Below are 144,179 nucleotides of genomic sequence, written 5' to 3' on the forward strand. Positions count from 1 at the left end.
TTTGTTTCCCTTGTCTTTTGGAGATGTTTCTTTTTTTTTTTTTTTGAAGATTTTATTTATTTATTTGTCAGAGAGAGAGAGGGAGAGAGAGAGAGAGTGAGCACAGGCAGAGACAGAGGGAGAAGCAGGCTCCCTGCCAAGCAAGGAGCCCGATGTGGGACTCGATCCCAGGACGCTGGGATCATGACCTGAGCCGAAGGCAGCTGCTTAACCAACTGAGCCACCCAGGCGTCCCTTGGAGATGTTTCTTGAAAGAAGTTGCTGTAGCCAATGTCGAAGAGGTTGCTGCCTGTGTTCTCCTCAAGGATTTTGATGGATTCCTGTCTCACACTTAGGTCTTTCATCCATTTTGAGTTTATCTCTGTGTATGGTGTAAGAAAATGGTCCAGTTTTATTCTCATGTGGCTGTTGAATTTTCCCAGCACCATTTGTGGAAAAGACTGTCTTTCCCCCCTGCCCCCACTGGATATTCTTTCCTGCTTTGTTGAAGACTAGTTGACCATAGAGTTGAGGGTCCATTTCTGAGTTCCCTATTCTGTTCCATTGATCTATGTGTCTGTGTTTGCGCTAGAGGAATGTTGAAAAAGAAAACCAGAGCTGGTGGCATCACAATTCTGGACTTCAAACTATGTTACAAAGCTGTGATCATCAAGACAGTAAGGAAGGTCTCTTTCATCAGCATTCCTTTAAACACGGTAAGCCCAACCTCCTTATCCTACAATTTAAGCATTGCTGCAATGAAACCAATATCATAAAAAATCAGATACCAGAGACAAGGAAGTTTTCCATGTCACCTCCATAACAATACTGGAAAAAAATAAGCAAGCAGTATAGAGGGATAGTGAATTCCTAAAGGTAAAAATGCTGAACAAATCTACTTGATCTGGCAGACCTAAGTAGTCTCAAGAGAGACTGATGCTTGGGTTCAGCTAAATGGGATGATGAGTCATGTCCAGGAGGTTCTGAAAACCAATATCTGGCCCAAAACTAATGGGCATTGCTTAGGATGTGTTGAATAGCAAGTCTTCCTAAATCAGGACCTACGCTCGATAGGCACAGGTAAGTATAATTTTAAGACTGGCAGAACTAGTCTACCATGAAGGTCTAATGAATCTCACCTAAGGGGGAGAGTCAAAGGCTAGACCCCTGGGAATAAAGCCCTCAAACAGGAAGATCAAGTGAACCCAAGAGTGTTCTAGTTAGAGCTGCCATAGATGAGAGTCCAAGGTCACCCAGAGTCTGACCTGGAGTACAAGAGAGTGTTTTCCTGGATTTTGGCACTATGAATGCTCCAACAGGTTGGGGTACAGGCCCTCACACAGTTGGGTATCATCAAAAAGTGACAACAATCCTTTTTACTCAGGATGGTTGATACCAAGGAACTCAAAGGAACAGGAGTGATGTCCCCTCAGGGACAGTGAGAGACACTGGGGGATAGGTGACCACTGAGAGTGCTGTAGAGGACAGGCTTGCCTCCAATCAGACAGGAAGCTAAGGAGCGTTAAGTGGTTGTCCAGGTAGGGGTGGTTCATCCCATTATTGTGATCTCAAGCTTCTATGGCCTGAGATCCAGGGACTACATTATGTGATAGGTATTTATTATTTGCTGATCTGTATAAATAAACATGTAGCTGATAGACATAGTTCGGTATCATTTCTTTCTGCATGCAGGCAAGGCCCTGGGCAGCCATATGCTAGCAACACTCAGCTCTAGCTGCAGGGAGAGAGACGGTGACACAGTGTCTTGAGCTTATCGTCCCGCACACCCCAATAGAAGACTGCAGGGTTTTGCTCTTGAAGGCCTGGCCTGGAAGAAGTCAGCATCAGCCTGAGAAATCCAAGGTTTCCAAGTGTCTCTCCCTCATCTTCAACTTTTAAGAACTAGATTATAAAAATTAAAGACTCGTTTGTGTTGAACAAGCCTCTTCCCTTAAATATTCTAATTTGGTTTATTTCATTTGAGGGTTCCTGACTTTCTATTTAAACCATCCATTTTGCTTTTTTTTTTTTTTGAAGATTTTATTTATTTATTTAAGAGAGCGAGAGAGAGTGAGTGAGGCGGGGGAGGAACAGAGGGAGAGGGACAAGCAGACTGCGTGCTGAACATGGAGTCCCACTTGGGGCTTGGTCTCATGGCCCTGAGATCATGACCTGAGCCAAAATCAACTGACTGAGCCACCCCTAAACCATTCATATTTGCTTTTTAAATATGAAAGAGACTTCTGATGGCTAAGAAACTTCTAAGATCCTATTCCCATAGAATGCTCCAAACAAGGCATTAGTGAGGAGAAAGAAACACCAGTGGGTAGGTTTTCATTTAGCTTGGGTCCTGTGGGAAAAGTTAACTGTCTCCGGAAAGCAAGCTTGGGCTCTGGGCTAGGCAGCAGGTACTGGATGAGAAGAGGACCCGTCCGCTGGAGTCAGCCAGTACCTGGCTCTGGACTCTCAAAGATGATTCTTATGAGGTTCTATTCTGAAGACTGAAAAATAAAGGTCACCTTGGCAGTAGTGAGAGTTTGGGGAGAGGATACAGGGCTCAGGAATAAACAAAGGAGGGGCACCTGGGTGACTCTTGGTTTCCACTCAGTTCATGATCTCAGTGGAGCCCCAAGTCCAGCTCAGCTCAGTGGAGAGTCTGCTTGTGATCCTCTCCCTGTGTCCCTCTCCTCACTTGCACTCATGCTCTCCCTCTTCAATCAATCAATCAATCAATCAATCTTTTTTTTAAAGATTTTATTTATTTATTTGACAGAGAGAGATCACAAGTAGGCAGAGAGGCAGACAGAGAGAGAGAGAGAGAGGAGGAAGCAGGCTGCCCGCTGAGCAGAGAGCCCGATGTGGGACTCGATCCCAGGACCCTGAGATCATGACCTGAGCCAAAGGCAGAGGTTTAACTCACTGAGTCACCCAGGTGCCCCTCAAACAATCTTAAAAGAAATGGAATAGACGGGCGCCTGCGTGGCTCAGTCAGCATCTGACCTTGGCTCAGGTCATGATCTAACGGTCCTAGGACTGAGACCCATGTTGGGCTTGCCACTCAGTGAGGAGTCTGCTTGTCCCTCTACCCTTCCCCCTACTTGTGTTCATTCTCACTCTGTCTCTCAAATAAATAAATAAAATCTTTAAAAAAAAACCGGAAAAAACTGGGGTGCCTGGGTGGCTCAGTGGGTTAAAGCCTCTGCCTTCGACTCAGGTCATGATCCCAGGGTTCTCGGATCGAGCCCTGCATCGGGCTCTCTGCTCAGTGGGGAGCCTTCTTCCACCTCTCTCTCTGCCTGCCTCTCTGCCTACTTGTGATCTCTGTCTGTCAAATAAACAAATAAAATCTAAAAAAAAAAAAAAAGGAATACACAAGAGAATTATAGGTAGGTTTCTCCATGGTCAAGTGTAGGGATGTTCTTTTTGTTAAAAAACATTTTCATAAATTCCCACAAAAAGATGATACCCAGTTATATATGTAGTGTTTTTTTTTAAAATAGGATTCCAATAATATTTATAAAATAATGAGGTACTTAATATGTTCCGGTCATTCTTCTCAGTACATCACATAGGTTAATTCTCCACCACTTGGCAAGCTGTGTGACCCTCTTCATGCCTCTGTTTCCGCATCTGTAAAATGGGTGTAGTAATCCTATCTCCCTTGTAGGGTGAATGTGAGGATTAAAAAATAATGGCTACCATTTGTTGAATTCATTGAATTCTTACCACAGGCCAGTTATTATACTAAGTCCTTTACATGATGATCTCATTTAAAAAATCTGTATACATGTAAATATTTATTATATGAAAGTAAGATTATACAGTACATATTACTTTGTAAGCTGTTTCTTCATTTAGTAAAACAACTGCCACATTTTTAAAAAAATTTATTTATTTGACAGAGATCACAAGTAGGCAGAGAGACAGGCAGAGAGAGAGGGGGAAGCAGGCTCCCTGCTGAGCAGAGAGCCCGATGTGGGGCTCGATCCCAAGAACCTGAAATCATGACCTAAGCGGAAGGCAGAGGCTTAACCCTCTGAGCCACCCAGGCGCCCTCAACTGCCACATTTTGTCTGTGTCATTAAGTATTCTTATCTCTCATAATTTTAATGACTTCATAAAATGCCATAATATGCAATTACAATTTTTTCAAATTTTTCAATTTTTTACAATTTTTTCAACGAATTCCCTTTCGATGTAGTTTCCAGCTTTCGTTTATGAGAAACACTTTTTAAATTATTATTATTAGAAACACTTTGACAAAAAACTTCATCGGGGAAATTTCTGCTGCATTCATCCTGATTTCCTCAGGATAACTTTCTAGAACAGGAATGGCTGAACACACATTTAAAACAACAGTCTTACTCTCTTCAGGCAACATGTGTCCATTTCCATTTCTATTAGCAGCTCATGTAAGAGGCTCTGTGCTCCCCACTCTCGCACCATGGGTGGCCTTCTGCCTAAAATCAACAATTTGATGGTGGAAAATCCATGTCTCCTGGTCATATTAACATATATTTCTTCAATTTTTGGAGATTAATCTTCATTTGGGTTGGTCTTCACTTTACAGTTACATTTTCATATACGCCCTACACTATTTCCTCAGGAAAATTCTTAGAAGTGGAATTGCCGAGTCAAAGGAAATAGTTATTTTTATGACTTTTATTCTGGTGCCAAATTGCCCTCTGAAAAGGTTGTGCCAAATTACATTTCCTCAGGTGGAGTAGGGGAACGCTCATTTCCCCACGCTCCAACAAACATCCGGTATGACTGCTGCTATTATTACTATATATTTACAAATTTCATTATGCAATATGTCAGAAGCAGAGGTGGGATATCAGCGAGCAGATGTCAGCCATGGCAGGGTAGAGGGACCTGGAGGTCCCACATCTACCCTTTAGTTAGGTAACCACGGGGGTGTGAAGCAGGGTGTCAGGGCAGCCAGCGGGGTGGGGGAACATGGCGGCTCTGGGCAGCAGCTCCTCATTAACCAGTCTGGAGGTATTTTGCTGCGTCAATAGAGAGTATGGCACTAGCAGCAACACCCGCTGCATATCCATCCTGCTTACGGCTCTAGAGTGCGTCTCTCTCATTATTTATGAAGTGGAATGTTTGTCGTTTATTGACCATTGGCATGTTTTCCTTTTGTTGATTACATTTTTTCTCCCCTTCTAGTTTTTTCTTATAGGTTGGTCTAAACATTTTATAGAGGGACCATATATATTGCCATATATATTGAAAAAATATATATAAAATATATATCCATATATACATACATATATTGCCATATATATGTATATATATGCATATATATTGCCATATATATTGAAAATATTTTCTCCGGTCTGTTATGTAACTTTTAATTTTAGTTAAGGGTGTTTTCCCCCATGAAGAGATTTTTAAATATTTTATTTATTTATTTAAAAGATTTTATTTATTTATTCAGGACAGACAGAGAGCAAGACAGAGGCAGAGGGAGAAGTGGGCTCCTTGCTCAGCGGGACTCGATCCCAGGACCCCAGGATCATGACCCGAGCTGAAGGCAGAGGCTTAGCCATCTGAGCCACCCATGCACCCCTAAATATTTTATTTTTTTAGAAGATTTTATTTACTTATTTGAGAGAGAGAGATCGAGTGAGAGGGAGAGGGGGAGAGAATCAGAAGCCAACTCCGCACTGAGCACAGAGCCCTATGTGGGGCTTGATCCCACAACTGCGAGATCACGACTGAAGCTGAAACAGAATTGGATGCTCAACTGACTGAGCCACCCAGACTCCTGAGATTTTTAAATATTTTAAAGATTTTATTATTTATTTGAGAGAGAGAGAGAGAAAGAACACGAGTTGCGGGAGGCAGGAGTAGAGGGGGAGAGAAAGGGAGAAAATCCGGAACCCAGTATGGGGCTTGATTCTGCGTCCCAGAGATTATGATCTGAGCAGAAATCAAGAGTCAGATGCTTAACCCACTGAGCCACTCAGGTGCATTTAAATATTTTAGATGTTAGTCATATTTAATTGATCTTTTTCTTTTTATGGTCTTTGCCTTGGTATCATGTTAATAAAGCTTCACTGTTCACCAAGATAAAGTACCTTTACTTTCTATTTCATAAATTCATTTTCTACATCTAAATCTTTGCCTGTGATTTATGTTGACATATGGTAGAAGGTATGGGTACAGTTCTTCCCTCTTCCTCCGAAGGTTTATAGTGCCTCATACCATTTACTTGAGATGATTTACAATCGGATGACTAATTTTTGTATGTTCTTGGGCCTGTTTCTGGAGTTTCTATCCTGTGTGGCTGATTGGCTGGTCTGTTTCTCTGCCATACCACATGGTGTTCAATCTTTTACTTTTGTAACCTATTTTAATATCTGATAAGGTGAATACTAAATGAATTGGATTTTCAAATATTTCTTGGCTATTTTATCTCTGTTATCTTCCCGCTGAACTTCCAAATCATGAGGTCAAGTTTCAAGAAAATTCCATATGCATTTCAACTGGTATCAAAACAAACTTACAGGGCACCTGGGTGGCTCAGTCATTAAGCATCTGCCTTCAGCTCAGGTCATGATCCCAGGGTCCTGGGATCGAGCCCCGCATTGGGATCCCTGTTCAACGGGAAGCCTGCTTCTCCCTCTCCCTCTACCCCTGCTTGTGTTCCCTCTCTCGCTGTCTCTCTCTCTCTCTCTGTCAAATAAATAAATAAAATCTTTAAAACAAACTTACAAATTATTTTATTTTATTTTATTTATTTATTTTTTAAAAAAGATTTTATTTATTTGACAGAGAGAGAGATCACAAGTAGGCAGAGAGGCAGGCAGAGAGAGAGGGGGGAAAGCAGGCTCCCTGCTGAACGGAGAGCCTGATGCGGGGCTCGATCCCAGGACCCTGAGTTCATGACCTGAGCCGAAGGCAGAGGCTTAACCCACTGAGCCACCCAGGTGCCCCACAAATTATTTTAAAGGAGTTAATGCCACATCATTAATTTGACAACAGACTTTTTGAAAGCCCAAACAAAATAGTACATTACATTCCGAATTTAATGATTCTTTGAAGTCTCTTTCCTCCATGGACGGTAATCCCAGTGGCAGGCTCCCTCCCACTCAGCGCTTCCCGCATAAGCAATCAGGAAATTTATTATCTTACTCTTTGGAAGTTCTGAGGTCAAACACACTCCAGGGCTTGTTGATTCATCCCCCCAACAATGTCATCAAGGCTCCCCCTTCAGGCTGCCGGCAAGGGGGGGTGAAACATTTCCAACAGTGTCTCCAGACGTAGCAAGACTGAAAGGGGCTGTCTCTGTCTTTTTCTTAGGAGGGAGGAATTTTCTGAGAAGAATCATGCTTTTTTTTCCCCCCTTTTCATTGCAAGAGTGGGGTCACCTGCCCCATCTGAAACCAGTCTCTGTTGGGGGATGGAGGCCACCATAATTGTTTAAGGCTGAGCAGAATGTACCCTGGAGGTGGTTGTGGTGCAGATTGTTCACTACGGAGATTTTGGATCTTGTGGTTGAAGAAGACAAGTGTGGGGGGCAGCAGAGAAGACCTGCCTATTAAAGCTGCCTCATTTAATTAAACTCTCAGTTTCACTGACTTGATTTTTTTAAATTAAAAAAAATTTTTAATTAACATATAATGTATTATTAGCCCCAGGGGTACAGGTCTGTGAATCGCCAGGTTTACACACTTCACAGCACTCACCATAGCACATACCTTCCCCAATGCCCATAACCCAATCACCCTTTTTGTTTTGTGAGATTAAGAGTCTCTTATGGTTTGTCTCCCTCCCGATCACTGACTTAATATTATTGGGAGTTAACAATGTCTTTCGATTGGTGGATATTCAGCATCTCCTGGGTAATTCTTCCCAACAGGTATGACCTGATCACCCCAATCTCTCCTAGCTTCAGACCTTCTAGTCTATTCTGAGGAACTATTTAACCGAGCTGCTTTAAATGTGGCAGGCAAAGTCCTATATGACACAGGTTTTGTGATGTGGTTGTTTTTCAAAGGTATTTTGATTGGCAATTAGGGATACAGGCCTAAGTTAAAAGAGTGAATGGCACTAAAAATACAAATGTTCAACTGAAGTAAGAGTCACGTGAACAAATACTTCTAAGCATTGGGTAATTTCCCATATGCATGGCAAATAACAGCAGCATTCTAATTTATTTCTCTGCTTGGTAGCTGGTTATCTATTGACATTGATAGTAAGACGATCTCTAGATTTCCACAACAGTGAAATGTGAAAAACCCGTATGTTGGATGGAGGCAGAACAGAATGGTGGTTTATGTACTACACATGTACTTATGTCAGGTCACAGAATCAAACTTGAAGTCCATCCTGATAATAATTGACTGAAATTAACAGGAGGCAGTCAAGAGGGTGAGAGGTTAAGTCACACAGTGTATTAAGAAACAATCAGTACGAAGTGGGGGATAACTTCACGGAGGTACACTTGAAAAATACATGAAGGATTGTGATGACATCAGGTTGAACATGCGCTGTATAACGTAGTGGATAGCAGCTGGATAACATTTTCAGACACTGATTATTTTTACCCTGTGTATTCCCCTTCCCCATTTCTGCACTTAAGCAAGTAGTTTTCAGAAATCCTGGTCTTTTTGGAGAACTCAGTCTGAGGAGCTCAGAGGGAGGAGGGTAGTTCAGGGCAGAGTCACAGAAGATTGATATCTTCCCCCAAGTGAGAGATTTTTCCAGACTGATGGGAGTGGAAGAGGTAGAGACCAGCTGGACTCCAGAGAAGAGCTGGAGTCCATGCACATGCATCCTCAAAGAAGGATCACTTACCCTTGTTGTGGCACGGTCTCAGCAGGAGTCCCTGGATCCAGAGAGCCATGGGAACAGGACACAGTGAACCTTGCAGGGGAACCTGTGGGGACAGACAGCTTATGACCAATGGGTCCCTCCACTCCTATCCCAGTGATACCCCAGCGCTGGAATCCTGGAACTCTGACATAACAAACCAAGAACACACCAAAGATAACCAAGTTACATTTTTTGTCATGCTGTTGGGAAGGGGGCATGGAATCAGAAACCAAGTTACTAAAAATCAAGAGAGGATACTACTACTACTACTACTACTGTACTTCTTCTTCTTCTTCTTCATCTTCTTCTTCTTCTTTAAATTCTATTTATTTATTTGAGAGAGAGTGAGTGAGCATGAGCAGGGGGGTAGAGGCAGAGGAAGAGGGAGAAGCAGACTCCCCACTGAGCTGGGAGCCTGACATGGGGCTCGATCCCAGGACCCCAGAATCATGCCCTGAGCCGAAGGCAGCTACTTAACTGATTGAGCCACCCAGGCGCCCAAGATGGGCTACTTCTTACACTGTTAAGCTTGGCCACAGAGATACACACAGCTCATGATCTTGGGCTGAACGGACAGTGGCAGTGCAGCTATGACATAATCCGTGTCCTGTGCACTGGGACACTGCATTTCACGTCAGGGCTTTAAGTACACAAGCCAAAGGCAATTCTTTCCTACTCTAGGGCATGCTCAAGATGCCCTCCCCTACCTCTGCTTCCCACACCCCCCCCACAGGGCAAAGAACCCATAAGACCTTCTTGCTGAAGCCTGGCCTCTCTTTGGAGAGAGAGGAAGCTTGTTCTTCTCTTGTGGGGCCTGTGTGAGAAGATGCTCCAGCAGCTTCTGCCAGCCGGGGAAGCTGGACAGCTTGAGGTGGATTGGTTTGACTCTGACCTTTCCTCTGAGCCCTCGCTTTCTCTCTGGAAAGGATTGAATTTAAGTGTGGGCCTTGTGAATAGCAGCCCAGGAGACAGTTTCCATTTGGTTTTAAGACAGAGCCTTAGGCTCATAGCTGGAGGCTCATAGCTACACACACTTCAGTCCAGCTCCCCAGGAGACCACCTCGAGCTTGGGGCAAGAGTGTTATTGAATAAGGTGATTTGAGGGAGGCTGACAGAGTGGTGTGCTCCTGGTAAGTGGGAAGACCACCCTCCCCACAGGAATCCCGTTTCACTACTACAATGTCTATGAGAGACCAGTCTCAAGATGGAGATTCACCTTCCCTCAAGCATATGAAGGCCCCACCAGAAATCTGAGACTCCTGGGACATCACCACCCAGGAAACCTACCTCTGCAAGGTGGCTTTGTATATTCCCAATCTGACCAATCTCCTCCCTCTCTCCACCCCCAGTCCTTCTACTAGGCCTTCTAGAACTCTTGGTCTGTCACCAGAAAAACTGCTTGTGATTTCAACCTGTGCTTTGAATGGAACTTGACCTTGCTTCAGGAGAACCTGACTATCTCCCGAGGACAGTGTTCTTTGCGCATGTTTCTTGAGGCCAACCAGGACGCCGAGGCTGAGTAGGGATCCCTCTTGTTCCTCATGCCACTGCCAGGCAGTTTCTCCCTCTTCCTTCCCCCAAACCCTGCAGTTTTGGTGAAGCATGTGCCATCAGACTACTCACAGGCCGTTGTTCTTTCTTAAAATCCCTGACCCACCTTCAGTCATTCCCCCTTCTTCACTAGGATTTTAGCGGCTGGTTCACTGTCTCTCTCTCCACTATTGCTCGCATTAAGCATTATTGGTGACTTCGAGCAGTCCATCTGATCTCCTCTCCTTCCCCTTCAGCCCTCTAACCAACTGGCCTCATTGTTCTCTTCAAAACCAAGCTAGTTCCTTCCTTAGGGTCTTTGCATGGGCTGGTTTTCTATGTGTAATATACACTTGCCTCATATAGTGTCATATCTCTCCCTCACTGCATTCAGATCTTAAGAATTAACTTTCAAGTGACATCGTCGTTGACCATCCGATCTAAGATGGTCGCCCATCCCCTTGGCCTTTTAGTCCCAGATCCTGCTTTATTTTTATTTCTCAGAGCACTTACGTTGTATACAACGTTATATTATATACTTGTTTTTTGCCTGTCTCCTCTACCGGAATGTGAGCTCATGGGAGACAGCAGGGACTTTTTCTGTCTTCTTTCCAGTACTTAAGCAGTGACTGCACATAGAAGGTACTCAATAAACCTATTTTGAATGAATACTTGAATTAAAGAGAATGATCATTCCTGGCATGTTCCCGGGCAGAGCTTCTTTAAGAACCTGTGGTAGAGGTGAAAGGCCCTGGTTCTTGAGGCAAGTATCAGCTCATGGTAAACAGCAAACATAGCCAGGGCTGGTGAAGGGTTAGCCCAGTCTCACTGAAGTAACTGGAGATGCATCTTCAGAAAAAAAGATGACTTAGGAAGGATAGGCTATTGTCTTCAAATACTAAGAAGTATCGTGTGAAAGAGGGATTCGTTTCCTTCATTGTTGCTCAAAAATTTAAAAAATTTTTCATCTGTATCAGTAAAATATTTTCAGCGTCCTTTTAGTAAATGCATCCTTATTTATAAATTATATGCATAGTCATCATGGATGACAAGTTAACCCAAATTTTCTCTCTTGGGAAGAACCAATGCCCTCTTCTGAGGGCAGACCACCCGCTGAGTCCCTGGGACCGCTTATTGCACCTGAGGACAATTGGCTCTTGTTTCAGCTCCCCACGGGGGACTCCTACAGTCCTGTCCCCAGTCCTGTCTTGGAAGTCCTCCCTTCTTCCTTCTGCACGTGGCCTTATCACCTAGGGTCACCTGAGCATGTGTCTTTCTGGGACCTGAAGGCCCCTCCTCGAAACACTGTAATAGGAGGGAACATTCTTGAATGCCGAGAGCCATCCAGCAGTGGAGTATACCGGCCTCTCAGCAAGTGTGTATTGTCTAATGGCAATTTGCATTTCCTGGAAATTTGGACTAGACCAGTGGGTCTCAAAGAGTGCTGTCTGCATCCAAATGAGCTACGGATGTGGGGAAGGTGCCTTTGTGGAGGGGCTGTTAGAAATGCAGATCTCTGGGCCTTTCCCAGACCGCCTGCATCAGCATTTCTTGGGGAAGGATCTAGGAATCAGCAAATTGCAGTTGGAGCCTGACTGCATAAAACATATAGGATGTCTGTCCCCGCTCTAGGGGTCCATGATTCACCTTTTAATGCAGTTTATTAACTGGGACCAGCTGGAAGCCTTTGAGCATGTTAGTGAACTATTTGTGCCTCTGTTTTGTCATTTTATTATTTTATTTTATTTATTTATTTTTTTAAAGATTTTATTTATTTATTTGACAGACAGAGATCACGAGTAGGCAGAGAGGCAGGCAGAGAGAGAGGGAGAAGTGGGCTCCCCGCTGAGCAGAGAGCCCGTTGCGGGGCTCAATCCCAGGACCCTGGGATCATGACCTGAGCTGAAGGCAGAGGCTTTAACCCACTGAGCCACCCAGGCGCCCCTGTTTTGTCATTTTAAAAAAAGATTTATTTATTTATTTAAGGGAGAGAGAGAGAGAGAGAGAGAGCGAGCACATGTGAGTGAGGGGAGGGGCAGAGGCAGAGGGAGAGAAGCAGACTCCCCTCTGAGCCGGGCGCCTGACTCGGGGCTTGATCTCACAACCCTGAGATCGTGACCTGAGCCAAATTCAAGAGTCAGATGCTTCACTGACAGAGCCACCCAGGCGTCCCTGTTTCTTCATCTCTAAAACAAAAGTTAAGCTATAGTCTCTCTGAGCTCTGGAGTCCCATGCCTCTCTTTCCTTTTAAAAACATTTTATTTCATTAAACTTTTCATTTTAAAAATTGAGATCAAGTTGACATATACCATACGTCAATTTAGTTTTAGTCTTAGGTGTACAATGTAATGCTTTGACATATGTGTCTTGTGAGATGATTATTGGAATAAGCTCAGTGAACATCATCACCACACACAGTTGCACATTTTTTCTTCTTGTGAGGAAAGCTTTTAAGATCTACTCTCTCAGCAACTTTCAAATGCACACTACAGTACTGTTAACTACAGTCACCATGCTGTCTATGACATCCCCAGGACCTGCCTCTGTTTTCTGCCTTGTCTCTCTTTATTTGAAGCTTTGCTTATAGCTGTGTACATGAGAGCCCACTTAAAAAAGTTTCGTTGCAGTGAAATGAAATATAGTAAGTGCTCAATAAATTTTTGTTGATTGATAGCTTGGTTTAGGGTTAGTCAAAGGAGACCATTCAAAGCAGGAGGAAAGCCACATCTTAAAAGCCTGGAGCTTCCCAAACCTTGGCTCACTTTAGAACTTTACATGAAAGCCGTTATTTAAGTTGTGTTTCTGAAGTGGGCTGGAGGGAGGGGCCGTGACTCGCCATCACAGGACTGCTAAGGGCCAGTAAACGCTCTGTTCGCCAGGCCTGTTGCCTGAGAGAGCTTTTCCCTGTGTGGCTTTATCAAAGGCCACAGGCCAGCGGCTAGCCACACAGAGCCGTTCCTGTGTGGGCACAGAGACTCCTTGTCGGGTGCCCCTCAGAGGAGCCACGAGGCCTGTTTCCAACCCCTACCTAGGGAGGAAGACGAAGGAGGAGGAAGGGGCCTGTGGTGTTTGTCCAGGTCCCACAAGCAGCAGGCAAGACACGTAATATTCACAGTCACACCTAGGAATGTGGAAGCTGGTGGCTTTGGCTGCAATGTCTCCATCTACTTTGTATTTAAGATGACACTTAGGAAAGAGGAGAACTGCGTTTTTGAGTCAGGGATGTTGTGTATTGCTGGGAGTCTGAGGGAGGCTCCTGTCTGCGGGGACCGATGTGTCAGCCAAAAGACAGCTGTTCGGCAGGCCAGACTGCCTGGTTGGGTACCTGGGCTCCCTTCTCATTTTCCCTTCTTTTCTGGAGGGTCTGCATTTAAGACTATCTGGGTGAGCTATTTCTGTTCATGGCCTTGGTGAGGACCCCAGGAGGGTGACTCAGTGACTCTCATGCCTTGCTCTCAGGGTCTGGCCTCACACAAGCCAGACTCAAGAGTCCTCAAGAGCCCCCCTCACTTGGGCCCCTTCACTGTTCTTCCCTGAGTCCCCTCCCTACAGAGATAAACTTCCAAGATTCACCAGAGAGGTAAGGACTGGATGATATCCCAGGTGTCTTTTGCCAAGCATGTTCCCCCCAGGGAAGAGAATTTGCATTAACTAAGCACCTACTATGTGTGAAGCATCCATTTTGTGTTTTAAACTAATGCTCTCCAAAGCAGGGTGTGAGATCCCTAACGAGGGCCCATTGGGGAGCAGGAAGAACATACTAGAACTTCCATTTATATTTACTTTCTAGTCTAAAAAGTAGGAAAGAGATTAAGAACACTTGTATTTAATGGAAACTAGCCCCTTTACGCCTGACATGTGAGGCATCTTGAGGGAAGAATGGGGGTTACAACCACTCCGAAGGCTGATGGTGGCATCCTCGGGTTTTCATTTGTTCATTTCTAGCATATTGAGACAAACTGCAATGAACATGACCGTATTTAGGGATTTCAAAATAATCCTCACAAGGGGCAAAGCTTGGAGTGGGACCATGCTGACCTGACCCCTGCTCATTTTAGCAGGTGAGAGAGATGTGTAAGGGAGTAATCAGTTTCACGTTGGTACAGTCTCCCTTAGAGGGCGCCTGCATGAAGAATGGAGAAGGCCAAGGTGGGTGGTGAGATCAGTTTTGTCTAGGACAGTCAGAGTTTCACAGAGGGGAAAATGTTTTAGATGGCTCTAAAACATATTCTTAAATTTGGCTGCCTGTCAGAAACACCCAGAGAAGTTAAAAGGAAAAAAAAAAAAAAAGGCTGATTCTTGGACTCCTCCCAAAACCCATCATGTCAGTGTCTCAGTGAGGAAAACTGAGAATCCACCTGTGTTTGTCCCAACATCTTCCCTGTAGCCAGAGACCCTGGAAGGGCTGGCGGGACAGGGCTGGGAGTGGGGGGCCAGATCCAGGGCCTCCAATTCTGTGCAAGCTGCCCTCTGCTGTTCTTTTCCCTGGGGCTGGGAAGGCCAGGGTCCTGCCTGCTACTCTGAGCACCTAACTGGGTCCAGAGACCAAAGTCCTAATGCCAGGACAGGAGCCTCCCAACCCTATGATCTATGCTGCATGGATTCACTTACTTCCATCTGCCCTTGGACTGTGCTTCCAGAAAAGATTTCTTTGTCAAAACACACAACAGTGAGCCTGCTTTGGCCCCAGGCTTCTGTGTCATAACTCTTTTTTTTTTTTTTATTGGAACAAAAAGAAGTAGCACATTATTGTTCTTCTGCTCCACGTTTTCTCATGCATCAAGAGAGCAAGAAGCACTTTGTGCGAACAGAAAAGCCTGCTTTGTTGTCTGAGGACAGGCAGGTGAGAAAGCCGGGGAGGCCTTTCACAGGCCATAAAAGAGACACAACACAAAACAGGCTTGAGGCGCCTGGGAGGAGGGCTTGGGAATGGGTGGGAAGAAATCATTTGTACCTCTTCCCTGGCTCATCAGGGTTTCTCACATTTCACTAGTAAAAGTGACCTCGGCAGGCCCGTGCCAAGGTTCCCTGGCAGAGTCTTGCTACTTGGGAGGGTCATTTTGGGACAGCTGTATGCAGTGATGATGTTTCTGAAAAATGGAATGAGTTGATCATGTTGCTGAGAACACTTTGGTGTTTTAAGATGCCTCAGTGCTAAGGATATGACCATTAGTAGTGTGCTTTCCACGTGTCAGCTTTTCCCCATGACCTGTGAGGGGACAAGGTGGGTGTTGTCATCTGCAACGACAGAGGAGACCACCGAAGCTCAGAGAGCCTGATCTCCCACAACACAGCCAAGTTCACCTCCCCATGCGTGTGTTTTACTTGACTCCAGTGATGTCAGAAACCATTTAGTATTGGAAGTATTTCCCTACGTTATTGGCTTCACAAATCTGAATTCTTTTTTTAAAAAATATTTTATTTATTTATTTGTCAGAGAGAGAGTGAGCACAGACAGACAGAGTGGCAGGCAGAGGCAGAGGAAGAAGCAGGCTCCCTGCTGAGCAAGGAGCCCGATGTGGGACTCGATCCCAGTACCCTGGGATCATGACCCAAGCCAAAGGCAGCCGCTTAACCAACTGAGCCACCCAGGCGTCCCACAAATCTGAATTCTTACACGCTGGATATTCTTCAAGTGAGCGTGAGGTCGATTCAACTGATAAGTTAGCAAAACCTCCTAAGATGTGTACATCTTAGAAAAGCATCCTTCATTAATATGATTAAATTTTTCAACAACACAGAAATGAATAAACAAGTAGAAATTCCCCTGTCAGCTAGGTCTCTTTTTCTACCTCCAGATAAATGCTCTCACTAGAACAGCGATTCTCAGAGTTTAGGGAGCATGATAACCTGGAGGGCTTGTAAACCAGATTGCTGGGCCTCACCCCTAGAAATTCTCATTCAGCTGGTCTGGGTGGGGCCTGAGAATTTGTGTTTCTAATAAATTTCCTAATGATGCTGGTGCTGCTGGTACAGGGACCTCATTTTAAGAATCACTGTTTTATAGTGTTTTTATTTTTCCTAAGCTTATCCCTATAGCTCTGCATGTATATAAGCACAGTTATTAAAAATGAACCCATTTACTTAGACTTCTGAAATTTGTTCATTTTCATTTAACAAAACATCCTAGACATCGTTCCAACTCTGAAGATTAGGATGTACACCATTCTTTTTATTTATTTTTAAAGATTTTATTTATTTATTTGACAGAGAGAGACATAAGCACAGACAGCAGAAGGCAGATGGAGAGGGAGAAGCAGGCTCTCCACTGAGCAGGGAGCTCAATGCGGGGCTTGATCCCAGGACCCAGGGATCATGACCTGAGCCGAAGGCAGACGCTTAACCGACTGAGCCACACAGGCATCCCTACACCATTCTTTTTAATGGCTGCATGGACTTCCATTGTATGTCTGTACGATTATTTATTTAACTAGTCTCTATTACTGAATGTTTCAATTGTTTCCATTTTTTTTCCTACTACAAACAATAGTACAGCTCTTTTCAACTATCTTTACACATTTGTGCTACCAAGGATGAAGGACAAATTCCCAAAAGTGGAATAAATGGCTGAGAGTGATTATGTGTCTTCAGATATTACATGACTCTTCTAAATTACATTCCTGCCAATAGAAGTTGAAGAATCCTTCATCAACACCAAACATTCTGTATGATTTTTATCTTTTCTTATTGTTAGGTGAAAAATGCTATATTGTTATTTTATTTCATTTTTTCATTTTTTATTTTTTTTATTTCATTTTTTTTAAAGTACGTTCTACATCCAGCGTGGAGCCCAAGCAGGGCTTGAACTGGACCCTGAGATCAAGACCTGAGCTGAAATCAAGAGTCTGATGCTTACTGACTGAGCCATCCAGACCCCTCCCGTTTTGTTACTTTTATCTGCATGTCTCTATTAGTAAAGTTGGGCATATGTTATTGGCCAGTTACATTTCTTTTTCTGTAATATGTCTGCTTATATCCTTTGCCTGTTTTTCAGTGAAAGGGAATTCAGAATGGCAGAAAAATGCATGGCAATTTCTTCACTGCATTGGGCATGGCTTGGGCTCCTGACATCTTGTTGAAGCATTTTGGAGGTGAAAGAAGAGAAACAGGAGACAAATACTCAACATCAAAAACACCCTCAAATAATCCGACTAAAAAATGGTGGAAGAAAATACCTTAAATGTTTATTAAAATAAATAAATAAATTTTAAAAAATGGTGGAAGACCTGAACAGACATTTTGCCAAAGAAGACCTACAGAATGGCCAAAAGACACACGAATGATGCTCACCATCTCTCATCATCAGGGAAATGCAAATCCAAACTACCACGAGAGACCACCTCACGCCTGTCAGAATGACTAATGTCACAAAGTCAAGAAATAAGCATTAGTGAGGATATGAAGAAAAAGGAATCCTCATTCACTGTTGGCGGGAATATAAATTGGAGCAGCCACAGTGCAAACAGTATGGAGGTTCCTCAAAAAATTGAAAATAGAATTACCATATGATGCAGCGATTCCACGACTAGGTATTTGCCTAGCGAAAATGAAAACACTAATTTGAAAAGATATCTGCATCCCTATGTTCATGGCAGCATCATTTACAACAGCCAAGATATGGCAGCAACTCGCGTCCATCAGAGATGAATGGATAAAGAAGAAGTGGTTTACGTACACACACACACACACACACACACACACACACACACACACACATACACACACTGGATTATTACTCAGCCATAAAAATAATGAGATATTGCTGTTTGTGACATCATGGATGGATCTAGAAGGTATTATGCTAAGTGAAATAAGGCAGTCAGAGAAAGACAAATACCATACGATTTCACTCACACGTGGAATTTAAGAAACAAAACAAACAAGGAAAAAAAGAGACAAACAAAAAAACCCGACTCTTAAAGGGAACTGGTGGTTGTCAGAGGGGAGCTGGGGGGGGGGTGGGGAAGAGGGTGAAATAGATAAAAGGGATTAAGAGGCACAAAATTCCAGTTACATAATAAAGAAGTCACAGTGATGAAAAGTCCAGCATAGGGAACCCCATGGATAACACTGTAATGCTGTTTGGTGACACACGGGGACTATCCTTACTGTGGGGAGTCCTAACTAACACACAGAGCTGTTGAATCATGTTGTACACCTGAAACGAACCACCCCTGGACGTTACTTGTACTTCAATAAAAATAAAATTCAGTTAAAAAAAAAAAGAGAAACAGGAAACAAGCCACAGAAATGAGCAAACCTGATTAGACGGGGGAGTTTAGAAGAACAAAATGAACAGAGATTGCTTAGGCCAGAGAAGACGCCTGAACGGGCAGTGAGAAGGAGAAAAGCCTTACGTTTCTGAGCGGTGAGTCTTTGAGAAGGGTGGCTGATGTGGAACATGTACCCTTTCTGCCAGAACGTGGGCCAACCTGAATTTCCACAGGTGGGCTTTCTCAGTTTAAGGAAGTTCTTTCTCATTATAAGGGCCAGTCCTTGTCTCCATTCCTATTCTCAGAGACATTTCAACTCAATGGGAGATGATTTTGATGCTGTTCTCCCCTACACTTCAAATCGTGGGGTGTGATCTTCCCAGTACCTCTGGTTCTTTTTTTCTTTCTTTGTTTGTTTTTTTTTTTTTTTAAATAAATTAAAAAAAAATGGTGGAAGACCTGAACAGACATTTTGCCAAAGAAGACCTACAGAATGGCCAAGAGACACATGAATGATGCTCACCATCTCTCATCATCAGGGAAATGCAAATACAGGTCAGCCTGATTTCATGTAATGAAAAGTTTGGGGCTCTTTGTACTGTAGTGTTCGGAACTGTTCCTCCATCCTTGCCAGCGGCCTGTGGCCTCCGTACTTTTCAGGGCTCATTTACGGAGCTGTGTCCTTTGCCTGGATGTTGACTCTGGCACCAGAGTTAATATGACAGCCGCCCAGCCCAGCAGCTGAGAGGTCCCCTCTCTCCACAGGACCTGAGCAAGTGGTTTGCATTCAGGGAGTTTCCAGTGATGTTATAACCCAAACATCAGCCCTTCTTGTGTGTGTCCTCTGTTTGTTTCACTGCCACAATCTTGACTCTGATCTCATTACTGGGCTCTTATTCCTCAGAGAGCATCTGCTTGTCCCCAAAGCAGGAGTGAACAATGCAGTAAGAGGAAGGTGCTGTCAAGGCTGTGGGGGCCCCTGACTTCCGTCTCCCATGAACAGACTTCGAGTCCAAGTAGAAAACCTAGGCACTGTCGGCTTCTTCCAACTCCTCACCCCTATGTCTCCCCAGTAGCTAGATCCTATCAAATCTCTAAGGTCTATGATCTTCTTCATCTTTATTATCCCTGGTTTAATCTAAGGCCTTTTTTCCTTTCCTGAGTGAATGCATCAGTCTGCCAGCTTCCTCCAGTCCCATCCCCCTCCCATCCATCTAATCATTCATTCATTCATTCATTCTTTCATTCATACGATGTTCTGTGAGAATTGACTTGTCTCTGTGCCAAACACATTCAAGAAACGCCACAAGGCTGTGAGTTATTAGTTACAAAGAAGATATCCAGGCTATCAACCATCTTGGTTCAAAGGAGTTGGGGGACTTTCCAGGGTGGGGTTTCACAGGCAGATGAACTTGAGGTGGGCCTTGGAGTGTGTGCAGGTAATGTGGAAAATTCCATGAGTCATCCACCTACCAGTTAGTCCCCATTCCTTCTTGCTGTGGTGGTGTGATTTGTTCACCTCTATGCCCAGCAAGGTTGTTTCTGACTTCATTTAGGTCACTTGTAGTTGGGTCTTCAGTTATTAGGAGCCCAAAGTATGGTGCAGGTGGGATGTAGCCCAGGGCAGGGGGGATGGCTCCTTCCTGGCTTGCTGCAATGGGGTCACAAGAGGTGCCATTTGTTTCTCTGATTTCTCCAAGGTCGAGCCTGCAGACTGGCTGGAGGGAGAAGATGAGGGTCAGGAGCTGGTGCGTGGGTCAGGGAGCTTCTCTTTCATTCTTAAGCCAGAGAGTGCCAGCACATCCAGAAATCATGAACACCCAAGCTGGGGGAAGGCATCTTGACAATCATCTAGGTCAGAGGTCAGGAAGGTGATGTAAATGAATGAAACAGACCCGTGTTTGGATAATAGACATATAGGAATAGCCTTCATTTAACGAAGAAGGGTGCTCTCTAGAATTTTCCCCCAAGCAGATGGACCTCTTGGTTGACTGCTCTTTTTTCTTATGGGAATGCAAAAAGAAAAACTGTTCTATTGAAAAATAAACCACCTAATACTCAGCTTCTGATTGTAGGGACAAGAGGCTATACTAGGAACGTGAACTGGAAACGGAATGACTGTAGGTGGCACCAAGGGGTTGTTGCCACATGGGAATCCTGGAGCAGTCTGATAGGTCTTCTGATTTCTCAAGAGAATCTGGGAACATGATTTAAAAAAAAAAAATCCCATTGCTTCCTGCCTGTGTGCTCTATAGGAACACATAGCAGGAAGCAGAGTCGGGAGATAGAGACATTTGGGGTTAGGAGTGAGGGCGGGGTGGAGTGAAGATTCAGGGAGATGGAGTCAGGAGCAGGGGCTTTTGAGGGACAGAAGCTGGATTCTGATCTAGGTGAGAAACAGGCAAATGAGATAAAAAAGAACACTACAGAAAATGCAGAAAAGCATAAAGAAGAAAATGAGAGTCATAATCCTGCTATGTAAAAATTAAGAAAGTGAGTGAAATTAAGAAAACCCGGCGGTGCCTGGGTGGCTCAGTTTAAGTGTCTGCCTTCAGCTCAGATCATGATCCCAGGGGCCTGGGATCGAGACCCGCACTGGGCTCTTTGCTTAGCCGGGAGCCTGCTTCTCCCTCTCCCTCTGCTGCTGCCCCTGCTTGTGCTCTCTCCTGTACACTCTCTCTCGCTCTCAAATAAATGCATAAAATCTTAAAAAAATGAATCAAGAAAAAAGGTGTGTTGGACTCTTGATTTTGGCTCAGGTCATGCTCTCAGGGTCATAGGATCAAGCCCCGTGTTGGGCTCTGTACTCAGTGCAGAGTCTGCCTGAGATTCTCTCTCTCCCTCTGCCCCTAGCTCCCCACCTCAACGTATGCATTCTTTCTCTCTCTCTAAAACACAAAACAAAATCCCATTTACAATTGTTGTACCAAAACCAATAAACTATCTAGGCATAAACTTAACTACAGAAAAAGCACTAATTTTAAACGTCTTTCCTTATGGTCTTTTCCCCCCACCATATAGTCATCTTTCCTGATATTAGATTATGATCATTTCCCCTTTATCATTACATTCTCTCTGAAAACTTACTTTTGAAATGCGATAGCTCAGTGCAGCGTGGGGGCAATGGCTCATGTAACTTTACACATTCAAATCCTGTCAGAATAAAACTCCCTCCCGAGTCTTGGTTGGTTGCTCCATTAGCTCAATGAAATGTCACCTGCTGTCTACAGTGGTAGAAGAAGGTCTGCACGCCGTGCTTAGGCAGTGGTCAGCATGTAGGGAGGGCTACAAACTGGCAGAGAGAGGTCTAGGCAGGAGGGGAGCAAGGCTGAGCCAGTCATTGCAGATCTTTAAGTGGAACTAAAATCAAATTTAAATCGTGCCCTGAGTGTGAATCCCTTTAGGGACGGTTAATGACTTAAACCACATATAAGCCACATGTGCTCCTGGTTTCCACAGGGGGCTCTAAGAGTGGGTGGGGAAGCTTCTACATTTGCCTCTTGCTAAAAGCACTCTCAGATGGCAGAGCTTGGAGTGGAAGAAAGGCTACAGGCAAATCCATGTCCAGTCCTGGAAGGACGATTCCAAGTGCTGGCTGAGCAGCAATTTCTGACAGTTAGTCAGCACTGCGAGGTGCGTCACCCCCCAGCTGTCCCCCCTGGGGCAGGTGTCCCTGGGGCCCGCTGGAGGGGAGGGGGCTGAGGGAAGAGGGCCTGCCAGAGTCCCTCAGGAATGAGGTTGTCACATGCCCTCTGAGTGTCATCTTTGTGTCTGTCACCTCTCACTGCCCTCTGGTTTAGGGGTGGCGGGTCCCGGCAGACACACTATACCTGCTTTGTGACTACGTGTGTCTCCCTGAGGGTGTGTTCCCGGTGTCTTGTGCAATGACTGTTGAGGCGCAGGGCACACGTCTGAATGCATTTCCCAGGCAGCTGGCATGATGAAACCTGGCTGGCCCAGCTCCCCTGTGAACACTTGGCTCCCTCCTCTCTACTGTGTTTCCTGAGCAGACACTTGACATGGTAGTGGGAACTGGTCTCGGAGAGCATTCACACCACACCTGTATTGAGTGAGATTTTGCTTTGTGTGTATGTAGCACGATTCCAGGGGATCAATGAGGGTGAAACCAGCAAAGCAAACACGTGGAATGTAGTCTGTTTGTATTGCTAATAATAATTGATACAATAGCCATTTATTGAGTATTTGCTATATGCTGGTCTTCAGGCTAAGAGCTTTTATGCATTAACTTATATATTTAAGCCTCACAAAACCTTCCTGAGTTAGGTACAATGAATACCCTCTTTAAAAAAATTGTTCTGGGGCGCCTGGGTGGCACCAGGAGGTTAAGTGTCTGACTCTTGATTTTGGCTCAGGTCATAATCTCAGGGTAGTGAGATCGAGCCCTGCATTGGGTTCTGTGCTCAGCAGGGAGTCTGCTTCTCTCCTCCTCTCTCCCCCTCTTTCCATCCTTCCCCACCGCCCCCACATTTTCTCTCTCTCAAATAGATACATCTTAAAAAATTGTTCTGAGATTTTTAATTAAAAATTTTTAAATTAAAATATTTATTATTGAAGTATGTTGACATAAAATGTTAAATTAGTTTCCGGAGCACACACAGTGACTGGAGTATTCTGTGGCTTATGCAATCCTCACCAAGGTAAGTGTAGCTACTATCTGTCTCCCTACACCATTGGTACAATATTTTTAATTATATCCCCTATGCTCTACTTTTCATCTCTGTCACTTACTTACTTATGACTGGAAATTTGTGCAAAAATAGGTGAAGGGGATTAAGAGGTACAAGTTTCCAGTTATAATACCTGCATTGGGTATTAAACCTAATAATGAGGAAACTGAGACCCAGGGAAGCTGAGTAATCTGCCCAAAGTCCAGAGTGGTGGGACCTGGACTTAATCACATGCCTAGTTACCTGACCATGAAAGCATGTTCATAGGAATTAACTGCAAAGTAGAGCAAATGTTTAACTTACATTGCTTATATTGCTTTATTTATCACTGTCTTATAATACGTTTTCAGGCCTTAAACTTAAAGGAGAAAAGGAAGACTTTCCTGAGTAAGACAGGAAACCCAGTACGCTGGCAGATGTGAGGATTTGCAGAAGTCGTGTTTGTGACTCATTCAACATACACAAAAAAACAGCCAACAAGTTTTGCGTGTAATTGACTTAAATGATGCCCCTTTTCTGAGTGCAAAATTTGGAAGACAGCTTGTACTTGGCTGGAAAGTTTGTCCAACATGCACACAGATAATCAATGACAGTATGGATGTTGATTCTAAGAATAGCAGAGAAGAAAACCTGATTCAGCTGGAAGAAGTGCTAAAACTTTGTGGTCATTACAGTTTTCAAACCCATGAAAGCAAACTGAATTTGCTCCAGAAGCTGGAAAAAGAGAAAAAAAGTAGGCTCACTAAAAAAGGCAAAAACTGGTTCTGACTGGTAAGTGACACCAGAGAAGAGCAGGGCCTGCGATCGCCAGGGTCTCCTCATTTTCAGTGGAATGGACTCGGAGACTGCCTCAATGAAGACTGTTCAGGATGTTTCTATGCTTGTCCTGCCTGGGCTCCCACCCAAATGGGGTTCTCAGTGCTGCTGAGACCTCAAGCGACTTCAGGAGCTAAGTGAAACCGAAGGAAGAGAAATCATCCATAATGTTGGATAATTTCTGGTATCATATCATGGGATCTTTAAAGATATCTTCTCTATTTCTTTTAAAAAAGATTTTATTTATTTATTTTAGAGAGAGAGAGAGATAGCGAGGAGTGGGGCAGAGGGAGAGGGAGAAAATCTCATGCAGACTCCCCACTGACTACAAGCCCAACGCGGGGCTCCATCCCACCACCTCAAGATCACAACCTGAGCTGAAACCAAGAGTCGGACGCTCAACGGACAGAGTCACCCAGGTGCCCCAAAGGTCCCTTCTGTATTTCTAAAACTGTCATCCTAAGGTACATTTTTAAGCTGACTGCCGAATAATGAAAATTTGAAAACCATCTCAGCATGCACTCAGCGTGTACTAATGTTGCATTTAAGTGCTTTAAGATTCGTTACTTGATGTAACTTCAATGGGCTATTATTCAGCAGTCAGGTTTAAGCCTGTCTGTCAATATCAACAAGTAGGTAAAGGCCGTCCTAGTCCAGCACAGTTCAAGTGTCAGTTACCATGGTATATACTGCGAGTTGCTAGCCGAACTACAAACACCCCTGCCAGATGATGGGTCCACAGATCATTACATAACAGATGTGCTTCGTGATCAGTGACCAATCACGGTACTTCTCTCAAATTCTGCTAATGATTCGTCACTGCACATCTGTCACTCAGTTCATTCACAGACCGCAAAGCATGGGTGTGTTGTCTCTGTCTCACCCATGTGACATTTTACAAAAATGGATCCCCAAAAGAACTGGCCAACAAAGATGAAAGTGTAGAGAAGAAATGAAAAAATTAATACTTGCAGTGAGACTTGAATGTAAATGGAGTTGTAGAAGTAATCAATGGTGGGAAGGTTGACACTGCTGCTGTTCCAGAGCCAAAATATGCCGCTAGAGGAACCTCCTGAAGGCACCCCTAACATAAATGGGGAAATGGGTGTGATGAAAAGGATGAACATGGCCCAAAGGAAGTGATGGTAAAAAAAATTCATGGTAAAGGAAATTGCAGAGTGATTTTACAATATTGAAAGCGCAGCTGATAAGATGGCAGAAGCAGGTCCAAACGTAAAAAGAGTATGACAACTTGCAGTTGTATAGAAAAGATGCTTACTCAGTGTCATAAAGTAACAGAAAAGGCAAGTACTGTTCCAACTACTCTCGATTAGTTGTTTGCAATGAAATAACACAAATTCTCCATGTTTCTAATGTTTTAAATTACAGTGTACTAATGCTTTTTACAAGTTTTCATTTTATTTTACACTTATAACTGACAGTAAGAGATTTTAAAGGTCACAGAACAATAATTTCCCCCATCAATTATTAAGATAACTTTGAACGACCATTTTTATGGACCGACATTACTGTACAAGGCAAGGACTGTCTGTACCTGGGGACAGAGTCTACTTCAGCGAAAATTAATTTTTTTGTGTGTGTGTTCAAAGCCCACATTTAATGAAATAATGCACTAAAATAGCAAACAAAAGTACTCCTGAATTTCCATAAAGTTAAAAAATTTTTTACAAGAAAATACACATTTTAAATAAAATAAAACTTTTATTATAACTCTCTCTTCTATGCATTCTATTTTATCCTCTGTATATGTTTCACATTGAGATGCAAGTAATACTGGTTTTGTGTTTGCTCTATACCTGAATAGCCTGTTAATAATAAACATAAGTATACTAATTGCTTACTGACTTATATGTCCCCATGGGGAATGGGGCACATTCTCAGATCATTCTAAAGCTTTTTACTTGAGTTAGTATGACAGTAGTTTCTCTCCCTCCCTCTTTCTCTCTAATTATAAAATACAAAAAGAGAATAATAGGGCTAAATATTGATGACATTGACAGTGATTTTAGGGAAGATTAATTTTGATAAAACTAAGTAGTTGCGTGTTAAACTATTTTGGTAATAATTGACATATCTAGGTGCTAAAATACTTCTTCTCCCTACTTTCCCTCAAAAAAAGAAATTTTAATATTGTATAAATATTATATTGTATAAATATTATATAATATTAAATATTATTTAATATTGTATAAATATTTATAAATCAATATTGTATTTGTTCATTGTGCCTGTTTAGGAGACCAGACTTTTTGTGAGCATGCAAAGTGTTAACAGAGAAAAGTATATCTAATTTAGAGTACTTCGTAAGAAAAGCTGAGTTTTGGAAATATTAAAGTTTGGAAATATTTTTAAAAAATACAGGAAATTCAGAACCAATTAAGAAAAAAGTAGACAAAATTGACTACATATATAAACATGGTTTTTTAAACATGGCAGAAGACACCATAAATAAATTTAAGACAGTAAGTATTTTGGGAAAGTATTTGTAACACAAGTGATAGAAAAATAGTTAATATCACACAAAAAATTGTACAGGTTATAAGGAAAAGAAAAGCCAATTAAAAATAATTAAAAATTTGAATAATAATTCAGAGAAGAGGAAATCCAAATGACCAATTATCATATGACAAGATGCTCAACCTTATTGTCAGGAAAATGTAAATTAAAACATCATTGATATACTTTTTCATATATCAGGCCAGTAAAAGTGCAAAAAGTTTTCATATATGGGGTTGATAAGGATGCAGAAAATGAACACTCACTCTGTGAAAGAAGTGTGAATTATTACAATTTATTTGGAAACTGTCCTGGCAATATTTATTAAAATAAATTATACACTATGGTAGACACTGTTAGTTGCCTACCCGATAGCCACAGCTTTTTTCTTCCTTTCTAATAGAATCATAATTTTGTTTACGGAAGCAAGGTGATAAATTGTAATTGATTTAAACCATCAGGACAATACTGTTTTGTTTTTTTTTCCCAGTTACTTAATTTCCCAGTCTAGCAATAGTCATGTAACCCACTTCTGGTCAAGAAAATGTAAAGGAAAGACTGCTGACAAATCTCTGGGAAGGCTTTTGGTTTGCTTTACTTATATAAAATACAAATGTGAGTGTTGCTACCTTTCCCCCTTTACCTTGAATATAAACATGCCTGGAGTTTGGCAGCCATTTTGTAACCACGAGGAAGCAAATGTGAGAACAAAATGCTAAGATGGTTAGGATTGCAGAACAGGGGGGCGCCTGGGTGGCTCAGTGGGTTAAGCCTCTGCCTTCGGCTTGATCATGATCCGGGGGTCGTGGGATCGAGCCTGGCGTCAGGCTCTCTGCTCAGCAGGGAGCCTGCTTCCTCCTCTCTCTCTGCCTGCCTCTCTGCCTACTTGTGATCTGTCTGTCAAATAAATAAATAAAATCTTTAATTAAAAAAAAAAAAGGATAACAGAACAGAAAAGCATATGAGGGCTTGGGTTCTTTAACCAATATCCATTATTACTTACCTCACGTTTGTTATGTGAGAAAAAAAAAAAACCCTTGTTTGTTTAAGCCTCTGTTAGTCAGTTTCCATTACTGATCGCTACATACGCCTATAACTGGACGCATACATTCCTTTTGACTCAGCCATTTCTGTATGTGACTCCATCCTAGAGAAATGAGAGTACCAGTATGTAGAGATTTATGTATAATTTATGTGTAACATTGTTTTTAGAAGCAAAGAACTGAGAACAAATGGAATGTCTATCAGTAGCCAGATGGCTAAATAAAGTGTAGTATAACCATAGAATAAATTGTTATATAACCATTAGAAAGAATAATTTAAAAGGCAGTCTATTGAACTTGAGGGATGTTCATGATGAATTATTATGTAAAAACAGCAAATTAGATAGTTAATATTTATAGTAAATCATTTGTGGAAAAGATCTCTGTATGTGTGTAAATGTTTATAAATTTCTACACAAGCATAGGAAAAAGGAATTAAAAATGCCTGCAGGAATGAGGGGAGAAACACATTTGAATGAAACAAGCCTGGAAGAAGAAAAGAATCTGTCTTAAATATTTTTTTAAAAGATTTTATTTATTTATTTATGAGAGAGAGAGGGAGAGAGAAAGAGGGAGAGAGCACACATGCCTGCTTCCATGCACATGAGCCCGAGCAGGGGGAGGGGCAGAGGGAGAGGGAGACAGAGAGAGAGAGAATCTCAAGCAGATTCTGTTTCAGGCACGGAACCTGACCCGGGGTTGGACCTCACGACCCTGAGATCATGACCTGAGCAGAAATTCAGAGTTGGTCACCCAACCAACTAAGCCACCCAGGCACCCCAATCTGCCTTAAAAATCATCAAATTTTATTTTTATTGAACTGAGAAGCATCTAATGCGGCATAAGTATATGTGGTATTGGCAATTATGTTTTAAATACAGAACTGAATAGAAGAAAAAAATTTTAGACACACAAAACATAAATTTCATTATATAATAATTTTTATAAATAGATTTTTTTACACTTTTTCAAAGTTTTTTTTAAATTCCAGTTTGGTTAACATACAGTGTTGTATTAATTCCAGGTGTACAATATAGTGATTCAACAATTCCATACGTTACTCAGTGCTCATCACAAGTACACTCCTTAATCTCCATCATCTATTTCAGCCATGCCCTCACCTCTCCTCTGACAACCATCGGTTTGTTCTCTATAAAGTTAAGAGTCTGTTTTTTGGTTTGCCTCTTTTTCTTTATTCATTTGTTTTGTTTCTTAAATTCCACATATAAGTGAAATCATGTGGTATTTGTCTTTCTCTGACTGACTTATTTTGCTTAGCCTAATACTCTCTAGCTCCATCCATGTTGTTGCAAATGGCAAGATTTCGTTCCTTTTTATGGCTCACTACTATTCCATTGTATATGTGGACTGCCTCTTCTTTATGCATTCATCAATCAAGGGACACTTGGGTTGCTACCATAATTTCGCTACTGTAAATAATGCTGCAATAAACACAGGGGCACATATATCTTTTCAAATTAGCATTTTCGTATTCTTTGGGTAAATACCCAGTAGTAGAATTACTGGATCATGTGGTAGTTCTAGTTTCAAACTTTTGAGGAACCTCTATATTGTTTCCCAGAGTGGCTGCACCAGTTTGCATTCTCACCAACAGTGCAGGAGGGTTCCTTTCCCTCCCCATCCTCACCAATGCTGTTGTTTCTTGTATTTTTGATTTTAGCCTTTCTGACAGGTGTGAAGTGATATCTCATTGTGGTTTTGATTTGCATTTCCCTGATGGTGAGTGACATTGAGTATCTTTCATGTGTCTGTTAGCCACTGTATGTCTTCTTGGGAGAAATCTCTGTTCTTTTTGTCTTGTGCCCATTTTTTAAGTTGGGGTATATGTTTTTTGGGTTTTGAGTTATACGAACTGGATAGAAGAAAATTTTAAAATTATACATCTTTGTTTTCTCATAGTGCCTCACTCCCTTTTTTGTAGAACATGAATTCCAATTTTATTTCCTTCTGTACTAAGAATTCAAAGATAGGTCTTATTTTCCTTCTAATGATGTGATGGCAGAGTTTAGTTTTGAATCTTTAACCTGGTGGTGATACTTAGTTTTCATAATGAAAAGTATCTGTTAACAACTGTGGTATTTTGAAACAGAGACACAGGGTTCGCACAGTTACAAAAAAAATAATGAGGGCGACTATCACAGGAAGACTTCTAGAGCTCTGGCGCTCCGATGTCTTAGAGTGCCAGATCTTAAAAACTCCTCATAGTTCTTCATCTACACCATCAGTGTTAATTAAGACAGACAACTGAGTAAAGTCATTCTCACAAAGTCCATGATGAGGGCTCATTCGCGGAATTCAGTCTTCACCTCCTCAAATCAGAGTGAACTTCAGATCATCACTTGCGTTACTAGAAAACAGATTTTTGTGTAGGCAAATGAGCCAGGTTATTTCTTACCAGGTAAGTTGCCCAAAGACATTTGAGACAATGTGGATGGGCCTTGAGAGAATTATGCTAAGTGAAATAAGTCAGCCAGGGAAAGGTAAATATTATACAATTTCTCTTCTATATGAAATCTAAAAAAGCTGAACTCAGAGCAACAGAGAGTGGAGTGGTGGTTGCAGAGAGCTGGCGGTGGCGGAGACGGGGACATGTTGGTCAAAAGGTACAAACATCCAGTTACAAGGGGAGTAAGTCCTGGGGGTCCGATGGACAACATGGTGACTATAGTTAACAGTAGAGTATCATATACTGGAAAGTTACTCATAGGTGAGATCTTCAATGTTCTTACTACACACACACAGAATGGTCATTATGTGAGGGGATGGAGGTATTAACTAACTTCATTGTGATAATCATTTTGCAATAAATACATGTATCAAATTATCATACCATACACCTTAAACTTACATAATATTACATGTTAATTATACCCTAATAAAGCTGTGGAAGGAAAAAGAGGAAAACAACATATTCCTGTCAAATCCACCAGGGCTGTGACAAAGTTCATGGTAAACCACTGGTCAGAGCGTGTAATGCATTTTTGCCAAGAAGCAAAGCTTCGCAGGGTAGAGAGGGAAGCAGGAAGGGTCACAAGGGTCTTTTGACCTGTGAGGTGTCTGACTATAGCAGTCAACGCCAAGTGCCTTCATTTAATCACCGGCCTGGCAGGACCCAGCAGTCCCATATGACATCACTCCTGGCCCTCAGGAAGCAAACCTGGGTCCATCAATATAGCCTATGATTTTGTTACCCAAATTGTTACTGCATTACCTTCCATGTCTCAGACATCAGGCTAAATGCTTGGGTATGAAGACGGAGAGGACAGAGGTTCTTGACCTTGAGAAGCTCACAACCCGGGGCACAGGACAACTAGGGGAGGACTTGTCGACAGAGGCGGCGGTAGGCTATGGGACAGAAGTGCGCATAACGTGAGGGCTCTGTATGGGGCCTCCGGGCAGGCCTCAGAGAGAAAGTGAGGTGTGAGCCTTCTGTTCTAGAAGGAACAGAAGCGTGCTCTGACAGAGAAGCAGAAAACAGGCATTTCCAGCAAGGAGAACCGTGCCGGCAGAGAAGCGTGAAAAAGCCTGGCAGAGTCTGAGACGAGCAGGCAGCTTGGGAGGGGAGGCTGCGAATGGATGGTGACCTGCAGACAGATTTTGGTGGGGCCACAGTGGTTTAGACATTTGAGCCACATTTAGAAATGGAGATATTTTATGGAAAAAAAAAAAAAAGAAAAAGAAAACCTGGCCACCGCGCTGGATGTCCAGGAGCTGGAGGGGAGGCGTGGCGCTCCCTTCCGCAGAGGTCTGGGCTCTCCTGCTCTTCACAAGGGCGGCCTCCCACCCCAGTTCCCCGACTCTGCCTTTCATGCTGTCACCAAGCAGTCCCAGCATCACTCCTGGAGCATTTGAAATTCTTGCCTCTGGTTAAGCATTCTTGGAAATTAAAGAGCGAGCAGGGGGAAAGACTGGCAGAGTGTCCATGGGGAGCCTTCATCAGCCCCTGGGCAGAAGGGATGAGGGGAGGTAGTGGTGTAAATGAAGTGTGTGCTCAGGGCCCAGCCCTGGGGTGTGAATCCTGTGCAGCAAGGAATGAGTGGGGCTGAAACATCTCAGCTCTCCCCTGGGGCCACCCAGTGGCCACACCGGAAACCATGGGGTGAGAGGGGCCCTGGGCGGGCTGTACACGAGGGCATGGGGTGGACTGTGAATCTGAGAGGGCAAGTCAGCAGCACATCTAGGCATTTAGGGATAGAGAGAGCCAGGAAAGGCCCTCTCCTGAGACTCATTTGGGCTGTGGTCCCCCTATGGGGCCCCTCCTAAGGATGGTGAAGCCACAGGCTTGAACACCAGCAGGTGGGTGGGAAGGGGTTGGGCAGGGCCCGAGATGGCCCTCCATTACCAGGAAGCCCTGGAAGGCCACAGGACCCACAGCAGGACAAGGGCAGGATGGAGGCTCAAGTCTGGGCTCACAGACCCTTCCAGAAGGAGACTAAAGGAAGTGGAGCCTTGGAGTGCTTGTAGCCCACAGACCCTTGGACAGGAGGCTGTGGTTAGAGTGCTGGAGGTGGACTGGACCCCAGAGGTTTTGCAGCACAAGGTCTAGTCCACCAGGGGACCCGCTGTGCACTGGTGGTCACCCGGTCTCTGCTCAATGGTTTTGGTTGTCAGGGAGTCCCTTAGCCTAGGAGGAGGCTCTGGAAAAAAGACCCTCTACTGAGCAGAAATCAACACTTTTGCCTCTGGCTCTGCTCCTTGAGGCCACACTGCACAACATTCTATGTCTAAGGGCAGGTTCCTCACTCCTCTGGGTCCTTCACCAAAACCGGGAGCACTACCCTCTAATCGGGGCCCCATTTGCCAGTGGGTCTCTGGAAATATTTCTCATGACGTGTCCCTCTCCCCATGCCTTCTTCTACCTTGAACTGAAGGTCAGCAGATGATCAGAGAGCAGAGTCCCCTTTGAACTGGATGATATATTAGTGGCATTTAGGATCACACTAGATTTTTTTTTATTCTAAAAATCGGGCTGAGCAAGTGGGAATCTGTAAACTTCATCTCAATAGCTTCCTTAGCTAGAGAGGCAGGAGCGAGACAGATCGGCACTGGGGGCTCAGGAACACCCCAGGGTCGCACAGCCAGCAAGAAGCAGGCCTGCAACCAGCCCGGGTCTTCGCTCCCAGGGCCTCCTTCCACCATAGGGGTCCGGGACCCTTGCACTCTGGTTCTCTCTGTTGCAGGGGTTTCCTTTGAGACCAAAGGCAGGTGGGAGAGTCATGCCACTTCCTCTGTTCTGATGGGAGAGGGTTTAAAAGACGCTGGCTCCTCCCAGCACAGCCCTTAGGGGAGGTCACATTTCCAGACCTGAGGATTCCCTTTCTGGAACATGCAGGGCAGCCCAGCTCCAGGTAGTGGAGCTGTTCCTTTGTCCTGCTCTCAACTCCACTCCCCTGACCTCCTGGGAGGGGCTCCCCTGCAGGACGGGGACTTGCCCTGGAGGACTTCGTGGCACAGGGCAGCCTGCGGTCCTAAGGCACCTGTGCAGCTGCCCATCAGGGCCTGAAGTTTCCATTGGAGTAAACATCCCTGGAGAGAGGCTGCCTTTTTTTTTTTTTTTTTTAAATTTTTGCTTTTCTCTTCTCTCTCTCCTGTTTCCCTTCCAGCATAAATGTCACCATATTTTCATTCCCAGTTGCAAAATTTGGTTCCTGAAAAGCCATTGCCCACTTGGGCAAGTACTAGTCACATGGTCCTCCTTACAGGCTCCGGTTCCCATAGGAGTTTTCTCACTTCTCTGTCCTAGATGATCCCGGCTGAAAGGAGGTCCAAGACGCCATGCTTCCCAGGGGCTCCCACCTTCTGGATATATGGGATACGGAAGCATGGCTGGGGGCGGGAGTGGGGGATGCCCCGGGTGGGGACCAGGCGCTGGCAGCTCCAGACATCAGACCTCACCTGTGCTGTCCGCTCCCTGGGGCGTAGTGTGTTTAGAAGGCAGTAGGGCCATATACACTATGGAGTATTATGTCTCCATCAGAAAGGATGAATACCCAACTTTCGTAGCAACATGGATGGGACTGGAAGAGATTATGCTGAGTGAAATATGTCAAGCAGAGAGAGTCAATTATCATATGGTTTCACTTATTTGTGGAGCATAACAAATAACATGGAGGACATGGGGGGATGGAGAGAAGGGAGTTGAGGGAAATTGGAAGGGGAGGTGAACCATGAGAGACTATGGACTCTGAAAAACAACCTGAGGGTTTTGAAGGGGCGGGGGTGGGAGGTTGGGGGAACCAGGTGGTGGGTATTAAGGAGGGCACGGATTGCATGGAGCACTGGGTGTGGTGCAAAAACAATGAATTCTGTTACGCTGAAAAGAAATTTAAAAAAAAATGAATGAGTAAAAAAAAAAAAAAAAAGAAGGCAGTAGGGACTGGATCAGAATCTCCAGGAGAGATTTTGAACAGATGCCAAGTGCCACCCCGACGACGGATTCTACAGTTTGACTGATCTAGGGTGGGAGATACCGGCTTGGTGGAAAAGGCGTTGCTAGCCCCAGGTTGCAAGTCCACAGACACATCGCTGTCTTTGAAGGTGGAAGGCTGGGACAGAAACCTCAGGGCCTGCCCAAGTAGCAAGTGCAGAGAGCAAATGTGGAAAAGGGAGTTTTAGAAGACGGAGGAGGGAATGCTGGTGCTGGAACTCCGGGAGGCTGCTGGGTAAAGAGCTCAGAGTTGGCAGGAAGCAAGGTGAGGTCACACACACCCCCAAAACGGGGAGAGGCAGGAGGCAGGGCAATGCTGGGACCAGGTAGAATTGGGGTGTGAAATTCGGGCCAACAGCGTCCAACAAGACGAGCCCCGTCTGTCCAGATCATGGAATCAAGCTGGCAACCACAAGTTGCCTGGACAAACGAGGGGAGATTGGTCTGGCTTGACTCAAAGTTCATCGGCGCTTTTTCCTGGGGAGCGGCCTGCTCGCAACACCCCGGGCACCTGGCTAGATCCAGACGCAGCCACCTGATACTGGCTCTGGCAGAGGGGGGCCTGGCAGGAGGGCTTGGAACTCAGGGAGGAGAAGGAACAGGACAAGAAAAAAATCCCATGGGCTAGAAACGAGGCCTGGAGAGGTCCCTGGAGAAGGAATAGGGCCAAGGGGCAGGAGAGAACACCAAGTACGGGGAGCAGGTCTCTCCCTTCTTCTCCCAAGAGGTGGGTAAAGGCTCTGTTGGGGGACAGCTGCCAGGCCAGTGCACTTGGGACAAGGAATTGCCTAGGTTTTCATCTTCCTGCAGGTCAGGTAGATGCCAAGCCCTCTGGAGCTTGGACAACAGGTTCTACGGGCTTGCCCCTGCTCTGGAAGCTGAGCATCCCCTAAGACCAAGAGCTCATGCTGTTCTGCCACTATTTTGCTCTCTGCTGCATCTGCATGAGCTTCTCCTAGGTCACACTCGTGAGGTCCGCACATGGGTTAGAAGGGCAGGGGGCTTAGCCATGGGGATTCAAGGGCAGCAAGGCTTGTAAGAACTGGGCTGACAGCTGTAGAAAGTTCCCTACAGTGAGAAACTGGGCAGCAGGGAGTGGGGTGAGTGACTGAGGGTGGGGTGTGATGGGGTGGGGGTGGACAGGTCTGTTTTTTCTTTTCCACTAGGCTAAGCAGAGAAATTCCAAATAAATGCAGGCCTTAAGTCATGACTATACATCCTGATGTCCATTAACTCTGAACACCTAAGGGGCAAACTGCAGTGTTTCACTTCCTCCACGAAGCCTCTATAAAGCTTTTCCTAAAAGCTGCGCCCCACCCCCCCAACTAACGTGTCTTTCGCTGAGTCCTAGAGTACAGTGGTTCTCTGACTTGAGCATGTATTGGAAGCACCTAGAAGGTGGAGGGGGCGTGGGACACCTCTGGAGTTTAATAGTCTGGGTGAGGGGCCTGAAAATTTGAATTCCTGAGACGGGGCTGTTGGTCTGGGGAGCACACCTGGAGAACCACAGCTATGCACACGTGCTCTCTACCTTATAATTCAGGCTTCCTTTGCGTGTTGTCTGCAACTGGTCCAGAATTAGTTTTTGCATGTCAGTCTCTCAGCCAGATCTCAGTTCCTTCGGGGTGGGGGGGACTGTGTGTTTTATATTTTCGTCTGTATCATTTAGCATATTGTCAGACACCTAGCGGAAGAAAGGCTAATATATTGGGAACTTTGTGGAGGGTTTGGTTTCTTCAAGCAGACAGGGATCAACTCTGGTGAATTTGAGGATTCCCACATTTTGTGAAAGAGCATCTAATTTTTCCTCATCACTCGCATGTGTGGAGAAAATTCTTAACTTGCTTTTCAGTAACATGCCACTCTCATGAAAGAAAAGCTCCAGTCTTGATTTAGGGGGAAAAAAAAAAGAGTTCATTCCTTCATCCTTCCAAACAAGGTATGGTACAACTGGACAATAATGCACATGACTGAAAAAAACAGAACCGCATTTTATATTGCTCACTACTCTTTAAATAAGTATAATTCTGATATTAAGGAAAAGAACTGCTAATCACATTAACACATTACAGAAATCAAAATTAACTTATCACACAAAATAAATTAAAACATTAAATATTAACCTTTTCAGTGCAACATATACAGAAGTCAGAGTAACAAGTTCTAAAAAAAAAAAAAAAAAGCCTCAGGTTTGTTATCATAAAGATAATGGAAAGTTGAATACTTCAGTAAGTTACTACCCTAGGAAGAGGGGCTGCTTTTCAGTACTGTGTGTTGTTCACCACTAGATCTTTCCGAGAGCCTGGTAAAATCAGCGGCTGGAGAGGACAGGTCTCATGTTCCCACACTGAGAACAAACGTATGGGTTCGTCTTCCTTCTGTGATGTCCCCTTGGGTGCTGGGCTTTTGAATCCTCCCTCCTTTCTTGGCCGAGCAGGTTGGGAGAAACCAAAGCCCAGACCCTACAGGGCTGGCAGGGTCTCCTGAGTAGTGCTGGAACCTTATCGATCTGTTTCTGCCAATATTGCCTAGAGAAGCGACTCCAGGCACGGTGAGACAACCCAGCCCTGGAAGATGGGGCTGAAGAGGCGCCTTCTTCTCCACCTGCGGAGCACAGATTCCCGGGAAGCTCTAGAACCACACCTCCTCTTACGTCCCCGATGCATGGGTGGCTGAGGTGTCAATCCCACCTCCTCGCTTCTTAGGAAAATAGACTCTGAGACGCTGTGCCCGCCTCCTCTGCGGGAACACAACGGCCAAGCTCAGATCTTGCTTGATTTCAGGTGTGTCGGAACCATCTTCCAAATCAGCGTGGACTGCTGTCTATCCTTTCCATCTAGAAGAAAAGGTTTCTGGCCGGTATGCTTAGACATATCACAGTCTGCAGAGCAGCGGGAGAATCTAGGCTCCATAAAATATTTGCAAGCACCCCCTCTTCTTTTTTTTAATGGGGGCTTTTTGCTTCTCCTGAGATGGACACCGGAAGCTGCTTTGCTTCCCACTCCCAGGCGTGTGGCTGCGGACCAGGAAAGGCCTCAGGAAGGAATCCCTAGTCATATCCTCAGCTTTCTCGAGGCCAAGGAAACACAGGGAACCCATTAAGATGGATTTGAAGATGCATTTTTAACCTCAAAAGGGGACATTTTTACAGCTAGCTCAAAATGTACCAATACCACGAAATGGCCCAGGAATCCAATGCCTGCTGGTCATTTGATTTTTGTTTTTTTTTTAAGATTTTATTTATTTGAGAGAGAGAGAGAGAGAGAGAGAGAGCATGAGCATGAAAGGGGTGAGGGGCAGAGGGAGAAGCTGGCTCCCTGATGAGCAGAGGGCCTGATGTGGGACTTGATCCTGGGACTCCAGGATCATGACCTGAGCCGAGGGCAGTTGCTTAACCAACTGAGCCACCCAGGTGCCCCTGGTCATTTGATTTTTAAAGAGAAACCACAAAGAAGCAAGGTTCTCCTCTCCTGGGCACGGACAAAGGTCCATCCAGGCCTGCCTTCACCCAGCCTGTTTCCAACTCTTTTCAGACCTGCTGGTTTGCCGAGAACTGCCTCAGGAGCCACGGACAGGGAGGCACGCTGCTCGTTCCCCGCACGGTTCACGGAATGATTGCATGGGCGCGAGGAAAGGGGCGCCGAGGACCAGAGCATTCACAGGTACTGTGAAGTCCCTGCAGGGAACCGAGAAGGCTCTCATCCCTCTCTTCTCACACCTCCACAAAGGCTCTCGGACTCCTGGAGACCGAGCATGGGTCCTGTCCTCCCTCAGGTGACGAAAGCCCCACAAAATATCTCACATGGGTTCCTATTCTCTAAAGGCAATCAGACCTCAAAGAGTCTCTAAAAGACTGAGGAAAGATCGTCCTAGAGTCAAAATGTGACCTGAAGTTAAAGACACACTATGCCACTGGTCTCTCTCGCCAGGCTCTCAGACTTTCTGGAGCGTCTGGTGAGAGAAAGGAGTGAAAATTGGGGGCTCTGCAAACCTGTGTCAGTGGGACCGGTCTCTGAGCAAGATGCTACAAGTGGGTCTCTGTCTGCCTACCCTCGGATGGAGGACGGGCGGGAGAAAGAAAGCTAAAGCCTGGAAGCTGGGTCGAATGCCTCATTAGAGGGCCAGCAGGTGAGCCGAGCCCGTTTCTGCCCTCACCGCTTCATTCCGTCACGCCATCCGAGTGCCAGAGCTAAGACACGGGTCACATAATGGTCTCACTTGTAACAAATAAATTCATCGAAATGGACAGATTGGGGAAGAAGAGTTAGGGGAGGACAAAATAATCTGGCAGAAGTCTTAAGCCAACTTGATATATTTTAAAGGTCTCTTTTGTGACGGGTGGGGCCAGACACACTAATAAGTAGAGATCTTTCATTTTTCAAATATTAGTGAATAAAGAGTTCCCTTACATAAGGACTTCACGTACTATTTCACTGTTATTCTGTTTACAGTTTTTAATGAAAATTTCTAGGGATGAGCTCTCTGCTGTTTAGCTGGAGGGAACCAGTGTTTCCCATAGGCAAGCCCAGTGGGTCAGAACACACCCACAGGCCCATGAAAACATTTCTCCTTCTTTAAGGGGAAAGCAAGACCCACCCTGGTAGAGGTGACTTCTTAGAGTTTTTGTTAATAAAACCAGCATCCTGAATGGAAAAGAGAAAAAAAAAACTACGGGGACATTTTTCCTAATGCTAGAAAATAAATAGGAAGGTTAAATTTCTCCTTTTAAAAATAAATCCATAAATCAACCAAACAACAACATGGAAAGTAAATGACCAGCTCCATTTTCGTGGATGTGGCCCCAAAGGCCTGTGGCTCTCCGCTTGCGCTCTATTTCTAAACATATGGAGGGAACACTAGGAAGTTAATCCGTCTAATCGTGGAGCTGGGTAGTCCTGTGTTCGTCCCGAGGAGATGCACACACAGGCACTCTCTTCCTCTCTCCCCACAAAGCTACAAATCTTTGCTGCTGGACTGGCCAGCTTTTCTCCTGGAATGTATCTGGGGGCCTTTCCTTGCTTGTGCCTTAAATGCAAGACCTGTGAGCCCCAGTCTTCGCTCTCATCAGCAACTCCTCCTCTGTTTCCAACTCTGCACCCCCGGGTGGCTCTTCCCAAGCCTTAGCTGTCCCAAAGGGGCCAGACGGTTGTAATCAGTCAGCTAACTTTTCAGCCAGCATTACATACATCATTCGTGTAGAAGTCTGAAAAGGTTTTATGCTTTTTACATCGACTTAAGAGATTAAAAATGAAACCATCATCCATCTCATAAATAAGAAATGATCTCCGAGGCTGCCGACGACTTGGGAAGGTCCTCGGCGTCGTGTATCTGTGGAAGATGTTGGGCTTGGCTGAGGGGCTCGTGGGCAGAGGACATACACGGCTCCTCTCACGTTTGGCATCTTCCCGTAACCAATAGTTACCGTTTTTCCACCTTCCTCTCCAATAAACGGATGAGAAAAAACTCAACGACAGCAATCTCTGGGGTTGGGGAGGATGGATACTGTTGTGGGGAGATGGGCCCATGGAAAAGAAACACAGCCTGGCCTCGGTGACTGGCAGAAGACGACAGCACGTCCCTGGGCTCCGAGGCCGGCAGACGCACACACCTTAGCTAGGTCAACAGGAAGTCCACCCCTTTGCAATTCTTTTTTGACCAGTCTTGAAACCGTGATCCACTGATTTCTTCTCTAGGTCACACCAAATAACCCCAAGCAGACAGAGTTCTTGACAGAGTTGTGAAGAAAGGCCCACAAAAGACAAAAAGGCTGCACAGGTGATTGCTGGCAGAGTGGGAAGCCAGCTGGTCCTGAAGAAGTCCTTTCCCCCTCAGGCTGCCACAGTCTATCTGGCCAAACTCCCTCTGGGCTCTTCAGACCACTGGAAGGAAGGAGAAACAAGGTAAGTGCTGCGGGCCAGCCCCTCCGCTGTGCTAGGAAAACAAGCTCGGGACAGAAACTTGGAGATGCATCAGCCAAGGTCACCAGGTTCTCTTGGGCAGACAGGCCCAAGCCCGGATTCCTCTGGTTCAAACTCAGGGGCAGCAGCTTCTGAAACTGTGCTTCTGGGGCCAAAGGCAAGGCTGACTGAAGGTGAAGCGAGTCACGGCGGCAGAGAATGGGGATACAGCGTGCTGTGAGGACAGTCCGCCCAGCCTGGGGAGAGCTCCCCTGGAAGGGGTGGCCTGGCGGGCAGCTCGAGAGCTGGTCCAGGACTCTGGTGGCAGAAGGGCTTCCCCTCAGGCCGTCTAAGATTGGACCCATTTGTTCCTCAATGGGCGGGGCTCTGAGGCATTCTCTATGGCTCTCGGGAGGCAGCTCTAGAGTCCAGCTCAGCCTGGACATCCTCCTGCCCTTTTCCCTCCCGTGGCTCCTTGGGAGCTGGAGAGGTACGTGTCATCTCCGGGAGCGGCCTTCCGTCTCAGTGGCCGTCTCTGGAAGACCGGACCCCTCTGTGGCTCAAAGCTAATGCCCTCCCAAATGCGGGCAGAGAAGGAACGTTAATAAGAAACTTCCTCTACCCTAAACAGCTCTCCTGAGGTGAGCACAAATGGCACAAAACCTACTATACATTTTCTGAAAAGATTTAAACTGTTTTTCTATTGGTGCCAAACAACAATCTAAAAACTTCCTTAGCTCAGTGGATGGTCCTTGGAGGCAGCCTCCTTCAGAGGCTCTGGTTCTCATCCTAGCTCCCCCGTGGGCTGAGGGTCGGACCCAAGCAGACCTTTGGCAGACTCCGTTTACCCGCATCACTCACAAATCCTCCTCCTCTTAAGGCCGTTAGAAGGATGAATGGCTTAGCATCCCCAAGAGCTGCGGGCCTCCTAGCTGACAAGAACCGCTCACGAACGATTACTGTGGCTCCTGGAGAACAAATAAAGTGCTCCTGGGCCTTGGGTGCCTTCCAGGGCAGATCGCCAAGAGGTTTAATGGACATGTCGGTGCTCCAGCTTCCCAGCCGCCCTTCTTCCTACTCTCTTCATGCAACCGTGAGCTTCTGGAATGGCAGCTGCTGACTAGAGAAGGTCACCCTTGCTCTTAGCCTGCGGTGATGGTCTCCTGTCCCACTACTTCCCGAAAAGGAACTTCAGGTTTTTGATGGGCTTGACTGGTCACAAGAGCATTTCAGAAGAACTTGTTGATGTGTGACTCTCCAGGGCTTGTCTGGATAAAGGAGCCATTTGCCTCCATAAGCCCCGAGCTGGTCATGCCCGGGAGAGGACTCCTGAGAAGCAGGTTTGGTCCTGCTTCCAGATGCCCAGTATTCTTCGTGGATGTCAGTGAAAATACTCACGAAGCAATGGTAAGCTTAAAGATCACAGGAGCCCAGAGCTAAACAGTGGTCTGAGAGCTGTGGGCCAAATCCCTCATTTCACTGATGGGAAAGGGGAAGGGACTTGCTCAAGGGAAAGAGAACGATCAGTTGCGTCTATAGTTTGTGATACACTCTGCTCGGTCCTTTACATCAGCATTCACCCAATTTGCACAAGTTTTAAATAACAAAACGGAGGCTCAGAGAGGGCAACCAACTTGTCAGAGGCCGTGCAGACCAATGAAGATAAAAGAGCTTCTTTCTGAGTGAAACATGCCTTAGAATAAACTCAACCTGACTTGGGGCGGGTAAACATCCTCTTCCTTTTCTCCCTCTTCCTGCATCAGCCTCTAAGAACGTCTGCCCTGCCCTGGGGAAGGTGGTAGTCTTCTCTCCACCCACTAGTGTCTCCCAAGGGAGAGAGGCCCCTCGTCGCGAGAGCCCCTTACCTGTTTCGGAGTGGCAGCAAGCAGTCCTTCCCTTCAGCAGGGCGCTGGGCTTCTCGTGCCGGCAGATGAGAGCCTGGCACCACTCACAGTGTTTTCGGACCTGGCAGCAGCTGCGGAGAGAGAACACAGGCTGGGCAGGAGCCTGGGGCAGGCGGGCCCAGCTAGTGCAGCGGCTGTGGGAAGAGCTCGCCAGGTAGCTCTGGGATCTGCAGCAGCCTTCCCACCGTGGCCTCCAGAGGGCCAGCTGCACATAGCCAGGGGCTGAGCACCCTGCAGGGTGGTGGCTTTCGGGACAGATGCTGGCTGGCAACAAAGGCACCTATTGGGCCCTCAAGGACTGGCTCTGCGAGCACAGCTCAGCTCCTGGCTTGCGGGGCAACGCAGCAGGTGGGGAAGCCCTCAGAAGGGCGCTCAGCGCTGGGACAAGGCAGCCGCTGCGGGCTGGTGGGGCTGTGAGGGTGTGTTTGTTGGGGAAGCATCCCTCAGGTCCTTGCCAGCAGCAAAGCAAGGAACGTGGATGGGCTGAACAGACCCGTGGGAAGAATGAAAGAATGAGCCGCAAACCGCCACTGCTTTGAAACTTTCCGTGGACTACCATTCTCTAGCTGTGGCAAACCCAACCTCTTGGTGAACGCGTGTTACCCGGAGCCCTGGAGCCCCAGGGTTCTGAGTGCTCCTGCCCCACTCTGTGCATGGGAATGAACAGCGTGCAGAGTTCGCATGAAGAGAGAACCAGGGAACCCAAAAGAAGGGCAGAAGAAAGCACTGAGGAAGACCCTGATGATGCGGAGACACTTAGAGCTCTTTTGCGTGGAATATCACCGAGGACTTTGTTTCTCCTCATTCTAAACTTGACCTGTGCCTAATCCGTGCATTTTCACTGGGGCTGGGCAGGGTCTCCTTGTGGACACGGGCCCAGAAACAAAAGAGAAAACAAACCTGTTGCTGTGTTGCCCCCTTGGGGCCTGGTGGCATTTCATGATCCCCAGCCCCTCTCTCTGGGCACTATCCTGGGGAGGCCGCCAGGGCCCCCGAACCTTTGGGCAGCAGAGCCAAGGAGCCTGAGACCTTCCTGCCCAACACACTTCTGTCCCGGGTGGCCAGAGCAGTCTGCCTCTGCATGGCGCCCTGCAGAGCTGCAGAGTCCCAGATCTGGAGCGATCTAGAGGACCCGATTCCAGATCCATCCATCACTAGAGATTGTCTTTTGCAGTCGGCTAGCAGTGGGCTTATCCTGGCCACTTCCTAGCAAGGAACGTTCCAGGGCAGTGAGACCAAGTTCTCCAAGTCCCTCTGGCACAGGATAAGCTGGTTCCAACCAACTCCCCAACTCAAGAGGGCCCCAGGCGCAGGCACCCGGCGGCCTGGTTGGGGTAAGGGCTTAGTGTCTGGCTCAGGGATTCTGGACTGGTCTCTAGCAAGGATGGACTGGGAAAAGACAGAGGGGAGGTAAGACTCGCTGCCTTCCTGGGAATGAGAGAGGCCATCCAGGCATCAAGATTAGCTTTTAAATCCCTCTGGAGAAGCTCACAGGGGCACCCTGAGGCTCTGGGATCCTCCTGGCCACAGAAATAGAGGACTGTGGACATGACAGGTGAGCACATACAGCCTGACGACCACGAGAACTTGCCCTTGTGCATGGCACAGCCTGGGCTATGTTCCAGCCCGAACCAGGGCTGCTTGTCCACCACCTTTTCCAAGACAGGTGGGAGTGGAGCACGTAGGGCTGGAAAGGCCAGCTCGGTTCAACCTCATCCCTCACCCCTTAATGCTGGCTTGGGCTGGCTCTCCTCAACAGGGTGGGGCTCTATGGGACATCAGTTTGTCGCCAGAGCCAGAGGTGTGTATGTTGCCTCAACAGCGGCAAACCAATAACCAAACAGGACAGAGACTCCTAATTATTTGTCCAAACTGCGGACAGCCTCAGAGGGCTCCCGTCTGGCCTCCTTCATTAACACATGGCGGCCTCCTCCAGCCCTCGCCAGAATGGCCCATCCCCCACCGTCTCCATCCTGAGTGAATCTACACCCAGCTGACTGGGAGCCTTTAGCTCTTCTGGGAATGCCTTACGCATCACTGATTCTGTATACATTCTCAGAGGGCCTGCTCTGTGAACTAGAGGTCTCTAGACATTTCCTGGGACCACATCTGCCCAGATGCTGTGACTGCAGCACTAGGGAAGTCTCTGTCTGTGGAGCAGTCCAGTTGGGAGTTACGGGCAAGCAAATAAGCCCAAGAAAAGGGTCTCTCTTGGGCTAGGGCTCAGGAAGGCTTTCTGGAAGATGCAAGATGAGTTCTGGAAGACGAGAAAGGGCAGAGGAGTGGAGAAAGGGGAAGGGCTGCCATCAGCCTGTCCAAAGAGCAACCGAGACCTCCGACATGGCCCCGGGATTTGCAAAGTGCCTTTGGCAGGGAGGAAACACCTCTGCCGCTTACCACAGGAAGCTGGGAGTTACTTCTAGTTCACTCTGGAATGCCTGTAAGTCCCCATCATCACTGTGGAGGCTCCAAACCCAACAACAGGCAGAGAGCAGACGAACCTTTGCTTCCCCCCAGCTTCCAACAGCGTGCAGACACCCCACCGGGGACCCTCCCAGGATGGGTGCCCTTGACCGCAGGTGGCCATGACCAAAATTCCTCTCGGCTCTGCTGACACCAGTCAGACATCACAGCAATAAACCATGCCCAGGTGGCCGTGTCGTCTGGCCATGGGACTGATGGCTTGGGGAGGAGGCCCGGACTTTAGGGGTGGCAAACACTTACTGTATCAGCACACATGCGATGATGAGGACAGCCAGGGCCACGATGGAGACCACCACCAAGGCGGTAATGGCCTGCTTCTTCTGGCTGGCGGCCACCACGGCCAGGAGGTCGGCATGCTCACACCGCGCACCCACGTACCCAGAATGGCAGCTGAGGAAGAAAGGAATGTCAGCATGTTCTTCTGACAGTGCTCTTGTTCCCCCACCGCCGCCCCCCCCAGGGTAGGCTGGGCCAGAGGGGCCCAAAGCTGTAGGGAAAGCCCCAAGGGGCGCCTCCAGCCTCTGCAACTCAAGGCCAAGGTGTCCAAAAACTCCCTTCTCCTTCCCCGTGTGGTCACCTCTTGGTAGGAGGACAAGGGGCCACTAATCAGCTTGTTGATGTGAGGAAGCACCTCACTGTAGCTGCACTAGGTAACATGCTAGGGACAAAGAAGGCAGCACATGTGTTTAGGACACCAAGTTCTTTTTGGCAGTTCATAAAAACCCAGGTTATTTTAAAACTAAGTGTATGTATTCAGAATTTGATGACAAGAGAAAGAAAACACACCAAACCAGACACAGGCTGTGGTCTGCTTTTCGATCATCTTCATCAAATTTAATTAGCTCTACGAGCATTTCCTGGGGGGAGGAGCGCAGCACACAGTGTTCCTTCTGAGGTAGGGGCCTGTGCCACCTTCTGGTAAATGCAGGACCTAGGAAGCCACCAGTTGGCTTCTCATTTCCAGTGACACTTGGCCTCATTCTACTGGAGATCAGTAAGGGCACTAAAGAGGTCATGCCCTTGAATGTGCCCTGTGGCCTGTGAAGGTCACTGCTTATACCAAGGTGATATTACTGGTATTACTAATATCCAAAATCTCTTTCACTTAACAGCCTCTTCCCTCAGAAGGCTGATGCTGCTCACAGTCCCCTCCTCCCCCCACCATCCTGGGCCACCACAAGTGGTTCTTGTAGGATGTTCCCCAGGACTGGTTCCAGTCATAAGGAAGGGATGGTCATTTTCTTTCTTTTTTTTTTTTTTAAGATTTTATTTATTTATTTGACAGAGAGAGATCACAAGTAGGCAGAGAGGCAGGCAGAGAGAGAGGAAGGGAAGCAGGCTCCCCACTGAGCAGAGAGCCCAATGCGGGGCTCGATCCCAGGACCCTGGGATCAGGACCTGAGCCGAAGGCAGAGGCTTAACCCACTGAGCCACCCAGGCGCCCTGGGATGGTCATTTTCTGATGCAGGCATTCTCCCCACTCCAAGCATATGAGTTTGCTCAACAGAAGACACTTGGCTTATGCACAGGTCCCACTGCCCGGATGACTTTGTTATTGTAAAGAAAATGTTTGATCATCACTGTCCTCTCAGGTGGGGAAGCTTCCTTCCTACAGGGACTTCCCCCAGAGCAGCCTTGCACCAAACATCACACACTGGATTTAAAGTTCTTGTTTTTTCCCCCAAGACACGGCAATGATTAGATAAACTTTTTTTTTTTTTTAAAGGAGTCTACCTTTTGATGAAATAGCCAGTCTGTCACCTTCACATTTAGATTAAAAAGCCTTTGAAGAACAAGGAGAAAGGAAAGGGGATAAAGGGTCCCTGTTGCCTGCTCCTGTGTCAGGGGCATTACATTTGTGGTTGCCCTAAGCCTGTGCTCCTGGGCCGCCAGACCCCAGATGCCAGAGGGATAACTTGGGGCCACGGGATAAACACAGCGTATTTTTCTGGAGCATAGGTTTCGCTCAATGTTAACAAAAATTTAATCATTTTAGGGGTGCCTGGGTGGTTCAGTGGGCCTCTGCCTTCGGCTCAGGTCATGATCCCAGGGTCCTGGGATTGAGCCCCGCATTGGGCTCTTTGCTTAGCAGGGAGCCTGCTTCCTTCTCTCTCTCTCTCTGCCTGCCTCTCTGCTTGTGATCTCTGTCTGTCAAATAAATAAATAAATAAAATCTTTAAAAAAATTTAATCATTTTAATGTGAAAGGAACAGGTACAGTATAGTTTAAGATTTAGGACACACAGGAGATACTGCAAAAATTGTTGCTTAAGGATTCACCTGGGATACCAGAGCACACAGGCTTGTCTTTAGCACTGCTTAGTGGGAGGCTTTCACTGGGGCTCTTTATCCCATAGCCCGCTTGTTATATGCTTTACTTAAAGGTATTTTTTAGTTTGAATCCAGACCCTTGCTTTTCTGTTAAGGGTTACCGTACATTTGAGATATGTTCTGCCTTTTAATCCTTGCCCAGAAAAATCAAGTCATTGACCTGTGCCACCCTGCTAGGGAAGAGAGAAATTCACACTCAGGTCTGCTCAGCCCAGAGTCTGGGTTCTTGTATAGCCCAGTGTCCGGGCTGCTTCCTTCCTGGGCAGTGCGGTGAGAGTCCGTGTGCTTGTTTGTGAAAGGTCTAGGCTATAGAAGGGTAAGCACTCCTATTTCTGAAGCGTTCCTACCCTGACCTGTAGGCCTTGGGAGAGGAGTGTTCTAGCATCTCCCCAGGCACTTGGTTCTGCGAATCTTATGGACTTAACCCATCAACACTGGGGACTCCAAGAAATTCCATTTAAACAAAAGAGTGGCACCCAAGCTCTAATTACAGTACATACCATTTATTGCCAAACTCCCATATGAATTGATCTCTTTTATTTCCAACAATCACAGACACATGTGAGCTCAGGGAAGCTGTTTACCTTCTTTACAGATGAGGAAATGGGGGCCTGGGGACTTCTGAGTTTAAAAACTAACAATCTCAACCAGGAAGGCTACCTTTCTAGAGTAATGCAGATTGGTGTGGAAGACACTCTGGGGTAGTGATTTCATGACAAGCTCACAAACGTCGCTGCAAGAAGAAAGACGGATTGCTCACTGCCCTGTAAAGAGGTATCCTTGCTGTGGGCATGGCAAGCCGCCACCGTTCCTCCAAACAGTGCCATCTTAACTCAGTAAGAAAGAAAACCCTCTGGGCTGTGTCACCACCTTCTGCTGACTTTCCATATGCTTCCTTCCAGAGGAACATTCCCCGTTTGTGTGCTGGGCACTTTACAACCACTGTGGCCTCAAAACTGGCAGGGGTCCTAGCCCGGTGGGAAAGTCTTCATGTCAACAAGAATGTCTCTGTTGCCCAGTGTCACAGCTGTAAATACTCACATCTCAGTCTCCCTGAATTAGGGAGCCCAATGAACAAAAACCTTCCCAGCGAGGCACACGGTTGCCGCCTAACAGATGAGACTCCAGATCATGGCCTTGGTGAACACTGAGAATAGTGGATCTTTGCCCCAAGTAGCCCAGCTGCAGCTAGGAGGCAGAATAACCCATGATCCAGATCCTTGGGCCTTACCCAATATCAAAATCTCTTGGCAAAGAGGTGTTTTAAAGAAAAGGCCAAAAGGAATTCTGATGAAGCCAGAGTTGAGAGCCACCATGAAGGTTTTCCTAGTGACATCCACGTTGGCTGTCCACTGGAATTGCCTGGGGAGCTTGAAAAAATCCTGAGGTCCAGACCACACCCTAGACCAACTAGGTTACTATCTCTGGGAGTCAGGCCTGTTATGAGTGTTTCTAAAGCTCCCAGATGATTCCACTGGGCAGCCAAAGTTGAGAGCCACAATTTAGAGTTTTGGGCCTAGGGGTGGAGGGAGGCCCCTTCTCCTCCCCAATCATCTGTAACAGTGGGGAGGATTCCCAGTTGCTTTTTTTTTTTTTTTAAGATTTTATTTATTTATTTGACAGACAGAGATTACAAGTAGGCAGAGAGGCAGGCAGAGAGAGAGAAGGAAGCAGGGTCTCTGCGGAGCAGAGAGTCTGATGCGGGGCTCAATCCCAGGACCCTGGGATCATGACCTGAGCCGAAGGCAGAGGCTTTAACCCACTGAGCCACCCAGGCGCCCCTCCCAGTTGCTTTTTTATAAGGTGGGGAAAAAGAAAAAGTTTGGTGACATAACTTTTCTTGAAACAAACAAAAACTTCCCAAGCTTCTACTGATATTAGACTTCATTATGCCAATTATATTAGGTACAAGTCACATAAGGAGGGGAAGAGTCACCTTGCCTGGTTGCAAATGAATCAGGCTTGACTCAGCTGCTGTTCTCTCTTTTACCTCAGCTAGGCCCTGGTTCCCACCTGACTGCATGGTGGAATCGCCCGGGAAGATATGGAAAATGCCAGGGCCCAGGTCCCACCCCCAGAGATGCTCGTCCAGTTGGTCTGGGCCCCCAGGTGATTCTAATGTGCATCCAGGCCTGAGAACCACTGAGGTAGAACCATGGTTTAAGTGCACAGACTTAAGAACCAACAATCTGAAACCTCCATTCTCCTTCTCCTTCCTTCACTCCCTCCCTCCCTCTGGGCATTTCCTCAGGCCGGTGGCTATAAAATGGTTCCCCTCATGTCAGGCACAGGGGAAATGGGAGATGCTACACCCCTGTTTCAGAAAGGAATCGGAACAAAATCCGAGTTGTTTTATCACAAGGGGGAATGGAAAATGGGTTAAGACTGAACATGTTCTTACATCGTTTGACCAATTTCATCAGTCTGCAGTGGGTTTTACCAAACACAAAGGTCCTGGAATGCTGTTTTGTCTTCACGGTTCTGAAATGAGGCTCTGGAATCCCATTCAGGTCATTTCTCCCAAATAAGAACCAAAAAGAAAGAAGTGTACAAGGAAGAAAGAGCGTAGCACAGAAGGCAAAAGGAGGCCAGCTGAGCGGCCCCACGAGCCGTCATGGCTGGAGATGAAGGCCGTGTGCTCCAGCCAGGTGGGTCCCCGAGGCTTTTCCATTTTTGTTACTCAGTCAAGATAGCTCTGGGGCTTTTCATAGGAGCAAATTATGGCTGTAGGCCACTCTGAACAGGAAGAATGAAATGACCCACAATGTGCCTTTCTCTCCCCTCTGCTGAGGGCTTGTGGGCCTTCCAGTCCCATAGACTTGTTCCGGTTTTTCCCTTAAGTCCCTGTTTCACCTGGTTCACAGGGCCCTTTTCCAATTTTCAAGAAATATGATCATGCATATAGGGCTATGCTCTTAAATGTCCTTTCTTAAAAAACTTCGCTACCTGGAAAAGGAATGTTTCTAAGCAAATTGGAAAGTATATAAATTATAATAAAGCAGAAAGGAAAAAAAAGTGCATACTGTTGCCAACCCTACCTCCCCAAATGGCAAACGGACATGTTTCTCTTTAAACTATTTCTATCTAGTTTCTAACATATATATATATGTATGTGTGTGTGTGTGTGTATATATATATATATATATATATATATATATATATAACATGTGTATATATATATATATGCTGTGTGTATATATATGTATACAATTTTTTTTTTACAATTTTGCATCAATATTTCATTTCACATCTCCTCCCCATGTTACTATGTCATTAGAAAACTACCAGGTATGGGGCGCCTGGGTGGCTCAGTCCTTGGGTGTCTGTCTTCGCAGGTCATGACCTCAGGGTCCTGGGATTGAGCCCCCCATCGGGCTCTCTGCTCCGTGGGTAGCCTGCTTCCTCCTCTCTCTCTGCCTGCCTCTCTGCCTACTTGTGATCTCTGTCTGATAAATAAATAAAATCTTAAAAAAAAATGATAGTAAAACTTACTTCACAGAGTTGTTATGAGAACTGAGTTAAATATCTTGTGAAGTGTCTGACTCAAGTGCTGTGTAAGTGTTAAAAATGTAAATAAAAGGATGGGAGCAGTTTTAAGGCTCTCGAGAGACGTTGTCTTTATAAACAATGATGTATTCTCTGGCAGGCGGCTAGTCCTCTTTTAGCCAAGTCTTTTGGCACAGGTCCCAAGACATGGTCTTCAATATGAGGGCCAAGGACTGAACTGATTAAGGACCCAGGACCATAGTTTTAGAAATATATTTACGTGCACCTGTCTTTGCCATGAAGAAATTCCACAGGGCTGTGGTGGGAGTGGGGAAACTGAGTCCAAGGACAGCTATACTGGGCTTACCCACTGTTGGCCTCTTAAGAAGTCCTATAACCTCTCCACTTCCAGGGCTGGGGAGGAGGAGGCTGGATGGAGTACGGGCTTCCACTCTGCAGCTCTGATCTTAGAGTCTCATGGATTGCCATGGGTTTGGTGGTCTTCCCGACTTCCACTGTTCCTTTTGGCAGGACCTTACCACATCCTCCGGCCATGGCAATGGTCACAGTGTCTGGTAATTGAGCCCTCCTGCTCTGGGGAACTGCACGTGAATGTTCTCTGCTGCTATCTAATAGAACTGTTACGATGATGGAAACAGTCTATATCTGCACTGTCCCATACCGTAGCCACTAGTCACCTGGAGCAGCCGAGTATTTGAAATGTGGCAGGTGAGGCCTGGAAACTAAATTTTAATGAAGTGAATTAATTTAAATAGCCCTGTGTGTCCAGTGGCTCTCATCTTGGACAGCAACAGCTTTGCAAGCGTATGGTCACTGGGTCCTCATAACCATCCTGTGAAACATTAATATCCCCATTTATGGGGCTAAGCCACTTGTATGAGAGACTCAGGTCTGGCCTCCAAATCCATTCACTGCTGTGTTACCCTGCCTCGGGGTAGGATACTCAGTGTCTGCTTCCTGTATGGGGAGAGAGGGAATGAGGTTATGTATGTTCTCCAGACATATGCATGGAAGAATGTCATAACATTTTTTTTTTTTTTTTAAAGTAAGCTCTAGGGACACCTGGGTGGCTCAGTTAAGCATCTGCCTTCAGCTCAGGTCATGATCCCAGGGTCTGGCATCGAATTCCGCATTGGGCTCCCTGCTCAGCGGGGAGCCTGCTTCTCCCTCTGCCTGCCACGTCCCCTACTTGTGCTCTCTGACAAACAAACAAACAAAATCTTTTATTTTTTTTTTTAAGATTTTTTTTTCATTTGAGAGAGACATCACAAGTAGGCGGAGAGGCAGGCACAGAGAGGAGGAGGCAGGCTCCGCGCTGAGCAGAGAGCCTGATATGGGGCTTGAGCCCAGGACCCTGAGATCATAACCTGGGCTGAAGGTAGAGGCTTAACCCATTGAGCCACCCAGGCATCCCACAAAAAAAAAATCTTTTAAAAAAATTAAGTGAGCTCTATGCCCAACGTGGGGTTTGAACTCATGACCCTGAGGTCTAGAGTTACATGCTCTACCAACTGGGTCAGGCTGGTGCCCCAAGGTCATACTTTAACCCCTACACCCCATCAGCTGCCAGCTGTTGGGATGACAGAAGATCTACAGAAAATGGCCTGAGCCCCAAACTCCTCCCTGTCTTAAGTTCTTGGGGGTACATCCTTAGTCACACCACGGCCTACTGGTCGACTGATGACAGTCTCTTCTCTTCAGATGTCTGACTCTGTTCAGATCCCACTAGAATGTACTGTGGCTAGGGCCATGTGAAATGTTTTCCTTGGCTCAGCAATTTGTTTTCACACTTCACTGTGGGAAAGTCAAGTCAGGGAGTTTAGTCACTGAAGAGCATTTTGGACAGGTGAGAAACTTCAAACTGGTTGCCACTGGCTGGGGACACTGGAACTCTTAAAAAATGTCACCTGGGTGTCTTCCTTCAACTGTTTTCCTTTGTTTGAAGGCTTCTGCCGGCAGCAGACCAACAGCGTGCTGAATCTGCCTCAGGGGAAAATGGCGTGCAAGTCCTAACCTTGCCTTTCTATGGCTTTAATGTCTCTGGAAATCCTTTTCCTATTTGTTTCCTGAGGTAGTTGGGCGCTAGCGGGGATTTATTAAAGGAAGACATAAAATACCAGCCAGGGTTCAACTGAAACATAAGTGTTTGAGGATTTCGTTCACTACCTTTGGCTACTTCTGACTAGTTATTTGTTTTTAACTTTTTTTCTCTACCTCATATTTTAGTGTGAGATGTCATTTAGGTTCTCTGGAAACCTAAAGACTATTGTTCTTATAAAAAACAAAGCTTACAGGAGACTGTTTTAGAAAGAGCTCCCTCTCTTTAGACTCTCAGTTTGGGTCGCTGCGGGTTTTCTTTATAAGGCCGTGACATATATGGCCTTCCCTAAAGGTATGTTGGTTTTATTGACCAGAATGTGTGTGTCAGCAAACCCAAAGCTGGGGCAGTTCATACGAGTGGGAACAGAATGTTCTGCTTTCTCTGCACGGATCACAGTTTCTGGTCTAGTGGGGAATTAATTAATCATGCCATTCTTCTAGGTACTGGAATTACAAAGGGTATAAGGCGTGGTCCTGTCCTTACTGAGCTTAAGAGCTCACACGGCAGGAGTGAGCAAAGTGGGCTGGCATGATTGAGGCGAGTGGAAGCAGCAACAGGACAGTCAGGGGCCGACATCTGCTTTGGTGTTGGGGAGCAGTGGTGAGAGGGGGGAATGAGGACCAGAGAGGGCAAGCCCTGTCTGGGGGATGGTGGAGCTGGCACACCTGTATTCCAGCCAAATGGCACACTTGGGAGTTCAGGCCTGACCTGATGCTACCATCTGTCTGTTTATTCCATAGGGCTGGACATTCACATGGAGAGTGAAACATGGCTTCTAAAATGCTGACAACTAATTAAAACTACCAAAGAACAACGCAGATCATCATCCACTGTCACGTAAAACACATCTGTGGGCTGAATATCACCCCCTGGGCTGCCAAGATCCAGTGGGGAAACTGAGGTAAAGAGGTGGTAATTGCTTGCATGGCTATGTATCCCCACAAATGGTCAGCTTCTCCAAACCACAAGGATGGCCCAGCTGTTTCTAGGAGATCCCGCAGTCGGCCCACGGAAAGGACTTTAAGAGTCTGTGGTCGGGGCAAAGAGCTTGGGAATGACCTCGATGCTTCTCTTTACATGGGGAAGGTGCCAACACCTTTCTTGCAAATGAAAGAACTTAGTGATCTGAGATGTTAAAAAGCAATATTCAACTGAGTAAATTTTAAAATCAAATTGGCTTTATTCAGTGATTTATGAATCAGACTATATCCCATCTAGTCAGTGGAAAGGAGTTCCAAGGAGCTGTACAAGATGGGAGACTTGTTTAAGCAGAAGGGGGCAGAGACAGGGAAAGAGCAGATGACCTCATCTTTCTTTGGGGGACAGAAGGCATCTATCAATCACTAGAGCTGACCAGGGAAATTCCAGACAGATGGACTAAGCACGTTTCTGGGACAGGCTGAAACTGCAATTGGGCCAGGTAATACGTTTTGGTTTGGCGACATGGGCTTAGCACAAGTGACTCCATTTTGGATCTGTTGTTTCTTTTTTTAACAGAGGTGAACTTTTTAGATCAAGACAGAATGCCCTCTGGGGCAGTAGCTGAGAACACAAGTCTGGGAGTTTGAGTCAATCAGACTGAATCCTAAACTCCGCCATTTACTAGCTCTGGGACTTGGCAAATTGCTTCTGTGCGCCGACTCAGTTTTCTCATTTATACAACAAGAACAAGAATTCCCACTGGTGAAGGGAGTTGTGAGGACTCAATGAGTTACTATATATGGAGAGAGTGCTGGGAGCCAGGCCTGGCACCTAGCTACAGCTTTTATCGAAAGCTTATTATTAATAGCAATATTTATAATGTGAATGGGGGGAGAGACAGTCAGTCATCCTGATTATCCAAATGCAATGGTGTGTAAGTGTGATGGACGATTAGCTCCCTGGGCCAAGAGTGGGGCTTGGGATCCCCAGTGAAGAGAACAAGAAAGCATAGGCACCTCTGCTCCCCTTCTCCCCTACCCCTGCCCCACTGGCTTTCAGAAGGCTTCCACCTTTACAGGGTAGGGAGGGCTCAAGTTCTGCAGACTTGACCTGGGGGCCTCACGCAGTCTTCCTGCGAGGAAGAAGGGAGACAGCCTGCTTCACTAGGTGAGGCTTGTGCCCACACTGGCATAGCTGCACCGCGGGAAGAGGAAAGCCCCGCCCCCTGCTTTTTCTGCACAGACTCTCCAGAGCCCCAGTAGCTCTCGGGCTAATGCATCCGACACCCTTAGCATCACGGTTAAGCGCTCAGCTTCAGGAGCTAGACCGTGGATGTTTGACCGCAAGCTCTGTCCTGTGACCTGGGCACGAGCTCTCTGTGCCTAACTTGTAGGGTTGTGGGGAGGATTACCCGAGTTACCACACAGATCATGCCTGGGATGGTGTCCAGTGTGAAGCGAACAAAATTCAATAAATGCCGGCTTTTGTTAACATTTTAGTATCACTTACTGGTACTATTAAGTTGGACTATATGGAATTGCTACCTTTCCACCAGTCGTGACCTATAGAAATGACAACTTCATATAGATGGGTGGTTTCAGTTGGGGGTGGAGGGTGGATTTTGTTTCTTCCCACCCCCCCAGGGGGGACGTTTGACAATCTGGAGACATTCTCGTGGTCACCACTGTAAGGTGCTCATTCTCCTGGCACCCGGTGGGTGGAGGCCAGGGTTCCACTAACATCCTTCAATGCCCAGCAAAGGACCACCCAGCCCTGAAGGTCAATAGCACCAAGGTTGTGTACGGGGCCACTTAAGAGTATTCAATTACGGACAGATTCCTTTTCTTAAAACTTCCTTTCCCCAAACGAACGTGCCTCTCACTGCCTAGAGAATAAAGGCTCACTTCCAATAAGCTCTGGCCTCCAATTTGTCTCCAATCTTGTCTCCTCCTGCTGTAGGCATAACAGGTAGCCCATAACAGCAGGCCCCCCAATGCTCCAGGTCCAGAATAACCTCTCTATTCTCCCCACTAGGCATACCCTAACATCTGCTCTGGGGAGCTTTCCTCAAGTGCCTTTCTTTCCCAGGCTGGCTGACCATGGCACTCCCCAGTGGCTCTTAGGTAATGTGACTCCTGGGTCCCATTCCTGGAGATGATGATTCAGTGGGGTGGGGTGGGGCTCAGCTCTACTTTAAGCAGCAGCCCCAGGGGGCCTGTGCTCGGCCTGGCGTGGAAACCACCACGTGCTGGTGCACATCTTGATTTCCAAGCTGTTTTTTGTTCCGTTACGGCTTATGTATACTAACTGTTTGCATGCACTTCCAGCTTATTTTATTAGCTGTGCTATAAAGATGCTGGAGGGCAGAGACCTCTTCCTGGAGACGCTGCCTACTCAGAGGGATCCAACCCAACACCTTGCCCTCTAGGAATTCTAATGAGTGAATTAAACTTGGATCCAGAACTTTACAATAACCCAGGAGTAACCCGAGGTGCTTGTGAAAAATGCAGACCCCCAGGCTCCAACCCTCAGGGGTTCTGCCTCAGTGGCTTTGGGCTGGGGCCCTGGAACCTGGATTTTTCACCAGCTGGGTGTGAAGCAGGTGCCCCTCAGGCTGCTGCTCTGATCCTTCACGTCCAGCTTCCGGGGTCTCAGGCATGTCTTGTGGAGGTAAATGTTCTTGTAATTGATTGCTGGGGTGCCCCCAGCCCAGAATCTCAGGACACCAGGGAACACTTACACGCATGCTGGCTTGTCTTCCTGCACCAAAAACCTGCAGGTTCCATGGAAGCAGAACTGACTGTGGGAATCTGGGCAGTCATTAAAGTGGGACACCACAGCTGCAGCCACAGGCGGGTCTGCGGGAGAGAGAGAAGACGTTTGGGTCAGACCCATGGCTTAGCAAGACACATATGCAGTCCCTCACCGACTGAGGAGCAGGGGTGCCCTCCTGGTTGGGATTTCTGGTCCCTCCCTGCCTGTCGTCCTCAGCACACCCTCACTTTCTAATGGCCCGTCCAGGACCGGAAACACCTGCATCACGTGCTTCCCAGCAGGGCTGTGTTATATACTTACCTTGGTTGGAAGCAAAACCATCTCTCCAAAAGATTCAGTGTAATTCAGAGATACTGGGGCGGTGTTTGCTACCAGAACATTTAAAGCCTATTCTCCACGCGACCTGATTTTACTTTTGCAAAGTGATAGTGATCATTCTTTTAAGAGAGCCTTCACAAAACTCTGTTTTAAAGCCAAGAAACCAGAAGGTAGTTACAGAGGAGTACTAAATGACCATTAAATCGATGCTGAGGAAGAACAGTTAATGACACAGAGAGATGCTCACGATACGTTATTGTCAGTGAAACTGGTACATTTCCCATTTGTTCTGTATCATATAATTCTACTGACATAAAAATCCAGATACAAAGAAGTCTGGGAAAGCTATACATAAAAATGGTAGCAAGAGGCTCTCTGCGGCAGGGGATGAGGAGTGATCCTGCCATGAAGGGGACTTAAAGCCCAGAAGTCCATCTGAGAGCAGCACAAAGTGTGCTGGGAAAGCCGGGAGCAGGTGGGACGGGCAGCAGGGAAAGAGACAGGTCCTGCTTACAGCCCTGGCTCCTGCCACTCACAAGAGCCTGGGGGTGTCACCAAATCTCTCTGGGTTTTTCTTCCTTGGCTTTCACATAGGAATAAAAACAGCCACCAGGAGCACTGTATGGAACAACACATGAACAGACCTGACCAGGCCACAGGGCATCACTTTGAATTTATTGTAATGGACTCCAACAGCCTTGTTTCATCCAAATAACACTTGAGACCCTGTAGGCAGTTATTTCAAGATGGCATGACAGATGTAGTTCCCATGATTTTTCAAAAGGTTCTCTGATGCTTGTGTTTTGGGGAGTGGGTCTTTCCCACTTATTTTTTTGGAAAAAATGTTCTTAGAGCTCTTGCTCTTTGAGAAATCCCTGTCCAGTGGCAGCCTACAGGACGTGTGGTCCAACAGCCTCAGCAGGGAACAGCGGGCCTGCGAGTCTCAGGCCTGGGTGGTTGAGGAATGGGCTTGTTCGCTTGCTGACCGTGGACACTGGGACGCTGGGGCTGGACGGGTCTGCTGCAGTTCACCTAACTGGCTTCTCTGTGTTCATTACCTTGTTGAGGAGCAAATACAGAGAGATGACGGGCTGGAGACTAGTGGATCTAATTTGATTTAGACCTGAAAAAGGCTTTTGATAAAATCCACAAAAGGCTACTTAGACGACTTCGTCCAAGTGGATAGTGAGAGTCCCTGGTCAGGGTTCAGAGTTGGGCTCCTCAAATGTCTGTGGGCCAGCGACTTTACACCCCTGGAGCTCATCAGAAAGCCAAGTTCACAGTCCCCGCCCTTGGACCTACTGAATTAGGATCTTTGGGATGGCGCCCAAGAATCTGTGTGATAAGATTTCCGGGTGATTTCTTTTTTTTTTTTTTTTTAGAAAGAAGTCAGGTTTATTGAGATAGAATTGATGTGGTGTACCTGGGCTGTCCAGGTGATTCTGATGCGCACTGATGTGGAGACCCAGGCTTGTATTACACACACGACACACTGTTTAGAGACAAAAGACCTCTTAGAAAAAAGCCAAACAACAGGGGTCTTGAAAGGGACCCTTTTTGGAGCTGGTCCTCTGCCAGCTCTTCAAAACCCAAGTGACCCTAAGGCCTGCAATCTGCTGACATTCTTTGCGGTCAAGTGTCAGGTCACCAGATAGACCCTGGAAGAAAACTCGGGATCCGTCCTTTGGGAACACTACTCTCTAAGACGGGTCGGTAAGGCGTAGACTCAATGCCATGTTCTCAGTTAGCCTGTATTTATGGCTATTTTGCCTCGTCTCATAAGTGACTCAAGGAGTCTTTATAAAAATCGGTCTCATCCAAAGGGGATACAAATGGGAAAGTCAAGTGAGAGAGACAGAGGCAGAGAAGGAGAACGGAGCTGGGAGAGAGGGAGACAGAGACAGGCAGTGTGAAAGGGAAGGGGAGAGCAGGCAAAGAAGAATAAGGAGGGGGTAAGAGCAAAGAGGTTGGGTGTCCGGCTCATATACAAAGACACACACAGACTATGTGCTGAAGCCGAGCGGCGAACGGAGCCCTACGCCTCCCACCGCTGCCTACGCAAGGATGCACGCGGCTTGTTAGATGGAAGTGCGCTCGTTCCGCACACGCAGGGCAGTCTCAGCGTGGCCCAGGTCTACGGCCACAGAGCAACTCGTCTTCTGGGGCTGCTTCTGAAGAGCACCTCATGTGTTACAGTGGGCAATATCCTCCTCGATTTCCTGGTGACGAAGCTGAGGCATCCGCCAGTGTAAGCCCTCTGTGTGTCACCCAGCTCGCTAGGAAGCCAGCGAGCCCAGGCAACAAGGAAGGTCCCTGCCACGGTCATGCCGACAGCAGCTCACGCACGTCCGAGACCAGGATGAGCACAGGTACCTGATGTAGAACTCGGGCTCCATAATCCCCCCTGCCTGACGCAGCCCGAGGCACCGAGGTGCCAAGAGAGCTCGATGCCAGTCAACTATCATAAGCATGAAAACCCTGTTTATTTTTGAAACCTTTTTCCTGACCACAAAAGTGATCCTTCGCTGTAGAAACCTTTTGTAAATACCAGTGTAAGATTAAACAAAAACACCGTGGAGTATAAAAAATAAAAGTACCCCGCAGAGACACTTCTCTACATACTTCACACGTGCACTCATGTGAACATACTACTTCCTCTGTTACTTGCATTCCCCTCTCCTTGATATAATCACATCTTAAAAGCAAGCATTTTGTTTAAGAATCGGTGCAGGGTGACACCCTGGCCCCTGACCCCTGACCCCAGGAAGGTCCAGGTGTGCAGTGTGCAGGTCAGGTCCTGTTTCCAGCGGCACACTTGGCAGCTTTGGGGGACGTGATCTGCCCTTGAGAAGTGGAGGGGAAGGAGGGAACTAGACTGTGGTCCCAGGAGGGAGCCACCCCGTGGCCCTGTGCTCACCCTGTGCCACCTCAGGGCAAGCCAGCCACAGACTGAGGGGAGGCCATGGGCACGCGGGCCCCTGGAGCTACTGTGCTTGCCTCACAGGCTTGGGTGCCCAGAAGCCCCGTGCCAAGTGGGAAGCGGGCCACAGGTGTGGGGCAGTGACTGTTCGGGTTCTAGGGCTTTTAAAGATGTGTGCCTCAGACACCACCAGAATCAGCACAGAAAACTCCAGTGCTTCAGCATGGTCAGCCCAGACAGATAAGAAGCTTCTGCATGGTTCTGGAAGAAAGGGAGTCTGGGAAAGGTCAGGAGGGGGAGAGGAGGGATTCCCACCTCCTGTATGTCTGCTGTGTCCCTGTGCTGTTCGAGTATCATCTCTGATGCAGGCAGGCCAGACAGTCACGCCACGTGGAGGATTTGCTCAGTAACTTAAATCAAAATGAGCTTTACAAGACAACCCCTGAATTCCCAGCACTGTCCCAAGTCTCTCCTTTTCCCTTCCTCCTTATCTCTCTCTCTTCCTACTCTTTGTCTACCTTCCTCTACTCTCTCGTCCTCTCCCCCTCATCATTTGTCTGTCTTTTCTTGAAAACTCAAGGAAATACCAAGCAGGGGAAGGAAAGGCCTAGCTACTTAAAATGGGAAAAAACCTCTCGTGTAGGAAAAGGCGGCTGTGAAGGTCAACAGGTAACTCCAAGGAGGGCCCCGCAGAAGTCCCGGCAGAGCGGACAGACAGCTGGCCACCCTCCCCAGGGCTCTGGACCCTGAATTGGTCTCCTCCAGGCCCCGACCCAAGTCTGATTAGTCTTCAGGGCTGATTGGAAAACCAAATGCTCCCATTTTCGGAACAGACCTCATACCGAGCCCATCCATAGCTGGAATTTCAAAGCCGCTCAGTTTCCGTTGCTCTGAAATTTACAAGAGGCCTCTCCGACACTGTTAAGCAAACGGACATCTTGCAGACACCACGGTCTCCAGGGAAGCTGTGAAAGCTTTGCCCAGAGACCACAGACCCACTAATAGGGCCAGGAGCCCAGCTCCACTTGTGGGAAAAGGGCCTGGGATTGTAATCACAGGACATGAAAACCAGGGATTCAATCACAGGAGGGGTCTCTCCAGCTCAGGAGGGCCAGGGAGGCAGCCATCTGGACAGTTCCCTGAGGAGCAGCATTCACACCACCAAGGGCCATCGCCCCTTTGCAGAGCGGCCCTAATTGGACTTTCTGGGCGGGTCAGGGGAGCCGGCCACAGCAGCGGCCCCTCGCTCTCTTCTCCAGATGTCAGAAGTTGCGGACGCGTTTGCCCGTTGCAACGCTTACATCATTTACAGCCATTTCATCACTTCCTCAAATATCATGGCTAACTTTGTGACAATTTAATAACGACGCCTGGCTTTTTAGCCGGAACTTTCAGCCAAGGTTTCTGACCTGGGACTAAATAGTTTCTCTTCAGACACTACAATGGCAAAACCAACTAATGCTTCTGGAATGTCTAGGAGAAAAAGCAGTAGATGACTTTAATGAAGACGGGAGCGAGCAAGCGGCCTCTGGTGAAGCCCGGGGAGGGCACGCAGGGAGAACCACACTCTGATGCTCCCTGGGGCTGGGGGCCTCCATCCTTCTCCAGTGTCAGGCTCAGTTCTGGGATGGAGGCGGCTTGGTGCGGGCCACCCTCAGGCCCATCGACAGGGCTGGCAGTCCAAGCACATGTGAGGCAATGCGGGAACTGACGGAGTTAGCCTGCTCGGGAAGGAAGGGCTGGCTCAAAGGTGGGCACGCAGGGGGCCGAAATGGTAAGCCAGGGCTTTGAGAAGTCAGGGGTGTGGGATACAGATGCATCTCCACATACAGAGAGGTGAGCAGAGACTCTGGCCCTGGCGGGTTTGAGGGGTGAGACTCAGAACTCGTAGAAGATTTGTAAGTGATCCTGAGGATAAAGAGCACTGTCCATATTGAGGGGGGGCGACACTGGTGACCTCTACCACAGAGAGGAATGGCCCATGAAGATATATTAATGAGCGTGGGCATTTCCTAAGGTTGTGTGAGTGGGCCGAACAGGGGGGTGGGCAACTTTGAAATGAGCAGAGGAAATCAGCAGAGCACGGGAAAGTAATCCCTGCCACATTTCCAGGAGGAGGAGAACACACCTTACTCCCTGGGGCTCCTGACCAGGGAGGGGATCAGTTTTGCTCTTCTGGAGATGGGTGTGTAGAGATCAGTGTAATCACCCAACTCGTTCACTAGTAAAACCAAGAACAACAAATACTTGAAAAATAACAAAGCAATTTGGAAAAAGTTTGACTTCCGAGTACCAACACTTGAGAGAGAAGGGACATTTCTTTTAGTTAGGCAACGAAGGGAAAAAGTCACTTTCACTAGTGCTGGGGTTCCTCCCTCCGCCTGAGGAGGGGGATGTGGTGGGGGGGAAGGGAAGGCAGGGTCATTTTTGTGACTATCATCCCACCCCCAAGATTCTCAGCTTCCTGAGAGTAACTCCTATATGTAAAAGATACATATTTTCCCTATAACACAAGCCCTGAACACAGATTTACTAATTCTTCAGCAAGCTTTTCCAACACTGTCTCGTTTTGATCCCATTGGGCCTCCTTAAACTGGCTTTTAGACGCTACCCACCCCTCCAACTCCACTTAAGGACATGGGCACCGCATCATCTCATTAAATGTCCAGCCACTCTGTGGGGTAAGCATTAGTAGTCCCTGTTTAGTTTAGGTAACCCTGCCAATGGACATACAGTTAGCAAGTCTTCGAAAATACTAGAATTATCAATTTTTCTCCCTTCTTTCTGATTTTAAGAGAATGCAGAGCTGTAGAAAACGAGGATACTATTCGAGTCCAGGAAGAAGGCTGGGAAGGCGCACGATCTAAGTCGACAAATCACGGGGCAGCGAGGAAGAATGCTTCACTTGTTAGGCTGCTTCCAGTAATCAGGAAGGGGCGCTTTTAGGAGAAACAAGAGGAAGCATTACTTTATTTCAGGGAGAACTGGGAAACGCCACATATGGAGCTTATTATTTCCACAAGGGAGCAGCGGCTGAGAAGCAGGGATGCAGAAGGGATTTCCATACGTCCACGGACGGCACGGACGGTTAACTGAGGAGCAGCTGGAAGTGGGCTGGCGGCTGACTCATGGGATGGTACTGAGCCCTTCACAAAATACACTTCCACCACAGCCCCAGCCTCTCGGCTGTGTGGTGCCCAGGCCCCCAAAGACCAGGGGCTTCCGGCTCAGAGCTGAGTTAAAATGGACTCTTGAATTGCTATTGTAGCTTTAAACAAGATGGTGTGTGTGTGTGTGTGTGTGTGTGTGTGTGTGTGTGTGTGGTGTGGGGGGTCGAATCCCTAAGGGAACATTTAAGCTAATTCAATTCCCTCTGATCATGGCTCTCTTCGGGTAAAACCCAAGGGGAGCATCAGATGTGATGGAACTTCTGAATTCACAGAAAGGTATGAATAAAGAAGCGGGACGATGTATTTTCTACTTTCCCACAAAGATGCTGGGTTTTAAGTGCACAATGTACGTGTGTGTGTGTGTGTGTGTGTGTGTGTGTGTTGGGATAATAGATACACATTCAGAGCGAAAGTCATGGGTGGTATGTGACCCCAGTGGGGTTTATCCTGTTTTGTGTTATTTGGAAGGCCTCACCTTTTCCTAGTCCAACAGGGAGAAGAGAATAGACAACATGAACACAGAAGTACTTCGCTAGGTTCATATCCTACCTAAAGGACCTGGGCTTAGAGCTTTTAACCCAGTGGATTTTCTGAGGTTAGACTATGATGATGCTAATGATGGGATGGTGATGACTTATTAATACCAGCCACTATTAATAAATTGTCTACTAACGGCAAGTACTATTGCCCAGCATCGTATACCAGAGAGTTCCATTTAATCCTCACAAAAATCCTGGGCTGTAAGTCATTACTACCCCAGTCTTATCGATGAGGAAAATGAAGCCAAGGGGTTCGAGGCTTGTTCCGTGCTGCTAGGTTAGGGAATGGCGGAGGGAATGGCAGAACGCAGGGTTGGCTCTCTCTAAAGCTCTTGCTCTTTCTAATGCACACCACATTGTCACTTCAGAGGGGGCGTGTGTGTGCGTGTAAGAGAGAAAGAGAGAGACTATGAGTAAGGTGAGGTTAAGAAATCCTTAAGTGCACCTTCTGTAGTTAAGACAACTCTTCCATTTGAAGAATAAACAAATCAGGAATTACCATGAAACATGCAATCCTCGGGACCATTTTAGAAGTAAAAGAGCTAAGAGTCCCAAGGCAAAATGGTTTTAATTAGCAAAGAGGCTTCAGGAATCTAAAATACAATCTCAGTGTAGTCATGTGAATTACAGGCTAAAACCAGCATCTGCATCCTCCTTTAACGATGTCCAGCATACATATTTCAACTTGGCCTCTGACTTGCATTCAGCTCCGCCAGTAACACTACTTCCTCCCCCAAAGGGCATGAGGAAGGAAGAGGCATGCGTGAGATGCCCAAGGGGTCCTCACACTGCATTCTAGATCCATTATGGGTTAAAAAAGATGGGACTAGAAGGGGATACATCGGATCCAGAAGATTATCTCTCCCACTGAGCTCCTCTTCCGCCTTCTGCCTTACGACCCCGTTTCTCCAGCCCCCAGCTTGCTCCTTCTCTCCCTACCTTGGCCTTAGTAATTTTAAGCAAAAAACCAATTAAGGAAATTGCAGGTTCTGGTTTTGCTTTGAAGACTAAAAACCAAACCTCCCCTCTCTCTTATTATTTAATAATTTGATTTCAAAGAGACAGATCATTTCTTTTTTTTGTATCTTTAAACCAGAAAGCCCCTTATTCTAATTACATCCTCTTGGGTGTCAACCAGCATTTGAAACTTCATTTCAAATTTCCATTTACAAAGTAAACAGGGATATCTATGTTTGGCTCTCATCAGCCGGCTTTGAAACAAAACGTGAACAGCTCTAGTGAGTCCTGCTGGATGGGGAATTCTGTTTTGGCTTTGTTGAAGGAACAGCCCCGTTGGAGCCCAGGGCTACCTGGCTTTACAGTCTGTGTGTGTGTCTCTGTTCTCCTCTTTATTAATATCAAAATTGTTAGGTAAAGTGGTTGGCAGGAAACCCTCAATCCACCCTTAGGAAAAAAACGCTTCCTCTTGTTGAGTCTTTGAACCATAATCCCTTCAAACCTTCCACACTGAGTACATGTAAGCACTACTGGGATGATTGTTTTTCTAGAACATTCTATTCCCTCAGAACCTTTGATAGATGTCTTTTTCATTTACAGTCTATAGATGTCGTCTGGGTGGATAAAGGATACTCTTCATTTCAAGTGAGGAAATTGAGGCATCCAGAGGTAAAGGCAAAGCTCAACAGCCTTAAAAACACAGATGTGAATTTGTGGCTGGGAATTTGTCCCATGACAAAAATGTGACTCTTCTTTTTTTCCTCTGGGTGTTACAGCAATGACTTGTGATTTCTCTTAGATAAAAGCCCTTTGAGATTATATTTCAGGGCGAAGAAACCTAGATTTTAAGAGAGGAGTAGGATTTATGGCAATCATTTTTTCTTTTATAATTTTCCAAATTTTATGAAATAAACATTTGAGTTTGAAAATAAACATTTAAAATCAAAGCCATATGGGGCATCTGGGTGGCATAGTCAGTTAAGTGTCCGCCTTCGGCTCAGGTCATGATCCCAGAGTCCTGGAATGGAACCCTGCATTGGGCTCCTTGCTCAGTGGGGAGCCTACTTCTCTCTCTGCCTGCTGCGCCCCCTGCTTGTGCTCTCTCATTCTCTGTCAAATAAATGAAATCTTAAAAAGAAATGAAAACCCTACCCACAACACTGAAAAGATAATTAAAATACAAACAACTTGTATTTTTTATTGCTTTGCTCTCAGGGTTTTTTTTTTTTTTTTTTAAGATTTTGTTTATTTGAGAGAGTGAGTGAGAGAGAGAGAGAGAGCGCACAAGCAGGGGAGGCGTAGTGGGAGGAGGGAGAGGCAGATTCACCACTGAGCAGGGAGCCTGAGGTGGGGCTTGATCCCAGGCCTTCAGGATCATGACCTGAGCCAAAGGCAGATGCCCAACCAACCGAGCCCCCAGATGCTCCCAGAAGTGTTGTTCTATAGGAGACTGGCCTTAAGGAACCTAGATTTGAATCTGCATAAGATCAATCATGTTACTGTCTCATGTTTTATCATTAAAAGCAGATAATGTGGAAGGAGACACAAAATAAGTATTTAGAAAATATGGAGGATACTCAGATGCAGGATGTCTAGTAAAGGTTGAGCTCAGGCTTAGCCTCTAGGCAGAGAAACCTTAAATGCCCCTATCATAAACAACAAACCCCTGAAAGAACATGATCCACGTGATTCCACTCCATTTCCAACCCATACACCTCTATCTTTGTTGTTGTTTTCACTTGAAAGGCCAACAGCAGTGAAACCATTCTATGAAGGAGGCAGGGAATGGAAGAAAGAAAAATATATGGAGCAGAGACTCCCATGAGTTTTCCCAAAACCATGTTCCTTTCCCTGCTAGGCAGAGACTGCATTTCCCAGGCTCTCTTGTCGGCAGGTATGACCCTGTGACCAGATGGTGGCCAAAGGTTGTGAGCAGAAGTGATGTGTACTCCTCCCAGGTTTGGTCCATAAAAACCTCTGAGATCTCTCTTTTTCTTTCCCTAGCTGATGGTGAAATGGAGAGAGTTCTTCCTAGGGCATGGAGGAGGGAGGGACCACAAGATGGAAATAGCATGGGCCCTTGACTAACTGCATGGAAAGAAGTCAGCAAGGCCAGGAACACCCGCACAGACTTTGACGTGAGGAGGAAAGAAACAGCACTCGGGGCTTATCTGTTATAGCAGGAGAAGTACTCTCACGCCCAGCCTGAAGCTTGCATAGGGTCTGGGGGGTTTCTGATGAGGGAGAAATCCTCTTAATAAATCATATCCTTTCTCCTTTTCTCCCTTTGTTCCCTTCTGGGAACCTCACTCAAATATCAACATGTCTTAGACTCAGAATCTGAAGTCAGTCTGGCCCTGCTTGGAAGCCTCCACTTGGCATCGCTTGCTCCTCAGCTGAATGTATGTCCTGTCCATTCTCCAGCCTACAGGGGTTGGGACGACTCTCGCAAACCTCCACAGGTGGTAATGGTCTTTTGGGGACTAGGAGTGACCCATCCTGGCTCTGGATGTTTATGAGATCAGCATTTTTAACTGAACAAAGCATGGATGGAGCAAAGGTTGCGTCTTAAGTCAAAGTCTGAGAACAACACAAAATAAAAGGCAGGGATGCCATAGTCAACATCAGGCAGGACCCAGCTGTTTGGACTGAAATGACACAGCTGATGTCAATTTCCTGGGATATCAAAGTGCTTTAGATGAAAATTACCACAGCAGGCTGGCACCATAAGTACTACAACTTCAGTCTTTGTCAGACAGAAGGTGAATGTCCTACAACTTCTCCAAATTGCCATATCATGCAAAATCTTGAATCAATTGGAAAAAAATACATGACCACCTGACCCAGAATATCTTGATAAAATCTCATCATCACTGGGGGCTTTTTATCCACCCTTTAGTGTTACTGATATTGTGTCCTATGTAAAACAACTTAAAAAAATTATTTGTTAGAGAGAGAGAGAGCACAAGCACAGGCAGACAGAGTGGTAGACAGAGGGAGAAGCAGGCTCCCTGCCGAGCAAGGAGCCCAATGTGGGAATTGATCCCAGGACGCTGGGATCATGACCTAAGCCAAAGGCAGCTGCTTAACCAACTGAGCCACCCAGGTGTCCCTGAAACAACTTTTATAACAACCCCGCCAAGAGTTTTTATAGGTTATTTAAAAAGTAATACAAGTTCATTGTAGACATTTTAGAAAACACAAAAATCCTAAGAAAATTACTTGCCATCTTATCACAGAGGAATAACCACTATTTTTATGTAACATTTTACAAGTGATTATTTCTAGTAATTTTCTTTGTTTTGTCCTTTGCATATGGGACTATGTTTCTTTGATTTCTTTTCTCTTGTAGTGATTTAGAATAGATGTATACTCTTCTCAATCTACTGATGATGGTCTTTACATTTTAAAAAACTTAACTTATTTACTTTAATTATTAATTTAAGGGTGAAATTTGATGTTTCATTAACTAAGACATTCACTGTACTTTTCCTACCTCCTTCCTCTTGTCCCCAGTTACAATTATTATAACTTGATTTTATATCCCTATATTATTTTTATATGTAACTTCTACTTTAATAGTTAATTTTGCATTTGGTATAACTATCTTGACAAGTTACTTGGATGCACATTATCACTTCTTTTCCTGTCTTCCCCATTTTGGGGCTTTTAATCTTGATATAGCTGTTTATCTAGCCAGAGAGGATCTTCAAACTTTTTTTTTCCAGAAAGGGTGGCCACCGAGGGGTGTGTCCACATAATGAAATACGGTGTGTCTAAGAACCTTTTTCTGTGTTCTCATCCAGGCTTGTGGCTTTGCAAATGAATGGCAACTTGAGTCACAAACTGTAGACTTCATAAGTCTACCATTTCATTGTTTTAATAATGAAAATTGTTAAATTACATTGAACGTTAATAGTTTTGACATTAAGAACAAGTCTTTTTTGGCTCAAGAAAGTTCTCTTTAATTATTCCTTTGATGATTATGTCAACCCTAGTTTGCTTTCTTTTCTTCTTTTGGAATTTTTATTCTCTATATTGGATCATCTAGTTCTATTTTATGGATTTTTCACGTTATTTTTGTTTTTTGTTCTTCTGAGTTCTGGAAGATATTTACCAGGTCATTTAAAAATTTTTTTTCATTGATTTTACTGTAATATCCAGCCTATTGCTCATTGATCTACTATGAATATTCAAAATTGGTGTCATATTTTTTGTGTCCCTGCAGTTATTCCTTTTTTTATACCTACTTAACAAATAACCTGAATATATTTTAGACTTCTATACCAACCATTCTTAGCTTTTCATACACAGTATAATTTGCCTAAGGGGAACACTTTTTATTGACGTACAATTGACGCTGTATTAGTTTCAGGTGTACAACATAATGATTTGACATGTATGTACTGCAAAATGATCACAATAAGTCTAGCTAACATTCATCACGATAGTTGTAATTTCTTTTTGAGATGAGAACTTCTAAGACCTACTCTCTTAGCAACTTTCAAATATGAAATACAGTATTAACTATAGCTGCTATGCGGTGTATTATATCCCTGTGACTTATTTTATAACTGGAAGTTTATACCTTTTGATCCCCTTCATCCATTTTGCAATGACCATGCACAGAGGTGCATACAGATGTTTCTTACTTACAGCTCTCTGGTCTGGTTTCACAGATGCAATGCCAACTTTAGTCTTAGAGACACAAATTAGAGATTATCCGACATCTTCTCCCATCTGTTAGGAGGACAGAAGTCACTGGAACTCAAGAAGGTTTTTCTCATATAATGAATCTTTTCATGGGGCTGGTAGTTTCTTTCACTGTCATCTCTACAGACACAAATCTGCATTGTTGAGTATGATCAGGAGTTAAGGTTGGCTGTATCAAAGACTATGTGGTCCTGCTCAATGTTTTAGGTCCAAATAAAGATGGAAAAAGGGAATTTGAAATGTATTGGCTTCAAAGTTCTGAGGGGTCTGTTGGGTAGAAGCAGACCGAGCACGCACAGCAGGGGCTTTTATCTTTGGGCAAGAAGGATTCTTACTGTTTTCTTCCCTTGTTTGCCAGGCATCCAAGCCAGACCAGCTGACTGAGTTCATCACGCAGCGCGGCCCTGACTGGTGTCCTTTCTTGAGGCATCAGTAAGATCCAGGCTGACCTCCCCCAACCCCACGGCCACACAGCCTGCCCTTATCCCCAGGCCCTGGCCTTCCAAGGTTGGGCTGTTGTGTGATTTTGCTCATGACAGTCCCCTCACCTCCTGGAAGAGTGGGTGTTGCATTGGGGCAGAACAGGGCCCACCTGTACATCCAGTGACAGAAGTTCCTCAGAGCTTCTAGTATGGATTGTTTCATGTTCCAGTGATCACTCACTTCAATATAACGGTACCTCGCCACCCTTACCAAAAAAGTTCAAAAGTTTCTTTAAAAGTTTCTCCTGGAGGCTATTTAAAAAATGAGCACATTGTCCGTTCTCCCTATGGGAATCCCCAGCAAAGCGGTGGCAAGAACTGTCGCATGCTCAAAGAGTAGACTGGTTTCTCCTGCTGGATGCCTGAGTCTTACCTGGCCAGTATCCCTCAGAGCAGCATCCCCATCCTTCTCTTCAAAGTCTGCCAGATTCCCAGTGAGAAAAAGTCCGTGCCAATGTTCCTGCCCCTTCTATAATCTAAAGTCTTGGCCTCATAAAAAGTTGGGAATTCCTGGTTTAAACCCCACAGGCTAAGTATAAACCAACCATGCTTGCACTTTGTTCTTAAAAGAAGAAATGCTCAATGATTCCAGAAACACCAAGGTCATTTTCTCAATAGTTTCTCCAAGCCATACTGGTTCAGGAACAAAGACCTTATATTTCAACAAAGTGTTTCTTTTCCATCAAAAGTAAAAGAATACGAGTAAGCCCTAAAGATATCTCTGCCTATTGGTTAGAATTCTGTCCTTGGGAGCCATACTGAATAAGTATCCCTCCTCTAAACAACAGGCCTTTCATCTACTTGCATTCAGCCACCAAATCTGAGTCTTTGTGGTGCTCAATTCCCTGTGACGGTCAGCCTCCCAGATGGCTGCTGGGATCCCCAACTCCTGGTATCTGTGGCCTTGTGATGTCCCCTCCCACACTGTCTCGGGGTGTGTGACTTCAGAGGTTAGGTCACAAAAGGTACTGTAACTTCTTCCTCGCACATGCTCACTCACTTGTCTTCCCTCTCCTGGCTCACTCTGGGGGAGGCTGGTTGCCAGGTTATCAGGACGTTCAGAGAAGGTTCCTGTGGCAAGAAAATGAAGCCTCCTGCCAAAAGTTACGCAGAGAGCTATTATCTGGCTTTCAGTCAAGCTTCCAGATGACAGCGAATCCCCAGTGTTTAGAAAGACCCCGAATCAGAACCTCCAGCTAAGCTGCTTCTGAATTCTTGATTCTCAGAACCTGTGTGTGATAAAGGTTTACCGATATAGGCTGCTAAATTTTGGAGTAATTTGTTATACAGCAATAAATAAATGTACACTCTATGTTCCTACAACTTCTCTTCAGGCGAAAAAATCTGTAAACACTTTACCTCAGAATGGATTCTGACTTTTAGTACCCATCTTAAAATAGTCCACTACAGAGTAATCATGACAATAATAACACCAATAACAAAAACATTTACCAAATGCTTTAGGAGTTGGCCTCTGTGCTGAGAGTTTTACATGTACCATTTAGATTCATTCTTAGAAGAACTCTGTGACTTCATAGGTCCATTATTCTACCCATTTTACAGATGGGGAATACAGGTATAGAGAAGTGTAGGGCCTTGTCCAAAGGCATGGAGCTCAAAGACGCTGAGAGGAAATCTAAAAACAGGCCGTGTGACCCCAGAGCCCATGCTCTATAGCTCTGGGCTATGGGGAACAGAGTACAGTAGGAATACCATCTCCCATGACCTTCTTTCTATACTAATATAACTTAATTCTTTTGCCAGCAGCCCTGGAATGCTATTGGGTTATATAAACTTGTGGTCAACTAAGGCCTCTAGCTTTTCTCCACACAATCTGCTGTCAAACTTGGCCTCCTATCCCTCCTAATTAAATAACTCTTTTTACCCCTAATTAAATAATTCTTAACCTAATAGTGTTAAACCTGTCACTGTTCAATTTCACCTGGTTGACTGGCTTTGATCCAACATTCTAGCAAAATACTTTTTCCTCCTTTGTTTTTTATTCTAACATCCGACATGCCAGCTAACCTTGTGGGCTACCCGTCATCTCTAAATGTGATAAATTTACCTTACAGATCTTTTTTTGATTTGTTCTTAAAATTCTCACCAGGAGTGGGAGATGAATCCTGCTGGCTCACCCAAGACATCCCAGATCATTATGAGTACATCAGGGAACATTTTCTGGGGCTGTTCTGGCTCAAAACTTCCTACCCTTCCTAAAAGCTCCAGAGTGAACCCAGGTATGATATACCTGGAGGTCCACTCATTTAAGGAGGTCCCTGTCATTGTTCTACCTCGCTGACAAGCCATCCTTCTGACTCTCATTTCTCCATTCTATCCTACTGAATACTTTGATCTTGTCATGTGCCTTGCTGTAAATCAGATTGTATTTTTTTGACAGCATGACCTTGGCAGCAGCATTTCTTTCTTCGGTCCTATGATGCTTGAAAAGAAAGTTGGTTAGGCTGCTCTGCTTTTTGGTAGGTTCATTCAGGAGCCCAAGTATTCATTCTCTGCCTGCTGGAATAATTTGGCCTAGAGTTTTCTTCCGGGAATCATCAAGTTTTATCATCTATAGTCAAAAGACTATTCAGATGTTTTCACTTAATGTCAGAAACCTATTTGCCTTTTTCTAAGTTCTGAGCAGTTTTCACAGTTGCTACTGTCTCTTAAAAATCACCAACAGGGCTGGTATGATCTTTGCTACAACTTTCCTCAGTATACTGAGGTGTAATTCATCTGTACCTTTGAAAATTAATTCATTTATAGCATTAGGTGGTCTTTTACCAAGATCCTTGCTCATTCTTTTTTTTCCTCTTTACTTTTATCTTCTCTAGTTTAAAGATCCTTCTCCATGACAGAAAAGATGAAAAATTATAGTTAGGAGTAGTCTCTTCCTGGTTTTGCACTAACCTTGTGCCGCCTGTCCCAAAGAACAGACTTTTTCCTTCCTTTTTCACCTGTCAGTAGCCAAACAGAGCTTTAAAATACCCTTATTTTTGTGTAGCCAACAGCCGGGCGTGCAATCCTCAGGCTCTTCTCTCCTTCCGTTCTCCTGACATTCTCATAAACACCTGCCAGCACCCACAGCAACACCTGCCACCCAGGAAGCACCAACACCCTCGTTCACTCAACAAAGTGTCATTCAGTCCCGTTCTTTGTCATACCTCTTGGGACATGTCTTTCTTTTGATCTTCTCTGCACAGCTTATTAAGTGGTGCACCAGAGGACTACATCAGAGAACCCCAGATGCACGTGGGTCTTTAAATGTGGACTCCTTGTCTTTCTCATGCACCCTCTGACTATAAACTTGGAACCATTACAAACCTTCCAAACTCTCCAGGCCATATTCCTTTTTAGAATTCTAAACATGGGATTGCATCTGGCTTTTCTCTGAAGTTTTGTAGACTCTGCTATCCTGAAGTTGGACTATGACCAGTGTTTCCTTCTTTCGTGGTTACAAACTTTAACATGACATGGACATCAACCTGCTATCCTTTTTGGCCAAGATGCATTCAAATTCAAAGAAGCAGGTGTCCCTGTTGTCTTCTCTGTATTTTGAGTAACACCACAACCAACAGGCATGTAAAGAATTTTTCAGGTGTTCGATTTATGGCACACTGAAATTTCCAGAAAATGTACCAATCTGCAGTTTGTTGTCAAACCACATTCTCTCCTTATGACTATTTTGGAATCAGCATCCAGCCAGTATTAATTACTTGGATAAATCATCCACAGAATTGATACATGATAATATTACTTTTGATGTTCCCTCCTTTTAATCTTGATGGATTAATCTTGACTCAAACATACATGTCTCTGTTGAGTGTGTGCTCAACGGTGTGGGGCTGCCTGACAAACATTTTCCTACTTCCTAATGGCACAGATTTTCTTTGGGGGAATTATCTCTTCCATCATGGCTTTACACAGGTTTAAGGCTGCAATCAGATGCCCTATCCTCCCTTATGTGGTCTCTCTCTAGAATTTGAATCTTGAGGAGACAAAGAGATAATGCAAGTGGAGTTCGTGCATGTAGCTTCGGTGTGCTGAGCCCCACCCCACCTTTGTTTGGAGATGGGTTCTGTAGTTCCCAGTTCCTGGCCCTCCAGAGCCACCTTGGTTTTGTGCATTTCTAATTATGATTCTCCGGCTTTTTTCTGATTTTTGTGGGTTTCCAACAGCCTTCCAACAAGGTTGTTTTTATTCAAGTTAGAAATGATTGCGGCAACTGAAGAACCCCAGTTGGTGTGCTCCAGAACCAGGCACAGTCTTCCAAATGACTGATTCCACTGTTCCTTTCCACCAAGTCTCTGACCCACAGGATCTTGGAATCACCAACTCAACTCACTGGAGTCATCCACTGATTTTCATTTTCAAAAAACATTTCCCCAACAAGCCCACAAGACATAGGGGGATTAAAATTTCAAGTTTAATCTGTCAGCTGCCTCCAAAGTGAACTTGAAGTCTACAGTTTCCAGAAATCTTAAGTATTGTTTACAGTAATGCTGTGTTCTACATCATTACTGTTCTTTTTTAACTCAGGCTCTCCCGAAGCTGATAAACATAACTTCATGACCTCCTTTAATGTCTTGTGAAATTTAAAAGTAGATTCCATATTGTGCCTGAAAATCGACAATCAATTCAAAGGGCTGAGTGTTACTTAGTTTTCAAACTACACCAGCTACCCCCTCCATAGCGTCTGGTTTTACAGTTTTGGGTCTTTCTCTCTCCTCCGATTTTTCTGTTTAGGGACATACAGATCAGGTGGTGTGGCTCTTTTGCCAAACATGTATTTTTTCCTGTCTTTACGTGCTATAGTCTATCTCCTAATGGAACCTTTATAGGCCATGGTCATAGTTCTATCCAATGTTTATATAGGCAGCAGGACCACTTTGGTGGCTGTGTTAGCCTTTTCACAATTTGTGTCTGATGGATGGTCAAGAAAAACCAGATACCTGCTAATTAGCTGCATCAGGGCCAACACCACACCCTTCAATAGGAAATCACAATTCCCAACCACATTGTCTCCTCGTGGAATTGAGGACTCTTTGGATCTTCTACTCTCCCATGTATTGAGGTGATGGTATTTGAAAGGCAGAAGCTCACAGAGCAAGTCTCTTAATTCATGCGTCCTGAATATATTTTTCCTAGCCTGCCAAGTCAGTAAGCCATTGCTTTCTACTGCCCACTGAAGTGGATCTTTTCTGCATGTGCCCACCTGTGAGATATGTCCTCAAAATGGGCATAGTCTATATTTTGCCTCCAGACAACAGAGCAAAAATGCCCTCTGTAGACCTAGATGGTAAAACAATGAACATGCACATCTACTCCACACCAATCCTTATGGAAAGGATCCAGGGAACAAGGGCAAGATATGTCACCTCCTTTGATCTTTGTTTGGGTACCTCTCTCTAGGGTGCATTCCTCCCATATCAGACCCCAATCACAAGCACCTCAGTGGTCTCTCAAAAAATTTGTAAATCCCACCTAGATCCTTTTTTTTTTTTTTTAAAGATTTTATTTATTTGACAGAGAGAGACACAGCGAGAGAGGGAACACAAGCAGGGGGAGTGGGTGAGGGAGAAGCAAGTTGCCCGATGTGGGGTTTGATCCCAGGACCCTGCGATCATGACCTGAGCCAAAGGCAGATGCTTCATGACTGAGCCACCCAGGCACCCCTCACACCTAGATTCTTACTGCAGTCCTTTCCCCCGCTTGTTTTAGTACTTTTGAAATTGACAAAGCCACATATGTTCACGGTAGAAAACTCGAGACAGCTGCAAAGCAAAAAGAAAGATAAAACCTAAGTCACCTGTAAGCCCATTTCACATAATCACTATTAGTACTTTGAAGGATAACCTTTGTCTTTTCTTTATTGTGTTCTCACTTTGTCCCCAAGAGGGAATAAAATGGTGCTACCATTAACATTTCCCTAACTCAGGAAAGTATTCTGGTGCCCACTGCCAGGTAACCTTCAATGGCTGAAGTTTTCCACTGATCCATTTTCTTCAGCCAGTCTCTTCTCGTTGGATGCTGTGATAGCTTCCCAATGTCTCAGTTTTGTAGATAATGCGGAACTGAATATCCTTCTACATAGATATTTGTTCATGTACATCTGTGATGGTTTTCTTGGGTACAGAATTGGTGTGACAAAGGAATATTTATTTCTAAGACTTCTCAGAATGTCAAGCTGCATTCCAGGACATTTGTAACAATTTATACCCCCCTTAGGGGGAGACGAATGGTTCTTCGCACCCTTCCCAACACTAGATACTATCTTCCATTTCCCTATTGACCGAGGTCATGCAGGTAGATGGGAGTCTCATACTGCATTTTCTTGATTACCTATGATGCTCACTGTTTTTTCATGATTATTGGCATTTGTATTTCAACTCCAGTTAATTAGTTGTTTATATCTTTTGCTCATTTTCCTACTGATACATCCTTTCCTGTTTATTTGTAAGAGGTCTTTAAAATAATAAGAACTTGGTGTCCTGTTATAGATACTGCAAATAACTTGTGGTTGTGTCTTCATTTTATTATGCAGAAGTCACCTTGCGTTATGACTAGAGGCCCTCCCTTAAGATTACAGAAATATTTATCTACTCTTCTACTATTTTATTGTTTACATTTAATTCTAAACCATCTATAATTTTAGTGTATAGTGTATACTTTATTATTTTCTGAATATCCAACCAATTTTCCTAATACCACTTATCTAGTTCCTCACTTCCCTGCTGATCTGAAATGTTGTATTCATCATACACCAAGTACTCCTTTTGTGGTCTATTTGGTTCCAGTGAGATTCTGGCTGTTTCTGCATGGGTACCAAACTGTTTTCTTTATTGTGACATTGTAACATGGTTGACTAGCTGGCGGTACAAATTTGTCATTCTTCTCTGCCCCCAGACCTCATTTTTTAAAAATAGATATTCCCGGGTTTACTTTTTTCCTGATGAAATTTGGATCATTTAAAAGTCCCCTCTCCCATAGCCAAATCTTTTGGAGACAGACATTTTAAATGGGGTTAGAGATGACTGGTTCATCTCTAACAGGCAGATTTCTTAATCACAAATGCTAGGCTTGTCTGTTTACTCAAATCTCCTTTGTGCATCCTGCGGGAAGGTTCCATGGAGCTCCAGCACACAACCATCATGGCTAGATTTATTTTTTTCTATGTAATACCCTCAGCTTAGCGCTAAGTGTCCCTGAAAGGATCTGCAAAGGCCCCCAGCCACCCTGCCTACTGCCATCGTTGTGTGCACTGGCTGCTGCAAGATGGACAATGCAAAACACTCCACGTCGGCAGCCTGAGCCCTGGGGGTGGCTAGGACACCCACTCTGAGGGACTTTGGTCCAATCGTTCCCTTCCCTAAGTCTCAGTTTCCTCCTCTGTGAAATGGGTTTCCCTGTATAGGCAAGGTTCCCTTCGTGTTAAAGTTATGATTCTACCAAAAGTGAGATGGTGGATGGGAGAACCTTTGGAAGAGGATGGAGTCTCTCACAAATTAAAAACAGGATGGTTGTTATTAGTGGTATGCTTAGAGGCACACCAAGAATAGAGGAGTATTTGTTTGCAGTTAGTTTAATCTGAGAAAGCTTGCTGGAGGAGGTGAGCTTAGATGGGGAGCTTGTGAGGCGCAGCAGATACAGGAAGCAGGAAGCCAGAGCCCTGATGCGGAGTGCATGTGCACAGGTCAGGGACGAAGGCAGTAGGAGTTGGGGGGGGTGGGTAGGGGGTAGGATGAGGCAGATTAGATTGAACACACGGGAGAGAGGGACCATGGCACACTCCTGACCAGAGAGGAACAATGGAGGGGGACAGAGTTCGAGCCAGTGTTTGTCAGTCTGTTTCTCTGAGCTCAGCCTTGGGAGGCAGCTCCACAGTAGCTGCCCACTCCCCACAGAAAGTTCCCAGTGCAGAAAGTGCAGCCCAGTCCTGACATTTCCTTGGTGCAAAGATGGTCACAGAATCCAGGTACATTAACTTAGGGGTCTTGGCCTTGAATCTGACCTTTGCAGGAGTTGAGAGAGCCTGGGGAGACAGAGCAAGATGGGCTTTCCTGGCCCAGGAGACAGGACGGGGCACGGAGACCTGTCCTGGATCGCCTGGACTGGGAGGCTCGGGCAGGAGCGGCCCCTTTATCCCACCCCCAGACCCATGTGTGCAGAGCTGGCCCAGAGTGGCCGGGCTGTCAGCCCTCGGGGCACAGGCGCCACGGTGCTCTGCGCTGCCCACCTCCCTTGGCAGGTGAGCGCCTTCTCCCACCAGCTGCGGGACAGGTGGGTGTTGGAATGCTGCTCCCAGGCACCCTGGCCTCGCTCAACCTGGCGTTTCACACACCCATTCCTTAACCTCATTCTCTGCCATTTCATTCCTCTTCCCACGCAGTGTTTACTAAAATCTCAGCTCCCCACGAGATGAAGCCCAGGACCAGGGCTCCCTGGGCTGCCCAGGGAATGTTCCCACAACTGGGCGAGCCGCCAGAGCAGAGAACATAGGTTGCCACCCTGGAGACTGCAGCACCCGGCCACCCAGTCCAGGGTGAGGGACCCCACTCATCATCTTGAGAATGGCTGATGTCCTCAAGCACAAGAAAAGCATCAGGCCATGTCTGAGGAAGAGGGGCTTCTCCTTTGGAGTTTGCAAATAACCAAAAAGGGTGGGAGGAAAACTTGCAGGAAAAGGAAGAGAAAGAACTTGGGTGGCTTTGCTGTTTATTTACAAAGCAGGAGCCAGCAGTCAAGGGACAAGTGAGAACCCGCGCAGCCTTTTATAATCACTGTGTCTACAATCTGGTGTCTCGCTGCAAGTTCTACAGTGTAGAACCTTGCTGCTCAGTGTGGCCCACGCACCAGCAGTGTTGGCCCTGCCCGAGGAACTTGTTAGAAATGCAGAATCTCAGGCCCCACCCCAGAACTGCTGAATCAGAATTTGCATTTTAACCAGACCGCCCCCCCCCACTCCCCCTTTCTCAATCTTGGCTATACATGGGAACCACCTTGGAAAAGTACCCATGTTTAGATCCACCCCCAGAGATTACAATTTAATTATTCTGGGGTGCAGCTGAGACAATGGGATTTTTACAAGACTCCCCAGGTGACTTGAATATGCAGGAAAATTTGAGAACCCCTGGTCTAGTACACATATAAACAGATTCAAAGAAAAAAATTAAGAAATTCCCCCTTGGACTATTAGATGGAAATCCACAGAAAGCTTTGCAAACAACTAAGGAAATTCATTGAGAAAAAACTGAACACGTCACCACTGATTTGATGTGTCTCTACCACACAGCACAGATAAAGGTCTTGAAGAAGAGAAGAAGTAAAAAAAGATTGGATCATACTCCAGTGAAGTTGAAAGATAGCACTTCCTCTCTCTTATCTTCTTCCCATCTTGTGACTAATCAAAAAAAAACAACACAACACCAGCAACTCCTCATATGACACATTCAAACCATGGCGGGGTGGGGGGGGGATATTTCTTTGCTTTACTCTTCCTGGAATGATGCGATTTCTGCATTGCACATTTTGGGCCTGATAATGCGCTTTGCTTTAGGGTTCCATAAGTACAGTGGAAGTTCTTGTGTTCCTTGCAGAATACAGAGTTTCCTTTTACTCACATACTCCTTTAATGTAGTTGGACATCAATCTTTCTAGCCTAAAAAGGAGGTTTTATTTCACTGCCAGGGGACAGAACTTCCAAAAAACACAAATGTCTTTCAGCATCATGTTGAGTAAATAATCAAGGGGGTATGAATCGGTCTCTCTCTGACTTCCTGCCTTATTTTGCTTTAAACTCATACGTGAGCTATGAAAAGACATCTGCCCTAACGTTCCAGCCACGAGGCAGGACGTTGGCCCCGAAGCCAAGCGGAGGCTTCCGGGGCTCCCCGCATGTGGCATGATGATCTGGTGACGGAGCACGCCCACGGGACCACGCACAGACGCGTCCTCGTACCAGTGAGCGCCTTCCTTTCAATTGAGTTGTTCATTAAAGTCGCTCGAGAAAATATCAAGGGACTCTTGGCTCGGGTCTCCTCAGTCATGTCAGGTTTTACGTGTGACCCAACTATATGCAGTGGGGCCTGGCATCGGGAAAAACCGTCAGCATTTAGTACTCCCAGCCCAGGAGCACTGCAGAGTTCATAGGCCCATCCACCCACCCACCCAGCTTTCACTGAACTCCTACAGGAGGCGCTGTTCACTCCCACGGCCCCGCCACAAACTCAGGAGGTTCTCTGAGAGTGGGGCTGAGGGCCAGGATCTGGGCTGCAGCATAGTGCTTCTCGTGGGCTATTGGGCTCCCAGGGGTGTGGTGTCAGGAATGGAGTAGCCCAGGACAGCCCCACGTTGAGGGAGGCGATGGTGAGGTGTCAGGAGGTGGGCCAGGCCCAGTGCCTTTCGTTCCATAGGCTGCAGGGGACAACAATCCTGCAGAGTCAAACCAAACCTTCCAGCTTGGCATGATCCAGAGGTCACACCACCGCGCATGTGCAGAGGTGTGCCACTCTGCCCCAGGGCCCTCCACCAAAGCCCACCTATGCTCCCATGCATCTCCCTGGATTCTGAACTGGTCTATATGAACATGTGGTTTTTAAGACATTAATTCTCTTTATCTCCATGAAAACTCAGGAGGAACACAAGTGTATGCTGTGAAAAGTCTCCCTGTCTCCCTGTCCTCTGCCAGCCAGGCCTTTCTGGAAATAGCAGCGTAACAGGGTCTTGTGCACAAGACTGCTGGCATCACCTTCCTTCTCGGAAGGACTCTGCTCTGATGACTGAATGTCTCTCTCTGCTGTCCTCTGACCCCCTAAGGGAAGTTTCTCATACAGCTTCCTGCCATGTGGCAAATACCATGACTCTGTTGGGTTCCCACCCTCATCCCTTGGGAACTCCCGGGGCACAGTCCACGGGCATGGGTTAAGAGTTCGCAAAGCTCGGGAAATGAGTTGCACAAAGGTACATCTCCAGTGTATGATGAGTGAGACCTGCCACTCTACACTTTCCTTGTCACTAAATGTTAACTGAGTGGGTTCTACCACCCGTGCAGGAAAACTTACTGTAAAAGAGAAAAACCATGATATCAAGAAGAACAGAGATACGAAGAAGGATTAAAGGAAAGGAGGGAAGACTGTAGATGGAACCTTGGCCTCAACACAGTAAAGGATTGAGAAGGGGAACAAGAGCCATAGAGCATGTCTCATACTGACTGGAGCCTTCCACAGCCTACCATGGCCCTGACAGGTACTCAGACGTGCCCATCCTTCTCCACACCTGGCCAAGGTGGGGCCCAGCAGAGAGGATTCTGGAGTAGGAGTTAATGAGTTCTGTCTTCGGTCCTGGTCAGTGGAGTGTGGCCCTGGCATCTTCTCATCTGGCTTGTGCATCTCTTGGGGTCAGGTATGGACAAGATGAATAGCTGCCGGTGACAGCCATCAACCCCCATCTCTCACCACCACCAACAAGCAGGCATTACCTTTCCTGTTTTACAGACGAGGAGACAGGCTCAAGAGGTTAAGTGACTAGACCAAGGTCACGCTGCTCGTTGGTAATAGAGCCAGGGACCCAAGCCTGTCTGGTTAATCAAGTCGGGGATCCCCACCCCCACTTTTTCACGGCGCTAGGCTGACTTGTTCACCTTGATGTTCCTTGAGATCCCTTTTGATTACTGAACTGCATCTGTGTGAAGCAGGGGTTTTCCATATTCCCATGCTTCACTTCAAAACCCCAGTTCCATTTCACAACCTTGCCACACGTTGGGATAACAAGTTATAACTACGACCCCCCTCCCGTGTGTTTCTCAATCACCAACCGTGCTTCAAGTGTGTGCCGCAACACAATGGTGCCTTTCATGTCATTCCCCAATAGAAACAGCTTTCCTTTCGGCGTGAATGCTGAATTCTACAGTTTGTTCCCAATGGTGATATGATTAATTCATTCTTATTTTTAAACATAGCCCTGATCCCTTGTCGGCACAAACACCAGTTTGAAAAGTGCATGTAGAGATTTACCTTTCATATATTCCAACTCAAACAGTAATGGGTGCTGACTATGGTTCCTGTGCTAATGAGGAAAGAATATATATAAAAAAAACCCCAAATGCCCACATACCAAATAATTAAACATACATACACTCTGTGGTATCAAGTGATAACTCTCACCGCTAACGTTTCCAAGTTTTTTCCGGCAGCGCTAACTGGGCGCCTTCCGTGGGCCAGAGGGCAGACCGTGTGTGAGCAGAGAAGACTGAACCAGGCCCACTCCTTCTCCTGGGAGGCTCTTGTGGGTCTACTGGGCAAGGGAAGGACACCTGGCCCGTTCCAATGCGGGGCTCTGCTGTGCCACTATCCCCTCAAACTTCTCATTCTCTGTGTGTAAAACTTTGCAACCATTTGGAGGGGTCTGAGTAGGAAGGATATTCCAGAAGATCCTTCAGGAGGCTCTCGGATCATCGTGGGAGACCCTGTGAGGCCTGTGTGCTAAATGTCAGGTTCACTTTGCTATCCTTTTGTCGTGGATCTAATGGCTTCTAACCTGTGTGTGTGTCCTACACGGCGCTCACTGCAATATTCCAGGATCCTCCACACAAGAACATGCCACACACCCAGGCGCACACCCCAAAAAGGAAAATGCTAACAACAGTGTAGCCAGCATCCAAAACAAATAAACTAAAACCTACTCACCAGCCTCAGCTATACTTATCAGTGTCATAACAGCCATGTAGCTAATGGTGGTAAACAAATGCTCAAGGAGGAACGGAACTTTGCAGCAAGAAGCCAACCTCTGGGATGAAGAAAACGGGATCAAGAGAGGCTGTGACTCAAATCCTGGTCTTGGAACTTCTCACCAGGGACCAACTGATGTATAACTCTAGCTCAAGTAAAAATTTGATCTTTCATCATCCAAATGTATGAGTTTTCCCTTGCTGCTGTACCAAAGTACCACAAATTAAGCAACTTAAAAAGAACACAGACATATCTTTTTACAGTTTTGGAGGGCAGGAGTCTCAATGCGCCAAAATCAAGGTGTCATCAAGGGCTGATTCCGTCTATAGATTTCTGGGGAGAATGCGTTTCCTTGCCTTTTTCTGCTTCTAGGGTTAGCCAGAATTCTTTGACTCCGATTTCCAATTTCCATTTCTCTATCTTCCTTCCCACTCGATTCAGACCTTTCTCCTCCTCTCCTTTAAGAGCCCTTTGATTACAATAGATTTGCCTGGATAATCTGGGATAATCTCTCCATTTCGAATTCTTTTACCCTAATCAATCTGCAAAGTACCTTTTGTCATGTCAAGTAAAGTAATGATCACAAATTCTGGGGCTCAGGATGTGGACATCTTTGGGGGATTGTTATTCCTTCTACCACACCAAACAAAAAGAATACTTTTGTGTTTGCCCAGTCATCTGCTGTCCATAGAAGAATATTTGCAAATTTGCCGGCCCTTCTAAAATGCCAAACTGGGTAGAGCAGCAGGAAGAAGAAACTGGTGTCCTGTTTGTACAGGTACATTCAGAGAGTCAACACAAGTTAGAGATTGAGGAAATGACCATGTCTACTAGTACTATGCAAACCTAAGCAGATGTTCAATAGTAAAACTGTAAATCTGGCCCCAAATTCACAGCAAATTGAAAGATACAAACTTGAAAAACATTCATAAACATGGAAAGAAAAAAACCCTCCAAACAATAAGACTGTCAAATGCATCGCTGCCATTTACTTACATGTATGCCTCATTTGACCCTCAGCCAGTGACCTGAGTACTAAATGTTTGGTGTGGTCCAGTAATATGGTCACAGGCCCTGCCCATCCACTTCAAAGCAATTCTAAACCTTCCCCAGCTCCTCTTACCATCTCAATGCTTGGAGTTTTCCTGCTCAATATCTTGCTGCAATGAACATCATTGGAGCTAAGACATGACCCAAATCTACCCATGCTCATTTCCTTAGGATAAATTCTTAGAAGTGGTATTTCTGGGTCAACAGGTAAGCAGGGCATTTTAAAGCTTTATGATGAGCACTACCAAATGGCTTTCATACAAGTTGTAACAATTTATACACCCAACAATACAAGTCTCCAACCTTATCTACTTTGTTCACCAACACTTCTTTTTATCTTTGCTTATTTGATTAATGAAAATGGTACCTCACATTAATTTGCGTTTCTTTGATGATTAATGAGGCTAGACATGTTTTTCAATGTCTGTTGGTCACATTTGTAACTTAACTATTCAGATAATTTGCTTGTTCTCCTATTGCTATGTTAAAAGTTTTGTTATGGGTTTGAAAGAGCACTTTCTTATGAAAGAAAGGACTCCTCTTTAGGATTCAAATATTGGCAAATATTGCCTATGGGTTTTCTCTATAGTGGTTTTTTTTGGGGGGGGGTGACTGTAATTTTTATGTACCTATTTTCTTTTATGGTTTCAGTTTTCTTTTATTTCTTCTTCTTCTTTTTTTTTAAATATTTTATTTATTTATTTGTCAGAGAGAGAGAGAGAGCGCGCACAGGCAGGCAGAGTAGCAGGCAGAGGCAGAGGGAGAAGTAGGCTCCCTGCCAAGAAAGGAGCCCAATGTGGGACTCAATCCCAGGACACTGGGATCATGACCTGAGCTGAAGGTAGCCGCTTAACTGACTGAGCCATCCAGGTGTCCCTGGTTTCAGTTTTCAATGTTTTGATTAGTTCCCTTTTTAAAGAATAAGTTATATAAGTATTTACCTATGTTTTCTTAGAAATTTTACACTTCCACTAAGAGATATTTCAATAAAGTAGAACTTATTTTAGGATGTCATTAGGGTTCCCTATTTAACTTAGTTTCTTTTTCAATGTTTAGCCTCTGATCCCAGAATCATTTGTGAGGTCATCCCCTCATTTCCCTAGGGATAGGAAATGCCATTTTGTAGCACATTGTACTGTTTTATGTAATTGGCTCTCTTCAGGAGCTTTCCATGCCAGCTTGAATTGGTCTATTCTTGTGCTGGTGTCTCAAAGTTTTCATTAGAGCAGTCTTATATTATTTCTTAATATTTGATAGTACAAATCCTCCTACCTTTCAAAGCAACGATTTCTTGTGTCTAATTTATTAAAGTAAACTTTAGAAACCTTTGTCAAATTCCCTCTTACCTATTCCGAAAGACTAGAACTCACTTAAGTTTCTAAAGTAATAATGGGAAGAACAGAAAATTTTATAATATTACACCTTCCTATTGAGCCACTGATCTTCATTTAGTCAAATTATCAAAAAGGGGAAGTTTTATGCCATTCTTCAAATAGATCCTATCTTTTTTTTTTTTTTTTTTTTTTTAAGATTTCTGTCTTAAAAAAAACCAAAACAAAACTTTAAAACCTCCACGCTCAAGCAGAGGTCTACAACTCTCTCCAAAATATGCTTCCATCAGAGTATTTCCTTGTTACTAGCAAGTTCTTCTGCACAAAATGGTGGGAAATGACCCTTTTTCCTAGGTAGTGGATAAAAAGTTTTGAGCCACAAGAATAAGCACAAAATATTTCTTACTAAAATCTACCAAGGTTCAGGGGCGCCTGTGTGGCTCGGTGGGTTAAAGCCTCTGCCTTCGGCTCAGATCATGATCCCAGGGTCCTGGGATGGAGCCCCGCATCGGGCTCTCTGCTCAGCGGGGAGCCTGCTTCCTCCTCTCTCTGCCTGCTTCTCTGCCTACTTGTGATCTCTGTCAAATAAATAAGATCTTAAAAAAAAAATCTACAAAGGTCCAAAATAAGGCAAAAATTTACGACTGAACCGTAACCTCAGACCCGACTCCGGCACACACTCTTATAGGCAGGTAGACGGAGATCAAACCACAGCTCTTTTTACGAATTCTGACCTTGGACAAGCCACCAACACCCTCTGGGCCATAGTTCCCTCATTTATCAATAGTGAATGTTACAAAAACGTGATGGAAAGCACTGGACCGTGCTCAGTACTCATTCCCTCACTCACTCAAATATCAAGTGCCTCCTGCGGGCCAAGTACAGTGCTGGGCACTGGGGATCCATGAATGAACCAGACAGACAAGGCCTTCAAGGAACTTAAGTCTACTGGGGAAGGTAGGCAAAGAGTGAGTAAACAAACAAATGGAATCACGAAATCATGACAGACAGCAGAGAGCACTATGAAGGACACGGACAGAGGTGTGGCCGAGAGCTGCTGTGGGAGGTCACCAATCAGCAAGAACTCTCGGAGAAGGGGAAGCAGATCCGAGGTCCGGAAGACACAGAGGAGTCTGGTAAAGGGGAAAAGGGGCAAAGAGCATCCCAGGATGAAGGAACAGCAAGTGCTGAGCCTAGAGACAGAGAAGGAGAGGACGACGGAGAGTTGGAACGGAGCAAGGGAGAAGCACAGACCTGTGAGCGGCGGCTGGAGAGGGAGGCAGGAGCAGTGTGCGGCAGGGCCTCTCCGGGCAAGATGTGCCTGCGCCTTGTTCTGAAAGCCCTTTCAGAGGCTTCTGCTTCTGCTGCTGCTGTTCTTATAACTGATGGTGATATGGGAGATACTGCATCGGGTCGCCATTTAGACCAGAAACTCAAATACACGTTCACTATCTCATTTGCAAGAAAATATACCACAGAGGCTCCTTTTAAGATGGCTCAGCTTTCTCTTAAATTCAGTGAGTCTCCAATATTGCTTCTAGACCCAATGCCATGCACAAATCAATGAAAAAAATCAACAACCATGAACTGCATTTCCTATGTGGGAACTGGACATACAGAAAAGCTGCACTGGGGGGTCCCTGCCAGGGGGGTGCTAAGCTCCTTGGGCAACTTTCCCTTTGGGCCTATTGCATTCCGGTCCTGCTGACTTCTGATGAAGAGCCCACGGTGGGGAGAAGGCTCAGGCCAGCGGGTAGGTAGGATGTGAGCTCCAGATTTTGGGTAGGCTGGGGTGGCCTACAGTCTAATGTTGGACACACAGTCTTCATAGCTAAGGACCTCAGTGGCATTAGTTGTACCATGAAGAATCATTTCAAAGGATCTATATCATAGCTGTGTAGGCCGAGGGATTCTTTCGATCCCTTTATAAGCCCACAATTCATATCAAATGCACAAATCCGTGTTTTTATAAGCACCATTGCATTTATTTCCTGCAAGGAACTCTTGCATTGTTCTGCCTTGAAAACTGTTGGACCTGAGAGGAAAAATAATTAAAAACAGCTTATTTCGGCATTAACTCTTAGCTGTGTCAATGGAAGAGAGCCAATGTGGTATTTTTATGACTAAAGAAAAGAGACTTCTGTGACAATTTCCAGGTTATGGAGCAGCAGCGTTTCAAGAAGCTGTTTGTAAACCAGTTGGTTGGATCTCAGGATCTAACGTAACACTAAGTATGAAACTACAGGAAACAAGATACTACAAAGAGCAGGTGAGAATGCTAGACGTACTCACAAAAGTGGACTGACTTAACTGAGCACTGTTGAATCTGCCAGCCCCAGTGATCCTCCAGGACAATACTCTGGAGACCCAATTCCTGAGGATATGGATTTCCTACGCTGCTGAACTCATCAGAGAGCAGGAAAGGGGCTCCCCCAGGGCCGGGGTGCTCACTCTCTGTCCTGGCATGGGATTGGGGTGTCAGTGGGGAATGAGCTATAGGAAGAGGTTGGAAATAGGGCTGTAGCAGATTACAAATCTCAGATCAAAAAGGAGAGCAAACAGAAGAGGCCTGGAAAAGGCTATGGTGGAACAAAAGCCCTAACCGAAGGGCTAAGGGCTTGTAACAGGCCAGGGAGAGGAAAATAGAGGCAGGGAAGGAATTTTTTTCCTTTGCTTTTCTCACCTTTGTCACTAAGATTGGCAGACGGGACCAACTATTTACTGACTGTAGGAGGAGGCAAATGCAGAAGTGTGGAGGATGCTTTCCTTCTTCTCCTGACTGTGTGTGTGTGTGTGTGTGTAGTAAATGGCAGGTGTACAAATCTTATTTATATAAATGTACACACCCCAGCGTATAATAATATCCAATATTTGTTCAATACTGTAGTTGACAAAGATTTTCACACTTGATCTTCAGTACTATCAACAGATATGCAAACTGAGGCTCCCTCAGTCAGTAACACAGTCAGGATTCAAAGGCCCTTACGCTTTTTCTTACACCTGTGGCTTTCCACCCTGGATGCATAACAGAATCCCCTAAGAAGACTGAAAAAGTACTGATGCTTGGACTCCCCACCCCCAGCACCTGTGAATTAGGATCTCTGGGGAGTAGGGCCAGGGCATCAATGTTTTTAAAATTCTCCAGGTAATTCTCATGAGCAGCTAAGGTTGAGGACTCCTGTCCTTCTCAAAGGTCTTCAAATTATAGCATGAATAGGGATTACCAAGGGAGTTAAAAATGTAGATTCCTGGACCTCACCTTTGAGATGCACATTAAATTTTGTAGCAATATACACATACCTCTACTTCAAGGCACACAGAATTCTCGGTCTTCCTCACCCCCTGGAAGTTTAGAATGGCCATACAAGTGCTTCAGGCAAAGAAATGTGAACACTGCAAAGTGACACATATCTGGGTAAGAGCATCAACAATGGGCACTAGACCTTACATCCCCCTCACTGATACAAAGACCTAATCTGAAACATCAGTTTCCCTGGAGAGTGATCCACGGCCCACAGTGGACTTTGAATGAGAATTAAACTTTTGCTATTAAGGCAACGACATTTGCCACTGCAGCACAACCTAACATTTCCTGATTGAACCTGTCAGTCTGGAGTGAAGTCTGGGGATATTAATTTTCATAAGTACCTAGGTGATTCTCATGCTGGCAGCCCATGGCCTCCGCTTCTAGAAGTATGCCCAATGCTGTGTTAACTTTATGTGTTTCATGTCTTTTGTGTGTCTGTGTTTCATGTCTTTTTTTTCAATGATTTATTTTTAGAGAGAGAAAGGGAGGGAGAACGAGAGAGAGAGTGTGTGTATAGGGAGGAGCAGAGGAAGAGAGACTCTCAAACAGACTCCCTGCTGAGCATGGAGCCCAACTTGGAGTTCTACCTCATGACCCTGATCATGACCTAAGCTGAAATCAAGAGTCAGATGCTTAACCGACTGAGCCACTCAGGTGCCCCGTGTTTCATGTCTTTATACAGAGATTGGCAAGCTCAGAGAGAGAGGATTTTTATTCATTCATTCAACTTCTGCTGTGCACCCACCTGTGTTACGCACTGAGTGTTTGCCTTATACACAGATGAAGAAGACAGAGCTTCCCTGTCCTCAAGGAGCTTACCATAAGAGAAGGCAGCAGGGGGAAATACGAAAGATTTTAAAAAACAAAGGGATGGAGACAGAAGAGGAATAAATTAATCCTGCCTACAGATAGGCAGGGCAGCTTTCTGAAAAGGGAGACTGTGGCCTCCATTTTCAAGGACAGGTTGACACTGCCCAGGCAGAGCGTTTTCCCAGGTACAGCTCTACCAGAAGGCATCAGACAGCTGGCTGGGCTGCAGCAAAATACTGGGATGAGACGGAGGGAGGGCCCAAGGGGCTGGCATTCAGGGAAAGCTCCAGGATGGAGGGAAGTGAAGTGAGAGGGAACCAAGGCCACACGGCTCTAGAGCTGTGCTGTCCAGCAGAAATAAATCTGAGTCGGACAGGTGATTCAACACTTTTCTGGAAGCCACCTTGGGGGGCGGGGGAGTGAGATTGATTTGAACATTTAACCCAGCAGGGTCAAGATAGTGTCATTTCAATAAACTACCAATATAAACATTAATAAGAGAGTTCTTAAAAAAATTTTTTTTTAAAGATTGTATTTATTTATTTGAGAGAGAATGAGTGAGAGAGAGCATGAGAGAGCAGAAGGTCAGAGGGAGAAGCAGACTCCCCAAGGAGCCGGGAGCCCGATGCGGGACTCAATCCTGGAAGTCTGGGATCATAACCTGAGCCCAAGGCAGTCGCTCAACCAACTGAGCCACCCAGGCGCCCCAATAAGAGAGTTCTTAAAAAGAAGAATGACTAGGTGGTCTTCCAAATCTGGTGTGTCTTTGATATTTGTGACACCCCTCAATTTGGACTAGCTGCATGGCAAGGGCTCCACAGTCACTTGTGGCGGAAGTACTGAAAAGTGCTGTTCTAGGCAGCTGCCAGAGGCTATGAAAGACCTACTTTTCTGGTGCGTCTGGCTGGCTCAGTCAATGGAGGATGCCACTCTTGGTCTGGGGGCCGTGAGTTCAAGCCCCACACTGGGTGTGGAGCTTACTTAAAAAAAAAAAAAAAAGACACTTGTTTCAAGGAGGATACACTGAGCATTGGGCACTCATTCACCTAAAAAGAAAACATGAACTCAGTATCCTCCTTGAGTCTGATTTTTTTTTTTAAACTATATAGCCTTTGAACACCAACAAAAATACAGTGATATTTAAAAATATTGTCATTGTCCCAGTCCTCTCCCCAAACCACATCCTGGTTCAGGGGATTCTATTTACTCGCAAATTGTACTACTTAAGCTAAGTTCAACAAAGTAAGCCAATCTGCGGTAATAATGCCAAAAAGACACCTCTGAAGACTTTTTACAAGAGGAAGTATTTGGACAGCTCTGTGGTCCCAACACTCTACCAAGTTTGATAATTTTAACTAGAGGAGTGACCAGCAGGGAGCAAGACCTGCTCAGAGGAGCTCCCTCCATCAAGCAAAGTGGAAACAGGTTGTCGGGTGCCACCTCTGCTCTGTCCTAATCACAAGTGCCCTTGTCTTTTCAGGGAGGCCAACACCGAGGTGTACGCGGCTAATAGGAGGTCTAGATGTTTCACTACATTTCAGAATCCCTAACCAATATTAAATTTGGGGCACCTGGGTGCTCCGTCCGTTAAACGTCTGCCTTCGGCTCAGGTCATGATCCCAGGGGTCCTGGATCAAGCCCAGTCGGGCTCCCTGCTCAGTGGGGAGCCTGCTTCTCCCTCTCCCTTTGCTCCTCCCCACTGCTTATTCTTTCTCTCTCTCTTGCTCTACTGTTTCTTTCAAAATAAAATCTTTTTTAAAAATATGAAGTCTAACTTGTTGAAAAATGAATGGTCTGGAGGCCATTCTGGTTCACAGACATGAGATCCTGGATTCTGAACCAGTCAGCATCTTCTAAACATACATCCTCAAGCCCCTGTCATTGCTGAAACGGTTCCGGAATGGAAAGACTTTGCAGTAGAGCGCAGATGAGAGATGCCCTCCAGGGCGCCTTCTTCAGTCCCTTCAGGCAGAGCACAGCCCATGCTTGGCCTTTCCCGACACTGCTCTATTTACGACTCCGGGGGGCAGTCATTTCATTCAACTAACCCTTTGTAGGTCTACTGCTCACCCTACACTTAAGGGCCCTGCGGGCTGGGAATGTCCCGTGTCCTGTCCCTGCTGCCCAGCATAGCCCTCTGCAGTCAGCCCTCCAATTCAATCACAAGGATATAAAAATATTCCTAACATAAGAATACTCACAGAAAGATGGACTCAACGCAAATTGGGCCAGAGATCCCTTCAGCGTGATATCCCCTTTCTCAAGAGTACCAAAGAACTATTTTTTCTTTTTTGAAAAGATACGCTTTTCTTCCATGTTTTCACCTGGATTGTTAATCCTAAGAGCCGCTGAATCCCAACAGCTCCGGCTCTTCAATTAGGAATACTCTCAGACGAACTGTCTAATTATTTCCCTATCTTTATGCATCTCGAACCTGCGCTCCCACTTAAGATTCTTAAATCATTTCGAATATAAAGGGGAATTAGGAGTGCACTGTTCTCATATAAATCACTATAAATAGTCCCCGCATGTGATCATCAGCTTCTCCCTGAACCCTGCTGATGAAGCAAGAGCAGACGGTTAGTCCTTCAAACAACACCGTCCAAGGGCTGCCCTGTAGCAAGTGAGAATGTGAATTCCGCAAGCGAGTGACCACATCGTGTTCACTTCTAGGGTCCTGTGACCTGGGCTGAGCCCTTCACGCAGGAAGCCGTCTTGGCTTCTCGACCTTCCTTTTTTGTCCTTGGGTTGCCTTGGCGAGCCTCCAGCCTTTCTGCGGGGTGGCTCTCTCCCATTTCCCCCATTTCCCCTCCTCGATCTCCCAGCTCAGAGCAGTGCACGCCATCCCGCACTCGCCTGTCACCGGAGGGGCAGACCGCTCCCTCCGCATTGAGTGCTGCAGTTCTGAAAGCGAAGCTGCATTTCTGGGCATCTACTGGGGTGGCAGGTTTCATAACACCCCTTCCCGGCGGCAGGGTGGGGCTTCCTGACCTGCTCAGTGTCAAGGGCACGCCCCTGAGCACTGAGTTGGGAGGCTGACCCTGCCATGGCCGAGGTCCTGTCCCTCAAACTTTAATCACGTCCCTGCTATCAACTGGCTTAGGCCATCTTGGTACTGCAGATACCATCTCTCACGTGACTTTACTGCTTTCTCAATCTGTCAGTCTAAACAAAAAATTTAGGTAATAGATACTTCCTATGCTCCTGGCACAGCACCAATGTTTTACACATGTCACCTCCTTGAATCCTCATCACGACCCTTTGAGGTAGGCTCAGTGGTTGTCTCCACCTTACAGGTGGGGAAACAGAGGCAAGGAGTGGTTAAGGAACTTGCCCGAGCTCACAGTGGCCAAGGGGCACAGTTCAGGCTTGAACCCTGGCTGTCTGGCTGTAGCCCGTACTGCCATTGGCATGCAATCAGATCCACCGGACCTTCGTTTTTAAAGACTGAACTTATTTATTTGAGAGAGAGAGAGAGAGTGCACATAAGCAGGGGGTACAGCAGGCAGAGCGAGAGGGAGAAGCAGACTCCCCGTTGAGCAGGGAGCCTGATGTGGGGCTCAATCCCAAGACCATGACCTGAGCTGAAGGACAGTCAGTCCTTAGCCGACCGAGCCACCCAAGTTTCCTTTGACCTTCATTTTTAAGCCCCTTTCTGTCAAGCCAAACTGAAGTGGATGAAAAAGGCGTAACTCTCTCAACTGCCAGTGAGAAGCTGACATCAAGGGAAGCACATGATCAGAGAGTAATGTGAGTATTTCTAACCTAGAAACCACCCCCACTGGAGACACGCCCTAGGCAGCTAGCAAATGGGGAGCACTGCACATAAGATGGGGAGGACTGGGTTTTCAGCCACGTGGACTTTGTGACCTTGGGGTCTACAGGTTTAATTCTCTACATTTCATTCTTTTTCAAACAGCAGCAAGATTTCACAGTCAGATCTAACATATTCCACTTTCAAGACTCCAAGAATGCCTTCTGAGACCTACGGTGTAAGGTGAACAGAGATGTTCATTGTATCCCAAGCCCCTCAAAGTCGTCAGGATAGAAAAAGGCCCAGAAAAGAGATTCCCAGCCAGGCTGCCAAGTGACAGCTGGGAAGAAAAATGTCCTCCTTCTGAACCCCGGGCTACATGGCACGACCGTGTGAGCAGAACCGGGGCCTGTATTCTGTTTAATCTAACCCGGTTTTCCTCTTGCTTAGCACTAGTGTGCTTTGGTATTTAGGGAACATTTTAATCCATGCAGCCTGGTGGAAAAAAGTGTCCAGATGTGAGAAATCACCTCCCACCCCACATTCAGTTAGAGGAGTAGGGTCAAAACTTTCAAGCCAGGAAGCTAAGAAGAGGGATTCAGAGGGACCGGCAAATTGAATGGCTGTGGAGCCTACTCAGGAGGACGTGTGAGCCGAGCCGGATTGGAAGATCGAGAGGGCCCTCCCATAGAAAATAACCGGACTCTCCCAGCAGTTTCCAAACTCCGAAGCTGGAGGTTTGGGCTTGGGCCCTCAGTAAGCAAAGCTGACGCCTTACCCCAAGCTGCCACGGTCATAATTTCATGCCAGCAAAGCTAACAAGAATGAGGATCTTTTGAGGTGATGGGCTGAGTGCTGAGGGGTTTTTTTTTGTTGTTGTTCTGTTTCCCAAGCTCTCCAAGGAATGATGGGTATGAAGTAGGACATGTGATGTGCTGAGCACTGGGTGTTATATACAACTGATGAATTATCGAACTCTACATCAAGAACTAATGATGTACTGTATGTTGGCTAACTGAATTAAACAAAACAAAACAAAACAAAACACCGGGGGCACCTGGATGGTTCAGTGGGTTGGGCCTCTGCCTTCGGCTCGGGTTGTGATCTCGGGGGTCTGGGATCGGGCCCCGCATCGGGCTCTCTGCTCAGTGAGGAGCCTTCTTCTCCCTCTCTCTCTGCCTGCCTCTCTGCCTACTTGTGATCTCTGTCAAATAAATAAATAAAATCTTCAGGGGAAAAAAAAACACACCAAAAATCCGGAAAGTCAGTTCTGGAACAGGAATGCGGCCCGAACTCCCAGAACCAGCACCGTCCAGCTGAGGAGGGGCAAGAGTTCCAGGGAAGGGACGCGTCCTTGCTCTCAGGGGAAGGTGTCGTAGCCCACAGGGTCCTGCACAATTGGCTTCTTCCCCGTGGGCCTTGGCACAGGTGGCCGAGGACTACTAGTGCAGATTTTGGGGCCACATCAGTGTGGGGCCCAGGAACCTGAGTCTCCGCAGTCCTCAGGATGGCCTTGCTGCACACCGACGTGGCCTCAGGACAGAACGGAGGTGACAAAGCAGCATGAAGACAGAGGTCTTGCTTCGCTCTATGACATCACTGATAACCTAGTAAGCGAGGCAGCAGCATTCGCACTTGGAGCGCCTACTGTATATGCACACAGCTCCAAGCGCCCCGTGCAGAAGCTCTTCATCCTCAGAAGAACCCCACAAGCAGGTACTACTAGATTCTTGTGCTATAAGTAGGGAAGCTGAGGTATGGAGAGGTTGAGTAGTTTACTTGAGGTCTCACAGCTAGTTAAGTGGCAGAGGTGGAATTTGAACTTAGCCTGTCTAGTTCCAAATACATTCTAGAGACCGGCCCCACAGCCCAGAAAGGCCCAGCTTCTCTGTGGAAACCCAGAGGTGTCGGGCACTTTGGGTTTCTGCAAAGTAGATCCAGATCTAGAGACAAAGATCTATTAGAGTCTGGAGAAGCATTCCCAGAGCTGGGAGGTGAACTGGGGATTGTTGGATCGGGACCCATCTCTCCAGAAAGCAAGGTCCCTGGAGGGTCTGCGTGCAGGGGAGCAAGGTGTGGGCTTCAAGCTGCAGGGACCAGGCAGCCCTCAAGTAGGGCAGGAGGGCAGGTCCCGATGTTCCAGGAACAGCAGCCACCTGAGCCTCAGGGACCGCCGCAGTCGCTGGACAAGACAGGGGTGCCTGTGCCTATGCTCAACCCACGCTGGCCAACGGACCTGCGGGCAGACACCAGTGACTGCCTTTTACTTCCTTTGAAAAAGAGAGCCCCCACCCCTCTTTTCCTGATTATTAAAATATGCTTATTGCTGATATGGCAGAAACAAAGGAAAGTATGAAGGAAATGAAAATCCCCTATATTCCCATTTGCCAGAGATGATCCCCCTCCCAACCTGGCCACTGCAGTTGGGTAACCAGTTGGCCTAGGAAGACAAACCGATCGGATTCTCTCTGGAGACTCAGAGGGAAGAGGCACAGAGATGGAATGAGTTGGTACAGAACTGTCTTCACGGGAGGTACAGGGTACACAAACGGCTGCAGCTAAGAACCCTGCCAGTCCCTCTGGCTCCTGCAGCCTCAGGGCCAGCCTGTGCAGCATTTCCAGGGATTCCGTGAGGCCCGATTCTTTAAAAAATCAACCCCCTCTTACCCACGCTGATGTGCAGTCGGGTTCTGTTCTTGCAACATGGGGTGCTTGCTAGAGTCAGAAGAATGACCAGTCGCATGGAAAACCAGCCCAGCACCATGGGCCAAACGGAGCAAGATGCAATTTTTTCCCCCTCAAATCAATATACTGCATCTTTGAAATATCCTAAGTCTGAAGAATCATCGGGCACCTTGCTGTTTCTGTAGCTGGATAACCGAGATCTTATTCATTGGCCTGCTGAACGGTTCCTTTTTCAGAAACACAGACACCATCCAGAAATTTTCTGCTATCTTTGTTTTTAACAGTTGTGGCTTGCTGAATCAAAACAGTGAATTTAATACAAGTTCAATATTGTTTCCTTCAAGAATGAACTCATCTTTCCAGGCGTGAGACACTAAACGAGCCTCTCTTGGCCCCATCTCAACCCTGTGGATGCAGGTTTCACCCAACAGATGCTGGATTTCTACAAGGGAACCGTTCTCCTGAATAATGATGCCGGCAGGGAAGTCATCATACACAGGCCTCATCTTGCAATGGCCGCCCAGTGTAATGCCTTTGATCCTGCTCTGTACGTGACTATAGATTGTGTGAACTGTGTATTTAATAAATGTGTGTGTTAAACAAATGTCCAAAACTAAAAAGCAGGAAAACAGTAAGGCTTCTAATGGCCTTGATTTGTTAAAAATCCACAAGTTGCATCACTGGCTTTGCTTCGTTCAAAGATGGCACGTGGTCTCTTAACTGGGCTCAACCTAACCACGCGCCTCATTTGCCCAGTCCTATCCTCTCCTACAAACATCAATACCAGTGCCCTTAGCATGCAAAGTTAGCTAGTTGGCTAGTCTGGTTTACCAGCCCATTACTGTTTTGACCAGTTAAGCTGTCTATTTACCAGGAGGACATATGTGTTTTGTTCCCAAACCTGCTTGTGTTGGTTGTACTCACTTACGTATTTACGTAATGTAATTACATATTACATAAACTAATGAAATATCTGTGCCTAAGTTGTTTCTATTATAAGTTGACTGTTTTGGAAAGACTTGTTAAAGGGGATTAGATTCAAAGACCTACTTTAAATTAGCGGTGAACAAGACAACTATAAGAAATTAGGTATTATGTGGAGGGGGGAGTGTATAGGTCTAGAAAGATTTACGGCACTGTAAGTGTCTAAATTCTTACACTGAAGAAATCAGACCTGGAAATTACAGAGGGTGCAATCGGGTACAGATCATACAAGTAAATGATGTTTGGTAGGAGTCCACTGATAACTAAAACAAGAATATCATGAATCACTCCTTGACCTTCCTTCCTAAAATGTACGCTGAAATTCTCTGTCCTAAGCTATTCAATCTCATTTTTACAAAATGTTGGCTTGGACCCACTATAGTGATTTTGTGACTCACGGTTTCAAAAGATGCTGCCTAATTCCACTCCTTAATTTTGTTGATGGGGAACTGAGGTTCAGGAGGGTTGAAGAGCTCTACGAAGGTCAAACAACTAAGTGAGTCAGAATTATAACCATGGATTCCACAGCCTATGGCCTGTCTGCTACCCTGAGCAACCTTCCCTCTCATCCAGCGTAGCTTCCTTTGCAAAAAGTAGGTGAAGTGAGGAAGCAGACGACAAGGGTAAATCCTAGAGAGGAAAACAAAGAAACCCTCATTTTCTCCGGAGGCCCCATGTTCCTCCAAACATCCTCGGAAACAAGCAAGTCCCGGCACACACAGGTGTATGTTCTTTCCTCCCGGACCAGGACATTCTCACATCTCCGGCACTACCGACACATATTTGGAACAGTGAACCGTGTACTTGTGTAGAACACGTGAGCCTTCTAATTTTAGAATGACTTCAGCTCCACGTGGGAAAACTCCAGACAATGGAACGGGGAAGCAGTTTGCAGCTCTGAAAAGCTTTTGTTAGGTGAGATGAGCAATAAACAGATCTCTTGCTTGCCGGCTGACCCACGTTCTACCTGTTTCCCAAACAAGTTACGCCTTCAAAGACTTCTCCCTGGGATCTGATTTCCCTCCCTCTGTGCACCCCTAGCCAGAGCTCACCCTTTCTATATAGTTAAGCCCAATATCCTCACCCAGATCTGACCACCATCTCCCCAAGCCAGCGAGCACGGTGACCTTCCTCACGACCACCACCACCACGTAACATCGCCACGTTCTTTCACCACCGCCTCTGCAAAGTCTCCCAGACACTCACAAACACCCCCCGGTTCTGGCTGGGTGGTGATAGACACGGGCTAGAGGAAGGAGAAGTTCACGGGTTTCAAGAGACGTGCAGACGGGAGCGAAGCAGATGGCAGGGGGAAGCCCAGAGCCCTCTGCCAGGTGTCTGAGCAAGGGCCTCACCACACCCCTCGGCCATTACAGTGAGCCTCATGAAAACATGAGAACCAGATGGGCGGCCTGGGAAATGCGCAACATTTCAGAGGGTTAAGCAAGGAGCCACCCAACAACTTAACCGGCTGCGTTCTGTCCCTTTTAAGGGGCATTAAAAGGCGCCTTTTGAAGATAGGTTATAACTCCCTCCTTGGGAGGGTGTGACAGATGTTCTAATCTGTACGTGCTGCCACCCTCCTTCTGCCTCCAGCTAGGTTTCTCTGCGTGCTTTACAAATTAACAACCAACCAGATAAAAATTGTCTGTCTTAACCCCCAGACTATTGACTTGACTCCCACAGCAATTATTTCCCAAATCATCCAGCAAGCCGCCGGCTGAGGTGGCCTTAGGTCATCATGAGGCTCATGTTATGAGCTCCCGAGCTACCTTTTTATCTGTGTGGTGGGCTTTCTGAGCACCAGGATGGAGAAGGACTGCTTCTTCATACAGTCCCAGCAACTAGAATTTTTATTGTGTCACATTAGTCACCGTACAGTACGTCATTAGTTTTTGATGTAGTGTTCCATAGTTCATTGTTTGCGTGTTAACACCCAGTGTTCCATGAGATCCGTGCCCTCCTTAATACCTACCACCAGGCTACCCATCCCCCCACCCCCTCCCCTCTGAAACCCTCAGTTTGTTTCCCAGAGTCCACAGTCTGTCATGGTTCTTCTCCCACTCCAATTTCTCCCCCTTCATTTTTCCCTTCTCCTAATGTCTTCCATTTTATTCCTTATGTTCCACAAATAAGCGAAACCATACGATAATTGACTTTCTCTGCTTGACTTATTTCACTTAGCATAATCCCTTCCAGTCCCATCCATGTTGATGCAAAAGTTGGGTATTCATTCCTTCTGATGGCTGAGTAATATTCCATTGTGTATATGGACATCTTCTTTATCCATTTGTCTGTTGAAGGGCGCCTCGACTCTTCCCACATTTTGGCTATTGTGGACATTGCTACTATGAATATTGGGGAGCATATGGCCCTTCTTTTCCCTACATCTGTATCTTTGGGGTAAATACCCAGTAGTACAATTGCCAGGTCCTAGGGTAGCTCTATGTTTAATTTTTTGAGGAACCTCCACACTGTTTTCCAAAGTGGCTGCACCAACTTGCATTCCCAACAACAGTGTAAGAGTGCTCTGCTTTCTCCACAACTTCTCTAACATTTGTTGTTTCTTGCCTTGTCGATTTTTGCCATTCTACCTGGCATAAGGGGGTATCTCAATGTGATTTTGATTTGAATTTCCCTGATGGCTAATGATGATGAACACTTTTGCATGTGTCTGTTAGCCATTTGTATGTCTTCTTTGGAGAAGTGCCTGCTCATGTCTTCTGCCCATTTTTTGGACTTGATTATCTGTTTTTTTGGGTGTTGAGTTTGAGGAGTTCTTTTTTTTTTTTTTTTTTTTAAAGATTTTATTTATTTATTTGTCAGAGAGAGTGAGCACAGGCAGACAGAGAGGCAGGCAGAGGCAGTGGGAGAAGCAGGCTCCCTGCTGAGCAAGGAGCCCGATGTGGGACTCGATCCCAGGACGCTGGGATCATGACCTGAGCCGAAGGCAGCCGCTTAACCAACTGAGCCACCCAGGCGTCCCTTGAGGAGTTCTTTATAGATCTTGGATGTCAGCCCTTTGTCTACAGTGTCATTTGAAAAGATCTTCTCCCATCCCGTGGTTTGCCTCTTTGTTTTGTTGACTGTTTCCTTTGCTGTGCAGAAGTTTTTGATCTTGATGAAGTCCCAAAAGTTCATTTTTGTTTTTGTTTCCCTTGCCTTTGGAGATGTGTCTTGAAAGAAGTCCAGGAATTAGAATTTTAGAACCTAAGTGTAAAAAAGCATCTGATTCCAAGAGAATGAAATACATGGGCATCACACTAGTGCTTCCCTACCTAAGGTCCATGGCAGGCATCACCCATGGGTCATGGCCATATATCCTAAGAGCCTGCAGGCAGCCTTATAATCCTTCTCAACAAAGCCTACCAAGCAATCTCTACCAATTTATCAGAGTGGTCATGTGAAAAACCTTATAGGCTTTTCCTGATTCAAGTCCAATAGATGAGGAAACTCAGATCCAAACATGAGACAGATGGACAACTTTCCCAGGGGCTCGGCAAAAACAGACCAGCTGGGCCTAATCCCCAGATTCCTGACCTCCAGCCTAAGGCATGTATCTCTCCAGTGTCCCACTCAAAGTGGATGTCTGAAAAGCATTTACTGACGACAATATGCCAGTTTCCTATGCCTCTGGCATAACTTACCCTCCACATTTGGAGCTCTGAGAGAGGGGAAGACTGGAAGAAAACAATGAAACCTCAACAAGAAAGGCCAAAGGCAACTTTCAAGTAATAAGATCATAGAATTTTCTTTCCCAAAAGCACAAGAAAACCACATGGGATCAGCCCCATATTCCCTCAAGTTCATGTGCCACCCTTGACTGGCATATGGCGTTTACAATGTTCTCTCCATGCTACTTCATCAAAACATTAGAGCTGAATCCTGAGTGTGCCTGTGCTCCAGTACAACAATTTAAGAATGTATCAAAACCTTCTTATATCCATTACTGTTTCTCATTCCTGTCAACCCTTAGAGTAAAAAGACTTGTATATTCATGTCATGGGTAAAGCCTTGTATAGCTTCTTTCCTACAACAACCCATCTTTTTTTTTTTTCTTTAAAGATTTTATTTATTTATTTGATAGAAAGAGAGAGAGACAGGGAGCATGAGGAGGGGGAAAGGCAGAGGGAGAAGCAGGATTTCTGCTGAGCAGGGAGCCCGATGTGGGACTCGATCCCAGGCCCCTGGGATTATGACTTGAGCTGAAGGCAGAGGCTTTAACCAACTGAGCCACCCAGGCACCCCTATAACAACCCAACTTTACACCTAAATGGACAGTTCTGGGATTTAGTGAGGGAGCCCCCCCACATCCAGAGAATAAGGGGTTAGGAGGGACTCAGATGTGCACGTCAGTCACCCCATCTACAAAGGAGCACACTTAACAAAAACAGAGTTCACCCAAAAGGAAATGTAAGTAGAAAGCAAAAGATGAAAACCCTTTAAGGAAATGCAAATTAAGTGAAGTACAACAAAACAGTGAATGCAGCATCATGTACCCTCCAAATTTAAGATCTAACAAGGAAGGATTATTGTTGCTTCTGTTGGTGTGACTATGGTTTTGTTTTTTAAAATCCTTACCTGTGAGCTATAAGTAACATTCAAGTGAAATGGACTTTGCTTTAAAATATCCCAGCAAAGGGAGAAAATCAAAATGGTTTGAGAATAGAGGAAAGAAGAATGGCAGATGATGCTAACTGCTGAAGCTGGGTGATGGGTGTATGGGGATTGATTTCACTATTATCTCTCTTCTGTGTATGAAGATCCCCATTAGTCCACAGTAGCAAATAGTTTCACTTACTGAACTAGGCAGCAGTTCAATACGCAATCTTTGGGGGTCGTGAGTGTAGCTGGTGGGGTGGTCCCAGTTTGTATTGCACCCACAGCAGGATCTCAGTTATGTCTGGCAGGGACAGAGTGGGGGTGGTCAAGGCCTCCCAGGGCCCAAGGAGTCTTTGAGGAGAAGGAAGGTCACCCTAGAGGAAGAGGAAGTTAGGCAAACAAGCCTGATTCAGGCGCAAAGCCCTAGCGCCTGGAGAGGTGGCTCTGACACCATCATTGCCACGTGGGCCCGCCTCCTCGCCCAGCCCTCTCTGGACTCCTGTCTGGGTCCAACAGGGCAGGGTAGAGAGTACGTAAAAATGGGAGAGAGATATTCCACCAACTTCTCTGGAGCCCAAGTCCCATAGCCAAGTGACCTATCAAACAGAGGCCAGACAGGCAACCACTTCCCTTCTCCACAGACCTCCAGTCAGCTCTAGGATCTCAAGGCCCCCCGGACGCTAGAAATCATGGCATTGCACCTGCCACACTGGGCCACAGAGCAGCCCTCAGCCTGTTACAGGGTAACATGCAACGCAGGAGGGCGTGACGAGTTTTGGGAGGGTCTATCATAAAGAGGAAGAACAAACATCAGGTACTTGTTGATGTCAGAGACATTCTCGTAGAAGCAAGTCCAGAAAGATGGAACAGAAGCTGGTCACTAGCTCAGCCAGGACAGTCATTCTGGGACGAATACAGCAGGTCTTCCCATGTTTGCTCAGGAGAGACTGGGAAACCCCAAAGAACCCTGGCAGGAGCCACACCTGACGGAAGATGCTCAGGGAGGTAACCCCCTCAAGTCTCTCCTGTCTGTATGAATGGACGGAGATTGGGAGGAGGCTAGAGTGACCAGGGCACCTGGCTTCATCAGCATCTGCCCTCACTGGATGGCCGGCCGTGTCAGCATCTGGCCTCACTATAGCTTACCACCTGCAAGTGACTCAGTAGAGAACCTGGCTCTTCACCTCCACTGAGGACCGGGAGGGGCTAAGGATGCACCTGGGGGGAAACGCATCCCAGGAAGGGAGACGTGACAATTCTGGGTCCAGCGTGGTGGGGTCATGATCCAATGCCCCCACTTTACCCCCAGTATAATCACATCTGAGCCCTTTGTGACGGGGGAGGTAATTAACAAGTGGCAGCTCTGGCAGAGCCTGGACCCCAGCAGCGATGCTCTGGGACAGACACACCCTTAAGCAGGGCATAACACGGAGGAAGCGAGTTATTTCCTTCTGTGGCATCATGCGCCACCAAGTGGCTTGGACACCTTAAGGGTCCAGCCGCATCAAGGATAACCACTCCAAGGCGGAGAGCATGGGGCCACAGAAGCGCTGGCAGGAGTGGCCACATGCCCTCCAGTGGGTTTAGAGCAAAAGGTGTGGAAGAGGAGAAGAGCAAAGTACCAGGGATGCTGTATGGTTGGTTAGAGGGTTAGAGGGTTTATGAATATGTGAGAACCACGTGCCTCCTCACCATACACATCTTCCTGCCTGAAAGAACTAGGGAGATACAGCAGGGGTCCGCCACAGAAACAGATGGGAACACACGCCCAGAATAACAAGGGAACAGTGAAACTGGCAGACTCATGACCTCCTGGCATGAAAGTTAGCTCACTGCATTTGAAGAGCTATTTGGCAATTTGTTACAAGAGTCATAAATATATTTATTCATGCTTCCAGAGACATACCCTGAGGAGAGAATCCGAAGGAAGGGAAAATCTTCCAGGCACGAAGAGGGAGTATCATAATCTAAACTGGAGGCAACATAAATATCCAGTGGAGAATGCTTAATTGAATTACACATGTCCATTTTAGGGGAACATCATGATCTTTTTAAAAAGATTAATTTATTTATTTGAGGCCGAGAGCGTGAGCAAGTGAGCATACCCAAGCTTGGTGGGGTGGGGGAGAGCAGAGAGAGAGGGGGAGAGAGTCTCGAGCAGACTCCCCATTGAGCCCGGAGCCCGAAGTGGGACTTGATCTCACAACCCTGAGCTCCTGACCTGAGCTAAAACCAAGAGTTGGATCCTTGACTGACTGAGCCTTCTGGGCGCCCCAGACATGACATTTTAAAAGGATAAATTTCAAGACTTTTCAGCAATATGGAGAAATGTACAACTTGAAAACTTGAGTTTAAAAAGCAAGAATCAACATCGTTTCCTCACGACGACTAACTGTATAAAAATAGGAGCATACCCGGACAAAGCTAAGAGCAACTCGAAAGTAGATGCTTCCGCAGTACTCTGACCAGGAGACGTCTGCCTTCTGCATATCCCAAACCTCCCAATATGTTGATCTAGGATCTTTCAAATAAGGGAAATATTATTAGAAATGTCAAAAGAGAAGACATAAAATAACAAAACAAAGATCACCAAGCAGAAGCAGACAAAGGCTTTAGGAATCTGGGCTCCTCTATAGATGCACGACTAAGTGAGCTTGAAGACTCGGGCTGGTCTGGAGCTCTCCAGCACCCTTGCCCACAAGGACTATCTGAACAGAGCTGGGAAATGGTAAGCCTTAGGGGAGGGGAACAACCCCCACACACCCCGGCTCCTGCAAAAAAGACCCCTGAGGAGCACAACCGGGCCCCTGGCATGAAGGGCACCCCGGGGCAGGGGACAGCCCTGCCGGAGCAGAAAGGGCAGGAGCCCGCAGGAAGCTTGGAGGGCAGGCTCCACCTGCCAGCCAGGTCTGTACCCATCCAGTACTCCCGCACCATCCCCCGCAGAGGGGACAGGACTCACCACTCAGGGCAGACGTGCTGTTCTCCAGGGCCTGGCACACAGCCAACAGGAGACCTGCGTGGGGAGAAGAGAGGAAAGGTAAGAGGCGTTCAGGACTTGAGGGCAGGCCCCTTGAAAAGAAAAGATCAGGCAATTCTACAGAGTGGCCGAAAGGCAGGCCTGGCCATATAACTTGGGGGGCTCACTGCAAAAGGAAAATGTTGGACCCCTATTCAAAAAGCAGCCAAAAAAAGTGTGCCATTAAAGGTACTCAATATATTATTTTTTTCCTTCTTTCCATGGTCTTTACCTGTTCTGGTGTGTGTGTGCGTGTTTTAAACACTCTAATTCTTTTTTTATTGTAATGAAAAACACATTAAATCTACTGTTGTCCATCATTTTTACATATACAGTTCAGTAGCATTAAGTAATTCAGGCTGCTGTGCGTGTCATGAGCGTGGCTTTGCTGTATCTGTCATCTCTCTCTCTCTTTGAGGTGTGTAAGGATCCTGGCAGGCTGAGCCCCGAACCTCACAGGTGCCCAGGGGCACCAGGGACAAGTGTGTACATGCACAGGTGGCCCCCCCACAGCTGGCTTCCCTTCCCACCAGCAGCTGGATGATGTGCTGTGACCCAGCCAGGGCAGGGCCATCTAGACAGGACTTTCTTCTTCCCAGGGGCTCCAACCGAGGCAGACAGCTGACCCCCAAGGGTATTTCAATGTCTGTGTCTGGATGCATCAGGTACCTAGATCAGGGGCAGGGGACAGCCTTGTCCCTGTCTAGTCACCCACTGAACAGGCTATGGAGCTAACACCAACTTTTCTTGTGTCCAGGCCCTGCCAGGGGCAGAATGTGGCAGGGGTGAGAACCCACTCAGGGGAGGCAGGGAGGTGGCAATCGGTAGGACTGCCGAGGTTCCAAGTCCCTAGGACACTCTCCACTGTCCCATTGGACTTCACTTACGAAGCACAAATTCAAGGGTAAAACTGTTAAGAATTTCAAGACTGCAAATGCACAGAATTAAACCCCAACCTCGGGGCCCAGGTTGCACGCCCGTGGGTTGCACGCCCACGAAGATGCCCCTGCCAGCAGAGGACTTTCTGTGCCCTCCCATTACAGTACTGGAGGTTTCTGGAAACAGCAGCAAAGTTCCAATAAAGAAGGAACCTCTTGGGAGTTACACAATCAGCATGCACTAAATTAAAATGACTTCCTAAAACTGAAATGCAGAAAGATACCCTGGTGGCTACACACAGGCCGAGCCACCTATAGGTTAGCCTGGAAGACAGCTGAATCAAGTCAGCACAGGAAAGGGGCAGAGGTGGGTGCTGGCACTGCTCCACCCCATGGGACCAGCACCCACTCTTGCATGCAGGTTGTGAGGGCCCCTTTCCCCTTTCCCCTCAGGTGCAGACACAGAAGGCCTTGATTCTCAGGGGAGAAACTTACTAGGCACAGGTAGAACAATCACGCTCAGGGCTTTCCTTTCGGCCTTTGAGATAAGAAACATCACAAAACAGCGGCCTGCTTTTCCTGGAGGTCTGGCATGGATTTCCCAAACCCTTACACAGCCCGGGAACCAGATACTGGGGCTAGAGTAGGGGCAGGGGGTGAGGAGAGGAAGCAGGTAAAATCGAATGCCTTTCTCCATGCAATTCCTTCTTGTCGCCCATTTTGGAAGGATGGCTCTTAGGGTTCCTCCGGTCATATTTATTTTATTTTTTTAAAGATTCATTTATTTGAGAGAGAGAGAGAGCCTAGAGGGGAGAGGGTCAGAGGGAGAAGCAGACTCCCTGCTGAGTAGGGAGCCTGATGTGGGACTTGATCCCGGAACTCTGGGATCATGACCTGAGGCAAAGGCAGTCGCTTAACCAACTGAGCCACCCAGAGGCTCTCCACTGGCCATATTTAAACAGCCAAGTCTGGAATCCATACATCAAGCATCCAAGTGAGGCACTCCTGCCAGGGTCAGGTCCACACTGCCCACTGGAGACTGGCTATGACCTGACTTTGCTGGGACTGCCACCAAGCACTCTGGGCCCAAGTCAGCCAGTGACTGGTAGTAACATAAAGAACATGGGGATTCTTTGAATGACTCTGAGGAAGCACTGCTGGCCTGTCACAAACTGTTCCTGAACCAATGACTTATCTTGCCCCCTCCCTCCTGGGCCCCATATCCTGTCAGTCAGCGAAAGCAGAGCCCATACAATTCCTGGTCGCCGTATCAACCGCTGCCTGAGCAAAGCCAGGACAAGAAAGCAAATACCGTCCAACTGCAGCCAGGACAGAGCAGAGACGGATACCCACTCTCCAGCGTCCATGGAGGGGTCACCTCCCCACCCCCACCCTGAGCTGTGGTGCAGGTTACCTTGCCTGCTCTCTTCCTCACCCATAAAGCCATCAGCTGCCGAGCTCACAAAGGCATTCTGGGAACTCATCGGAGTTTGCAAAATCACCACGTTCCACAGATGAAAGTCACTGGGCTTTTTGAGCAATATGGAGGATAGTTCCTTTCTATACCCGCAAAATCCCACGGTAAACAACTCAGTGCCCTGCAGTCTTGGTTCGGGCACAAATTCTGTTGATGAGAGGAGAGGCCTCTGTTTTCCTGAGGGTCCCAGATCAAAAGACAGGGGTCAGACCTCTTTCACTGCCCCCCATCCCCACCGTGTGGGGGTGCCCCTTACTGGACAGATACCAGTTCCAAGCCCGGCACTCAGTTTCGTGCGTTCATCAGACTTGATTACCCATGATGTGGCAGCTCCTGGTTCCCTGCCTTCAGGTCAAGCTTCTAGAAACACGTGGTTTCACAGGCAAGGAAACAGGAGGCTTCCAGAGGTGAAGAATTTGCCTGAGCTCCTGCAGTCAAGTTCAAGTTCAAGGCTTTGCAAGTCCATGCCCAGGACAGCATTTCATCATCACACCGCTCACAGTCCTCTAACCACAGTCTGTCACGAAACACTGGCAGGTGTGTCTCACCAGCTACAACCTCCAAATAAGTCTGAACAACAGACAGATTCAAAAGCCTAGCCTCGAGGCCTCATCTCTCTGGTCTGCAGGTGTGCATTGCTTGCTGGGGCTTTCTTGCTGCCTCCAACTCCCCCCACTAGGAGCCAGGTCTGCTGAGGGGCTAGAGTGTGAGCAATCCAGACCCCCGGCCACCTCATCTGCATATAGCTAGGTGCCCAGACTGCCAGCCCCACAGCTGTGCTTGGAAAAGCCATATGAGGGCCTTCCAGAAACCCGTGACCCTGGTAGGCTTGGAGGCTCATCCAAAACAGGAAATCCTTCCCTGGGGCACCTGTGTGGGGCTGGTCCAGCTGCCGCGTGCAGTGGCCCCAGGAAGACCACACACAGTTCAGATGGGGGCCTGGAGGCTGCAGGCACAGGCTCTCTTTGCTGGCCACGACCCCCCCCCACTCCCACTCCCGTGACCTCCTTCTAGGGCAGGAATCCCTTCTGCGCTGGTCTTGCCAGGACATTTCTGCTTAAATAGCTCTAAAGAGGGGAATCCCTGGATCATGGACTTCAAAAATGAAAAAAGGGTTAGTAGTGGGGGGGGGAAGCTATGAAAGCTGATCCCCCACACAGAGAAGAGTGGAAACCCAGGCCTGCCCTCGGTAGGGGTGGGGGTGGGGCGAGGGTTGTAGTGCTTCTAATTCAGCTGTTTGGAACTTAAAGTTTCCAACAGAAAAAAACACCAATAAAGAGGCTAACCTATTTATCTGGTGAGTTCACAGACCAAAGCCACCATGAAACCGGTCCATTGGTAGGGCAGTCGTAACTGCTACCGAGAGGTGTTGGGCCCTTATCTCTCCTGGGCCACAGAGCAGCACCCCCCTCCTCCCCTGGTCTCTCAGTGCAGCCCCTCACTCATGCATGGGATTGGGACACCCTCTATCCTCTCCCACCCGTCAGCCTGGTGACCTCCTCCTCTGTGGACTCTCAGCTCTAGTGCCCAGATCTGGGGGAAGCATGCTCAGCTCCCTGGGAATCCTGGTGGCGTTGACCCTGCCCTGCTCTGCCATCTATGACAGCTAGTGTTTGCTTCCCAGCTCCGACCCAGTCCACTGTTTGGATCAGCCATTCCCCCTGGAAATCAAAAGTTGCACATTTCATCCATGTTAAGATCCCATTGAGTGAAACAGGGAAGCGGAGGTTGTGGTAACAGGGAGATGAGGAGGGGAGGGCAAGAGGGTGCTGTAGACCCTTCCGGATCAAGGATACCCTGGATTTAAAGGAGGTGCTGAAAAGAGGCCTAAGGATGAAGAAACAATGCAGGCAGGGGAGAGGGGCAGAGAGGGGCAGAAGAGAGTATGGGTGCTGGAAGGAGGGCAGCCAGGATTTCCCCACCCCACCCCCGCCTTTCCTCTCCTGCTGTACTCAGGACTGGAAGGTCATGGGGACACAGCCAGGAGCTTAGGAAGTGGTGGGTGGGACCAAGAGAGGGAGAATCCTGCTGATGGGCCGGAGGTCTACAGGGGACCCACACGGAGCAATTGTGTGGGCACAAAAACATAGGTGAGCAGGTCACATAGGACCCAGGGCCTGCTGGTATGACTTCTAAGGCCTCTTCCCTTATGAGCCGCATCCCAACATTTAAGGTTTACCTGCAAGCATGGCAGGATTTTTATTTTTTTTTATTTTTTTAAAGATTTTATTTATTTATTTGACAGAGAGAAAGATCACAAGTAGGCAGAGAGGCAGGCAGAGAGAGAGGAGGAAGCAGGCTCCCCGCTGAGCAGAGAGCCCGATGCGGGGCTCGATCCCAGGACCCTGAGATCATGACCTGAGCCGAAGGCAGTGGTTTTAACCCACTGAGCCACCCAGGCGCCCCTAGGATTTTTTTTTTTTTAAGATTTTATTTATTTATTTGACAGGCAGCAATCACAAGTAGGCAGAGAGGCAGGCAGAGAGAGAGGGGGAAGCAGGCTCCCTGTTGAGCAGAGAGCCCAATGTGGGGCTCGATTCCAGGACCCTGAGATCATGACCTGAGCTGAAGGCAGAAGCTTAACCCACTGAGACACCCAGGCGCCCCAGCATGGCAGGATTTTAAGCGCATAGCAAAACCTGTAATATTGTAGGGCTTTATCAGTATTTTTAAATGCAAGAAGTTTTGATCCATAGGACAATGCTGGCTGGTTTCAGGGTCAGAACTGGTTAGGAAGAGAGAAGGAGAACACACACGCTGCAGGGATGGACCAGGAGGAAGTGTGGTAGGACCAGGAGATGAGCTTGCCCCTGGCAAGCGTACCCATAAATGTTGCGGCTGGAGGCAGGAACATGCAGCCCCCATCACTCCCGTGTAGGGTGAGTGGCCTTCAGAGAGTCGATGGTTTCTCTCCAAGGAAGAGGTGACAATTCATACTGGCCCCTGCTTACAGAGACATCAGGGACACTTGCTTCAGAGGGTGGCAGGCAAAGCCACAGAGGAATTTGTGGAAGAACTGGCCAGACAGGATTAGGGATACTCTGGGGATAGCAGGGAGAGTTCAGAAATATGTGACACGGGAATGAATCACCCTGGGCAGATGGGCTTATGGGACAGAGGGCTCTTTCTTCCACCAACCCAGCATCTGGAACACCGCTTTTAAAAACACGGGCTGGACCCTGCTACCCAAGGAGAGAGCCTTCCAGAGAGATTATCTGAGTGTGTTAGTGTCATGTGGCAGGTGGGAGGTGGCCATGCACAGCAAAGAGACCAGCCATGCAGGGAGAGGGCGGCTTTCAGTTACAAATCCACACAGGCTAAGGTCCTGACCCCCTAGCCCCAACAGAGCTGTCACACAGGACAAGTTAAGCAGGAAGACATTTCCACGCCAGTGGCAGGGGGTGGCGGGAAAACCACTGGAGTCTGGTTGGTCTCGCGAGCTCCCCCCTCTGTCTGTCCGGAATTCTGTCCCAGGATGACCCCTGCAGCTGAGGGTGTTGCTACGAGTCAGAGCTGCAACACTGGCCTGAGAGCTGACTACGGGCCCTGTAGTCTCCCTTGAGAGTCACACCAAGTGCTGGGAAGTCGATACTGTGGTGCTCGCATTTTGGAGGTGAGAAAGTAGAGGTGCAGGAGATAAGTAACCTGCCCAAGGTCCCCTAGCTTGTAAGTGACCTATACCGCAAGTTCCTGTCACCAGGTCCAGTTGGCCTCACTTGGCTTCTGCTTCTCTTGTGAGGTACAACATGCTAGAAAAGTCTGCCACCTCCTCCTCCTCTCCCCTGTGGAGAAGCCAGGTATGCACTGCGGCACGGGGAACACAGGCTAACAGGGAGCCCAGAGATGACAGTCCCCTATGAATGGGGTCACCCTTAGCAAAGCACTTCCCCTCTATCTTAGGCTCTTTAAAGGACAGAGTTGGGCCAGAATGTCTGCCAGTGCATAAATTCCAGACATCTATGAAGATACTGGACCGTACGTCTTCCTCAACCATCCAGCCAGGGAAGGGGGACACAATGGCTTCATTCCAACATGCTGTAGGTGGGTCCCTGCCTCAAAGAAGGACCAGACCAAGTAAAGACTTTTGTGTGCTTGTCTCAGTGAGCAAGCTTGGTTTATAGTAATTTTGTCCTTCAATTTGCCAGGGGGTTTACATCAAATATCAGAAGGTAGGTGAGACCCTAATTCTAATCTTCATCAAGCACTTTCCATCTCTGTTTTCAACACAATCTCGAAAATACACTCCAAGCTCATAGTCCACGAGGGAATGCACTTGGGTCAGTGAGCTTGGGACTCTCAGTGGCCCCTCCTAATGACCCTTGGGGTGGCCCTAAGTGGCAAAATCCAGCTTGATGGGTCTAAGCAACACCTCAGGACTATGACATCATGGAAAATAAGCCAGTGTTGCCTGAATGCTCACTGGTAGTTTCCATATCCATCTCAATATATTTGTGCACGGGAAAAAGCCAGCGTATTCAGGGAGAACCTTCAGGATCAGGGAGGAAGAGATGAAGCGTCTCAGCCGCAGGGTTGACCGTTCTCTAATTCTGACTCAGGGTCTGTTATGGCAGAGCAGAAGGGAGCCCTGCCCTCAGAACTGGGTTCCAATCCCAGCTCTGCCATCCTTCCCTGTGAGGCCTTGGGTGTGTTAGCTAACCTTGCCGAGCCTCAGCATCCTCATTGACAAATACGGATGACAACCCCCCCACAGGGCTTCTGCAAGGATTAAACAAAATGGAGTACACAGAGTCAGAGAAAAATTGAATCTTCCATACGCCAGCAAAGGCAGATGAGGATGGGGTGCCCAAGACGTCACGCCGATCACAGGTTTCCACACCCTGCTTCCTAAGCCTCCAGCACCCCGACCACTCTCCAGTAGTCTGTACCTCAACCCACGTGTTCAAAAATAAATTCGGCTCATCCCTGACCTGTTCCACCTCCTCCTGGCTTCTAGGCGGGGCTGAGGAACCCACAGCCATCGGCTACCCCTCCCTCCCCTTTACCCCATATCCAAGCCCAGGCCTCCTCCACAGTCTGCCTCCACATTGTCTATCTCATCCATCCCAGCATCTCTACTGCCAATGCCCCAGTTCAGGCCTCACCATCTCTCCTGGGCTATCACAATAGTCGCCTGACTGGTTTGCCTGCCAACAGGGTTTTTTTACCTTTGCTCCTGCTGCCAGAGTGAGTTTCCTGAAACACTTGCTGGACCACAGCACTTCTTTCCTCTAAACTCCCCACAGGCTTCCTGCTCACAGAACCCAGTCTGAAGGCCTGAGCAGAGAAGCAAGGGGCAGAACCTGGTCCCAAACCCCGTTTCCACCTGCCGTTCCCGCCGGACCCACAGATCCCAGCTGCCTATCATGGTTCCCTTTTCCCTGCGCACAGCCTGCCCTCTCTCAGCTCGGGGCCGTGGGCTCATGCTACCAGGGTCCAGTCCTTCTGGCTCTGTGATGCTTAACTGCCTGGCCTTAGGTTTCTTTGCCGTAAAAAGAGCTAAAGATATCTCTTTCCTGCACAGGGTTGTGATGAAGATTAAATGGGGGGGAGGGTACCACGGAAAATGTGGGGTACACACAGTGGCATGTAATAAACACGCAACACATGGAGGTACCACCTAGAGCTGCCGGGAATGTTCTGCTAATCACTCAGGCTGGCACACCCCTTCCTCTTCCTTGCCCTTGGAGGTCAGATTTGCCTCTCAAAGCCCCACCCAAATGTCAGAAATAATCATTTCTTCTTCAGAGCAGGCCTTATCTGATTCTGCCTTGCAGTTTGGAAGTTTTCCCATCTTCTCTGTCTCCCTCTCTAATGTGGCCAGGAACCACGCACTGCTCATCTCTACCCCCTCACCGGGCACCATGTCTCACACCTAGCTAGGTCTTTGACCCACATATGCTGAATTGAGTTCCTCTAAGAGGTCACCAGCTTGAAAACAGAGTGGAGGGGTGAGTGTTGAGGGTGTGTGGATGGGGAATGGGAAAACCAGCTGATCTTCAGAATTCCTTCCTCCCTTCTACGGTAGACCCTCCAGAGACACAACTCTAAATCTTGGTTCTCATTCTGGTTTCAGCCAAGATGAACAACTCTTGAACCCTGGCATGCATGCATGCATTCATTCAAGAAGTACTTACTGGAGGCACCTGGGTGGCTCAGGTGTTAAGTGTCTGCCTTCGGCTTAGGTCATGATCCCAGGATACTGGGATGGAGCCCCACATCAGGCTCCCTGCTCAGCAGGAAGCCTGCTTCTCCCCCTCCCTCCTCCCTGGCTTGTGTTCCCTCTCTCGCTGTTTCTCTGTCAAATAAATAAATACATTCTTAAAAAAAAAAAAAAGAAAAAAAAAAAAGAAGAAGAAGTACTTGCTGAGTACCACTACACGGCAGGCACTGTTCCAGGGGCTGCGGACCTAGAAAAGGACTAAAAGTTCCTTGTCTTACAGGGCCTGCAACAGATCCTTCCTGTGAAAGCAATCCTTCCCATTCCTGGCAACCATTCACACTAAACTCCATCATAAGCATCTGAGGCACCACCATTCTGCTGGTGGAGGGGTAGTTAAAATGTGTCTTCTTTTTCTTCTTTTCTTAAATCTTATGTATCTATTTGACACACAGAGAGCGCACAAGCAGGGGGAGAGGCAGGCTCTCCCCTGAGCAGGGAGCCCGATGTGGGGCTCCATCCCAGGATCCTGGGATCATGACCTGAGCAGAAGGCAGAGGCTTAACAACTGAGCCACCCAGGAGCCCCTGTGTCTTCTATTTCAATAATGATGTGGACTGGCCTCCGCAGAAGAGAGGAACGGGCAGTGCCATCCTTCTCCGGAGCCTGGAGCGAGTCTCCAGAGCCTGCAGGCTGAGGTGACCCTGACATGTTTGGGCGCCTGCTGACACACTCCAGAGAGGGTTATGTTCATATGCTTAACTCATTTTGTAGGCTTTCCCCCGAAAACTTTACGAGAAAACAGGAAGACCTGCACCCGGTGACCCCAAGGAGGAAGAGACAGAGTCAAGAGGGGCCCAGAGTGGAGTGAACGGCTTGGAGCAGCAGCAGGGCCGGCCCAAGGACTGTCTGCTGAGCGCTACACGCCCAGGGGCTCTTCGGGCCAAGGCAGGACTTGCCGAAGGAGTTTAGTCTATAGGAGGAGACACAACGGAAGCAAACACACTTACCCACCTTCTGCAAGCATCTCCCGTGATCTCTATTCAAGCCCTTGGTTCCACCCAAATGTGTCTACCTGGTTCAGGTGTCCTAAATTTCCTCATTCTTTCCTGCTGCCCCAGCCCCTTCTACCCAGCTTTCTGGGCCCACTAGACCCTTACATCCTCCACAGCACCCTTCAGACCTCTCCAGCAAGCATGCCTCTCCTTTCGGCCCTGGACAGGGTGGGCCCCGTCAGCACCGGGGAGGTGGGTAGGGGGCTGTGCGGGACCCACTGCACTCACGCACATGGGCCAGCCCCCTTGCTCTCCCTCTCTTGGCCTGGACCTCATTTCCCACCGTCTCTGGTTTAGAAGAACGGATGATTATGGTCTTTCTTCCCCTACCTTCAAGGGCCAAATGAGAATATTTACAAAATGCTTTAAGCTATTTGCAGTCCAGGTCTCTATTAATGCCCGGGACTGAGGCCTCCTGCACAGGCATCAAAGAAGGAATGCGGCAGCAAAGGGTGATGTGTGCTCGGACTTCGGGAAAGGCGTGCCAGAAATATAAAGGACTAAATAAAAAGCCAGAGAGACCCTCTCAGCTGGACGTGGAGGCTGCCCATTGGGATACCTTCGTTTCTGAGATCTGGTGGGTGATGTCACACCTCATGCTGCCACGCAGACACCTTCCTCTTCTAACATCCCCTCCCCCCTCAGAGCCTCCTAGAACAATGCCGTCACTGATCTGGTGGTTGAGAGGACTTGCTCCGCTGAAGCAAATCACATTCAGGGACAACATATCTTTACCAAAAAATGGGCCAGCCAGGATGCACCAAGCGTCTCCCCTGGGCAGGAATGGCCCTGTGCCCACTCCCACCCCCACAGATCGATGCTACGCCCTTTTTTGTGGGGAGGAAGCAGTCATCTCTTAGACAGAGTTTAAGCCTTAGCAAAGGCCTGAGCCAAGGGCTGGGTACTGAGTCAAACTTCCTTTTCCAGCAGGCCTGTTCCCGTGCTGGCTGCTGGAGGGCCCCATGCAGGGACTTCGGGGCAGCAGGGGGAGGATCACGGAGCCCTCAAGCCTGCTGGAGTTCCCTGGCTGCTGAATCACCAACAGGCTCGACCAGGGCCGAGCTCTGAGGCGGCAAGCCGCTGTGCCAGGCTGAGGCACCCCGAAACCTGATGCCAGCCAGCTGACACCGATCAGAGGCATCAGAGCGTCCGTGGAAAGGGCTACATTGGACATTCTCTGAGTCCCAGAGGAGAGAAGGAGTAGGGGAATGGGCTAGAGACCAGGCCAGGACGAAGTGGCAGATGCAGTGGTCCTACCTGCAGGGTTCAGGTCCCTCGGCACCGGGAGAGGTGAGCTGAGACCTGGCTGCCAGGAAATTCAGAAATCAAATGCGGGCTCTGGAAGAGTCCCCGGGGACCTTATGATCTCCCCCCCGCCCCCTCCCCTGAGGCCCATGGCCACGGCTCAGTTTCTCCTGGCCTTGCGGCCCCACCAGAGACACCCGCCAGGCCCAGGGTCAGCAGTGGCTCAGGCTGGACCTTCGACCGGCAGAGCTAGCCTCTCAGCAGTCCCAGCAAAGTCCAGCCAATCCCTCAGCTACGTCACGGCCATCAGTACACACCACTCAGAGCAAGTGGCTTGGAAGCAGGCTGGGCACTGGGAGGAGATAAAAAAATACACAATCCTTGAACTCTGCCCCATTTCCTCCATGCGAATGGCTTGGTGGTGACAGACTCATCCCTTCCCGCTGCTCCACTCGGACACCCTCAGAACTACCCTGCGAAAGGCGTTGCAGTGCTTGGGCCAAGATAAATACCAGCGTGACTTGGAAGAATTTCAGATGGTTGCAGCATCAGCCTGGGAAAGGGGTAGTAGACAGAGGGGACAGATAGCCTTGCACCAATGCTAATCACCACCGTCAGGCTTCCATTGGGTGCTGTGTTCTCAAGGCTGGCCACAGAATGCCCCTTAGGAGAACTCACTTGATCAGATGAGGGCCACTGATCGAGAAGCAGGGGCCCAACAGAGGAAACAGATTCCTGGAACTACAGAGTTTTAAGAGTTAAGGGGAAAACACACTGAAGTTCTTGTAACCCTACATTTCTCATCCCTCATCCCACTGCTGACTGGGAAAATGTTAAGTGCTTTTCCTTGGGCCCTGGAGGTGAGGGCCAGGAGGAGAAGAGGAGGAGAGAGTGGGTAAGAAAGTTTCCTGGGGACAAGTGCAGGTGCCAGCTGCTGAAAAGGATCCAGACAAGAGGAAGGCAAGAGGCCCTGGACTGGGGCGCCTGGGTGGCTCAGTGGTTAAGCCTCTGCCTTCGGCTCAGGTCATGATCTCGATCTCATGAGATCGAGTCCCACGTCGGGCTCTCTGCTCAGCAGGGAGCCTGCTTCCCCCCCCCCACCACCCCGCCCTCTGCCTGCCTCTCTGCCTACTTGTGATCTCTCTGTCAAATAAATAAATAAAATCTTAAAAAAAAAAAAAAAAAAAGAGGCCCTGGACTGCCAGCCTTGCACTGGGAGATCCCTGGGCAGGCCACGCTTACCCTGGGGCTCTCACTGCCGCTAATGCTCCCTAGGGAGAGTCTGAAAACTGGTGGGGGTGGCTTCTGATGGTCACAATGACTGGGGGGCACTCCTGGTATTTAGGCAGTAAGAGCAGGGACACTAATTTGTTGTAATGCACAGGATTTTGTCTTGCGTAAGAGGCTCATAGTACACCCCACTGAGAAGTTCTGCACCCACCAGGATAGTCCCTTCAAGCATGGGGCATTCAACCCCCAAATGCACATGCGCAGAAGTACCCCAAACTTGGGGGAAATGGAATAAGCCGGAAGTCTTATGAATGGATGGTGGCACTCATTAGAGCCTTGTGGTCTTTGGGAAGCTCATGGGGGGTCGGGTGGGGGGGTCCTGCTGATTGCCTGCTTTCCTTTAACTGGGATGCTCCCTTCCCCCTTTGTGGTTCCCTCTATCCCTCTGTTCATCTGTCTGTCTCTCTGAATTAACCCGGAACGCTTGGGTTGCACAATATGAACCCTACCTATAAAGTAATGAGATTGACCAAACACAAACAGAGCCCACTCCCAGTGTTGTATAGTCATGGGGTTCCAAAGAGACTCCCAGAAGCCCTAGGGGGAGGAACTGATAGGAGGAAGGATATATTCTCGTCTCTTGGCCCGCTGCCTGATTTTAGGGCCCCCGACATATTTTCCTCTACCAATGTGGATTCTTTTGACCACAGGGAGCACCGCTGTTCAATGAATGCCCCCAAAAGCACTTAGTCGTATGGGCAAAGTCTGCTCTGCTGCCAAGACAAACCAATAAGGAATAGGGCATGCCTGTCCCCACAGTTTTGGGGTGGACAACATCACGTACCTTTTAGTTGTGTCAACTTAATGCAATTTAAAGGAAGACCAAAAACCTGGGAAGACGTAGTAGCCCTTCTCTAGGGAAATGGGAATGGGATCTCTCACACCAACCTGTTCCTGACTCTTTCCCTGTTTACTCTTTTGAACTTCTGGAGGGGGAAAAGGGTAGAGAGGAGAAGCAAAAGGGAAGAGGGAACAGGGAAAAGAAGACATTTTCTACTAGGGTGGTTTAGCTCAGGCAAGAACAGGAGAATGTGAGAACGAGGTGGGTGGCAGCCTGCACATTTCAATCCCAGACAGGAGTGCGGTGAGAAGGGGGTCTTGCTTAATATTCAGTGTATTTCCAAAGCATTGCCTAGAAAAAAAAAATCAGACTTATCTAGATGAAGGTGGTCTAGGAAGCAAAACCAGCTGGTGAGACGGTACAGCTCCTCTGGGGGACAGCTGCATGGTCTGTGGCAAAATAAAACATCGTGTAACCATACGGTCCAGCAGCAGAGCTTCCTGGTGTTTACCCAAGTGATTGAAAACCCAAGTCCACAGAAAAACCTGTACACACAGGTTTATAGTGGCTTTCCTCATGATTGCCCAAACTTTAAAGTCACCAGGAGGTCCTTCCGTAGATGAATGGATAAGCTGGGGTATACCCAGACAGGGGAATAGTAAATGCATAGTATTAAGTCAAATAAGCCAAGCAAAAGAGGTTTTAAACTGTAGGAGTCCAACTATAGGACATTTTAGAAAAGGTAAAATTATGGCAGCTGCCAGTGGTTTAAGAGAGGGAGGCGGAGAGAAGTAGGGGAAGACGGGGCTTCCGGCAGTACAACTTATTGTGTGTGTGTTGGGGGGGGGGGCCCAGGTCACTATATGTTTGTCAAAACTCTGAGAATGTACAACACAGGAATCAGCTCTAGTGTGAACTAGGGACTTTAATTTAAATTTAGTTGAAAAGAGCATCAACATTGTTTTGGGGATGAGAATACCACTTTTATTAGCAGTTTGGGGTTTCTCCCTCTGAATATTTTCTTGTAGGCTTAGATCTTGATTCCCGCCCCCGTCCCCTGCAAGTACTGTCCATACCCTGGAACCCAAGCGTCTGCCCTGCAGTGGTACCATACTTTCTTAAGCCTTTTCCTAACATCATATTTATGATTTTTAATTAACACTATAGCTGCTATCTTTGAGCTTACAGCTACTTTTTGATGCTATTCCCCTGATTATTATTATTATTATTTTTGCGTGTGGTTGGCACACGACGTTACGTGAGTTTCAGGTGTACAGCACAGTGATTCAGCTTCTCCGGAGGCTGTGCTCTGCTTACCACAAGTGCGGCTCCCATCGGTCACCACGCAGCGCTATTACAACACCATTGACGGCATCTACCCTACGCTATGCCTTCCATCCTGTTACTTAGTCATTCCCTGATTGGAAGCCTGCACCTCCCACTCCCCTTCTCGCACTTTGTCCACCCCCCCCCACCTCCTCCCCTCTGGCAGCCATCGGTTTGTTCTCCGTATTTATAGGTCTGATTTTGCTATTTGCTTGTTTTGTTTAAAAAAAATTAACTTTAGTTAATAATAATGTACTAATACTGGCTCATCAACTGTAGCAAATGTACCACACAGGCAAGATGTTAATAGTAGGGGAAATTATGTGGGGTGGGGTGAGGAAGTATATGGGAATTCTCTGTACTTTACACTCAATTTTTCTATTAAACCTGAAACTACAAAATAAAAAGTCTATTAAAAAAACAGCTGTTGGGGCACCTGGGTGGCTCAGTGGGTTAAAGCCTCTGCCTTCAGCTCAGGTCATGATCCCAGGGTCCTGGGATCGAGCCCCACATTGGGCTCTCTGCTCGGCGGGGGGCCTGCTCCCTCCTCTCTCTGCCTGCCTCTCTGCCTACTTGTGATCTCTGTCTGTCAAATAAATAAAATCTTTAAAAAAAAAAAAAAACAGCTGTTGACAATTACAACAGTAGGAAGCTGAATTATTTTACTCTATGTTCCAAATTGTCCCATCACACTGCTTCCCTAAGTTCAAGTCAAATGTCGCCCTAGGAAGGTCATGGCATAAGCAGCTTGAATTGGACTTTTCTGAAAACGTGGAGTAGACACTGCTCAGCCTTCCACGAAGGCCCCGGATCTGAGCCTCCCTCCCTGTCCGTCAGCTTGGCTGAAGTGTGGCTTTGAATTCATCACTATGAATTCCAGCTGGCTGAAAGCTCAGAGGACGAGAAGTACAATTAGCTCTCTTACATTGTGAAGTGTGTTGTACGGGTGTGCTCGATAAACCTTTCCTGATAGCGGCTCCCAGGGAGAGGCAATGAGCAGCTCTGGTCACGGACTGGTCTGGGCTGCCGCACACCCTGAGTCTCACTCTCAAACTGAGAGCGTGACGGATGAGAGAAAACAGAGGAGAATTATGTTCCTTGGAGAAACAGGCCAGAAACAGAGGAGGGCTGGGAAGGGGGAGGGCTCTTCCAGGGAGAGGCTGGTAGGGACAGTCAGGAATCGGAGGCCTTCGAAATAACCGTGGAAATCCAGTATCTTGGTTTCAGGGCAACTGGCCTTGCTTTGGTGATTTTTAGTATAAAATAGATAACACATTGTAGACATGCTATCACTCAGCTGAGGACAAGTTATGAATACAATTTTCAATCTGTTGTCAACTAGCTGTTGGCTCTGAGACCGAGGGAGCAGAATACAAGTTTCTAGAAGGGAGGTCTGATCCAACCCAACTCCTTGACCCTCTCGCTTCATCTAAGAGTGGGTTCCCAAGCGGGTGTCAAGCACAGCATTCGTCATACCAAAACGAAGCTCCAGTTACAGAGAAGCCTTCCATCCCCCTCTTCCTGCCCTTTTTTATGATTCAGGCAGGAAAGGAACGAGAGAGTGCGGGGGCCTTTTAACTGTCCAACATCCAACAGACCTACACGCAAGGTGATGATGCAAGTGGCTTATTCCCCAGCCCCTGCATGGTCATAACCTGACATTTTATTGCATGTTTATTTTCTGTCTCCTTGGGACCACGTGGGGCAGGGGAGATGGAGTTTTTCAGTTGGCTCTATTCTCAGTGCCAAGAACAGTGCCTGACAGAGATCACTCTCAACATCACTTGCTGAATGAATTTAGTTGCTTTTCAAGCCAAACTTGTCAGTTCCAGAGACAGTCAGGGAGCATGAACCACAAAAAACAATACTTGAACTCCTATTTGAGCGGGAGCATTTCATAGGACTTTATAAAATCTAGGTTCTTTGATTATGGTATAAGGCAACACCATTAGAACTGTTCTATGGTGACAGCTCTCCAAAAAGTCATTCAGACGCTGGAGCGTTTTCTTCATCATGGAGGTGTGTGTGTGCAGATAAATAGAGTTGTCATGGTCTGAACTGGTGACATCTGACGGGGACTTGAATAAAATGAGGGAACCAGTCCTGCAAGTATCCACTGAGGAAAGAGCATCCAGAGCTGGAACAACAGCAAGTGCAAAGGTACTGAGGTAGGAGTAAACGTGGCATGTTCAAGGAAGATCAAGAAGGCTGGACAGTGGGATGCCTGGGTGGCTCAGTTGGTTAAGCAGCTGCCTTCGGCTCAGGTCATGATCCCAGCGTCCTGGGATCAAGTCCCACATCGGGCCCCTTGCTCAGCAGGGAGCCTGCTTTGCCCTCTGCCTCTGCCTGCCACTCTGTCTACCTGTGCTCTCTGTCTCCCTAATAAATAAATAAAATCTTTAAAAAATAAAAAAAAAGAAGGCTGGACAGTGAAGGGAAACAAGGCTGGGGAAATGCCAGGGCAGATGTCTCTCATGGGGAGAGCTAGGAGTCTGGATTTCCTTTCAAGCTGGACAGCCACAGGCAGGTTTTGAGCAGAGGAACAATGGCACCTGATGTAGGTGTTATGAGAATCACCGAGGAGACTGAGAAGGGAAGAAGCCTTATGGAGGCAAGACTGAAAATCGGAGGAGCGGGATGAGACTCCCGCAGGAGTCCAGGTAAAAGGTGAGAGAGGTGGCAGGGAAGGCCTCAAGAAGTGGTCAGGTATACAACAGAACAGAAACAAGACTCACTAAACTTGGGAGGTGTGCTTTGGTCTCGTTCCTGCAGGGCCCCCCACTCTTCACCCTGTCTCTGCCTCTACTATTCCTCTACTTTCTCTTCACCTTCCTAGGCCATGGTCAAACTTCAAGGCCCAGTTCAAACATCAATGTCTGCAAAAACCTTTCCTGCCCACCTCAGATGGAGGACCTCATCTCCCTCAAAAATTTTAAAAAAGAAATGAATAAACAAACAAATAAGAACACAGGCTTAGAGAAACCCACTAGCAGGCTCAACACAAGCCAATTTTCTCTTGATCCTGATGTTCTCAGACTTTTCTAAAGAGCTTTCACTGACAGTTCCCTTGCAGAGTCTGCCCAGAATCCATGAGATCCCCCAGAATGCTACAAACTGGAATGAAGTTTCTATCCCTGGCTAGTCCCAGGCAGGTCCCAGGAATCTCTGTCCAAGGTAACCGCAGGCTCACGTGTGAGACCCACATCCAACATCCAGGAGAAGCTATCCTCTGGGTGAGGACAGCAGGGCTCAAGGCTTTGAGGAAGCTTGCACAGTATCTGACCCTGCTTACCACGTGTCCCTCCCACTCCTGCCTGCAGGCCGGACTAAAGCATTCCAGGCTTGAGAGAGAAGGGCCCACAAGGAGCAAAACCAGTGAACTCACCTGGGACCAGAGCACACAAGCTACAAATGTACAGACCAAGAGATTATTCTCTGCTCTGGGTTCTCTGCCCTAAATGTCCTGTCCCGTGCAAGCATAGCCTCACTCACTACTGTCCTTCATATCTCCCCCACCCCGCAGTGCCTGTAAGAGAGACACAGACAGTCAGCCCCGCTGATGCGGGTGTAATGGTGAGTTGGGTGTGGGGCTGGAGCGCTAGGACAGGCCACATAACCTTGGGAAAGGAGTCCCTTCCCTCTAAGGAAGGCAGAAGTCAGCGTTCCTATCCGCTATGTCAATGCTATTTTGGGAGCCAAGGGTAAGAAGGAAAAGGAAACGGAGAGAGAAGAAGAGAGACTCTGGGAGTAAATTATTCATCATCAATAAAAATGTATCTGTCAACCGTTAAATGTCAGGTATCATGCAAGGCACTGCAGAAGTTGAGAATAAGGGAAAGAGGAAAGGGGAAAGAAAAAGTCAAGAAGTAGGAACAGAAATCCTTAGATGAACCCCCCCCCCCAAACACATACACAGGATCATGGTCAACAGAGCAAGAGGTCACCCGGAGACACCCCAGTGGTAGGACCACAAAATGAAAGTAGATTCTTCTCCCCCAGCATAAGGGAGGCAGTACCTGATAAGATCAGTAGCTGTTCATACCAATTTATCTACATCCTAAAATGGAAGGTTTTTATGTAAACAAAGCCCTAGATTTTCAGAAAGTTTCTGCCCAGGGAGCCTCTGAAAATAGCTCGCCAGGTGATCAACAGCCCAGGTACAAACAACGAAGCCCTTTCTGAAGAGGCTCAAGTGGGGGAAAACCAAGAACGTGCACGGGTAGGTGGTTTAGAACAATCCAGACGTCTTTAATGCTTTCTAATGACCTCATTGGGCGCCTAAGCATGCTTTTACACAAAAGTTAATGACTTTATCTTTAAGGCCAAACAGTGAGGCCGTTTGCCCACTTCTCTGCTCACAGCGGAGTCAGATGACATCACGGCCCCCAGAGGGCATCTTGGCGGAGCCAGGGCCAGCCTCGGGGAGGAAGACCACAGGCCCAGGAAGGTCTTATCATTTTGCACCCCGACCCTCTTCCCCATTTGCGAAGGCAGCTGGCACCTGCTCATCTAATGAGGCGTATTTCAGGGAAGACCCTTACCATCCCGTTTTGTGGGATGACCCCGGCCCTGCGGCTCACTTCTCCAGGCCAGGAGCTCGGCTCGGCTGTCCGGCCGTGGCTCCCAGACAGAGCGGCTCTGTGCTTGGCCCGGGAACAGTCGCCCCCTGGAGCGGAGCCCTCTCCCCGCTGCCCACAGGGGAAGAGAAAGCAGCCGCACAAGGTTGTTCCCTGATCAGTAAGTGAAGCACACGGACGAATGATTAAGCACGTGTATTTCCTTTTCACTGCTGGACAACAGTGGGTTATTCCACCACCCTCTCGTCCCAGTTATCAGGAGCTCAGCAGCTCCCTGCTCCTGGGGTTCCTTGGGGTCTCAGGGTCAAGCTGAAAGGATGAGGGCATCTGAACCCAGAACGGACTGCTCTGCCCCAAAAGGTTAAACCTTTCTTTCTTCTTTTTCTCCTGCTGAATGTCACAACGCAAGAGCATCAGTTGAAGGAGGAAATGCTAGATAGTGGGTTGCTGGAGAGGAGGGGACGCAAGTGAAGTTGAACGGAGCCTCCAGGGCAGCAAGGAACAGGCCCGCGGAAAATACAAGGGGGCCTTCTGCTCGGAGAACAACAGAATTTTTATGAGGAGGTGTTATCTGAGTGTTTTGAATCTCAGGCGATAGTTGAGTTTCCTGGCTGCCTAAAACATCAGCTTTCCCTCCCCCGACAGGCCAGCAGGATGGGCTTGTACAGAAATGACCAACAGATCAACCCTTTTCTACAGGGGCCAGGGAAGCTACTGCAGGGGAGGCCATCGTCTGTAAGCCAACTAGAGATGTGAATGCTCTGGAGTTACAAATTAGGGAGAGAGTGTTCTAGAAAAGGATTATCAAGTAAGGTCCTTTAAATAAGACAGTGATTTTTTTAAAATAATTTTTTTAATTTTTAATAAACATATAATGTATTTTCAGCCCCAGGGGTACAGGTTTGTGAATCATCAGGCTTACACACTTCACAGCACTCACCATAGCACATACCCTCCCCAATGTCCATAACCCAACCACCCTCTCCTGGCCCCCCTACCCCCAGCAACCCTCGGTTTGTTTTGTGAGATTAAGAGTCTCTTATGGTTTGTCTCCCTCCCGATCCCATCTTGTTTCATTTTTTCCTTCCCTACCCCCCAGAACCCCACGTTGCCTCTCAACTTCAATAGGACACCTCTTGCTAACAGATGCACAGACAGAGATCAAGCATGGATGCTCACAGACACAGTTCAAACGCATGGTGGCTGGAGGAGCAGATGCTGAGTGAGTTTCGGGGGAACAAGCTTGGTGGGGCCACTCTCGCCATCTCAGGTGCAGGATGCCTCTATGAAAGCTCACTGCAAAACGGATGCTGGAAGATATTTTCACTCCTATGATTTCTCTTTCTAGATTTCCTTTGGTTAGCAAAAAGAGGCACTGATGTAGGTCTTTTGTAAAATTGAGTGGCCTAACACAAACTTTCATAAAGGGGAGGGGGGTACTTGTGGACTACAGCACAAAGGGTACGACTCCTTTACCTAATGGAAAAAATCGCCACCTTTAATAAACCTCGGTAAAACATCCCTACTGCGGCCCCGCTCACACCTGAGGATCCAGGTACTAAACTATCTATTTGGAGGTACAAGGGCCATTAAAAAAATGCTGCCAGCCAAATGAAGGAAGTTCCTACATACAAGTGAAGCAGGAAATCCTATTTCTGTTCTGATCTGCTGCTTTAGCAAGTCAATGGAAATGTCTGTGTGTTTTGTGGGTCCATGTCATGGCTCAGGTTAAGGGTGAAGGGTGTTAAAGGAAGCCAGCTACCAGCAAACGTGCTAACACAGATTCTATCTTTAGTGGGGCTGTGAAGAACTAAAGGTGTTAAAGCAAAAGTGGTAAAGACTCTGCGAACTTCCGCTATTATTTAGGGGACATGTCAACTGGTGGGGCATAGGAGGGAGGTGAGGAGGAGGAGAAGCCAGGAGTTGAGCAGAGGCCTCAGGGGCTAGAGCTCATGTGCATGTGACTTATAGGCATGTCACTCACTGGAGGACAGGCTGCCACATAAATGGAAGAAATCACCCTTTAAAACAAATAGCTTTTAAAAAATGTATGGTAGGTGGGGGGGGAGGGGTAACTGTGGGTGATGGGCATTAAGGAAGGTGCCTGATGGAATGAGCACTGGGGGTTATATGCTAGCGATGAATAACTGAATTCTACCCCTGAAACCAATGATACACTCTATGCTAACTGAATTTAAATAAAATAAAATTTTAAAAAAGAAAAAAATGCTTGACATAAATGCATACCAGCCTCCATGAGTGAATTTATTACTAGAGGTACCCTGATCACAACGAAATAGGACAAGTAGCATGCCTCAGGTGATTATCTGTCTCTCCAACAGCCAACTTCCAACCTGAAGGAGAGAAAAAAAAGACCTGGGCCATATTTGTTTCTATTTCCAAGCAGTGGGAAGTGGCAACATTTCTTGTTGGCTAACATGACAATTACCTGTATGGCAATTACTCTCACTACGTGAAAAACCTTAAGGGAGTGGCTGTTTGAAAAGTCCAGTTACACTTGGCCTACAGTCTGCTACAAAATGGTACTTTCGCACGTGAACGAAGCTAGGCAGCTCAGCACCCACAGGCTTCCGTGAATGACATGGAGTAGCGGGATGACTGGATCAGCAGGCAAGTCACCTGGGTTCGAATCCTTGCTCTGCTACTTGCTGGCTGTGGGAGCGTGGACAAGTCAATATTTTTGTGCTTCAGTTTCCCCATCTGTAGAAAGGGGATAATCACCCTATCTCATAGAGCTGCTAGACGGGCTAAAGGGATTTGTATGACACATAAAACTCTTAAAAGAAATTACCACCTACCAGGCGCTGTTTTAAGTGACGGCCATCATCCCCTCAGGTCATGCCCTGCCCAAAACCCTGGTCTTAAGTGCAAGGTACACACCGTGTACCTCATGTTATATTGTAAAAAAAAAAACAAAACAAAATAAAAAGTGTCTGCTTCTGCCAAGAATTCAGGGGTTGGGGGCAAAAGCTAGGGCATGGCCCTCTTTGCATTATTATCACCAAACCCAGCAGAAGATCTCACACACATGAAGTGTTTGCTGTAATGAACAATCCATGTAGAAAAGAAATCACCTAAAACAAATGAATAAATAAATAGCACCCCTCATTTCAACCTGATAGATCTTCTTTTGGTAATTCTTCCCATTGGCTCTATAGTACAGCCTTAAATGACTGAAGTAGCCAGTTTGGGTGAATTAAGAACCGGATGTTACACTAGGCTTGATTCACAAAAATCACAACTACTGTTTGATCACTTGGATATATTCTACATGGGATAACAGCTGAGATACTCCAAATGCCTCTGTCATTACTGTTAAAAGAAAAATGGCCGGCCTTTTATCTGAAATCCAAAAAATCCAGTTTAGTTGAAAGGACCGTTTTGTTTATTTTTTCCTCTCTTCTGCAGTAGAGGAAAGAGGCACTTCACAAGAAAAGAAGCTCACACTCACACTATCTTCTCAAGCTCACATGAAATTCACCAAGATACACCGTATTCTGGACCATAAAATACACATCTAAAAGACTAGAAATCATACAGCATCTGCTCTCAGACCAGAATGGAGATAAACTTGAAATCGATTAACAGAAATACAGCTGGAAAATCCCCCCAATACTGGATTAAACAATACACTTCCAAAGAACACATGGGTCAAAGAAGAGATCTCAAGGGCAGTTAAAAAACATTCTGAACTAAATAAAAACGGTGATACAACTCATCAATATTTGTGGGATATGGAAAATGTAGTGCTTACAGAGAAGCTGACATCGTTGAATGAGTAGATTAGAAAAGAAGAAAAAGCTAAATTTTCATCTAATAATCCAAGTTTTCATCTTTGGAAAACATAGAAAAGCAAATTAAGCCTAAAACAAGCAGAAGACTAATGAAGGTATTAGTTTTAGTTACTGTTTTTCCTACTTTAAGTATCTGAAAATCAGTCCTCCCCATGAGACAGTGCTCCTCAAACTTTTTCACTAGGACCGCCCCCCCAACTCAATGGTAAAGAGAAGGAGACTCATACCTATTCCTCTAGAGTCTGGGGTACACTCTGAAACATTCCAAAGGGAAAAAAAGAATCACAACTTATCTTTCTATCCTAAAAATTAATTTTGTTATTTCCATCTTGCATTCTATCAACTAGTAGAGCTGAATTTGTTTTAATATATAAAATAATATTATGACTTGCCAGTTAAATTCCTTTTTGATTCTTTAATTATTCCCTATTCCAGGGCGATGTACCCGTATACGCCAGGCTCTGAGCATATCACTGCGTACCCCACAGTACTCCCATTTGAAAAGGAGATGTGCAAATACACAGTTTTGGTTAACCAGAACATCACATGGAGGACTTCAGGCCTGCCTCATGACCCCCAATTCATGGAAAGCATAAAGTTCCAGAAACAATAGGAGCACACAGGCAGGTTCACCATGACTTTCAGTATATGTGCTGCCAAAGCAAGCATACGCCATGCCTTTCAGGACAGTGAGACCCAATGCCCATCAGTCTTCCGCCAAGCTGAGGAATGAGGTCGTCATCCTTTCTCCCCGGGATTCAAACACAGTAAGTATCCTCTCTACTACCACCCAGGTTTCTTCCTCCAATACGCTCTAGGTGGGACAGAAGTAGAAGTCTTGTCATGAAAGGGAGATGTGAACATGAAGGGACATCCACTGTAATCCAATGTCTCCTTTCCCAGTTTCAATGTTTTCTGCGTCCACTTCCTGGGGCAATGACGCTTCCCAGCTCAGAAGAATGGTTCGCTATAGGATGAGCCTCAAATGAATGGAACAGAACAAAACCTCCACAGGTAGACTGAAGGACTCCTAAGCTGTATCAAGTGACAAAAGTAGGATTTGCTATCGGTGATTAGAGAATAAATGGTTCAACAAACACGCATGGAGCTATTGGACCCATATTTAGCAAAAAGGCAAGTTAGAGTCTTACCTCACATCTTACACCAAAATACATTCCCCAAGAATTGAAATTCAACTTGGAAAAGTAACAACATAAAAGTAGAAAGGGAAGGGTGTCTGGGTGCCTCAGTGGGTTAAGCCTCTGCCTTCGGCTCAGGTCATGACCTCAGGGTCCTGGGATCGAGCCCCGCATCGGGCTCTCTGCTCAGCGGGGAGCCTACTTCCCCCCCTCTCTCTGCCTGCCTCTCTACCTATTTGTGATCTCTCTCTGTCAAATAAATAAATAAAATCCTTTAAAAAAAATAGAAGGGGAAATGAGATTATCAAAGAGACACAGCAAATCCCTTCCTATTCCAAATAGAAATCATAAAGGAAAAATGAACAGACGTTAAGTCCTTGAAAGTTAAAAACAAAATGATACTTCTGTAAACCCAAACACAAGACATCTAAATTTAACCAGCAAAAGGAAGGAAATATTTTCACTATATCTTCATAAAAACCATTTACAAAACTTTAAAAAAATAACCTATCCCAAACATGGTTTAATTCACAAAAAATAAATTCAAATACTCAAACATGAAAAAGCATTCAATGTGCCAAATTTTGGTTTTAACCAAATACAAATTAAAACAATGAGATACCATTTGGCCAACACAATGTACAGAATCTAAAAGATTATAATACTAATCATAGGCAAGTTTGCCAACAAATAGGGGACAGGAGTGTAAATCTGTACAGCTTTTCTGGAGGGCAGATTATCAAAACATATTAAGAGCTGAAAAATGTGGACCACTTGACCTACTAGCCCATTTCTGAGGATTTGGCCATAGAAGATAATTAAAAGATATTTGTAATGATTTAGCTGCAAGAATTTTCATTACAGGTTTCAATATTCGAGTTTGGGACAATCTATATCTCTATCCATAAAGGACAGGTATATAAACAATGACGGAGTTGTACGGTGAAATGTGTCATACTTATCAAAAAGAAAAAAAGAGGGACGCCTGGGTGGCTCAGTTGGTTAAGCGGCTGCCTTCAGCTCAGGTCATGATCCCAGCGTCCTGGGATCGAGTCCCACATCAGGCTCCTTGCTCCGCAGGGAGCCTGCTTCTCCCTCTGCCACTCTGTCTGCCTGTGCTCACTCTCTCTCTCTCTCTCTCTGGCAAATAAATAAATAAAATCTTAAAAAAAAATACTTAATTGCTAAAAAAAAAAAAAAAAAAAAAAAAAAAAAAAAAAGAAAAAAAGATAGGTTGATATATTTTCTGCCACAGAAATAATTTCCCTATAGACAGTAAGTAAAAGGCAGATTTAAAAATACCAAATGCCTTGGGATGCCTGGGTGGCTCAGTGGGTTAAAGCCTCTGCCTTCGACTCAGGTCATGATCCCAGGGTCCTGGGATCGAAACCTGCATTAGGTTCTCTGCTCAACGGGGAGCCTGCTTCCCTTCCTCTCTCTGCCTGTCTCTCTGCCTACTTGTAATCTCTGTCTGTCAAATAAATAAATAAAATCTTAAAAAAAAAAACCCACATGCCTTTTTATTTGAAGGGAAAAAGTGGGTATAAGAATATCTATATCTTTTGCAAATGACATATCAGATAAACGGCTAGTATCCAAAATCTATAAAGAGCTTATCAAACTCAACACCCAAAGAACAAATGATCCAATCAAGAAATGGGCAGAGGACATGAACAGACATTTCTGCAAAGAAGACATCCAGAAGGCCAATAGACACATGGAAAAGTGCTCAACATCACTCGGCATCAGGGGAATACAAATCAAAACCACAATGAGATACCACCTCACACCAGTCAGAATGGCTAAAATTAACAAGTCAGGATATAACAGATGTGGAGAAAGGGGAACTGTCCTACACTGTTGGTAGGAATGCAAGCTAGTGCAACCACTCTGGAAAACAGCATGGAGGTTCCTCAAAAAGTTGAAAATAGAGCTACCCTACGACCCAGCAATTGCACTACTGGGTATTTACCCTAAAGATACAAATGTAGTGGTCCTGGTCCAAAGGGCCACGTGCACCCGAATGTTTATAGCAGCAATGTCCACAATAGCCAAACTATGGAAAGAACCTAGATGTCCATCAACAGATGAATGGATAAAGAAGATGTGGTATATATATATACCATGGAATACTATGCAGCCTTCAAAAGAAATGAAATCCTGCCATTTGTGATGACGTGGATGGAACTAGAGGGTATTATGCTTAGTGAAATAAGACAATCAGAGAAAGACAACTATCATATGATCTCCCTGATATGAGGAAGTGGAGATGCAACATGGGGGGCTTGGGGGTAGGAAAAGAATAAATGAAACAAGTTGGGATTGGGAGGGAGACAAACCATAAGAGACTCTTAATCTCACAAAACAAACTGAGGGTTGCTTGGGGGAGGGGTGTAGGGAGAGGGTGGTGGGATTATGGACATTAGGGAAGGTATGTGCTATGGTGAGTGCTGTGAAGTGTGTAAACCTGGCGATTCACAGACCTGTACCTCTGGGGCTAATAATACATTATATATTTATAAAAAATTAAAAAAATTAAAAAAAAAAGAATATCTATATCTATATAGAGAAAGAGACCTGGTCGGATACTTGCTAGTTAAACTTGGTAAAGAGAAGTCTCAGGGAGTCAAACTTGGGGGTGCTTTTTTATTCTTCTGTTTGTAAATTCTGATTTTGATTTGACTTTGGAAAAGGAGTGAGTGGGATTTAACCAAGACTGGCAGAGAAGGCGTGTCTCCAGCATGGCCCACGAGGGGAGGTGGGGACCAGAACGTGCCTGTGTTCTGTGAACCCTAAGTGGTCTGCCCCAGAAGTGTGTTTGTTTTGGGGTTTTCTGTGCGTGGCAGGGGAGTGGCTGCTGAGGTTTAGAGGGAGTCCAGATCCAGAAGGATTCCCCATCTGTGTGCCTGAGGAGTTTACCTCACCTCCCTAAACAATGCTTGGGCCCCAAGCTTGCTTTCATTCCAGTTCAGGGGCCTATGATTCATCCCCTGAAACACTAATTATAACACCCAAGGTCTGCTATGTGCAAAAAACATCTGTCATTGTTTAAATGTGCTGGCAGGGAGTGTGTACAGCATACAAACCGGCCTGATGGTACGCTCCTCCAATGCAAAAATAATAACCCAGACACTGTTCCAAGGCGAGAAGTGTTCAAGCCCGGAGTTGCCAGCTGAGCTCTGACCTAGAAGGTGAGCAGGTTAGGCCCCTCCACAGCTTAGAGGCCAGTCCCTCCTCGCCCCTGCCACGGTAACAGTGACAGGCCTTATGCTGCTTCTTTCTATCGCGAAAAGTTATGTTCCATTTGTTTTTCCCCTGCTGGGTCCCAAGGCCTGGCAGAGGGAGGAGAACAGAGTGTGTAATTGCAAACCTCTCATTTATCAGCTTCGGCTCCTTTTGTGTCACCACATGACGTGTACCATTTAGCCAGTTAATCTCCTGCATGTCTTGGAAGTACAGCAATTACCCGGCGAACGCCTCTGACCCGGTGAGAGCGGACGAAAGAGCAGTAAAGGCACATCTATCCTTTACGTGCCCAGGAGAATTGTTTATTGACCTCATTCAGACTCAGATCAAAGGCCCTAAAGAACTCAAGCTGAAGATACGGTCTCTTTGTAAGAATCCAATATTTCTACCTCCAAGTTCTGATCTTAAAAACAAAAAAATATCACCCCAAAGCAAATGAGCCAACAACAGCAAAAATCTCCCACAGGAGCACTGGTTGTCTTGCTTTGAACACTCTTGTCACATCTAACGGACCCAATAGTGTATTCGGAGGTTTTTAAACTTTTTAAAGCTTAAGGAACCAACAGGAAGCTAGTCAGTCGCCTTTGCTAGAAATTACAATGCTGTGCATCACCCAGATCAGAAATGGCGTTACTGTGGCAGCTTCGGCACACGCAGTGAGGCAAATAAACGGGTGAAATTTCCCTGGGCTCCTGGGAACACTACTAAAATGAAGACTTCATTTGAATTTGACTTAAGATTAAAAAGAAGGGTTTGTTGTTTTCCCCCAAAGTATTATCAAGAAAAACAAACCTGAAAATGTATTTTATTTTGGGGGCTTAGGTGCTTACTCACGTCCCTGTTTGGTAAAGTCACATTAACCGGGGCCATAGATGCGCAAAAAAACCCAAACCCAAACAAACAAACCCCTAAACACCAAAAAGCCTTTAAGTTAAAAAGAGATTATTTATAAAATCCATGCTAAAAATTTCAAAATTGCATAGATTGTGAGGAAAATAATTACCAAAAAAATGACTCAAGAGGAGGAGAACTTAATTAAACTGACCACTAGCAATTTCTTTCCAGCCTTCGCAGAGCCACTTAATTCCATGATATTTCAGCTACTCAAGAGCATGAAACAGATGGGAGCTTTTAAAAGGTATTGTATGAAGGAGACATGACGCTGATATCAAATCCTAAAAAAGAAACCAAGGCCCCAAACACTTCAGAAGGGATCCAGTCTAGCAATGTGTCCAGAGAATAATACCACAGAGCCATGAGGGGTTCATTCTGGGAATTTAAGGATGGCATTAACATCATTGACTCGATCAAAGTTCTCAAAACATTTGGAAAAAAACAAAACCCACAACTTGTATTATCTCCCCTGCATTAAAAAAAAACAAAGCAAAAATGCCAAATCTTTTACTAAGTTATGAAGACGAGTACCTTTTATTAACATGATAGTTCATGTGTGTAGATACACATATATACATCTTTATAGATATGTAGATATAAAGACATTCTCACATGTATATATGACCAAGTCATCCCCAAACTTAACTGTTAAATGCTACAAACCCTATCAGTAAGTCAAGAAAAATAGAAGGATATCTACTACCTTTTTAAAAGTGTTCCTGAAGTTCTAGTCAGTGGTAAGAAGATGTAATAAAAGATAAAGACATTAAAAGGAAGGAGGCAGAGCTATCATTATTCAAGATTGCATGGTCACGGACCTGCGCACCTAAGAGAATAAACTGAAGGACTATTAGAATTAACAAAAACCGTTACAAAATAAAGGTATATTTAAAAAAGCTTTAAATGCTAGCAACAACCAGTTAGGATAGAGAGCAGTGGGAAATGTCGAATTTGCTAAAACACAAGTCTTATTCTTGGCTGATTCCCCAGCATCTAGAGGCAGTCTCTGCACAGAGTAAGTGCTCAATAAATATTTGCAGGATACATGAGTGAACAAATGCACAATAAGCGCAAAAATACAAAATAATAGAACCAAAATAAAATTCTGTAGTCTCAATTACTTATAAGAATTTAGCATGTGATAAAAATGGAATTTCACGCCCCAACAGACAGCACAGTTTATTCCATAAACAGCAATTGAAACTATTAACCATCTTTTTTTTTTTTTTTTAAATGAAATGTGAGCTGTACCTCGCACCATACACAAGAAAAGTTCTGGGTAGAATAGTTCAACGTGATACAGGAGACTTAGGAGAAAAAAATTAAGTATTTGCCCTATCTTAGGCTGGGGAAGGCTTTCCTAACTGCATAAGTGAAGGTAGAAAGCTTATGGGGAAAGATTTATTTTTCTAGTTTCTGCTACATAAAAATAAAAATGTGCAGGATGTCAAACACACCATAAACAAAACAGTAAAGGCTTACAACACATGGAGGGAAATACTTGCCAAATATTAATATCCTTTCTATATAAAGTGTGATAAAGCTCTAAGAAAAGAATAACCAGGAAAAAAAATTACAAAAGTTAAGATGCAAAGAAGAGGACATGGCCAACAAACAAATCGAATCATCCTAACAAATGTTAAATACGAGGATTACACTGAGGTCTTTTTTTCCCCCAATCAATTTGGCAAAGTCTTAAAACTAACTTCGAGTGTTAGGGAAGAATCAAGAAAATGGCATTCATATACTGCTTGTGGGAGAAAAGGCCAGTTGCTAGGAATTTATCCTAAAGATGTGCCAAACACTTATGCACAAAAGTGTCTGTTGTACCGTTTATCTTCCTTGACTTTAGGCATTATAAATTTAATACAGGCTTGTTATAAGAAAGTTAACAGATTCAAACCAAGGCACTAAATAATACATATGGTTCTATGCCTTTCTAAATTTAAGATATCATGAAACCTTTATTCTTTTAAATAGATACATAGTAAACCAATGTATTGTTATATACAACTTATTTAAGGAATGTCCTTAAATAATTACAACAGTAGGTACTGGCAACTTGTTATGGTTCCAAACAAAATCAACAATCACCATCCTTTACATTTTTTCTTTGCGCATTCAGGCAAGTATTTAGGTAGGATCTATATCAAACAGTGGAACTAATGACCCAAGTTATGCCCACACGTAAAACTGATAGCTACTGCCATACTGACTTCCCAAAAAGGTGTATCAACTTACATTCCCAACAAAGTGTGTGGATTCTTCATAACGATGAAAAATGGGAAAAATTTATATGGCCAAAAGGGTTTCAAAACGGGTTGTAATAAATACAGTCAAGAGATTACTTGCCAGCCACTAAGAATGATGTAATGACACTAAGAATGAATGTTTAATAACATAAAAATGTTTATTATGAAGGTTGTCAAGTTGCAAAAACGAATAAGTTAAATAGTGTGAGTCCATCAGAAATCACAGCTGCTTTCAAAGAATATCTACCTATACATTCATCCACAGGCTGTATGACAAAATGTTAGTCATGGTTATCGTTGGGTGGTAGAACTATAGTTCATCGCAACACTTTTTCTCTTATGCTTTCTAGAATTTTCCAAATGGTCTAGAGGGAAAAAGATATTTTTGCAATCATTAAAAACACTAAATCCTAATCTATTTTTTTTAAAAATAACAATTGTTCTGAAGGCTAATTGCATCTGTGTTGTTAGAATTTACCTGCAACCCTTGATTATCACAATGAAGATTTTTCCAGTATGAATGTTAACTATGGGGCCAAATGTTTGCCAACTGAGTCTACAGTTGGGAGAATCCAGGACCAGATACCCCAAGGGGGTCATCAAGTGCTTAGTGACCTCCTCTGAGGCTCTACCTGTTCGCTGAATAGGCCAAGGACAGAGACAAAGACCTAGGATCTCTGTCTCTAAGGAACCCTCCACCAAGTAGAGAGGACAAGCACCAACCAATATCAATCCAAGGCAGGACTTGGAGGGACCCGAACTCTACTGCTAAGGTTCCCAGCCAGAAAAGCTAACACATTCAAAGATTAAAGCCAAAGAAGGCAAGGCATCATACAAGCTTGTTACAAAAAAGTAGTTTATATGTACATCCCTTCTTGAGGAAGTCCTTAACCATCTCTCTACAAATACTTGAGAAATACAAACACTAAGGTGGGGGAAACTGAAAGCTTTTCAAGGCAGGGAAGGAGACCCCCCCCCCAACAACAACAACAACAAAATTAAAAGCAAAAATGCTGAGCACAGAATTCTCTTGACTGGGGAAAGATTCCATGTGCAATTGTGTTTCCTCTGACTTAAGGGGAAAACACAAAAGGCACTAGTAAAGACATAAAATTCCATTTCAACAAACTTCCATATTCAAGTCATATTCAGTACACCCAATTCATAATGTGTGAAAAGACTACCCAGATATATATATATATATATATATATATATATATATATATATATCTTTAAAGATTTATTTATGAGAGAGAGTGTGAGCACATGTGAATGGGGAGTGGGAAGGGAGGGGCAGAGGGAAAAGACTTAAAGCAGAGCCCCCCCCCCCCCACTGAGCAAAGAGCCAGATCTTTATGTGGGGCTTGATCCCAGGACCTTGAGCTCATGACCTGAGCCAAAGTCAAGGGTCTGTCACTTAACCAACTGAGTCAACCAGGCGCCCGCAACACTATCCAGATTTTTAGAACTCATCTACCTAAGAGATGGTTCTGGTAACCTGGATTTTAGGCTTTCCTGATTTTCATGAAAAATTTTTATACTTGACATTTCACAAGGAGAAAAAAAAGCATAACAAAACCAGAAATCACTGTAAAAGTACTCGAATTCTCTATTTAGATGCAATCAAAAAATATTTTATTTATTTAGAGAGCAAGAGAGAGTGAGTGGGAAAAGGGGTAGAGGGAGAGAGAAATCTCAAGCCGGCTCTGCCCTGAGCACAGAGCCCAATGGAGGCTCCATCTCACGACCCCAAGGATCACCACCTGAGCCCACCAAATCAAGAGTCGGACGCTTAACCGACTGAGCCATCCAGGTGCCCCTAGATGCAATCTTAACCAGGTTAGCCTTTAGCACAGAATTCAATTCATATTTTAAATTGAGGTCATTAAAAATCGTTGAAATGGCAGCAAAACAGCGGTCAATTTTTGGCAACCCCCCCCCAAAAGAAAGTGTGACATGCTTAGCGTTGGTCCACTAAGTCTAATAACAAAGGACCATCACGTTTTCCAGGGCCAAAGGTCAAGAACACTTATGACAATTAAGAGATCTCAGCAAGAGTTCTTGCTCTGCTCTGGTCAACAAGAGGGGCTGCAGAAGCACCTTTAATAATGGCTCATAAACCCACAGCAGCATTCAGAAATGTCAGGACAGACTAGATAAAATGCAGTTGGCTAAGCCAGAAGCTGCCCGAACATCAACTGGCTGAAGAGTGATGGTCCTCCGAGTGTCCCTCTCTTCCCTCCCCACCAGCGGCATAAGCGACACCTAGACACCTGTCAGACACACAAACCCTCCCACCTCCTGCAGGACAACCTGGCGTACCAAGCCCTCCAGGTGGCGGTGGTTCGAGGGCACTGCTGTGGAAGGTCCTACAGAGGTTTTACATGTGAAACCAAGCACAAGATGCCCAGTTTGGCGTGTCAGGCTCGTCCTGTCTTGGCTGACCCACGCTCCACTTCCCACTGCCCATCCCTTTTGGTGGGCAGCCCGAAGAGTAGGACTTTGTTCAAACACACTTTCAAAAGGCCCTTAGAGATAGGTCTAATGGAAAAGTCAGCTAGTTTTCCTATGTTACCATAGAAACAGGAAGCATCATTTACTCCTGTAAGAAAGGTCCCCTTTGCAGGGGACATTGAATATTTACAGAAAGATCTCTTTATCCTAGGAAACCAAGTTTTGGAAAAGCAAATATGGGAAACTTAGCCTCTAAGGCTTCCATATACACCTTAACAGCTTATGTTCTAAGTGAACTTTCCCTAATTATGGCTGCCCAATAAGGAAAACATGTGTCCTGGGCAAACCTACGCGGTCTACTCTGAAAGACATAATTTCCATGTAAGGGAGAAGAGGATTGTCTTAGCTCCTGCCCCCTACTGGTCCCTCAGCCCCAAATCCAGGGAAAGGGGCTTCATCTCTACCCATCCTTAATGTCACTTGAGCGTCCTAGGACCATTTTTTAAGCTACACCCAGTCCTACTTCTGGGAGCTGCCATAAATATAATGTTTATTTCTGGATTATAAAATCAATTTCATTTTCTGTGTCGTTCTTTATTTGTTTAGTTTATAAACAGCTTCTGTATTTACTATCTCATCTGATTCTCGTAACAACCTGTGAGGTAGGTGCAGTTTTATTATTCTCACCAAGAAAATTGAAACTTAGTGGTGACTTCAATAAACTGACCACTGAACAGTAAGAAGGAAAGACAAATGTTTTGCATCAAAAATTTAAAAATTCATGATGTCCCCTCCCCCAATATTCTAAATTTGCTTGAATTGGTATCTGCCCAATGAGACTCACTAAAATCGTTAAGTAGGTTTCTAGGTTAGGTGGTATTTCCTGGCTTAGGAAGGGTGGAGAGCTGAAAGCTCCCAGCTACAGAATGGATACAACCTGCTAGGACATCTGGAACTCTATGGGGTTCAAATTTACAACAATAATGGTGATGGATGATGGCCCTAAGATTTTTTCAACTCCTACTACAAGACAGGCACCGTTCTATGTTCATTAAATATCTTTAACCACCCTATTCACAGCAACATTTTACAGATGAGGAAAACAAGGCACAGAAAAGCTAAGTGAGTTGCCCAAGAGCACACATCTTGCTCCCTGCTCACAAAGGAGGATGTGGGACTGGAGGTGCCAACCCCCCCCTCCCCGAGGTGTGCCTGGCCAGTGACGGAAGTCTGACATGGAGGGCAGCCACCACAGGAACCTGGATGACGTTTCCAATGTTCCCTTTTAAGCACCAGTCTCTGCCTGCTCTCTGCCAAAACATCAATCAACGCTCAGGTTCAAATAATCAGGAGCATCAGCTGAGACTACAAACAACCCACTCCTTTTCAGACTGTCCCTACGAAAGCTGGGAAGGAGGGGAGAGATCTTGGTTTTCTCGATTTGCTGATTTGCCTAGAACTGCCTTCAACTAATTTAAGAAAAATTAGAGAGGGAAGCAGCACTGGAGGAAATGTGCAAATTAAAGATGCATGTGGCACTGATGAGTGCTGTTTAGTAATCTAGCAGAAAATGAGGTGGGAGGCAGAAGTTGTAGTCAATGATCAGAACAAATGGTTTTTTGTTTTTTTTTAAGAAATACAAAACAAAAAATGGGTATCCTGCCTTTTCCTTTTTTTTTTAACTGCTTCTATTTTGGAATGGTGTGAGCAGCTTTTTTATACACTGATCAATCTTTTTAGGTTTATACATCTTTTTCTCAAGGAAGGAAGCAAAGATCAGGTTCAACTCTTGGGCAAAAAGGAAAAATAACATGATGAATGCTTGCAGTCTTCATGGGCAAGTGCAGTATGGGGGGGCAGGGCAACTTTCAAAGGTGTTCTCAAATTTGCACACCTTCGTCATTTTCAGCGAATGGCCTAAGGCCACCTTGAGATCCTCGGAGTCCACCAGAAAACCCAATTTAACAAGTTCTTGGGTATTCCATATAATCTCTCCTTCAAGAAAAGTCCCCAAACCGGGAGAGGAGACTATGGTGACGACAGGTGACATTTCAAACCCTCAATCCTTCCACACTCTAATAATCCTGACCCAACTACTTACTAATGGTGGGCCTGTGTGCTTCCTTTTCCTCCTCTGTAAAATGAAGATAATACCTTCTTCGTCAGGTTGGTGTGAAAAGTTAATGAAACCATATAAAGCATTTAGAACAGTTCCGGGCACGGAGTAAGTGCTCAGAGAGCATTAGCTATTATGACTATTGCTGCTAGAATTTGCAAAACACATCGCAGGGACACCCACAAACGGAAAGCTTCTGATGTATTGGTCACATTTTGTTGCTTCAAAAAAAAAAAAAAAACCACCCTAAAATCAGAACAACCATCAATACAAAAAACTTAAAAGGGTTTTGGGAAAAGGGGGGGAACCGCCCAGAATCATGCCACCTGTTGGTGAGTTTCAGGTGAGGGAGGGTACAGCGCAGAGCACTGGGTTCCACTACTGTGCCGCGCACCCCCACCCCCCACCCCCGTTTTCCCTTTCTCAGCGTTTCAGGCGCAGGATTACAGGCGGCTCTGTAAGCCCCCTGAAACTGGATGAGGCTGTGGGGCTGGGCATTAGGGGTGCAGGTGGAAGGGAGGGTTCCACAGCTCTTCTCAGGCTCCAATAAATTCTCCAGGTAGGAGCTACTTGCTTTACAGGGTTAAACTCAGAGGATACCGACTGAGGAATTCATTTCAGGGAGCTGCACCAATAAACCTGTACACCTGGGCTGTTAACCGGCTGTCTCAACACCGCAGAGGCCGGGCGCCGCGAGGAGCGAGAGCCGGCCAGCGCACGGCGCTGCACCCCTCACCACTTACATGCAGATCTGTGAACTTCACCGCGGAAAAACTCAAGGGCTCCACAGACAAGACCCAGGTTTGCCGGGTTAAACTTCCCCTCCCTTCCCCCATCTCTCATTCCCTTCCAAGAACAAACTCAAAGGAAACTGGCAACGCTCCGTCTAGGGTTTCGCTCCTGCCCTCGGCTGACACTTCAACCACTTCTCCCAGGGAAGTTAATTAAAAGAACAATTAATCCGCACAAAAATCCAAAACATACCCCAAAGCTCGAGAGCTCCTCAAGTTAGAAGACTGAGGGCGCCTCTGCTGATTGTGACCATCTGCCCGTCACTGGGGCTCAGGGCTAGGCAGGGGGTACGACTGGGAAGCGGGCAGGGTCCCGCCGTAGGGGCTGACGCCGGCCGCTCCCACCGCGTCTACGCTCACCGCCGTCCGCGTAGACGGGCTTGGTTGGATACAGCCAGGTATGCAGGTAGGTGTGAGCAAGTGGAAGAACACACAGCCGCGGCGGATTAAAGTTCAAGCCCGTTCACAAACCGCTTCCCCTTCCCCGGCCGGCGTTCTCACGCACGGCCCGGGCGGCCACTCCCCGGGGAAAGCCTGGGCGCTCGACGGTCCCCCCCTTCGGAAGGGGCTCCCCAAATCCCTAGGAAGCCCTCGTGACTCCCCTTGCCCCCCAGCCTCCAACCTTTGAAAAGCAGGAGCCTCCCTCGACTCTCCTAGGCGGGCGCAGAAAACCCCCGGGCAAAGAGCAATGGAGGGGCCAGGGGAGAGCGGGGTGTCGCCGAGGGCAGGTGGCTCGGGGCGCGCAGCAGGCAGCGTACGTACCCAGCGCGAACAAGGCGAGCTGTCCAGCCGAGGGGACCATCTTACGGGCGGCGGGCAGCAGGCGCTCCAGCCTCCTGCCCTACCTGCGGTGCCCGAGTGGCGAAGCGGCGCCGCGCTGCGGGGGAAAAAGGCGCCGGCGAGGCAAGGCCAGCCCCCGGCGCGGGCGGGCGGAGGCAGGACCGAGCGCTCTCTGCCGCACTCACCCCGCTGAGCGGCCGGCCGGGCGGAAATAGGAAGGCGGTTACCGTCACCTCTCCGCCACTCGGCGACCGGGCCACCGCGGACCACCCTCCCGCCCCAGTGGGGGTGCCCCCCTACGGCCACAGTGGGTCGGGGTGTGGGGCTGGGGGCGGGGACGCCGCGCGCACCGTGCAGGGCGCGGGCGGCGGCGGGCGGGGCGGGGCGAGCGGGGGAATCTCGGAGCCCCGCCGCGCGAGCCCGGCACCCGGGCGGCCGGGAAGGCAGGAAGCGCCCGACTTCAGCCACCACCCTCAGACGAGCCGCGCCGCGCGGCCGCCGCGCAGCTCGAGAGTGCGGGCGCGGTGGTCGCTTCCAGGCTCTGCGCGGGGGAGCGGAGCCGCGCGGGCGTCCGGCACCTGCGCGGACGGCCGCTGCGGGGGGCTCTCCCGGCCGGGGACTGGAGACGCAGCCCGGAACGGGACCGGCGAGCTTCGCCCGCCGCCTGCCAGGACTTGGCCCCAGGAGAGGGCTCTCCAGAATCAAGAGAATTTGTTCAGCTAGGTTTCCTACCCACACCCTTATCCCGATAGAGAATTCTCGATGATAGGAATGCCGGCCTCCAGGGCACATTGTTAAGATCCCCGGGCTTTCATATATCCGGCCTGGGATGAATAATGACGATGGGTCTCTAAGGGTACCTGGTTTTCCACCATTAGTACCACCCCAGTCCACCCCACCGCACCCCGCCACAGGCAGCTGGGGCCAAGAACCGGGTAGCGTGCAGCAAGGGGGCCAGAGAGAGGGATGTATGGGCTGGAACCACCTGGGTGGCTCTTTAAGGATTTGTGGCTTGGAACTGGCCCCTGGTGCTGGAATTTGGGCAAGTGGAGGGCACGGAGGGAAGATCTTCTGGGTGGAGAATGGAAGACCCATAGGTTTCTTGGGGACCATCCCAAAGTCCCCTGAGGATGTTTCTTAGAGGACAGTATGCCCCCAAGAAGCAGTAACCCATCTTATTTTCCAGATGCCCCAAGCTGAGGGACTAAATCTTTTCTCTTGACCCCTCCGGCCTGGCTGCTTAGGTTAGACCCACTTTCCTTGGGTGGGTGGCTGGGCAGTCGAGGTGGGGGGGAAATCTCTTGCTGTTTTCGTGGCCTAAAACTCAGACTTTCAAGGTTGACTTTTGTTAAGTTTCATAGGAGCTGAGGGGCCTAGTTTGGAAAAGGAGGCATCAGGCCGTTGGCTTCAGCATTTGGCAGGAAACACCAGTGTAGAAAGGGATTTTGAAAACACCCTAAATTTACTTTGGGAAACCATTTCTTTCAATACATTTGTCAGAGGATACTTTGCTGTTCTTTCAACCCTTAATCATCTGCAGTGAGGGCTGTGTGGTAAGTTCTGGAGTACATCTTTTCCTGTGTCCACACCATGCCTACATACAGTAAACACACACTCTCTTTAGTAAGTGGCTCCTGACTCCCTTCAGTGCCCACCTCCTTCAGGCTGGCATTGACCTGTTCTGGTGGCCCTTTGATCTCCTTCCTAGACTAGCCTGCCTTGGTTCAGTAGGGAAGAAATCAGTTTTCAGTGCCCTTTTCCTATTATCTAGGACCCCCAGCTAGGACTGGAAAATGGATCCGTCCTCTTGTTCCCTGACGGGTGGCACTCATCAAGTTCACAATAGTGGAGAGCTAGCTGCTCAGGCTGGCAAGAGTCAGGTTCAGCAGTCTTCCCTTCTCTGCCTGCTGCGCACACACAGAGTCGTGGGTGGGGGGAAGTAGCAGCAGAATCAAACCAATGAGCTTGTCCCCTTCAGGACTGTAAAATCTTTTTAATCAAGAGATAATTCGATATCTTGTAAACTAAAGAGTACTCCAATCAAAGTACATCTAATGCTTTGAAATTCTTAATTCTCCGCCAACATGTTCAAGATCCACGTCTACGGTTTTATAAACCTTACAACTCATTCGTGTCAAACAGATAATCAGCATTTTCTTACAAAGCATTTAAACATTTTTCTGTAGACTGAATTGAGATCATTTCTGAACACTTATTTATAGAGCTGGGAGGAAAACTAATATCCTAAAACACGAATATTCTGCCTTGGGCATCTTCCATGTCTCATCCAATTCTCACAACAACCGTATGAGACAGAGTCCATCTTCCCTTTATTTGAAAATAATCGAGACCTAGAGAATTTAGTAAATACCCAGAATCACAAAGCTTGCAAGTGGCAGAGCCCAAATCTGAAAGCAAAATGAGCTGGTTGCCAGGCTCATGTGTTGGCTTCTCTGCCAAGCTGCCTCAGTTTCCACATTTTTAGTATATGTGCTGCCGAAGCGAGCACAGTTTCCACGTTTTTAATAAGGATAATACCTAACTCATTGGGTCAACGTGAGGACTAGATGCAGGAACCTATCTGCAGGCTTAGCACCGTATTTGTTATCAAAACTTACAGCCATTGTTGAGGGCAATTCTCTCAGTGGACACACCTTGCCCCTCTCTCAATTTCCTAGCATGATCCGTATTTTATCATTTCCACACCACTTCTTTTGCTCATGTCTACTGCGCGTGTGTAGGTGTGAGCGTGCCTTCCTATGGGGATAGCTTCACAGGTTCCTTAGGAGTTCTGAATTTGGTTTCTCAACCTGCGATGTAAGAGCAATGGGGAGGATGTGATTTAAAGTCAAGAAATCATTTTTTCCTAAAAGATGGTGTGATGTTTTTGTATTTTAGCAGTATGGAATATGTTACTCTCTGAGCCGTGTGACGTTCTAGCAGTCGTCACCTGTAGGCATGGCAGCTGTCTCGCCAGGCCACCGAAGGTCCTGATTCTGTGTCCATGTGCTGCCTGATGAATATGTGGCCTTCCCACTAGGAATACGCTTGGGCTGCCTTTGCACACACTTGCTTCAGCTGGCCTTGAGCTCAAGGACCATCCCTTCTGTCCTAAGCCATGACAGTCTCTCCTCCCTATGCAAACAAGAGAACTGTGTTGTGCTCTACTCAGCGGCTGGTAAAATCCCACTGTCAGTTATCCCTTTCCTTTCTTCTACATACTTATTACAGAGCATATGTTTAAAGAGTCCCCTTCTTCACTGTAATCAGCCTCCCCCTCTTTCCTGATTCATCTGGGAAGAGATTGTGGGCCCACAAGCACCAGAGTCTTCCCTGAATGATTCAAGCATAGCCAGCTGAGCTTACTGTTGAGCTTGGCAATCGCCCACAATATCAGTGAGTAAATGGCCTGGGCATTCTTAGGGCGGAAGTACAGCTCTGGGCCCCAGCAGTGACGGGACTACAGTCCCTGCAGACAAGCAATGACCAGAGTTGGCTTCAGGTGGCTCTGGGAACTTTCTCGGTGGCAGCAGCAGATGGGGTGCTCAGAGGGAAACCAGAAAAGGGTGCCCGGCCCGATAGGATGGCAAAGGTCAGATGTCACGTGTGTGTGTGTGTGTGTGTGTGTGTGAGAGAGAGAGATATTTTTTTTTTAAAGATTTTATTTTATTTGACACAGAGAGAGAGATCACAAGTAGGTAGAGAGGCAGGCAGAGAGAGAGGAGGAAGCAGGCTCCCCGCTGAGCAGAGAGCCCGATGCGGGGCTCGATCCCAGGACCCTGGGATCATGACCCGAGCCGAAGGCAGAGGCTTTAACCCACTGAGCCACCCAGGCGCCCCGAGAGAGAGAGTTTTTATAAAGAACTCTGGAGAACTCTTTAGACAGAGTGAGGAGATTTTACTGTGTCAAGGGATTTAGGAACAGAAATCTAATCCAATGTAAGGTATTGTCTGAGTATCAGCCCCGTCTACAACCTCAGCTATTAGTATATTCCTTACCTTTAGTCAAAAGAAAAATAGGAAACCTTGTGCTGAATCCATTTTTACAGTTTTCATCAACACAATGGGCGGGGTATGAATCTATGACATGCATTGGCTTTGTCCCTCAGCTACCTGGGTGATTTTCATGGCCAATGTTGTCCAAAGAGTGGTTTGACCTTCTGCTTAATGTTTCCCACCACCGCCCCTGGCTCTCTACCTTTGGAATGCACACTGAAGTTGTGTACTAAGCTTGACTCTTTCCTCCCCAAGGAATATCACAGCATGGCTCTAAAGCCCACTCGTGAAGTCTGGAGGTCGATGCTTCCGTGGGTGGTACATGTACGGCCAAGACATCGAGGCACTGGTCAATATCTAAGATGGGGAGTTTCCGGCTGGCTGTGACTAAAGACATCATTTTCTCATGTAACCTGTGAACTGCCTAGATGACCAGGAAGCAGTAGAGGTACCCAGAGGATTCAGCTCAGCTGATGTCAAACTATCCCATCAAGCACGCTTGGAGGCGGAAGAGCTACGCCTTTGATCTTGCCTTTGCTGCTGTCCCCCCAGCAGCTGT

At 46.6% G+C, this 144,179-nt stretch overlaps 1 protein-coding gene across 1 annotated transcript; it reads right to left on the reverse strand.

The window, feature by feature from the left end:
* Positions 1–37,309: 37,309 nt before the first annotated feature.
* On the reverse strand, positions 37,310–105,713 carry TGFA (transforming growth factor alpha; the record flags this gene model as incomplete). Its single annotated transcript, XM_080813637.1, has 6 exons — positions 37,310–39,942; positions 41,826–41,935; positions 44,589–44,738; positions 55,948–56,065; positions 103,295–103,348; positions 105,665–105,713. The coding sequence occupies 6 exons, from the start codon at positions 105,711–105,713 to the stop codon at positions 39,935–39,937; spliced, it is 489 nt and encodes a 162-aa protein (XP_080669763.1). The 3' UTR covers positions 37,310–39,934.
* Between the last annotated feature and the right edge of the window lie 38,466 nt (positions 105,714–144,179).

This window comes from Martes martes (assembly GCF_963455335.1).
Source record: "Martes martes genome assembly, chromosome: 9".
Taxonomy (NCBI): domain Eukaryota; kingdom Metazoa; phylum Chordata; class Mammalia; order Carnivora; family Mustelidae; genus Martes; species Martes martes.